Below are 144,179 nucleotides of genomic sequence, written 5' to 3' on the forward strand. Positions count from 1 at the left end.
TTCTGTTTAGCATCAGCCATATTAAGAATTACTGTGTAATTCTTTTTTCTTTTGGAAAAGTATCAACCCAAATATATTGTTGCAGTCCTGACAGAGCTATATCAAAACCACAACCTTTAAGAATATGTATGATCTTGAACAACAAAAAACACCAGTCTAGTCAGTAGAAATATTCCCCATAGACTTGTGTGAATGGATCTTTTATGATGCTGCTTTAAAAAAAAAAAAATTAAAAAATCCTACAAACTTACATCAATGGAATTTATATCATCCTTCTTTCACTATCAGGCAATGGAGCCCCTTGTCAGCTCATGTTGCTTAAGACTGATAATTGCAAGCTGTTGGCTTGTAATTCCCTATATTGTCCCAATAAAAATTTCAGTCTGAGAATGGGAATCCCAAAACAAACTCTCACTGGCATAAATATACTAATAACTACAAACACAAACAAAAGGTCCTCAATTCATGAGATACTGAACGTTTTTAAGTGTACTTTAAAAGAAGGCCAACAAATTATTGAAATGTTCTAAAAAATTATTTTCAGTCCATTACATGCTGTTGCTGCTGAGCTAAACATAAACATTTTGAAATCAAGTGATCTGGTAGGTTTAAAGATGACAAAATATTTCAGTCTTGAATTTGGCAGTCCAGATGGAGAAGTTCAGGGTATAATGAAAATATTTCTACTGAGACATGATTTATAAATAAGGTAGTAACAGTATAATCAGAATTTTATCTTCTTTTTAACAATAACAGTACTAACAATTGAGTTAGCGGGCCACATCAAGTAAGCAGGTGTATTTGCAAGAATAAAACAAAGTCTAAAGATTACAGATTAACATGAACCTTTCCAATTTAAACACTCCTAAAAGCATAAAACTATTTTATAGGGCTCCATTTTGTCCTACTGCTAAGCTTCCTTCATTATTTTTATCAAAGCACCATTTTGAGACTTACAACTAATATGTTAAAGCAAGCTGTTACAGTAACGAAGGACACTGAGTTCCAGTTTAAAAGTAGAAACATGCAGCCAAGTATTGAGTCAAAGAAAGGTAGTCTGCCTTCTTCCTGTAACAAGCCTGTGATCTTAAGAGTAATGAGAATAAAGTGCAGGTATTCATCTTTAAACTGGTTGCACCTGAATGACATTACGAATGGCCTTCTGAACAATTAAGAAGTCAACAGGCATTAGCTGTATAACATTTTTATTTTACTATATTGACATTTTATGCACAAATATTTTATCAGAGTAAAAATACAAAATAATTGTTTCATGTAAAATTACCAAAAAAATGCAGAACACAAAAGAAATACATATTAGCAGAGTATAAGTGTCTTTATTTAAAGAGTAAAAAGTATGCAAAAAACCTTCTGTTTTACAAAAAATTGGGAATATTCTTTCTATGCTTTCCTTCTGGCAGCAACAGAACAGCCTTTGACAATATATTCTACATCTTTTATTTTATTGAAGACATCAAGTTAGTCACAGATTTCCCCCTCAACTACAGAGAATGTGACAGTGCTTTTATACTGTTTGAAAGAATCCTTCTTTACTAATTAGAACACAGTGGAAAAGCAGATGATCCCACAACAAAGAACCCAAAAGACTATCATACCTACTGAAAAGCTGCAAAATAATAATCAGATGTATTTACAAAGAAAGTGTGATATCAGAAGTTTTCCCTAGAGGGCTTATCATGTAACAAGAACACTAAGGGGAATAAAGTATTGATACTACATTTCAATTTTGCTGTTAGTTTATCCTCCCACAGTCCAGTTTGATCTAGAAAGCTGGTATCTTAAGCTTCTCTTCTTTTTATACTGTGTTTTAACTAAAAAGGGCTCTCATGAACTCTGCTAAATAAAACTAGTGACTTGGGTTGGACTTCTGTTTAGTAATGGAGTGGTGTTATATACATAGTTGCGGCCACTGAACTATCAGCTTCATCTTATTCTTAGTAATCAAATCTGCATCTATTTGCATAAGTGACCTCAAACAACTGCCAATTGGTGGAATCAGACTACTGTAACAGTAATAAATGGACTGATGGTCGACCTCTCATGACAGGTGAATTTACATATTTTGCTCAGGGCTTAAGATTTTTTAAAAAACAAATAAAACCAGCATGCTCAGTAGATGGAGTGCTTTAAGAGCTCAAGAATGAAAACAATATTAAGAGTTACTGAAAGAATCTGGAAAAAAAAAATTATAATCATGGTGATGATGAAAAAAGTAGGCTAGAACTACATGCAAGATTTCTAGTTAAGCATAAACTATCTGCAGATGAACATCCACCTATAGACAAAAAGCTCTGTCCTCAATGCATCTTTAAAATGAACATGAGTCTTCTGTGTTCTTTGCCCTCTGCCTGCAAGTATGACTGTTCCTTTTTGGATCAAGAGCAACAGTCCAGTGCTCTCACTACTCAGTATAAACACATTTCATGTTTAGAACCCCACTGTACAAACACTTTTGATTTAAGGTTTATGAGTAGCTCAATCCCTCACAGAATTAAAATTTTTCCCTTATCCATTTGCATTTTAATTGTTAAGTGTTACCAGAGAGGGTTTCACTTACAAAAAGTTGGAAAATATGCATGGTGACATAATATACTGTTTAATAACACGAAGGGGCAAACACAAAACCAATATTGCATCATTTTCAGCCATCAAAAGAAATAGTCTAATAGGTATCATTACAGAAGCTCAAAAATAGCAGCCTACTTTTTACTGCATGTGTAAGTCTGCATGAAGTACTCTCCGTAGCTCAGAATTCAGAATGCATTCCAATTATTTCTATTCATTATCCATACTTCAAATTGCACCCAGCTCTGGAGCATGCATTTGGCTTATGAAGCTTCAAAAACATCACTTCACGTTCAGAAAGAAATTAATTTTAAATAAAAAATACATCTTTGTATTTTAATATATGTCAGACTGTACAATAATTTGGGAATCAAACTTCAGTTCTCTGTAAAACTATTTTCAACTTGCATTTTGTTTCTAAACAGGGACTACTGATTGTGATTAACTTAAGTCTTCAGTTACTAAGGTTGACTACCGTGCAGGTATAAGCACCTTGCAGATCAGAGCATTAACCCCCCCCCCCCCCCAAGACAACCTACTCTTTGGGTGAGGGCTATTTTTTCAAGTTTTCAAATCACCTGATGGGGGTGGTAGTGGAGGAAGAAGTTTATCTTCGCTTTTTGCTAAATGGCTACTGTTAACAATGTCTTTCAAAACAGGTAAGTACTTGCCCTCATATATGCATATTGTCTACATATTACAATGAAATACTCATAATTGGCTTTTCACCTAAGCCAGATCTAAACCTGGATCTCCTTCTTCAGCACTAATCTTCAGTTCAGTCTAGTCTTAGTTTCCTTTGCTTATAAACACAGAAGCTATTTTAAGAACCTGATGCTTTGTAACATTTAACGTGTCTTTCAGCTCTGCTTGATTAAATAAGAATAATGAAAATGTTTAACTTTGAAAGCATCAAATGCCATTTGGTAGTTCAGCAGAGAACAAAAGACTGGAAAGGACTGAGTTCAGACAACTGATCAGCCTGCTTGCTGTAGGTACTTAATTTTTGTTAAAAGCGCTGCAAAAATTACTTTGTACAGCTGTGGACACAGAGCGCTGACCAGTTCAACCTTTCTCACCCACTTCAGATTGCATACCATAGAGGCCCTGACTCAAAGCTGCAGAAGTTGTGATGATCCCTTAACTTATATTGAAATATATGCTGTTAAAAGATCCAAATTTATGCGAGTCCCAGTTCTTTATAGAAAATCATGCTCTATATTGTACTGTCAAGAAACAAAACAAGTTTCCATTTCTGATAAAGGTAAGAGCAGCAGCTGCTCTGGTTATATAGGAAAGGGCTCAGGCTCCTGCTTTCAGGTCCTAGTGCTTAATTATCTTTCTCTGTTTGCAGTGATGCTGTAGCTAGTGCCACTGCCGTAACTGGCTGTGCAATGCCATGGAGCTGCATCTTGGCTAGTTTCTTCTGCTCACATTCTGTGACCAACCGATTCAACTCTGCTGCGCTGTATCCAATCAGAGTTTTCAAGTCGCAGACAAATTTGTACACAAACCTCTTGCCTTGCACTTTGCAGATCATGTCTCCATCATAGTAATACCTGTAACAAAAAAAAAAAAAAAAAAATCAGTGTAAACTTTCAGCATCTGTAACTTCTATATGCATTGGTTATTTACTTAAGGTCACTCAGAGGCCAAAATATGAATCTTTTTCTCATCAAGATTCTCATATAATTTCACATACCAAGATACTGTTTAGGCATTTTCTTGTATGAGGAAAGGGAAGAGAGTTGAAAATTGTCCCTGCACCTTGATTCGTTAAGGAGAAACAAAACATATTAATTATTTTGTAGGCAGTCGGAAGCACCAGTTCAGAAATGGAGGTCTCAGAGGAGTTTAAAAACAGCTTGTGGGAATGAATAAATTTTATACAGTGCTCTGCCTTAATAAGAAAATTTCATTTCCCCACTCATTATTGTCCTTTCCCGTCTTTACTTGTCTCTGCTTTTCTGAAGAAAAAATTCATGTTGGACACAGTTTGAAAGTTAGCATTGTAGTTTCTATGATACTAAAGCAGCCGTTCTCTCCCTATTGTTTTCAAAGATGGAAGTAAAAACTATAAAAGCATTTTTGGCAGTATTTTTTATAGTTCATATGCTGGCAAAACCACATCCTTTGCCTTTACTTACAACTAGAAGTGGCTTCTCTAACTATGAATACTTTTTACACTGTGTCACAAAAGAATTATCAGACTGGGCAGAAAGGCAGTAAAGATAAAGTCTATATGACCCACTGTACTCCAGAGACATTATAAAACTTCAGGTGATACCGCTAAAACAGAAGTCAGAATTTCACAGTTTTGTTGCTATTCTTGTCTCACTGCAGGCACTAATAGAAAGCACGTCACATTTCTCATTACAAAAACCTAAGTGAGTGGGACATAACTTGGACTTGATGAGCTTAACAAGCTTGTGATAAATTTGGAAAAAATCAAAACCAACCAACAAAAAACCCCCACAAAACCCTACACAATTTAATTTCCTCAAAACCACCACCCAAATGTAGTACCAATGAGCCCAGATTTCTTGACTGTCTAAAACTCAGTCCTCTGAGTGACATGCTTGTAAAGCAAAGATGATTCTCATTCACTCACAAAATTAAGTCAATTAAAAGACTAACTTCTGTCTCCCAGCTCTAGTGGAAAAGAGGTAAGTTACTAAGAATCCAACCAAATTTCTTCAGACACCTCAAATTCTGGAAAAGAAAAAGCACCTTTTAATTTCTTACTTTTGAGGGTCACAATCTAAGCAACAGGACCAAAGGAAAGACAGGATGTGAGAGACTACATAGAAAAAATGATGGCAAGCCTGCCGGTTACTGATAAGATGCAAGAAGCCACAGAGGTCTGTTATGGAGTACAAGAACTGTCAAGTGCCACTAGCCAAAATTTTTTGTTAACTCTGTACAAGCATTTACATTTATTATACAATCCTGTACAATAATGCCTGTCTCAAAATAATGCTGTAGAAAAATGCTTTACAAAACTGAATAAATTTCTTTGAATTATTTAGTCTACATTACTGATACGATCAGAAAGGAAAAGGACCACAAGAAATTAGTCCGCATCTATGCAAAGGCCCAAAACCATGCAAGATTTCCACATCTCATGCTAGAAACACTCTAGAATTGAGGCAATGTGGTGAGAGGATTTTTTTCAATATTATGTCAAATGAATTTCTGATTACAGCATTTACTTATTCAAAAATATAGAAAGCTAAAAATAAATAAATACCCATGCAAGTTCACAAAGCCTTAGTTACTGGAATGTTCCGAGTCACATGAAAAGTTTTGTTTCAGAATAATACAGATGAATTATTTTTCTTCAAGTCTCACTTCCCTGCTGGATAATTAAACAGATGTTGATTTTAGAAAATTTACCAAGGTGTATGTAACAATGAAAGCTGCTCTTTTGTTTTTCACCTGGCCCTAGTTTCTATACTGCCTGGTTTTCCTACACCTGGGCAGAAGAGCTAGCACATTTCTCAATAATATCAACATAATTTTCTCTGTTAATCAACAATTGACACAGTAATTTCAGTACATTAGTAAGCAAAACATATTACTATTTAATAAAACTTTAGCTTGGCAACAGTGTTTATCATGGGAGTAGCAAGAGGCATTAAATATCCCTTCAGACACTCAAGTGTTAGAAAACATGTCAATATTGATGCAGCTGCCAAAATGGCAACATTTTGAGGCATGTGATTTCTGTAATTCTGTGACTAAGATATAAATGCAAAACTTCTCTAATAGTGATTTATGCAAATTACTGTGCAGACATCTGTTTAATATCTCAGTGATAAGAACATTATTCTAAAGTTCTTCAGCTGTCTTTGAGATGTTCTGTGGAGTTTGTTGACAAAACCCAAAAAACATTGGCATCATTTACATCATTTTTATGCTCCAGAAAGTTTTCACATATACCTTCAGTACACAAATGCATAGATTCACAAAACCAGGTTGGAAATATGGGAATGGTATTGCAACAACACAGGCTGGGGAACAGCTCTACTGGAACGGCCCTGCTTTATGCAGGAGGCTCTGGACCAGAGACCTCCTGAGGCCCTTCTCACCCAAGGGATTCTGTGATCCTACGAAAACAGTAACATTCCAATTTAGTATCTAAATAATGCAAGAACAGCCATACAAGACGAGACTAAGGATCTGTCTAGAACAGGATATAGACTCCAACAGACCAAAAGAGGAAGCCTAAGGAAAAGCATGAAACTAGACTAAGCATATATTGATGCTCTTCCTTGCTTTCAATGATCTGGGGCTCAGAAACTTCTAGAAGTCACATCTTTCCATACCTAATGTCCTTCAAAATATTTCTTTTTCATTAATTTGTCCACTTTCCTCTCAAACTCAAAATAATTCTGGCATCCATAATACTGTGCCTCAAGAAGTTACAAGACAAACTAAAGAGTATAGTTAAGCTGTGTATCTGGTGCCTGCCAGTTTCTTCTGATGCCTCCTGTTCATGTAAATGAGACACTGAGCAGTATTCTTTGCTGACTCTATGCCATTCATGGTCTTTTAGACTTCGATCTCCCCCAGTGAAAGTACTCATTCATCATTACGCATATTGATGTTACTTAAACTCTCCCTAAGAGACTAAAGAAAGCCAGAATATGGTAACTTTACCATCATTTCTCATGGAGGTATTATAAAATAGAAGCTGATTTATTTTTTTTTAAAAACAATGCTAGACGCATTTACTTCCTTTTAAAAAAAATAACGTAGCCAAAAGTGAAAATGCTGAAAAGTAAATCTTAGATCTCAGACTTCAACCAATATGCAACTTCACTTGTACAGAAAGAGCTCCTAAAACTGCTTAAATAATTTGCAGGATTAGGCAATAAATACCTTTCTTGAAAACTAATCAAGAGAAATAGATTTAACCATATCAGAGTAAGAAATTAGAAGTTCAATCTTAATGATTTCAGAGAAATTGGATGAATCTTCAAATTATTCCAGAGGCCAAAATAATCAGGGCAAAAAAGTCTACAATTCAGGTACTTGCATTCTTCCCCCTCCTGAAGCACATCACCCACAGTGATTCAGTAACACAAGTCTCTTTTACCATTGTCAAAATACAAAATCACGATGGAATGAAGACAGCCTGAAATGCTTCCATTTCTTCAGATTATAAAAGTTCTCCACATTGGAATCGGGTGAATTGAAACTTTCCTATCAACTGTATTTTTCAACTTAACATCCTTACCATAAGAACAATGGAATGGATGAATCAATATTTGAACTTAAACAAGTTTTGTTACATACAGAAAAAATTGTTACATACAGAAGACTACTAACAATTACGTAATTACAGGAAAGTATCTGCTTTATACCATAACAAGAGCAAGAGGAACATGAACAAGTAAACTGTAAAACATAAAAATAAGTCAATAATTCAGAGTATTTACATATTTCTGGATCTTTCACCAATAATCAATATTGTTTGGCACACTACTGAAAGCATAAATGCTGAAGATATATCAAAAAGAAATATTTTTCTGAAAGTGAGCTACCCAAATTAACTATCATGTCAGTTTCAATAATCTTGAAAAAAGAAAATATATTTTTAAGAAGTTACTGTACTAGCTTCTTAAAAAAAAACAAAAAGAAAAAAAAACAAAAAGAAAAAAACCAATAAATACCTTGCCCCTAAGATTACTATGATCTGATGGGAAGGAGTAGCTTCAGAGTATCTGTTTATCCCTTTACTAAAAAGTCGCAAGTCTTGCATTATGGTAGTTAAAAATAAAGTAGCCAATTGGAAGCAAATCACTTCATATCTGATCAGTACCTAAAGTTTCTTACCTCAAAGCCCGACTAAGCTTCTCATAGTTCATAGTGGGTTTGTTTTTGCGCTGTCCCCATTTTTGTGCAACCAGTTCAGGTTGATTCAGTTTAAACTCTCCTTCATCACCAACCCAAGAAATACAGTCCCGAGCATCTTTGTCAGTGAGAAGTTCTAATAAAAACTGCCACAACTGGATCTGGCCATTGTTTCCTGTCAAAATAGGAATAACAAGATCCATTTCAATAAGTCCTTTTTATGTCCCCCTCATAGCTAAAAATTTTCAACCAACATATTAAAGCAGACCAACATAGAGTATATAATGGAAGGAAAACTTGCACTTAATTAATTTCTTCCAATTATTCTTTTGTAAACATTTTCCTGCAAAGTCATCAGTATTAATCTATTAAAAAAGAAACTAATGGAATACAGGGGAAAAAAAATAAAAATCAAAATTTCAAATAAACCTGTCCCTAGAACTTAAGAAAAAAATTACATAACACTAAACAGTCACTTAGACACATATCTATCCCTAAAATAGAGGAGATTTAGCAAGAGCTGCTTATTCCTTTTCAGGTATACACAGACATACATATATGTAATAGAAGTTGTTTTTAAAAATTGTTTAGTCTCCAATTTTCAAGGTGAAATATTAGAAATACAAAAATAAAACCCCAACCCAAACTTCAGTTTATGTCAATATAACATCTTTGTATGTCCAATCATTAAGATTTCTTTTTAACTCAATTATCTGCAGTTAAATTCCTAAATTCTAAATGAGATACAGATAACAGATCTAAAGTCTAAAGGGAGAAACACAGAGTATTCTCCACTGATGTCAGCTGATAAAATCTTGGCCTAAGAATCCTGAATGACACTGTAATAGACTTTTATGGAGAGTTTAAAACAAATAAAAATTCAAGGGGAAGGAGAGAAAAGGATTTTACAGAAAAATTCAAAACAGTGGAGAGAACCAAAGCAAAAATGACAGCAAGAAAAAAATACGATAAGGAAATTAAGATGAGTTATTAATAATCAAAGAGTATGTACGAATAACAGTAATTCCAGAAATAAAATGCAGATTTAGTGTGCAGTTTTCCAGAAGGTGCATTCACTTAACAAAACAAGAAATCTGAAACTTGCTGAATTCTAAAGTCACCAAACTGGGGTGGGGGGGTGGGAGAGGAAGGAGGGGAACAAATAGAGCAAGTAGTAGCTAGGCTAGGATTCTATAACATACAGCTTATTTTCTCCCCTTTCTGCAAATGGAAAGTGGAAAGAAGTCAGGAGCTTGAATAAATGCCATGCAGTGGTTTGAGAGCGCAGACTGTTAAGTGATGGGAAGGGAAACAATTTTACGCATTTTATTTACTGCAGGACTCAAAAGCTGCAGCATCATGTTAACATAGTGCCTGTGTGAGGCGCAGCAAGGTAACCAACCTACCAGGTCTGCATATGCGTGTGATACATTTTGTAGCTACAGTCCCCTTCACACCACATGGACTTCTGCAAACCTCACATATAGAGTGACAAAGATGTGTTCTACAAAACTGTAATTCAAATTAATGAGTGTTTACTGCATTTGCATTTAAAAATAATGGAGACAATACCTGTTCTGTTCCCAGGGGAACTTCTATCTTCCCCAGAGATCCTTGGAGCTCTCTGTACTTTAGCTGCCTTTGCACTACTGTTTATTACTTTAATGGTAGTTGGGGTAGCAGGCTGTACAGATGCTGGAATAATCTGCACAGCTGTAAAGCAGAGAACATTGCAGAACATCAATTATAAATCACTGGCACAGAAACAGGCATGTATTATTTATTAACTGTATTATAACAACATCTACAAGCTAGTTTTTTCCTTTGGTAAGATGACACACTGTATAGTCCACAATGCTAAGAATAATTTAAAGACTTTTTACCTCTTACAGTGGAAATTGTGGTTTTAGACTCATAGTAGAGATGCCACGTTACAGATGAAACATCAGCTTTAGTTTACTATGATGTGTATTACATGTTTCCATAAAAAAAACCCTTATGCCTTTTTTTTCATCTTTATGCTGTTGCCATATGATCTACCCTAACGCACATTTCTCTAGTCACTGCACAACCCTCCATACCTGCCATTCAAACAGCAATTAAATACCCTTCTATCGCAATGGTGCAAGAGGATGCAAATGCCCCGCTCTAGGTGGCTTTAACTAGACAAACCCAGGATGTAATACACGGTCTATCTATTTAACATATAAGCTGCTTACAAGTCTTCTGAAAATTGATTCATTTTAATAATTGCTGACACTGCTTCAGCTGGAAGAACGAGTTTCAAATAACTGGAAAGTTTCTTTAATGCATTTTTTCTAGTATTGATTTCTAAGCAAGTCCTCTCTTCCACACTACCCTTCAATTTTTGGAAACACTTCCTTTTGAAACCGTAACATTTTAATATATCCATTCATTAATGCAATATATAATCTAAAAAACCAGAACAACTCAAGACCTCAAATATATATCCTAGACAGCTTATTTCAAGAGAGTGGGAAACGCACCATCCAAAATGAAAGTTAGAAACTTTCATAGTTCAGGTCTTACACTTCCTTTCAGCCAATAAGAAAGTATTGAGAAACTCAACATTTTGCTTTGAAGTTTCAAATATGCTCTCCTCCCCTCACCAAGGAAAACTACTCTCTAGTGATTTTCTAAATGTTATACTATTGTAGTGCTGAACCAAAGTACAGCACTAAGAGCTGCTGGCAAAAGTACTTACGCTGATCAATAGTAACAGTTGCTATTTCTCCAGAGTGTTCTTGGCTAGCCAACACATCTGCAAATTAGGAAAAAAACCAGTAAGCTTTTATTTAACCCACAAATTTCAAGTCACCTGAAGATCAAAAACTTTCATATTTCATAGAGGAAAAAAGTCAAATTTGGTATCAGTTTGCAAGAGACATTCATAGCTCATGGTCTTGTGAATAGAGACATTTAATGTCTGTCATTCAATTTTTAGAAATAAGGATGTAGTGTATATGGTGAATTTCAAGGTATCTTATGCATTCTCCATCCCCTAAAACCTTTAGCTATATCATGTAAATGAAGATGGAAATAGTTTTTAGTCTGCCAAGTTACATCCAAACATGGTAATCTGAAATGCCCATGTACATTATTGTATTATACACGTACAACACATCACTTATCAGTTGTGTTGTGTACAACGTAAGGATTTCGCTGCCTATGCTTAATAATCTTCACTTCTATATGACATAGAGATGTATACTAAATAACACACAATCAATATTTAATTACAAAACTGTCAAATTCACAAGATGCACAAACTAAAAATCTTTATTAAACCAAGGAGGAATCATCAGTCACTACTTCCTCCCTATTAGTTATGAAGTTTGATGAAAGATGGGCAAACAGTGTTTAGTATGCAGACACGTTTCCTAACAGCAGACATTCTCACTAATACCTCCTGTTATCTTGTATTGATGCCCTCATTTTTACTGCCAATATTAAACAGAGGAAAAACAACGGCTCACAATTGTTTTCATCTTTAAAGAAAGGGGAAAAAAAAAAAAAAAGAGAGAAGGGGGAAGGGGAATAAGTAAAGTCAGTTACAGAAAAATCTCCCATACACTTTCGAAGAAGCTCCAAATGGCTCCAGAGAATTTCTCCCCGTGGGACACGCTGGAAAAAGTCTTCCTGACTGAGGCTGCAGAGCTCCCGCCCAGGAATGCTGAGTGCATTGAGGTCAATGTCAGTCATGCTGAACTCCTTCATTACCCACACCACCCAGTGGAGCACCTGGTCTGTCGACCACTGCACTGGGTCTGGGAAAAGAGAGACAAAACTGCAAATCATCACATTATATACTGCAAGGTTCCTCCTCACTGAGGATACAGAGCTGGTCCTCACTCTAACTTACAACAAGAATGAAATACAAGTGGTTACTGATCCACAGCATTCAAACAACCGAAACCCAAAGTTCTCTCTTTTTTTGTATGACCTTTTCTGAAGGCCTTTTAAAAAACTTTATTTAGGGGGTTCTTGTTATCTATTTATTTATTTTTTAAAAAGGGCCTGCTTCTAGGGCAGTCAGTGCTGCTATTCAGTTAAAGTCCAATGACAGTATGTTTTCACTTATATAAAAACTTCCATAAAAGAAAATATATAATGTCAAGAAGTGTAGTTACCATGACCAAATCTGACTGGATGGAAAGTTGACTCCTCTTAAAATGCTGACAGAGTGGTGTTGCTTGGTGGGGAGATGGAAAGGGCAAAAAAGGTATTTTCTTTAGCAAAAGCTTTTACATCAGAACTATGCCCAACATTTCTCAAACACAGAAGGTATTTTTTTTTATTCTTTTTCCATAGGTCTTTAGTTTCAAAAAAGAGTAATGGCTTTCACACCAGGCTGCTCTTTCTCAAATATGTTGATCAGCATGCGTTTATGATGAAATATTACATTCTAAACTCATTCACGTTATCTCAGTTTCTAAACCATCTGAAATCACCATCGTACTGGGTTTGGCTGGGATGGAATTAATTTTCTTTATGGCAACCCATATGGTCCTGTGTTTCACACTGGTGACCAAAACAGTGTTGGTAACACACTGATGTTTCAGCTACTGCTGAGCAGTGCTTGCACAGAGTCAAGGTGTGACTGACTAAAGCCCAAGGGGTGGAATGTGACTCCCCTACAATGGACGAAGGCTCAGAGGAGATAGGCAAGGGTGAAGCGCCCATGCAGCCCGGAGAATAATGCAAAGAAGCTGACTTTATCTCAACAAAAAGGAGGTGGAGGGTGGCCTTTGTTTTAGATAAACAGCTATCAACAGCTGAGTGGATCAACTGGTGGTGTAAACTTCTCCCCGAGTTAGCCAGACCAGCATGTGGGGAGTGAATACATGGCTCAGCCCAACACAGAGTACACAAACTAGACAACTAGCAAAAGAATTTTGAAGAGAACAACAGGCTTGGGCTGGTTTCAACCCACGTCTTTCTTCCCAGCAACTGGGGACACCCAACATCGTGATGGTGAGCATATTATACAGAGACCAGTAATGGGAATCACATTGGTATTGTGATTGAACAGATTATTGCAATTGTTGTATTTTTCTGAGTGTAACTCACCTTTGTATTGTGTTTTTAGCATAATTTGCATCACTCTGCTAAATCAGAAATATGATGTAACATCAACCATCTTCAAGTAAATTTGATATTAAATGTTACACCCTCCACACATGGAATATCTAAAGGAACCTGGTCAGAGAGTATTGGAGTCCCGACACAAGGCCTTCTCTGTTTCTCACTCAGCCACCCTCACAAGTAGGCTGCGGGTGCACAAGAAACTGGGAAGGGACACAGCCAGGACAGCTTATTAAATGGTCTTTATCTTGGCCCATGATTTTTTTCTTTTAAACTCCCTTTGGTCCTTTTGATTCTTTCCCCCATGCCTCTGGAGGGGAAGTGACTGGGTGGAGGCTCACCCACCAAGCTGGGGTCAACCCACCACATGGGTGGGCTAATAGACATGCACTATATATAGATAGATAGATAAAAACATAGAACAGTAAGTGTAATACACCATATCTAGAAAGACTACATTAAATAAACCATTAAACCAAGATTTGATACAATAGGACCCAATGCATACGTATATTTGAATCAAACAAGCCACAGCATCAAGTTTTGGGATGCTTGTCTGACATTTCAACAGAACACAACAGCACATGGTTTAAATGCCACTGCCAAACACACAAAACTATAGACAACTCACAAACCAGAGGAACATATAGAAATGGTAATAAATAGTCAATTCCAGATATGTGCCATACATGATTCATTGACTGAACAAATTTTAACATTAAAAGTCTGTTGTTTCAAGCCGTATTAGTGTGAACAAGCTAGAAAGAGGATGGATAAATCTAAGCATCATCTTGAAAACTTTGTTAATGTTGTACGCAATATATTAAAACATGTCAACAAGTATGAACTGGAAATGGAAACTAAAGCAGGGATATTTACTTTTACCGTCTCCAGGGCAAAAAACAGGAGCAGAACAATTATGTATTTTTAAATTACAATATCCCAAACAGATGTCAGCTTGACAAGTCTTCATTTTAAGAATTGAAGGAAGCAAAGCTTTCTAAGTCTATAAACTATCTAGAAGCCACAAATTCCATTTTGCTTAATAAAGGACAGTAACATTGCATCATTTTTCACTGATGCTACCTAAACCATACAATGTAATCCTTTGGGAAAAGCCACACCAAAAGGGTTTTGGTCTTCAAAACGTTATCAGCAGTGAATTTTCATCAAAAAGCTGCTAATTTATTCTCATTGACAGAACATAATCTGCAGGGTAACATGAATCATTACTTTCTCTAACCAGTTCCATGGTTTCCAAACTTTCTGCTGCTCCCTTTCCTGGCTTTATTTCTCATACCAATTAATATTTTCCTTCTTCCTAAAGACCTTTACAATGGAACCAGATTTTTGGATTGTATTAGCAGAAATACCTTTAACAGCTAAGAACTAGCAATCTCCAGTAAACCCCACCGAAACATAACACAAAGGGAAAGCCACAACATTTTAAAGACCTGCTAAAAGCTAATTTTCCATTTGCACGAAACAGAGAAACCAGTAAGGATGAAGATACTGAACCACTAACTTCCTGGATGATCATTATTTACTGACTGGATTTGACTTTTAATATCAAGGTACCCTGTCTTTTGAAAAGATTCAAGGAATAATTCCAGAGAACTTCACAGAACCAAGCCTCACAACTCTTTGAAGGAAACTGGCCTGTTTTCTATTTTTTAAGATGTGTATTTATAAAAATGGCGGGGGGGGCTTTTTGGGGGGACTAAATAAGAAGTTTTAGAACATTCTTTATTCTCAGAAACTTCTGACTGTATCATAACATAGAACTTAGTGGTGCCTTGTTTCAACCCAAGTCCCTGCAACTTCAACTCGGATAACATTTAAAATGTTATTCTTTATAGGAAGGCAATTTAGGACATTTTTCTGATATCAAGAGAACACTATTATTCTTAATACAGAGATCTCTGCCATAATGAACTAGTATGATTTTCCTGGAAAATCTGCACTCCCATAATACAAAAGATATTAAACTTTTAAAGTCACAGTTGCAGGTTATAGGGTTTTCTTAAAGTAGCAACATTATTAAAGTTTATTAACAACATTATTTAACATAACAACAACATGGTTTTAAGTAATTTTCTTCTTATATGAATGGGAAAACATGCTGAAAAATCTCAGTCTGCTCCTGATAATGCCTCACTCCCCCCCCCCCCCCGCCCCCGAAACGTTCTGTGTCAAATCCTTAATTATCAACAGACATAGCATGATAAAAACTATTTTGGAAGTGCTTGCCAATGAGAACAACAAAAGGGCATGAAAAAGCCACTGCTTTAGTTATCAAAAATACATTCAAAATACTGGCAAGCTCTGTGTCCTTCAAAGACCTGTAGCATCACTGGAATTCTTAAACACTTCCAAATATCCCACTTGCCAAATATATTCCAGTTTTGCAGGTCTGCTTAGATACTACAGCTTCACGTGCTGAATACGCCTTGACAGTACATTTTTGCAAGTCACAACAAGCAACTCAGCTGGATAATCTCCTGAACGTGAGGTAGGTCTAAAACCCACAATTTCAGTTCAATCCTAAACAGGCATTCAGAGATGCTTTTTCTAAGCTAACCTTGAATTAGCAACCTGCTAAGTAACGACATTAATTCAAAAGAGATAATGATCTACCAGAATACTTAAATTCAGTTCTGAATCATCTTCTTCCAGTATGTTGAAGTCAAGTATGGTTTTCCATGCAAAATCAGATTTAACACCATACTCAGCATCCTACAACCTATGGACAAGTTGTTTCAGTATCTTTACAGGCAACCCCCACCAACTACTGAGTGTAGTTCAAATTCAGACACACACGAAAAAGAGCCTTATCACTAACATGCACATTTTTAAGGAGGGGAGGAAGAAGAAAACTGCTTTCTAAAAACTGCAATAACAAAGTTATGAGGCAAAAAAGCACTATTTTAATAAAACTATCACAAGTGCTGATTCTACTTCTCTTTAGCCTTCTCTTATGCAGGTATTTGCATTGTACTTACCCATACCATAAGAAGCTTTCTCTGAGGTACTGGAGCACTTTAATTATATAACCAAAACTAATTATCATTTATGAAAAAACATCAATTCCCCAAACAAACAAAAGAACCCAGCCCCTACCTGAACATACGCACACACACACAGACAGAGTCATGTATTATTACCATAGGGTATTCCAAGGCGCTCCTGCTCCTTTCGGTATCCTTCCAATGCTGCAGCCCATCGCGTCACTTGTTCGGAGGTTTCATCTGAAATTGTTGTAATATGTTTTGTTCCATCCAAGGTTATAACTTGAGCTTCCTCAACAAGGTGAGCTTCAGCCTCTGCATGATGAGCATCTGGATCAATCACTACCTCCACAGTCTCCACAGGCTTCACAATTTCAAGGATGTTTAACTTGGGCTCTATCCCTAGGTATAGAAAGAACAAACACAAAACTTAAAGATAGCAATGCAAATATGAAAAAAAAAAAAAAAAGGTTGTTTTAAAGCTTTCTGATAAATAGGTGTTAGCATACTAAAGAAAGAAGCATGACACAAACACATCATCAAATTTCTGCAAGTGTTCTAAATTAGAATGACATTCTAATATACAGTATATATTTTAGTAAGGTGAATACAAAGCTGTCCCTCTTTTCTCCCCCAGTATTACAGCTTCCTGTTCTATTTAGGTGATCCATTTCACATATCTTGAACAGAATGTTCATCATGTGGGCATAAAGAACACGTATTTTGGAAAGAAATACACCAAACCAAAGAAAATAAAAAGCAACACCACCCCACCCCCCCCCCCCAAAAAAAAAAACAGAACAAGCATCCACCTCTCTCCCCCAACAAAGAAGCATTTCTTTCAGCCTTTACAATATTTCCCTGATATCTCTGGGGTCTACATACAGGAGTTAGCATTTTCTTTCAGTACCCTGCAATAGGCAGTGTGTTCAACAGCAAGTTAAAAGAAAACTAGAAAATTGTTCATGTTTTAAGCTTCACCAGCTATTCATGATTTGGTTTTATGTCTGTTATTTAAGATATTAGTCCACGGATTTAGAAGATATGTCTGTATCTATTCTGCAGCAATAAAGAACACATTCACTAATGCTACTAACGCTTTGTATCACCACCTTCTCTGTTGTCTTCAGAGAAGCTATTTTGTCCAACTGGTGCATCACCAAATTTCTGACATTGTATAGAAGATTTTTTTTGTCATTATAATATGCTAAACAGAAGAAAATTCTTTCAATTTTTTGTGACATAATTTCCATTATAATAACAACTAGCAACCACACTTCTTTAAGAGATTTTTATCAAACATATTTGCACATTTAAAAAAAAAAAAATCTGTAAGATTCCATTTTATTATGACTTGGAAAACCTTGACTAGGGTTAGGCAGTTGAAAGTAGGATTCACAGAACATTACATGGCCTGAGTAACTTCAGTATCTTGTTCCGTAAGGTATTACTTTGGGTCCCTCCCGTCTAATCTATATTAAAGCTAAGTGTAAGATGATAGGTTCTGTAGGTGACGGTCTTAAAAGCTAAAACCACAATCCATTCACAGTTTATAAGGGAAAACAAATGGAGTACTTACCTGTAGTACAAGTAAGAACAAACCAAGTCTTTCAGACAAGTATTCCTCCAGACTTTAAAAGGAATTCAGCTTGAGAAAAATATTGGAAAGGGAACACTACAAAGACCATAAGTACAACATGCAGCAATACGAAATTAAGGAAGTGAAAACAGGTGTAGGCAACCAATAAGTGGCTGATCAGATGAAGAAGCAAATACAATGAAAAAGCAAACAAGTACCTTACTTAGGAGAGCGTTTTATATAGGCCGTCTAAGATTAACATGCACAGCACAGGCTTATTTTAAAGTCCAACAGGAATGGGTAAGGGAAAACACTAAGGGTTAAAATTCTCGTTTTCATCTTCAAGAAAGAAAGTAAAGAAAAAAAGCTTCTAGAGAGGAACAGTTCACTATTGCTCAACAAAATAATTCACTGTCTGTCAAATAACTACATGTCAACAGAAGCGTGAATCTACTGCTTTATCCATAATGCAAACATGGAGATCAAAGTGATGAGTCTCTGTAGAGGAATCAGCTTATAAGTAGAAATGTCGTGAACTAACAGTTGGCCACCTAACCTACTGCAACATTAGATCAACATTAATTCACTGCATTTGTTTGCATCTCTTCTCACATGTCTCCCTTTACCTAATGCATAACAAAACAGATGTCCAGTCTTCCTTGGACAGCACTTAAGTTGTGGAACACAATGTGACTACGTCACACACCCCAGAAGCATAAACTGGTACAAAAAGTACAAAAATTCAAGGACATTAGCTATCAAGAGATGTCCAGATGTTGCCAGTACAAGCCCTTTCACTGCTATTTGTCTGAAGCTAGAGAATACTAGGGTTCAGACTGACCTACAGGCAACCTGCTTTTTTTTTTTTTTTCCTTAAAATGTCTAGTATTAACTACAGACAGAGACAGGACATTACTCAAACTGCACCTTTAATCTAAATCAGTATGTTTCATTACACTTATGAATTGTTCCTTTACATATTGAAAATAATAAAAGCCTAGTTATTGCCAAAAAACAGTTTAGAAACCACAGTCAAATGAGGTGTTACACACTTAAAATGCTCGGACTTCAGCTACCTAAATCCAAAGAACGTTTTGCACTTCACCACCACCGAGTCCCAAAATCTGTGTAAGTATCTATAGTACAACTACATACACATGCACAGAAATTCTCAAAGCAGCTAGACACTAACCTCTTATGTCAGTCAAGCGTTTAAAAAGTAGGTGGAACAGCATCTGTTTGGGAAAATGTTAATTTTGCAGGTGCGCTTTGGGTGTGCGTAACAGACAGAACTGTGTTCAACAGAAACAGCAGCTACAGATGCTCATTCAAAACACACAAACTTAAACAAGTCAAGGCTGTATGTGGTACATGAACGACTTGGAGGGCAGGTTAACTAGACTACCTGTTCATATTCTTTGCAAACAACAAGAAATAGAAAGCAAAACTACATTGTCCACCTCCATAATACAGGTCTCTCTGCTCCTATTGCTCAAACCAATGACTGTGAGAGATCACTGCTCTCATTCTAGCCCTTTCAATTCAGTATGTCTGCCTCCCACAGTTCATCTGAAAAAAGCGTGGCCTGGTTTCTGCTGGGATAGAGTTAATTGTCTTCCTAGTAGCGGGTACGGTGCTATGTTTTGAGTTCAGTATGGAAGAATGTTGATAACACTGATGTTTTCAGTTGTTGCTAAGTAGTATTTAGACTAGTCAAGGATTTTTCAGCTTCTCATGCCCAGCCAGCGAGAAAGCTGGAGGGGCACAAGAAGTTGGCACAGGACACAGCCAGGGCAGCTGACCCGAAGTGGCCAATGGTGTATTCCATACCATGGGACGTCCCATCTAGTATAGGAACTGGGAAGTGGGGGCGGGGAATTGCTGCTCTCGGGGACTGGCTGGGTGTCGGTTGGCAGGTGGTGAGCAATTGCACTGCGCATCATTTGTACATTCCAATCCTTTTATTACTACTGTTGTCATTTTATTAGTGTTATCATTATCATTATTAGTTTCTTCTTTTCTGTTCTATTAAACCATTCTTATCTCAACCCACGGGTTTTACTTCTTTTCCCAATTTTCTCCCCCATCCCACTGGGTGGGGGGGGAGTGAGTGAGCGGCTGTGTGGTGCTTAGTTGCTGGCTGGGGTTAAACCACGACAACTTCCATTCAAGCTTGCCTCTACTCTGTTGATTAAGGAAGTAGATAAAGCAAGAAAAGATTCCTTCAGGTGACAGACTGCCAGCCAGATCTTCCACTTCTGAAGTTTTCCCAAGAAAGATTTCAACCTGAGCCATACACCCAGCACTGGAATTTACAACCTGAAAAATTTATCTTCCCTCCATTTCTTTTCTTTAAAAAAACCCCAAAAACCCCAAACAAAAAAAAAGTAAGCCACTAAAAATAGTGTCACAATCCACTTTACCATATCTCAAGAAAAAAAACACCTATCAACCTTGACAGCTTCAGGATGGCAAAGTGTTAATCTGATATTGTCTACAGTCAAACAGGCAGGAGAAAGCCTTGATCAGATAACTTGTGTCTGGACTGAAAAAAAAAAAAAAACCACACCAAAATATTTGCTATGGAGGTCTTCAAAATTAAAGCTTTTTTCAAATTCTTTGACATATGATGCAACACAGTTAGATCTCCACAGACTTGCAAGATGCTTATTTAAGAGCAGTACAGAACAGGGCTATACTCAAAATTGTTGTTCCCACAATGGCATTCTTCAAACCAAAAGAAAGGAGTTAAGGCAAGGTGGAGTGACAGAATGGTCTTTCTAGTAAAAAGAATAAACAGGACTGATATTTTATCTTCTGTAACTTATATTAAGATATCTTTTATGAAATGCTGTAAAAGAACTACAATAGACTATGTTTCAGCTGGTGTTTATTCCTTTGAATTTACAGATGGCTAATCAAAATTTGATAGAGCACTTGAACTGACACAACAGCTTTTCTCTTAAGAAATAAGAGAGTCCAATCCTTCACAACAATTAGCATCACTGATTACTGCTAGCTGAATTCTATATATTATACAAGTTGAAGGAAAATAAAAATTAGTAGATCAAGAATCTTTCAGTACCTCATCCATAGAAGAAAAATATGTGGATGGCACAAAAAGCTGTTTTTTCCCTCTGGCTCAAAGGGACACTGCAGTCAGAGAAAGTGCATTTCCCTGTTAGTGATCCAAATATCTTCCTTTTATTATTTATATCCATGCTGCTTGTTTTCTGATATTCTGTCCTGCCATACTTTACTTGCCTTCAACAGACAGATTTCTTATGAGTTGCTCAAGTGTCAAGTATTGTGGCATGAGAAACAACACTGAGGATTGTTCCAAAGTTAAACAAAAGTACTTAAAACTCAGGTGTTTCTTGGGGGAGGGGGGAAAAAGCGGAAAGGGGGAAAAAGCGGAAAGGGGGAAAAAGCAGCTCCTTGTGTCCTTGTGCTATATGGTCATGCACCTCAGTTTTACAATAAAGAAGAGAACAAAAAACACAGGAAGATAATAGTGAAGATATTTACCATATGCATCCTTTTGAAAATGGAAGTCTAAGCACTGCATACTGCAAGTTACTAGGCATGAAGTAAGAGCAGTTATTCCAGTTCCCTGAAGGACATTCCTACTCTATTTTTAAAAACAGAAAGGTAGTTCAATCCCCATTACATACAGGGAACTGAGGATTCAACCTAGCACTAGTCACCTGACACTCAGCATCAAATGCAAATCATCAGTCTTACTTAATACTGTTAATACAAACCAGAAAGGCTCTCTTCTGTCTAATCTACACTGAAGCCACAAGAAAACAAAACATGCTCCCCAAATTTTGCTAATCTGCTTGCTGACATAACTCAAAACAGGTACCAAAGATACCCTACTCCAGCAGGAACTTGTCACTGTTTGAAAATATGGCAACAAACATCTGTAGCTGTTCCCAGTGCCCAACATAAACGTTGTCTTCAGTGAGTGATGGCAGTCCTTCCAATCAAGACATATGGAGGGGGCAAAGGAGAAGAATAGGACAAAATGCTAAACAATGAAGCTACTAATTCCTGAGGATTCAACAAGGGGAAATCCTGTCATACCTGATAATACAAATAAAAACTATGCATGAGTAAATCCCTACCCACCTGGTTAATGCTCCTCTGTCACAATGGTTTACACTGAATTCTCATCCAAAGAAAACAGTAGATAGTGATCCCAGCCTTTCATACCAATTTTCAGTTAGCTACATATACTCTCATAATCAAACTGTTCATGAAGCACATAAGCTCACTCACCTCAAAGATGAAATTGTCACCTACCAAGACAAAAATCTTTCGCCTGCTTAGATACTTGGCCTGGTATGAGTAACTACTCACCCTTAATGAAAGCCTCATACTCTAACTGTCACTATTTGACCCAGGTCTGTTTGGATTTCATTTAGGGTTTTTTGGTTTGTTGGGGTTTTTTGTTGTTTTGGGTTTTTTTTTACTTAGACATTGATATGAAGTTACTATAAAAAACATTTCAAATAGCATCAGCCCATAACATTTATTTTAATTACTATTACTTACAACCACAGTACACAATGAAAGAGACATTCTGAAGCTACTTGACCATTCAGTGATTTTCTCAATTTTACATCTAGAAATAGTAGGGGATTGGGTTTGCTCACAAGCACACCTACAATATTAATTTGTCTGTACAACAGACAAATATAACTGCTTACCTTGCCTAGATATTACTTGCACACTGAGTTGCACTGTTCCATCTGTTTTTACTCCTTGATCAAAAAGGCTTCGATCTGGGTCCAGCTTGATAAAAGCAAAAAAAATTAAAAATATGTATTAGTCTCCCAGTTATAACAAACTTATTCTCCTTTAAACTTTAGAAACACTTAGTGTCTGCAGCAAATTTTCTGAAGAAGCGTGCAAATATTTTTAGTACTATGTAGACACGGTACATGACAGAAAGAATTCGATCAGAATTTGAAACTTGCCACTCTGTCTGCTTAAGGTAGTTTCACTTACAGGGACATTTTTTAACTTGAAAAAAGAAATGCAATACCTTCACTTTGTAAAAAGTATCTACAGTTCCTTTTCTTAGTTTTTAACACCTTCATAACAATTCTTGTCTTTAAAGCAGTATTCGCCCTGTTATTTCGGGAGCAGCCACAGATGTCTGATTATAACTACAAATAAAACATGCAGCTAAACACAACATGAAACAGTTATACTGTCTAACATGAACATGGTGATGCCTGTAAAAATAGTGTGTGTGTGGGGATTTCTTGAGTAATGTTTTGCTATCTATGTACCTGAATAATATAAAAACTTTCTCACTTTATTCAGATTCAAAACAAGATTAGACTCACAGAAGTTCAGGCAGCAACAAATTATGTGGGGTACCTCAAGAGAAGATAGTATTGTCATTGCTCTTGTTCTTCTTTCTCTTGCAAGGTGGTAATTTTTTCCTTTCTTACCCTCACTCCAGGAACCCCAAAAGTATTTTGATTTTATTCACACTGACTTAGTGTGTACTTATTAAATGGTCTGATGATAATAATGAACCTGACAAAAAATTAAACTCTTAATTGTAATGAATATATCAAATGAAGTGTGAATTCCACAAACAATGGAAGAAATGGACGAAGTATGTAAATGCTTCTCCATTAAGCGGTTATATCTCTCATAGCTTTTCAATTTACCTGGATATCTTGGAGACAAATTTCATGTGCATCCAAGGAACACTGCAGTCTGGGTTCCAGCAACTTCTTAAGATTTCCAATTGGTTCATTGATGTCAATAGCTTGACTCACAAATTCTGCTGTGGTGTAGGTTTGCTCAACGATGCTTAAATACCAAATTAATACAACAAATCATTACCTACATGTTAATACAGTTGGTATAGAAAAGCTTAAAAAAAGTTAGAAGTAAACTACATAAAAGGTAATACTGACTTTGAAATCTTAATACCATGCAGAAAAACTCTTAGCTTGAGTAGACAGTGAATTACTACATTCAGTCCCATTGATTTTACAGTTGTGTAACTCTTCTTTTACCCTGTTGCCGTTAAAAAGCTAGGTTAAATACCAAGATAATTTTTAGATCACCATTTTCAAGAGATAAGGTCATGATTAGTACATTATACATTATTAGCTTGCATGTAGAGTAAACTAATTCTATTTGCCTTGCCTGGACTATACTTAAAAGATATTCAAGTTAAAAACAAACACAGAAACTTAACAGATAGGGAAAAAAAGGAGAAAACGTCCACTCTCATACAGAGTAATTGTCCATGTCTTTTCACCAGTCAGCACAAGGATAAGCTTAATGCACACAAGAGAAAACTAGAAGGAACTACAGCAACATGGAGCCTTGAAGGAAACATAAGTCACATGTCATGGTTGTCCTGCACTAAAATGACAGTATTGGCGAAGGCATTCAGAAACATCAATGTCATGGGACTCGTATCTTAACAACCTCAGACAGTTGGTCTCTCTTCAATTACACAGAAGGAAAGCAGAAAATATACAGACATAGTCAGTTTGTAAGTAGTAAAAATATACAAGGAGCTTAGAGAAGAAACTAGTAAGTGGTTTTGAATCAGTTCTCCAACAGGCTCTTAAAGAGCAGGTCACCTACCAGCCTCAGCTATTTCTATCCAACACATTAACTGCCTCTCTGTGCTTTCAAAAAAAGTTGTAAAAATTAGGAGGGAAGCATTAGGAAGGAAAAAAAAACAGGTTGAGGTAATTAAATCAAAGGGTATCAGACTTCAGTATCTATGGTTTCAATGGCCCTAACAACAATATAGTCAGTAGATAAAGAACATAATTTCTGCTCTGTTAAAAAGCAAATGACCCTGTATAATAACAAAGCAACGGACTGGAGAAACTGAAAGGTTCCTCTCAATTACAGAAGGATACACTGAAGCTGAAAGGTTTGCAGCATGTACATGTAGACATATTCCTACAGACATGAAAGTAGGGGAAGGGAACTACTAAGAACTAGCAAGAGATAAACAAAATGGTTTGGGATTTCAGCAGTTAAGATTGAAGAACATGATAGCACTATACTGGTGTCCCGCAGTGGCTACAGTTCCACTTGAAGAAAAGGACCATTTAATTAAATAAGAAACAGAAAAACTGAAGAGAGCACAAGCAAAACTAACTTCATATCCAGCAAGAAATTTGAAAAATTGTGGAAACAATCAACAGCAGGATTATGGAGATCATACCAAGCCAGTTACTTCTGCCAGTTTAAACTTACTTCTTTTGCCTAGCTAGAAAACATTTGTACTTATGTCATAACCATGGCCATCTCTGAAGCATTATGCAATACCCAATAATAAATCTGAATAACCAAACTTAGTATGTGCAGCCACAAATCTGGAACCAATTAAAGAAAACAAATAGATAAATGAATAGCAGCCTAAGGACCACAAAAAGCAAAGACAGTACTTACCTTTCTTCAGTACATTCCTGTTTCTCAGTTCCATCAATTTCTATTTCTATCAGCTCCTCTGCCTCTCTCTTAGTCATGGCTAAAATGTCTTAAGAACAGAGCTATGAACAGAAAAAAATTTTTTTTGTAAGTCACAGACCAACAAAACTAGATGATGGGTTGTGTCCTATCAAACATTTTTTAAACCAAATACCAGGATAGCTTTTTAAAGACAAGAATTCACTCAAAAAATAAAGCCAAAAGCTAATAGAGATTTCACAAAATAGATGACAATTGCTGTTCCTCAAACAAACATTCTAGGGGCAAATCCAGGACTATAAATGGACAAAGCCTGACTTTCTTGGAGGCATCCAAATTTACTGAATGTTTTTGTTATGGGCCAGCTACAGCTTTTAGCAGCTGGTTGCAAAGAACTTCTGAAAATTCTTTGAAAGTTATGTGTATTTTGCCATCTGGATTCAGCTACATGCTACCTTTCTAACAAAGCTGAAAGATGCTGCTTATAAATTTAAGTAGCATTTTACACAAAATGCTGCAACAGGAAGCCAGACAGAAGATCCATGATTTCCTCATAGGCAAATAAACTCAACAATAAAGTGTTTATTGACTGTCCCCTATTTCCACCCATCCCTCTCATGGGCGATCACTTGATGATATGTGCATAATGAATGCATCTTGTGAAGTCCCAAACTAATGCAGTATGTTAGCAATTAAAAGGAAACCTATTCTGTGACGATATTCTCATTGACACTGCAAATTTTCATGCCCTGTACAATATTGGAGTCTGTTGGAACTTAAGGGGAAAACAAAAAATTACGGGATTTGGTCTGTAAAGACATAGTTTGTATAATATTGTTTCACTAACCATGCTATACATCGTAAGTATGAAATAAATGCAGTAAAGAACTGGGCCAAATTATATTAACAGTTTACAATAAACACCACCAACTCCTCATAGGAAAAGGAGTAGGCAGTAGGTGCACAGAGGAAAAAAAATCACAGTAGAAAAAGCGAAACATGCTACTATTTAAATATCCACAATAGAAGAGAGTAGCAAGGTTTCCATCCTGGAGTCATTGTTTCCCAGGGCCTACTCTATCCGAAACCCAACTGTTAGTAAGAGAATTTATTAGAGACAAGTTAATAAGGGAACTTATTAAACTTTAAAACTTCTCAAAAAGAATAGAAACCAACTAAGTTGTACAGTTCTTACAGAAAACGTTTAAAGAAATTCAAACTATTCACCTTATTATCTCCTTCAAAAGCTATTATGTAAAATTAGTTCTGAAGAAATCAAGCGCTGCATGTGATATCAGTCTCTATGAAGCTACCAGGGCTAGACAGAAGATAAACAGCACCTCATTAATATCTCACCACTAGAAGCAAAACCAGAATCTGTTCTACTCATAGATCTGGCTCCATGAAAATCCCCTAACAGCCAGGATAGGGTCCACAGAACAGAGTCCTGGGACTCCAATTTCCCTATCACTTAATCTTGTACATCATCTTCATGATAAAATGGGGAAGAATGAAACACCACTTCTGAAGAATGCAGACAAGCTTAATTAAATATCTGAAAGAACTGACACCTGCATGGTTACAGGTGATCTGGTTGACTGTTAAAAGATTTTTCTAAATTTAAGGCTTGACTCCCTTACTGAAAACTCCCAAAGAAGCTAACTGGTACCATAAAAAGGGGGGAAATTCTTCCTATATTAGCAATCAGATTAAAAACCCAAACCAACAAGAGTAAATTACCATTTCTCTTTGTGAGGAAGGGAGTTTACCAATAAGGTCACAAAAGGGGTTAGGCTAGGATTTCTTTCCCTTGACGTATTCCCAAGTTATTTATTGAGAAAACTGTGCACACCTGCAGAAAGAACTCACCATCTCAAATATTTCTGGCAGAAAATATTCAATATTTGCAAATGCTAACTGATGCACAGTGAGTAAATAGTATAACAGCACAGTAACTGTATAGAATTAGGTAAGACATTTTGAAGTCCTTATGGATTAGACTCCAAAACTGTTCACTAACTCTTCAAGGGCAGTTTGCAGTTGCATCTTGCAGGCTCTGCTACATTTCTGGTGACCCTGGGAAGGTAGGAGAGGGGAGCACAGGCACAGACAGCAGGTACAGAATGAGGAAGAAAGATGGTTCCACTAAGCATAGATGCAAGAAAGGGAGATGACAGGTGGAAAGAGGAAGAATAACATTATGAAAACATGTAAAGTCATTAACAGTTGAGAGAAACCTAATGGGGAAAATTATTCAGTCTTTCCTATGCTAGAATAGAGAGACTCCTGATGACACAAACATTTCACACGAAGTCTAGCAAAATTTGTTGCTACAGGATGATGCAGAGATTGAACGCGTACATAGGTTCAGATGGGACTAAGCTTCCTGAGCCTTCCCTGAAGGCTACAGAGAAACAAGAGAACTCAAACAGCCTGGCTTGCTAGGAGGGTCAATGTGGTAGCAATACTACAACGGCAGCATTTGTTTGGAGAAACATAAAACTGTGCTTGGTTCATGGAAGGTACTGCCTACTGATTTCTGTTTGTTTTTATTTTTCCTTCAGCCTAAAAAGCTGTTAAGACTTACCTGTTATCCAAGAAGGAATCTGACCATAATGCCCAACACAGACCTCTGCTACCATACGAGAAGGCACCTGTCAACAGAGACTTTTTCTCCCCTGCCATGACAGCCCAGTGCTACTCCAGTAAGTACAGTTTGGCTTTTGCAGTCAGGGGAGAAGTCCCATTGTTCTATTAAGATCTATCTTTTCTTTCCCCCAGAACATAAGTAACAGGCCCATCATGATATGGGCACAAATGCTACTAGTAGAATTAGCGTTTGTTATCCTGCCAGGTAACTGTAAAGCAGCAGTAACTCCTGGAGCCCGTACACATTACCAGCTGGTACTGAAGCCCAATCACTGGAACTACCTGTGCTCCCGAGAAGCTCCGGTGTTCGTGGAGCATTTGGTACTATCCACCCCTATTATTATTCAAATTGTAAATACTAACACAAACTAGGTAACGAAACAAACAACCTATCTTTTACAGATCAGCTTTTACAAGTCACCAGCCAGGTCGGATTTAAGACAAAGACAGGGGACCACTAAACAGGGTGGAGTCATGCCGGCTTTCAAGTGTTTCCCTTCCGTATCAACAGTCAGAAAATAAATCCGAACTGGGAGAAGTGGCTGTGCAGCACGCACCCGGCCGAACACCAGGAAGCAAACTACGCAAGATGCCAAGTAGCCTCCTACGTTTTCAGCCAAAGTAAGTTTTTACAGGCGGACGTAAGTTTTTACGCCCCGGAGAGGACTCGCGGACCTGGCTCCGGGCTGCCTGACTCGCCCCCCGCCGCGACCGCAGGACCCGCGGCGGAACGCCTTCGCCCCCCTCCCGCCCCAGCCGCGCCGGCCGAGGGGCCCTTCCTCGCGCCCCGCCGCGGCCGCGGGCTCCATTTCCCGCTCCCGGGGCGGCCGGCGGCCCGACCCGGAGACGCCGAGGCCCCTCAGCGCGGCGCGCCCCAGCCCGCTCCTCCGGCGGGGGCGGACCGCCGCCGCCGCCGCCGCCACGGGCCCTCCCGCGGGCGGCGCCGCAGCCAGGCCGGCGGCCGGCGCAGACCCACGGCCGGGCGAGGCCGCTCCTCCCCGCAGGCCCCGGTTCTCCCCCCGCCACCCCGCCCGCTTCCCCCCTCCTCCTCCCCGCGGCGCCTCGTCGTTGTTTGAACCCGAAACGGAAATGAGACTCGCGGCGCCGGGGAGAAACGGAAACAAAACAGGGGCCGGGCCGCGCCGCGCTCACCCGCCGCCGTCCAGCCGCGCCGGCCCCGAGCGGAGCGGCCGCACGACACCTCCCGCCGGCCGCGGCCCTCGCAGCTCCAGCCGGTGCGGGTCCGGGTCCGGGTCCCGCCGCCGCCGCCCTGCGGAGGCCGTCGCGCGCTCGGGATTGGGCAGCGCGGCCCAGCGCGGGCCCGGCGGGGAGGGCGCGCCGACACCGCCACCCCCCGCGCGGGTGCGAGAACTACAGCTCCCGGCGGGCCCCGCGCGCCGCCTGTCATGCCCGACCGTTCCCCCCACCCGGACGCGTATCGCCTACTTCCGGCGGTGACGGTTGGTGGCGGGCTTTTTCCGTGCTCCCTCTTTCTCCCCCCGCGCCTGGCAGCCGAGGGGGGGGGCCCCTGTGGGGCGCGCGGCGGGGCCGCCCCGGGGACCCCGTGTGCGCGGCCGCGGGGGTCGGCGCTGTGGCGGCACCGGGCCGCGCGGACGGGGCGGCTTCCCGGCGTGCATTGCGCGGGGGGGGAGGCGGGGCGGACCCGGGGCGGCGGCGGCGGCGGCTCTCCCGCAAGGTGACCGGAGCTGGGCCGGGGCGGTCCCGCGGCGCCCCCGTGCCCTTCCTCTCGCGGACTCGGGGGGTGGCGGCTCCTTCTCCCTCCGTTTGCGCTTGGGGCATCCGGACCCTGGGGCTACCGGCGGCTCCCGGCCCCGCTGCCTGCCAGGGCTCCCGGGGCGGGTGAGGTGGAGACAGAGAGCGGGGGAGCGGTGGGGCCGGCGGGGGAGCGGTGGGGCCGGCGGCCGATGCTGCCGCTGGCTTCGGCTGGGTTACAATTGTTACTTTTTCTTTAAACAAGACAAAACCCGAGGTGCCCTGTCCGTCCCGGTGGCGGTGGGAGCAAAGTCGGTCGCAGTGCGGAATTGAAGGGTAGCGGCGGACTCGGTGGTGCGGGGCTCTTCGGGTTCGGCGGCTGCTTGAGTTTCCATCCCGGATTGCATGCTCGTTTAAAGCTCATCTCCGAACTAAATCTTTTTGCTTCTTTACGCATTTACGTTGCGGAAAGATCTAACTAGTTCTGTGTTTCTGGTTTGGCTTTTTTTTTTTTTTTTTTTTTTTTTTAGCTAAAACATCAGTGTCACGATGATTCTGCATCAGATTCTGCAGCTTTCTTCCATTTTTCGCTCTGCTGTTTCCACTCACTTGCGCAGAAACATAGGGCTTTCTGCTGTTGTCTTTAATAAGACAAAAGAACTCGATCCAGTTCAGAAGCTCTTCTTGGACAAGATCAGAGAATACAACACAAAGAGCAAGTAAGTAAAATAAGGTATTTTAAGGCTGATGGCAAAAGGGGGAAAAAATGTTGACTTTGACCAATGCTAAAATATGCTAGCTCTGTGGGTTGGACTCTAAATACTTACGGTATACTTTCCTGCAACACTTATTGATAGTGTCACAAGTGAGAAGGCTTGTTCTTGCATACCTGACAGAAAATGTCCATTTTTCTCCCCCTTAAAAAAAAAAAAAAAGTAGTAAAGCTGATGTCATTCTTTTGGGATAGTTAAGGCACTCAATTAAGGTTTTTTGCACACTATGTGAACACACCAGTATGTTAATATTTATCCATCTTTGTGCTCTGTAAATAGACCAAAAAAAAAAAACCAAACCAACCTTTTTTTGTCTGGGGAAAATGGCTAGTCTTCAGTCTTGTTTCCAGAAGCTGAATGGAAATAGCCTCCAAAAGCAATTGAGAATTAATGGAACTGTGAGGCTGATTCATTAACATCTTAAGTTAACAAGCAATTCATTCAAATGTAATCTTGGATTCTTGTAAGGTTTGAATGAACTACTTAAGAGGAAACTAAGACTATCATAATTCTGTGTAATTTATTTTTGGGAATTATTCTTGGGAAGGAAATAAGCCACTTCATAGTTTTCCTGCAGGGACAGGTGTGTTTCCATACCTACAAATTAGCCTGTGTAGGGAGGCATATTTTTGGTGGCTTTACCAATCATAAGTGATGTCTGTGTTGGTACAACTAAGCATTGGTAATCTAAAGAGTTATTATTTTAATTATTTTATATTTGTATCCCAAGAAATTCCTGTCCGAATCTATATGAATGCAAGGTGCCCTGTCTCTTGAGGGTTTTTTTGCTTGTTTAGTATTCAAAACACGTTCTCTTTGCAAGAACAGTTAAGCTTTACTAACCAAGATCATGAATTCAGAAATAGCAGAGGTACAAATCGTATTTTGTTAGGAAATCACACCTGGAACAAGTGAAACTAAGAGCCCTGAAAGCCTGGATGCTTCAGTGTAGTTTTGTCTCAAAAGGCTACCTCTGTAGCTTGGATTTTCATCATTGGTAGTAGAAAGACCGTACTTTACCCTGAGAACTTCCTTTATGTGTAAGGTAAGTAGGCCCTAAGGTGTGTCATGTCTCAACTTTTAGAAATATTTTAAATGGTTTGATTTAGTTGATTGTCAGAGAGGTTTTTAATTCATAAATGGCCATGAAAATGTAGAACTTCCACATGAAATTTCAGAACTCAACTGTTAATCAGAACTTTTAATGTTTTTTAGGCAAGCTGGAGGGCCTGTTGATGTAGGCCCTGAATTTCAGAAAGACATGAATGAATCCCTTGCTAGACTTCAACGAGCTTATGGTGAGGGAGATCTAACCAAGTTTCCAGAATTTAAATTTGAGGGTGAGTTAACAATCTTACTGAATTCATAATTGCAAGTAAAGACATGTTCACTGACCAGTTTTCTTAATTCCCATTTAGTTTTTATTTGGGCCATTAATATCATGTAAGATGCCCTCAGTGAATCTCCCTTACTTTTGCACAGTTCACATCTGATTCTGTCTGACTTTTTTTTTTTTTTTTTGCATTACTATTTGCCTTTTCCAGAAGAGATGTGGACTCACTTACACTGACGCTTAAAAAAACCAGCAGTCAGATCAGGCTATCCTAATTACCCTTCACAGACCCTAAAGAAATAGCCCAGGCCCTATCGTTATACTTTTTTCTCATCCCCCCAAAGAGGTCAGCAGACTCTAATTTGAAAACCAGTTGTCTTATGTAATCCAAACTGCAATTTGTATATTTTTGTAAGCTCACCTGGAAAGCCAGTGATTTCAGAAAATGAACACAGAACTTAACTTCGTTACTGATGATTATTTCATGACTAAATTATATTAAACGTTTTTCTTCAGTTATTTGGATATGACTTGTTTGTGTTAGCATGTTTTCATATTACCCAGATTGATTATGACAAGAAGAATGCTTGTGACGAATGGTTTATCAAGAATGCAAAGAAACTGCACAGACTCTGTCTGCCTTAAGACATAAAGGCAACTTAATTTTTTTTACATACAGGCTCATTTTTATAGTTCTTTGTTTCTTTTGCTTACTTGTGTAAGTACAGCTCAGTCTTCATTGCTTACAAGCAGTTTTAGCTAAAGTCTGATTTGTGGAGGTCAGCAGCTGGTGTCTTTCTCCTATGCTGTAAGCAGCTGGTGGCTGGGATTCAGCAATCTTGCAACCGTGCCAGTGTATTTGGTTTACGTGGCAATGTTGGGGGGGGGGCTGCAGGAGTGGCATCTATCAGGAGAGGCCAGGGGCTGCCCACACATTGGACAGAACCAGTTCCATCTGGCTCCAAAGTGGACCCACTGCAGGACACAGCTGAGCCAGTCGGCAATGCTGGTGGTGCCTCTGTGACAACGTATTTTAAAAAGGGTGAAAAACACTGTGTCTATTCTCAACCCTCCTGTGGAGGGAGGAAGGGAAAGAGTGAAAGAGAGCATGAGGCTTGGTGTGCATCTGGCAGCCAGCTAAGGTCAAGCCACCCTAGTCAGTGACTTCTGATTCTGATCAGACTAACTGGAAGGTCTAATTTAGACTAGGAGCACACCTAAAAATGTTCTGGGTCTTGGTGGTATTTCGGTTGGATTAAGGAAGAATTTGGTATCAGATTGTTACTGCTGCAAATAAAACAGAGCATCTGTAAAGTAGCATCTGTGGTGGTTCCCCCCCCCCCCCCCAGTTTAGGGATGTGGTTTCTTCATATTCAGTTTTATTTCTGTGTAATATGTGAAACAATGCATGTTTAGGATTTTTTTTCATAATGAAACAAAATATGTGTGACCATAGGAACAGAACAAAGGTGGGGGGAGACCATGTTTTTTTACCACTGTTGCCTATCCTTAAATTAATTTCAACAGGTTTTCAAAACTAAGTGTCTAGATGGGTAGAAGCTTAAATTTTTGTCCTACTGAAGGTTACTATAAGCTGAACCTTAGCTCTCAGACTCTTTGTAGCAAGGAAAACAGGCGTTAACAGCCCACCTGTCAAAAGCCCTAACCCTTCTCAGTTTGTACCTTTGACATCTGGAACTCCTTCCTCAGTGTTTGTATGTGGAGAACATCTGTTAAGTGGAGTTGAAATTGTGCAGTCCATTCTGTTAATCAGCTATAAGACACTAATCAAGAGGAAAGAAGAGCTTGGTTACTTGTTCTTATACCAGAGCTCTGTTGGAAGTAGTGTTGTGTCCAGTAATGTTCTGCTTGACCTCTTCACTTTCTCTGCTGGCTTTTCCCTACCCCAGGTGTTGCTGAAAGCTGTTTTGGCAGACTGTTACTCTCTTAGAGATGTTATGCATAATGTTTAAGGTGGAAAAGACTTGTCTCCAGTGTAGTTTATTCTTTGGTGCTCCCCACATACAATCATACCCCAATACAAACAAAGTGGTGTAGACTGCAATGTACAAGAGCTTGCTTTAGCCTTCCAACTTAATGTTTAGTTTTCTTTGAATAACAGATGAATTGTGGTGTTCAAGGCTGGAATAAAAAGATACTAATATGACTTTTCTCTCTCTCCCCTTCCTCCTTTAGAGCCCAACTTTGAGGAGACTCCAAAGTGATCTCTGGAGGTTGTACACCAGACAGCAGTGTACATCAGTGGAGGTGCTGAACATGGCATCAGTTGTAACTTAATAAATGCAGTGTTTCAGTTTGATTTCAGAAGCATCAATAAGTTCTTAACTGTATGGTAAGCATAGTTAGCTATGATCGTCAACTCTTTAAGTGACTGAGGCATCTGAGTAGTGTTTCTCAATGTTAATTGCAAAACTCCTTTGCCAAGCTACATTTTAGTGCTGAGAAGTTGTAACACTGATAATGATACACCAAGAAGGAACTACTTGTTTTTCTGAGTTTGTCACATGCAAAAAGCTTCTGTAAGAAAGAGAAAAAAAAATAAACAAAAAACCCCAAAACAAAACCATGAACTCTCAATCTGTAGCAAAGCCCTATAGTAGTGCTGGACCTGCACAGCCAAAAGCATAGGCACAAATATACTAATTTCACACTGCATAAGTGAACACGCAAGTGATGAAGTGTTACTCTTACAGAAACAACTGAAACCTGTTAATGAGGTTGTGAGATTTAAATTTCAGTAACTGAACTACTGACACAAACACTTCAGGTTCTGAGGAACTATTTATTTGTGACACTTCAACAGTTAGGGTCCAAATACTACAGCTTGAGTTGTACTGGCATGATTTTTCTTCAGAATGAAATTACATAGGCAGTCTACAGAAAGTGAGAGGGAGAGACTTGTGGAAGAGAAGCTGTAGGCATTTTATATTAGACAATAAAACACTGCATGAGCCCCAGTTACAGGAAGCTTTACTCTGTCAGGATGGTGAGTTTAAGTCTGCATGACTACTTATGCACTTATAGATGGCTTTAGCAAATCTAATATAATGCCAAGGTACTAAGTCAGAATTGCAGGAGAGTTTGCGTCCTTGACAATGGTGGAGACACAAATAGTAGAAGTAGTGGTAGCAAGGTCATCTATGAAAGTTATTTGACTAGATTGTTCCAAGCTGCAAGAGTGAATCCTGTATTGCTGCATGTATGCATGAACAAAATGAGAAGTCTTCACACAAGTTGACTTGTATATTCAATTTAGTTCTACCTTTAAGTTAAATTTTTGGGGGTTTTGTTTTTTTAAAAAGCAATCAATCAATCACAGACAGTTAGGTTAACTAGATCTAAACATTCGCAGTTTCTGTTTTCAGCATGTAGTACATGGAAACAATATTTACAGAGCAGAGGTCAAAAGATCCCTTTGATACTTTTGTATAACAAGTAGTCATTTGATGTCCCTCACAGAGGCTGAAATCTTCTAAATAACAAAGGACTTGGTATGCTTGAAATCCTAAATGAAGCAAACAGGGTTATATAAGTAATGGTTCAAAGATTTTAACCAGATTAATAAGTAGTGTACATTTCAGAAGAAACTAAGGCATGGAGATTGAAAACAAGCATGCCTGAAGCACTGTTAATTAATGTTTACTCTTTTCTGGACAGGGAAGTCTGCAGAATACATGCTACCCAGAATAGGAGTAATAACATTAAAAAATAGTAGTATCAAACAGCTCTGTTGAGCATCTGATTCGTAAGTGCATTAATATCGACAAACAGATAACACAGTTTTTCAAAGTTTGTTCCTTCCCACTCAGAGCAACCAGGTAGTTGCCCTCAGTAAGTTTCTCACATACGTACAAGGTGAAGGAATAACCTTATGCTATTTAGTATGTTCTGTTTTGATTAAAGAAATGGGTGGCATTCAGTGAACTTTTAAGGTTACTAATGTAGCCTTAAACTGTAGATAGTGAAATTAAGTTGCTGCTAGTTGAAGCTTTAGTTGGAGCTCCTATCTGAAAAGCTGGAGCAGTGTATGTGCAGTTAAAGCCCTTGAGCCCTCTCACTGAGGACGGGAGGAAAGTACTAGTTTAGCTTCCATACTTAGTCAAGCCTTTTGACCCACATTAATCTCAGAGGAGTTAAGGCCCAATCTTTCTCTCACTGCTGCCTTGGACTGTGTCTGACTTTGTTTCCTTGTTTAACTGCTATGTACAAGCAAGGCAGAGTGGAAGTCTTTACAAGAAATGGCATCATTAAGTAGACAGTATAGAGATGATATTGCCAAATAGTGTAAGAGTGTTGCCTCTTTAGTTTATCTGATAAGAGGAAAAATAATCATGAAAATGGCAAAGAAAAAGAATGAAAGAAGCTAATACAACAGAGAAGTGTAGAAAGAACTAGGTTAAAGGCAACCAGGTAAAAATTTGGTTAGTGTGGTAAAGAAAATACAAAATACGGAGCAAGGTACTGTAGTTGCATGGCACTTGAGACTGAGTAATATGAAGCTATAAATGCAAACAGAGATAAGGTATCTCCAGGTTTTGGTGGCATGTACGGTTTGGCAGGTGTGGGGGCTTGTGTGTGTGCAAAAACATCACAGCTCTAAGGAATTTTGAAGTCATAAAACTTAAACACTGCCGAGTGCAAAATACTTGCCTTTTCACTTGTAGATCGATAGTTGGTCTTTCTGTTAACAGAACAGGAAAGCAACATAGGTTAAATAGTGACTTTTCTGGTGTTAGTTTTAACCCTTTGACAACCTTATTTATGAATGCATTTTCAAGATTTCAAGCAATCCTTAGGGGTTTTTTGCCTCTTAGAAAAAAGTTACAATAACAAATCCTTTGAATGCTTTTAGATAGCTGTCATTATCTCATGAACCACTGTCAGATTACCTTCCCTAGCTTGTCTTTTCATGTCTTCCAGTTATGCTTTTTGTCTAGTTCATGGCCAGTATAAATCACACAGTATTTCAAAGTAATATTTGTATTTCTCTTTAGGACATTACTCTCTTCTTTTTTACCTGCTATTACCTGTAAGTGGTAAGATAAACTTCCAAAAGAAAAAAAAAATTGGAGGCCAGCCTCCAATGAAGCATACAATTTTAGCCTTGGGGAGCACTAAATTAGCTTGAGGAATTCTGACTTGCTATTAAGAAATTTAAGTCCATGAAATAAATCCATATCAAAGGAGTAGACCAGACACCCTCAGAAAGTTTCCAGCAGTCATATTTTTATAAAACATTTTCTGAAATAATCTGTAGACATGGATATGAGGACAGGTCACTTGGGTTCTAATCATCTTTTGTCTAGTTTGAAGAGGAGACAAATGTATGTCTGTAGCTGAGTTAGGGGTGTAAACCATAACTATATAAAAAGATACATCTCTGCACATCTATCACAGTAATAACACCTAATTCATTTTCTGAACAGCATGATGGTTCTAATAAGGGAACCAGCTGGTGTGTAGGATCAGGTTTATTTCAGTGTTCAAAAAAGCCACTACAAGAATCGTGTGGGAAAGGCCTTAAACAATCATCACAGTTACTAAATCAGAATTGTAAATGAAGTTTGCAGTGGTTTGTGTACTACTTGCATCAAGATACTTACTGGGAAGAGCTTTGCTCTGAAAAAGGGAAAAAAAAAAAAGAATTAGCACAAGAACAGTTTCCTTAGCTGATTTAAAGTTCTTTGAAATAGTTATTCATAGCTTATTCAGCTCTTCAGTTTCTAGAAGGAGTTTCCGAACTAAATGTTTCTTGCTGGTGTAGTGAATTTAAACAGAAAAAAGATTAGGTTGTTTTCAAGGGTAAATGAACTTCCAAGTGAACACAAACTCTAACAGCAGCTCCGTTAGCCTGTTACTTTCAGGCAGCAGACCTTCTCAGACCCCGACAAGCAGACCTTCTTGCTGTGCTGAACTCTACAAGGCACTAATGTAATCGCTACGGATAGGATTGCTTGGTGTCGAGCTTTTTGCAGCAATCCTTAAAAGCAAACTTTCTCCACGTGCACTTTCGCCACGACCCAGAAGAGGGAGCCAGTTAATTTAGTTTCCCCTTCATCAGAACTCAACCGCGCAGACCTTTTAGACTACAAGTGAACTTGCACGGCTTGTTTTTATGTTGCCTTTCTTTGCCATTCGCTCTCAAAACGAGAGCAGAGAGGCTCCAGGAGCCAGGGTTCGGCTTGCTGCTTTCCCTAGACTGCTGTTTGGTAGCCTCATGCAACTGCACAAACATCTCCATGTCATTCTTGAACTATCTTTTGTAGTAGAAGTTGGCAGAATAAAAATGTCTGCACAAAAAAATTTCTGTTGTAATGCTCTTTAGCTTTAGTACCATGGAGTTACAGCCTTCATGAAAAGGAGAACGTTACAGTCAGCAGAAGTACAGACATTTTTTTGACACAAGGAAGGAGTAATGTTATTTTACTTACTTGTAAAGTAGCCCTTTTTGTGGGCATAAAATACTCCAAGGCCACACAATGCCATTACCAGAGCCACAAATACTACAGCAGCAATGATACCGCTTACATTAAGGTCATCTGTAATTACAAAACACAAGTCCAATGTTGTAAGTAGTAAAAAGTTCCGTTGGCTGGATTTTTTCCCTAATTACTACAGGCACCTTTTGTATCTATAGGGGGTCTTTGGCCCAAGCTGCATAAGTTAATTAGTAACACTTAGATGTACATAAGCAGTCCAAAACCACTACTGTATCACAACCACATTAACAGGAGTGCTCAACACACTTCAGCTGCTTAGTTTGGGTCAAAAGTAAGGAAAGAATAAGAGGGATCAAGGGATACATACTCATACCTATCCCCAATAAGTATTATTCAAGTCCTATGTCTCTAAGGGAAAATATCTTGAAATCTTTACAAGTCTTAAAACAAGTGTTTTAATGTAGTTACTTTGCCTAAAATAACTGAAAGGGCTGATGGCAATGTCAGGTCCCAGTCCTGAAGAACTCTTTAGGTGAGTTATTTAAAATTCAATGCTTTTTTATTTTTTAACAGCAAGGCTTTTAAAATTCAACACAATAAAGGCCAATAAATATTTTAGCCCAGATGTCTAAAGTTAAACTCTACACTGGGCTACCAAAACATCTAGCCATTTTTACTTTGAAGGTGATGACCCATGCCCATTTCCTGATACAATCACCAAGAGCTGCAGACAATCATCCATTTTAGGAAAAACAAAAACATCAACAAGTGGAAACATTTTCATAGGTTTTTGTTATATGTCCAATTACTTGTTTGGTTCCTGACTTTAAGCATACATTAATACACGGTTGGGAATTTTACCCCCAAACCTATCAGGTTTTGTGCATTTGTTGACAGCAGTTTAGGACTTTGGTGAGTATTTCCACAACAGAGGTATTCTGTCTTGGTAGCTTGTGGAACACTTGCTCATAATCAACCAGGAATGCATTAAAAGCCGTGATACAGTGATTTTCAGCTAAGTTCTAAGAAAGCACCAGACAATTACTTTATGGAATACTTGGATATAAACTTCTGTGCAGTATTTGTTAGGATTTGTTACCATCTGCTTTCCTATCACATCTGCCAGAGCTAATTTTGTATTTTGCAAACATTCATACATTTTGGGTTGTTATTACAGACTGCCCCTCCAGCCTTTGCTAAATTCTTTATTAGCTAACCAACGTTACACTTCACCTACGCTGTGCAAGTAGAAAAGAAAAAGGCAGCAGGATATTTTTTTTTTTTGTGAGAAACACTGACTTCTTCAGTGTTACTCTGGCAGGTATAAATGAGTCATTCAGTTAAATTTCTGATCCGTTACATTAAGATCTCACATGAATGCATCTCAAAAGGGAGGCTTTTCATAAAAAAAAATAACCCAGTGGATTGGCGCATTATCCTGTACACCTTCCATAAAAGCATTCTGAAATATTAAGGCTCTCATATGGATAATGCTGTTCTGTGAAGTTCAGTGTTTAGCAACCTAAAGGCTGGCTACTGCAATAATTTTAAAGTACTAAACTAGCTGCTTTTCTGTCAAATGCAGTGAGACATGTTTGACGTGTAAGAAAGGAATGCTTTAAGTAGCCACAGCAATTACATATAATGAACTCATTATTATTATTATTATTCCTCCCCCACAATGCCATAATCAAACAAAAAGATATAATTCAATCTGGTCTCAGCTTCTATTGCAAGACTGTTTTCCGCACCTATTTTCTTTGACACTTACCAACTTGCATTCGCTTCACTGAGCATTTCTGAGATAATCCAATCCCATTGGAGGCTTCACAGAAATACTCTCCAGTGTCATTCTTTGTAACTGTGTTAAACAGCTGTTAAGAAAGAGTCCAAAACCATTATCAGAATACAAAAAAAATCAGAATTTCCTGTACGATAAACATTTTGACATGTCAATAGGGTTTTTTTGGTTGGTTGGTTTTTTAAACAAAAAAAAAACCAAACCTGAAAGCAAGTTAGAAATTCTGGCCCAGTTGAACCTCATAATTCAGCTCCCTAGTCACATTCCCTGGTCCTTAACTCCAACTTCTGGTCTAAGAGGGTCTATTAGATGGACATTTTAAACTAGAAGTAGTGTATCTACAAGGAGATTCTTTTTCAGTGTATCAGTAATTTCCAATAAAATGCATTTTCTTAGACATGTTCTAATTTCAGAATCCCTGAAATCAGAACATTTTGTTCATTTTACCAAAAAATCAACAACAAAAACAATGAAAAACACCCCCATGTACTACTAAAAATATTTCCCACAGAAAGTTTGTGGGTTTCCCTCCCTGCACACAGAAATGGCACTTTCTCTCTTCTTCCAATGGAGAAATGCTAAACTGCACTATTTATCTAATGCTATTACTGTAAAAATTAAAATGAGGAAGCAAGAGATGGACAGAGACTGACCTCATGTCAATTTCAGTGTTTCTCTGTATTTTTATCATTAGACTTGTTAACTTTTTTCCCTTTAATATATCCCATACTTAAAGATTTTCAGAAGTGATTAGTAATTTTGAGTAGTCCACCTAATTTCCACAGTGCTGAAAGATCCACAGCACCTCTGAATGCTTAGTCACATTTCAGTTTTCACATTTGATCATGCACAAGAGTAGGGTGTTCCTATAACAACTCTTTACTTCTGAAATATCTCATTTGACAATGCATCGTAAGTAGTACGTATCAATTTTTTTAGAAGGATCAGCTAATGGGGGAGGGATGAGAAAGAGACAGCCACTTCTGAGGGAGAAAAAAGAGCCCACAAAACAAACTACAACTAAAACAAAAAAACAGTAAGCTTACTTACAGCCCCAACTCATTTCCACTAACTTCACAAGTACTGGACTGGAACTTGTAAATGCTACTGGATTGCACAGATTCTCAACTGCCCTTAGTGCTACACTCCCACTTAAGTGTGTGAAGTCACTATTTCAGATTTTAAGGCACTATCAAATATAACTCTGTTGATATACTGAGAGATCATTCTCACCTGGTACTAGTTAGCTAACTGACAAGGTGAAATTTGTCATGTATTTTCTAGATGCTGCTCACTTATCATTACTGCATCCTTGCAACTCACCCAATTTTTATCACTCAATGTCTATGGCTTGTCATCGGTCTCAGGCAGAAACCACCTTCTACGTTTAGCACATACTTCAGCATGACATTGATCTCCAACAAAGACCTTGTGCATTTCTGGATTAAGACCCCTGTGCATCATTGTACTAAACAGTAAATTTCATCTTCTTCATAGCTGGTTATGACAGAGTTGGTGATTACACTTACCAGAGTGCCAGACTTTTTATTCATGGTGTAAGTTATGTTTGCTGCTCTAGCACTGCCTGTTCCTGTCTTTTCCAGTAAGGCAACACCGTTCTTGTACCACTGGTACTCAGACGGAGGAGACCCCTCAGTCTCCTTACAGCTCAGTTCCACTACTGTTCCGGTCATTGCAGAGCTGGGTACCTCGCACACCGGCGTAGTTGGAGCAACTGGACAATGAAATTGCACTTGTTACATGGTCTTACCAGTATTGTCTATATGACAACAGTTTGACAGTCACTAGCGAGGAGGGGAGCACTTGTGTACATGCTTAGAAATTACCACGTTAATGAAATGAGGTGCTGGAGAAGAGGTTGAAGGCAGAGTCCTGCTACTGGAGAGCACAGTAAAATTTGTGAGTTGTTAAAAACGTAAGAGGCTTGCTCCCAGCCTCCCCCACCACATGCTGTCTCATCCTGTCTCCAGTCTATACAGTCTCATCCAACCTCAGAGTTTGTTTCACCTCATTTCTTGTATGGGGCCTTTTGTTCACAGACAGAGGAGTGGTAACTCAGGGAATCTGTAGTCCAGCAATTCCCCCCTTCCCTGTCCCAGTATTTAAAAACAGAAGTGAGGAAGAGGAAGAAGATTTTTTGGTATTAAAATAAGTCAACTGGTTTTTGAAAAATGATTGTCAGAAAGAGTTACTAAGACTGGCCACCACTGTGTAAATCCCAGGTTGAGGACTGTCCTGGGTTTGGCTGGGATAGAGTTAATTTTCACAAGAAGCTGGGAGGGGACACAACCAGGATAGCTGACCTGAATTAGCCAAGGTGATATTCGATACCATATGATGTCATGGTCAGTATATAACCTGGGGGGGTGGGTGAGGAGGACTGTCTCCGGAACAGGCTGGGCATCAGGTTCCAGGTGGTAAGCAATTGCACTGTGCATCACTCGCTTTGTATATTCTTTTATTAGTATTATTGTTATTATTATTTCTTCTCTCCTTGTGTTGTCCTATTAAACTGTCCTTATCTCAGCGCATGAGTTTTTTTACCTTTTTCTCCCGATTCTCCTCCCCATCCCACCAAGGTGGGGAGGAGAAATAAGTGAGTGGCTGCATGGTGCTTAGTTGCTGGCTGGGCCTAAACTAGACAGGACCAAAAACAATTGGCTACTTAATTTCAGTTTACATTAAAAACAAACATTCCCACACACAGATGCAGGTGACCTGATCATTCCTTCTGCCATGAAGATGAATGTCTCTTTTCTGATTTTTATTAATGTGAACAGAAAAGGAACTGATTTATTTTTTTTTTGGTACCTTGAAGCTATGTAGAAAAAAACTAAGGGTGAAGAGGCACGCATGGAACATTAAAAACACAACTGACACCCTAACAAATATTCATAGTTTTTTCTTGGCTGATTTTATAATAAAAAGCAAAAATAAAGAAAACCAAGTTAAATACTAATTAATTCACATTAACTTTCAAAAATATTTGTGAGCAACTGTCATGGTTTAACCCCAGCTGGCAGCTAAGCACCACACAGCTGCTCACTTGCTCCCCTGCAGCAGGATGGGGGAGAGAATCAGGAGGGTAAAAGCGAGAAAACTCGTGGGCTGAGATAAAGACAGTTCAACAGGTAAAGCAAAAGCCACGCACAGAAGCAAAGCAAAACAAGGAATTCATTCACCACTTCCCATCGGCAGGCAGGTGTTCAGCCATCTCCAGGAAAGCAGGGCTCCATCACGTGTAACAGTTACTTGGGAAGACAAAACACCATCACTCCGAATGTCCCCCCTTCCTTTTTCTTCCCCCAGCTTTATATGCTGAGCATGACACCGTATGGTATGGAATATCCCTGTCCCAGCTGTGTCCCCTCCCAACTCCTTGTGCAGCCCCAGCCTACTCACTGGTAGGGTGGGGTGAACAGCAGAAAAGGCCTTGACTGTGTAAGCACTGCTCAGCAATAATGAAAACATCCCTGTGTTATCAACACTGTTTTCAGCACAAATCCAGAACATAGCCCCATGCTAGCTACTATGAAGAAAAGTAACTATCCCAGCCAAAACCAGCACAGCAACACACACACACACATGCCTTCTCCTTTAGGCTCTAAGATTTCAACTTTAAATTCAGAAGCCACATTTCAAAGAGGAAAGCTGTTGAGAGAGTGGAAGAAAGAAAGAAAAAGTGGCATTACCTCATTGTTGGAGCTAATCAGAAGTTCATAAATTTATCATCCTTTATGAAGAACTTTGAGACTTTATTTATAATTTTAAAAGATCAATTATTTTTTTATAGAAAAAAACAATACAGAAACTAAAAAAAGAAAATATTTTCTTTTCTCCCTTTACGGAGAAAAGAAGAAAACTACCAACCTCTACCACTCATCCACTTGGAAAAACATGAGGAACAATGTAAGAAGAGTGTGCTCAGTATTCACTTTTCCCTACTTTCCCCAACTGGGAAAGAAACCACACAAAAAACCACAAAGAACAACCACCCCCGCAAGCCAACACTATCTCTCCTGTAAATGAAGTCCACAGATTGCTAGCTCACTGGCTGGCATTGCGCAGATACTGCAGCAGTTTCTCCTTCCAAAAACAGGAGGACACTGTAGCATACTGGAATGAACTGCTGCTTAGGAATATTTGATAAGTGTTGACAGATGCTGACTTTCCAGTGCCAAACACCATGATCAGCTTATGCAGACTCTCAGACACTGAGTGACTTCGGTTTTAGAAATGGAAATTTCACTATCACATAAATCAGCAATACTTGCTAAGTTTTGAGAACTGAAACCCACATTTATATCAACAAAACCCTAGTTATATTCCCTTCTAATGCAAGTGTGCATTTTGCAAAGCTCTTTTGTGAAGTATGTTGTAGAATGTGCATATGCGTGTTTATAAACCCAGCCCAAAGAAGACCTAAAACCCCAGCAATCACACACCATATGGACAGCCCTACCTTCAACATCCCTTGCCATCATTCAATTTCTTTACAGAAGCCCAAGTAATAAAGTTTGTACCCAATACAGTGAGAGTAATAGTAGCCTCTCCCAGGCGTTGCCCCTCTTCACTCTTTGCACTGATTTCACAGCGGTAGGTTCCAGAATCCTTTCTAGTCACATTTCTAATACGGATTCCTGTATTCAGCATCTCTGCTCGGCCTCGAAGATCACCTTTAAGGGGGAACAGACAGAGAGGTTTCTGCTCTTTGCTTAGAGCAAATGTCTACGTCTCATTGGCTTGTTCTGAAAGCACGTACAATTTATGAACTATTGCTCATTTGTTCAGCATTAGTTATATATCACCAAAGAGCAGTGTGTAAACCCCCTCCCAAGACAGTAAGAACCTTCCACAACTTGTCCATTTAGTCCAAAAAAAAAAAAAAAAAAATCAGTTCAAAAACCCTACATCTTTCATACATTTTCTAGTTGGAAGATGGAATGCTTTTTTTTCTGCAGATATTTCAAGAAAACATGTATAGCAGTAGTCAGGTGACAAAAAAGACATCATTTTCCACTAGAGGGATAGCAATCACTAACTTAATTACCTTGCAGAAAGAATTTTGAGTGAGACCACAGCAAAGTATTTGACATTTTAACTTGGCAAGAAATACTTGATGGATTTTGCAAAGATATGGCCATCAGGCTTCTTACAATCAGGGGTTTTTTCATTTTACAGCTTGTTATGAAATTAAAGTTACATGCACATGCAGAACCACAAGTTCCAGTGTTTCTCTAAATTAAACATATGCAGAAAAGCCCAAGGTCATGAACAAGACCAGCACATCTTGCAAGCGCTACAAACTAACAAAATCGCTGTGCTTTTATTTTATTTCTCAGCCTTCATTTATTGTGTACAAGGTACCAAAGACCCATATTTACTTCAACACATAAAGCTGAGGTAAGTCCTTTTCAGAACATATAAACAGAAATGCCACTTCTGAAAAGAATACAAATAATTTAAAATATACAGCTGCACTTATATTTTATGTATATAAAAATTGCTGCATTATTCATACCTCCAGGTCTACAGAAGGCTTCCGAAACATCTTTGTAGGATAGGAGTGCAGAGCTTAGAGTAGTTTGGGGAAAGTTATATTTGAATGTAATTTCATTTTTGAAAAACGTGAAGGAAAGTGCAGTGCCATTTTTCTTAGTCTTGAGTTTTATTATATTTAACTTCATTAAAAAGGTAACTAATCATTGACAATTTTATTAAGAAATGCTTTTTTGTCCCCTTGGGGAAGACTTCTTTTCCTCAAAAGGACAGCTGTTCAGTATGAATAGTCAACAGCATTCTCTTTCAGTCATTTTCCTAATGTTATTCCCCCCAAAAGAGTTGATATCTATGCTAGAGAGTGACATGTTAAACCATCAATCTAAGTTTGTAGTACTGTACCTGTAAATTCACCATTGTAGTACACAAATGAGACTCCTTGAGACTGGATTTTCTTCCATTCTATTCTTAAGCTCATCCCTTTTGAAAATTTGTGCTTGCAACTAAGAATAGCCTCTGGGGGGGGGAGAACAAGAAAGAGAAAATTAGAGACTTTAGCATTGTGTTTGGTACACATTCAGGCTCCATGAAATTAATATTCCCCCTTCATAAGAACTTGAGCAGTGAGCAAGGGCCAGATCTACTTCTCAAAGTGATGTCATCAGACCTTCTCCAGATTTACATAAATACAATGGGGAAACAGAAACTAGTAATTTTCCCATACTTCAGTGGCCTTTGGATCAAACTTCAGGTGTTGGGGACTAGATATTCCCATGTTGGATGGGCACAGATTCTGTATTACTACCCTCATTTTAGGTTTAAATATTCTCATCAGTGAGCAGACCACTATTAAAAAAGGACTCTGACCCTGTTCTCAACAATATTTTGTGAATTACCATTCTGAATTCAGTATCAGTAGTTTAACTGTTTAAATGTGTAACTTAATGCAGATGGAAAACATATCAGTAAGATGGTTAAATATTCTCCTACGTAACTTATGTATTTAGTTACAATTTCACATTAGTTATTGTTAGGGTATGTGGAAGGTGACAGTCTGCTTCATTAAGGTTTTCCAAGCAAGGACCTTTTCAATGCAAAAGTGGTAACAAGTAAAGGGTGCAGTAACAAACAAAAACACAGAGACATAAACATGACAGACAGGGACTAACAGAGACGATAACAAAGACCATCAGTCTCCAAACACACTAATCGGACTGTGGTGTGGGCAACTGGGGCGAGTGAGAGACTCTGCATCAGTAGCTGGAGGGGCCACAGATGTTGGGAGTGTGTGTTGGTGAGTCTCACAGCACGTATGCCTGGAGTGCTAGCTTGAGTAAACTTAGGGCCACCAACTGGGGGTGTAGGCACCCCTGGGCTTGTGGTGCTGGCTTCTGGAAGTGGGGGTGTGTGGTGTGTGTGCAGCATTTGTATCTTCCCTAAACCTGGTGTGCCTGGAGGTGTAATTCACTAGCAAACTTCAAGCTGGGTGAGCTGATGAGTAGGGCAGGGGTAGAAGATGGGGAAAGGGGTTGTTCTGGTACTCAGGGGATCCAAGAACACGTTTGTGAATCTATAGAGTGTTGTGTGAGGTCTTTCACCACTGAACTTCAATCTCCACCAGCCAGAGAAGAGGAAGGAAGCTCAGCTGTCTATACTTCATGCTTTATGTGAGCCTAGGCAGCATTATACGTGACTGCTGTTGAAGGCAGCACCTTGTCTGTGGCGGTCTGTGTAGCTGGCAGTGCCAGTGTCACGAGCGTGAGTATGTGTGGGTGTGCACACACACGCGTGCATCCCTGAGACACACATGCAGCCTTGCTACTGGTTGAACCTGCAAACGGGAAAGCAGCAGCTGTGTCCATCGGCCTGGGACAAAGACCCCCAGGTCTCCCGGCACATTGGGCTGGGCTCCAGTGGCCAGGAAGAAGGAACCCCCAGGCCTCTGGAGCTGCTGGCAGCAGAGGCTGCTCATAACATCCCTTGGCAGTTACCTCTTATTTCTCCTGAGTTCTTGAGAAAAGAAAGTTCATACAATTGTTCACCTTTCTGTTTGTCCACTCAAGTTTCCCTGACTTATGTATAGTGGGCTTCACCAACCAAATTTCACAGAGAGGCTGAGATTTCAAGTTACTGATTATTGCTAAAGTTGCCATAACTGGGTAGGAAACAAACCAAAATTAGTGCTCCTAATGAGGAACAGGTCATACTGGGAGCTCAACTGTTCTTTTTTCCTCCCTCACAGGAGGACATCAGCATACACCATCACTAATATGTAGCTTGAATCATAGTAATTGTGATCTGTGGTCAAGCTTATAGTTATTATGGGGGAACTAAAGAGGGAGAGAAGACATTACAAACTGTATAGGTGCATTATTGGGAAAAACTCAGTGTTTCAGTAGTTCCATTGTGCATGGAACAGCATGCTGAATTTTTTTTTTTATTTTTTATTTTTTTTTTTTTTTTTCCCCCAGTACATAACTCTTAAGTCAAGGTATTAATAAGAACTGTTGGGAGACAACATCAGAGGAAAGAATCCAACCACACATCTGACTGGCTCCAAATCTATTAATGAAATAAAATTCAGTATTTCCCAGAAATTTCTGTAAAAGAAACAAATACAATATTGGTCTTGCCACCTTTAGGCTGCTTATCTTCCAATATAGGCCAGAGTATTGAGGATCAAAAGCCTTTACAGTTTTGGCAATGCCTATCTAGCTTTCAGGAGACAAACATCCACCGCTAAACATACAGTCAATCTGCATTTACCAGCAGGCTTGCTTCCAGTCTCAGCAAACACAGCTGAAGGGCAATTAAGAGCTAATGACAAATCTACCCACTCACCCTTTAGAGTCTGATTTCCCAGGTCTGTTCTGCAGGGAAACAAAAAGCTTTCAAGGGGCCATACTGGTAGCCTTGGTGATCTCTCATAGGTGAAAAAATGTCCAGACTTGAAAGAAAAATTGAGGCAGGAGGGCACTCTTTGCCAGAAACATGTTACGTACACACTGGCCTCTTCGAAAAACATGCTGTGCCTTCAGGAAGCCCGAGGTTCCTGACTTCAGGTTGAGTGGATGGGTGGAGACTTCCTGAATCTTAAGATTTGCTAAAGTTTCCTTTCCATTTTGTTTTTGTATCTTTATAACAAAGAAAACCCATCATTCAAGCTCAACTTGCTTTTGCTACTGACCTTGTGACAGCTGGCTGGTCTCATGAGCTGGTCTATATTAGTTGACATAGAGACAGCTCAGCTGAAGTGTTCTCAGCTGAACAAGTTACCTCTGTCTTGAATGAGCTGCCCCTTTCTTGCATGCCACATTTTTTCATTTCAGAAAAAGCTAGCATCAATGCCCTCCCACTAATCTTATTTGGAAAAAGGGAACAGAATGGAAGAAAGCGAGTGCATGCAGATACACATAAAACCCTCCTTAGTTATAGTTCCCCTCTCCTGCTTTTTCCCATACTAATGGAGTCAGTGAGAGGTATTTTCCAGAACAGGTCTACTTGACTTGCATTAAAGTAGGCCCACAGGATGCTGTGCATCAGCACGGGCTCTGCGAGGCCTGGAAGAACCTTCTGGGATCTTGGAGAAGTCTGGGCAATGTTTAATTTGGATTTACATCTGGTCTGGAAGCTATCATTTGGTTATAGAATCATAGAATACCTCAAGTTGGAAGGGACCCATAAGGATCATCGAGTCTAACTCCCTGCTCCTCGCAGGACTACCTAAAACTAAACCATATGACTAAAAGCGTTGTCCAGATGCTCCTTGAACTCTGACAGGCTTGGTGCCATGACCACTTCCCTGGGGAGCCTGTTCCAGTGACTGACCACGCTTCTCTACAGTAACAGGAGTTGGAGGAGAAAAGAAAAATGCATTTCAGATCAGCTGCATTCAGCTGAAGAGCTACATCTATCAGCCCCTGCCATTTGTTTAGTGCTGCTACAAAAAAAGAACTCACCATGGTGTCTGAGCTATGTTAAACTGATCTCACTCTATCATAAACAGATAACAAAAAAACAAAAATGCAAGCCATATATCATATAACAAGACAGAACCTAATCAAGCTTTAATATGACCTGAAGAGCTTCCCTCTCCTCTTGCCTGTCCTGAGCTCTAAATGTATTAAGAGTTTCTTCCCCCAAAATTACAAGAATACTTGACAGGAGCCCAGCTAACAGCTTTAGAGACCTCCAAAATATTTTATTATTACCTCAAAACAGATGAATAAAACCTAAAGTTCAGCAAACAGTTCTTTCAGTTCCCAAATTCCCATCTCTCTCCATTCCAACCAAACGCAACAAACAAACAAAACCTGCCACGTATCTCATATACACACTACTAGGATCCCTTTCTCATCTACCCAGCAAACATCAGGTTTTTCTCCCTGCCTCCTTAACTTCTCTAGCAAATTATTGGAAGTCATTTGTCATTTTACATATGACATATACATATATAAACAGCCATTATCGTTACTGACAATTAAAAATAGCCATTAAATTATAGTTACTGACAACTAGCTGACTTACAGTTGTTCGCTCTCTAGTCCCTCACTTCTCTGTCTTGTAAGTTAATTAATGCTTCTCCTTTCTATCAGTTCCCATCATTTTGGGTCCAAGAAAACCAGGCAGAAATTACAGAGTGAGCTACCAGGACTGACAAAGAAGTCAGAGAATCACAGAATAGGTGAGGTTGAAGTGGACCTCTGGGGAGCATCTAGTCCAAGCCCACATCAACTAAGAGCAAATGGGGACAAGACCAAGATTACACAAAGACTCAATGGAGAGAGTAGAAGCAGGACCCTTCAGGAAAGAGGAGGACAATCTTAACAGCTGCACAGCTTCTGCATACATAGTTTGCATGTATTGTGTATATATTAAAAACAATCACAGCAATGCGCATACAGTACCCTTAAACTCCTCTGCTTTTACGTTTTTGTTATCCGTTTCAATGGAAATTCCAGACGCTCTACGATCTGCAAGGGGACAGAAAAAAAAAAGACAATTCAGCAATAAACACTTGTAATTCCATATGTGCTTCACAGCTACAAGCAACATTTTCAAGACCTCCTTACACTGGACAGATTAGATATTGTCTGCTAGACAGAGCACGCATGGTACTAATAGCTAGACCAGGGCTGGCCATGTAGGTGGCCTTGAACAATTCATCTTTTCCTCCCCATGCCCTGGCACCTGTAAAAAATAGTAATCTTTCTCTTTTACAATAGCATGATAATATTTACATGTGAGAAGTTCTATATAAACAGTAGGCGTTGTTTTACACTAGGGTAATGTCTCAGCCTGTTTCTAATTTGGGAGACTTGTATTAATCCCTAAGTGTATTTTCCATTGTATTCTTATTACAAGGCAGGCATGTTTACTGGAGAATACCATGTACAGCTTCTACAGGGTAAAAAAATGCGTGCAGTAATTGGCGGTTACCTCAAATTCTGGTTGAAACGAGAGGGAAAACATTAGTCAACATTTCTATAGTTTTGTATCAAAGAGAAAAAAACCCCATACATTCTTGGATATCTCTTGTATTGGGAATACTGAAATTCCAGAGAGAACAAGTGAAGTAACCACTAGCCCTGTATCAACCCCCACCCAGCTACCTCCTCCCTCATCGCACATCACTACACATCCTCTCTTAAGAGCTGCTCTACTCCCAGGAAAGGACTCCGCTGTGTCCCCTCATGATTCAAAAGCATTCCTCCAAGGCCCAAGAGTCGGTCACAGTTATTCCGATTACTTCATGGTGGGCTACAAGACTACCAAGTGCTTAAGAACAGCTAAATACTGTTGTTTACACTGGTTTGTTTACATTAACTTTTTTCCAAAAGCATCTCAAATTCCCTTTGGTTTAGGACCAGTTTTGAAGACAGCATGGACACTTCTAGTGCAGCCATTTCCTCCACCCGCAGCAGCCAACAGAACAATTGCTACAGAGGGCATGAACAAGAACTGAGCGCCTCTCCCTACCAACAATATTTAGAAACACGGCTTGTTCAAAAGCATAATGTTCTTCTGAATGATAGGAACTAGTCCTGCTTCACTCCTTTTAGTCTAATCCTGCTATTTACCTCTCTCACGTACACAGACCTCCTTTGTTCATCCCTAAAGAATTAATTTCCCTCTCCCCTGCCTAAAGGGGGAAGAGTTGCACACAGCCTAGCAGATGGATGTCCAGTCTTGATCTGAAGACATGAACAGATCAAGAATCTTTTGCTTCTTATTGTTTTCTTTTGACAGCTGATTACTTCTATTGAAGTGTGTGCCTCATTTCTTACTTGAGTGAGTCCATTCGGGCTTTCAGCTACGGGTTCTCACAGCTCTGAGTTAGCATGCTGTTTTCTTTGTATGAAGGTACCATCATAGAATGGTTTGGTTTGGAATGGACCTTTAAAGGTCATGTGGTTGAACTCCCCTGCAATGAGCAGGGTCATCTTCAACTAGATCAGGTTGTTCAAAGACCCATCCAACCTGACGTTGAATATTTCCAGGGATAGGGCATCTACAACCTCTCTGGGCAACCTGTTCCAGTGTTATGCCATCCTCATTGTAAAAAATTTCTTCCTTATATCTAGTCTAAATCTGGCCTCTTTTAGTTTAAAACCATTACCCCTTGTCCTATTGCAACAGGCCGTACTAAAATGTTTGTCCCCATCTTTCTTGTAAGCCCCCTTTAAGTACTAAAAGGTCACAATAAGGTCTCCCTGGAGCCTCCTCTTCTCCAGGCTGAACATCCCCAACTCTTTCAGTCTGTCTTCACAGGAGAAGTGCTCCAGCCCTCCGATCATTTTTGTGGCCCTCCTCTGGACCTGCTCCAACAGGTCCATGTCTTTCTTGTGCTGAGGACCCCAAAGCTGGATGCAGTACTCCAGGTGGGGTCTCACCAGAGCAGAGTAGAGGGACAGAATCACCTCCCTTGACCTGCTAGCCACTGTTCTTTAACTGTGGCCCATGATACGGTTGGCTTTCTGGGCTGCAAGCACACACTGTCTACTCATGTCCAGCTTTTCATCCAACAGTATCTCAAAGTCCTTCTCCTCAGGGCTGCTCTCAATCCCTTCATCAACCCTGTGTCAACTGCACCACTCAGCTTGGTGTCGTCTGCAAACTTGCTGAGGGTGCACTCAATCCCACTGTCTATATCATTGATGAAGATCTTAAACAGTACTCGTCCCATACACCATCATGGCTTTCTTCTCAATTAAAGATCATTCCTTATTGTTCAAGTCTGGCACTACAGAGGGAATTCTCCATCCAAACTGCTCCTACAACCCTTACCCTCCATAATTTTCTAGGTTTTTTCAGCATTCTTTAAAAATACAGATTGCAGTTCTATTGGTATCTGTAACCATTGCCTTGAGTCATGGAGCAACAGTCAGAATAGTTATTTGAGTCCCTGGCACTGTAGCAAAAGTTCAGTTACTCATTCACTGTATCCTGTTGTGATGGCTTGACCTTGGCCAACTGTCAGACACCCACCCAGCCACTCTCTCACTTCCCCTCCTCTAAAATGACAGGGAAGAAAATAAAATTTAAAAGCTCATGGGTCAAGAGAAAGACAGGGAGATCACTTAGTGATTACCACCCAGGCAAAACAGACTCAACTTCAGGAAAATTAATTAAATTTATTGCCAATTAAAAATATAGTAAGTGCAGCAGTTGTGAGGAATAAAGGTTGTGGTCAGTCCATAATAGCTCCCCTCTGCTGCTCCTTCCTCCGCACACTTTTCCCCTGCTCCAGTGTGGGCTCCTCTCCGTGGGCCACAATTACTGTCAGGACCCTGCTCCAACGTGGATCCTCCATGCACTTCACCTTCCTTCAAAGCATATTCACTTGCTCTGGTGTGGGATTCTCCACAGGCTGCAGCGTGGACATCTGCTCCAGCATGGCCCTTCATGCGCTGCAGGACAATACCTGCTCCACAGTGGTTTCTCCACAGGCTGCAGGGGATCCTCCCCTTCTCCCCTCGGTGCCCGCAGGGCTGTTTCTCACACTTTTCCCCTCACAGCCGGGCAGCGCTTTGCCCTTTCTTACACAGGCTTTTTGGAGGTTCCGCCGTGGTGGCTGCGGGGCTGAGCCGTGCCCTGCGGGGGGTCGGTCGGAGCCGGCTGGAACCGGCTGTGTCCGGCTCGGGGCAGCCCCGGCCTCTCCTCACAGAGGCCGCCCTGCAGCCCCCTGCCAGGGCCTGGGCACCTGCACCCCATACCCCTCTATTACTCTTCAGAGTTGCTGCTTTCTAGATGCCTCACCATCCCCTTGCCCGCTTCCAAATGTATGTCCAAATGTATTTCTTGTTTCTAAGAGCATACAGCCTCACACCTGGCAATGTAAAGTGAATTTTCATATATGCACATTACCAAATTTGTGTGCAATCATCCTGTCCTTCATATGTTTTATCATCACCTTTGTGTTACCCTAAAATAGAGCAGAAATTTATAATATGAAAATAAGTAACAAGTGAAGATGACAATTCCAGCAATGCCATTTATGTACCCTTAGAATACTGAAATAGCAAAAAATATTTGCATTACAAATAGTGCTTGGAAATTTTTTTCTACCCCATCAAGAAAGGAAACTTTCCTGCTGAACTTTTAAAAAAGAAATTAAAAAAAACCCAAATGACCCCCCTGCCACTGAAACCAGAGGAAGGAACCACTTCTCCAGAACCTTCCAAAGTAACCGTTACTCCTTGTGGTGGTGCATTCCCCCTCCTGGGCTGTTCTATGATCTCAGGAAATCCCATTAGGCCTTAGCATTTGTGTAATGAGTTGGGTGGTTAAGCATCCCTCGACTGTACCAGGAACTTTTGCATGGCTAAGGCGGGCAGCAGCACTGACCGTACCAAGGACCCCTGTTGCCTGGCGGAGGTGGGGATATGGGAGTAGGAATATTAGTCATCTCCTGACAGCCTTGGAGCATCCCTTATCTGGTTTTGGTTATTCCCTGACAGCCTTGGAGCCTTCCTTATCTGGATCACAGCTCATGTGAAAATGGTACCAGTGCAACTGGAATTCCAGTAATTTGCTGAAGACTAAAGCCAATCATCTCGTGAACCTGTAAACAGCTGTCCTAAGTGAGGCCCTTTGAGCTCTCCTGGACTGCAGCGGGCTGCAACCAGCATCTCTTGCTGGGGGGGACGCCTCTCAGAGCTTGCAAACTCAAGAGTTTGCGAAAATTGGACGACCATCACCAAAAGCTGATGATGGCACCTAGGCTGATATCCTTTGCTCCTTGAGGCTCAACCCTTTGCCCATTGAGAAAAATGCTGAGACAATTGATGTGAACGTGTTCACTGAACTCAAGGGGAACAGGTATACCTTTGCTTCATATATATATATATATATATATATATATATGTATATCTCCCTCTTAGTATCTGTGTGCATGCGTGTGTGAATTAACCCGGGTATCCTATAGCAAGTATAGTATAAATATTGCCTTTTCTAAATCCTATGATTCACCTCAAACTGTGAATGAACCTCAGACTACTCTTACACACATAATTCTTTTAGACGTAAACTGTTGACCAAGTCTGGGACTAGGAGTGGATCCAGGCACCCCTAAGCTCCATCAGGAGTTTAGAAAGCAAGGGGGTCTTCTCCGAACCTCATGACTCAACAGAAGGGTCTCCCCTATCCTTTCACATCCCCGATCTCTGCGCAAGTCATGAAAAATCAATTCTAACTTGATTTTTTCTGGTATGTTTCTGTCTTACCCTTTTGCATCTTCAGTCTCTGTATAAATAATTCTAGTTTTATTCTAACTTGATTTTGTTTCATCCGTGTATTAAGTAACAGAGTGAATCTTGCCATCAAACTCTGAAGTCGAGCTTTTATAAATTCCTATTAAATCATTTTTGTTAATACCCTTGACGGTGATTCTTTAAGCGGTTTAAACCACTCATTTTTGCAACACTCCTACGTATCCATACAGAGTCCATCTCCTTGTTTTTGTCCAAGCTTGGTCTAGAATAAAGCCTGAAGTCATTAAGTCATTTTCTTTTTAATGTATTAAGCCCTATTTAGATTTATGGAAAGAAAATTACCTTTTGACTTTTACCCAAACCACGTTGTTTCTAGAACCAGAAACCACCCCCATATCCTATATGCCAATAGGTAACAAATCATGTTTATCTACTGAAATAACATCTTCCTTCATATGTTCACGATGGGGAGGAACATTTTGTTCTGAGGCTCTGACAGCAGCTAACACTTGATAAGTAGGAAGCATTTCTAGGACTCCAGTGTATGGGTAAAGCAATTTATAAATTATTGGCACATCAACCTTCTCTGTCTGGACACAAAACACGTCAAATGCATGCAATTCACCACTGTATTACATTCATTCTTTCATGGACCTGGAAATTTCTCTCCTCTTTAATACAGTTGTCACGCAGCTCACTGTCATGGTCTAAGTATTCATAAGCTAGAAGCCACAATAAGTAAACATGCTTTATGACTTCCAGGGCAGGATCATGGTACTTACTTCTCACTATGGAAGTTATAACAAAATTACATTGCATACTTTGTATTGGGAGCTTGCAATTGCAGTTTCCATATTTCCCCTTGCATCAAGGGATTTACAGAATACACAAATATCCTGTTATGCAATAAGTACAAAATAAATCAGAAAAAAAGAAAGAAGTTCAACATACACACAGCCCTCCTCCTCACACACACAAAACACACACATAGATGACCCTCTTCAACAAGCAGTAGAGTCTGAACAGTAACTTAAGGTGGTGCAGAGATAGCTGACCAAATTAAAACCATTATATATTCCAATCAATCAGAAAGACAGAAGAGGTCTTTAAAGCCAGAGCATCTTTTCCTTAAAATGTCCTTTTAGAACTGCCTCTGCCAATTACTCAGAGTCCAAGATTTAAGCTTTGGATTTTAATTCACCATATAAAAAGCAATAGTGAAAAGATTACCTATTACTGTACTAGTAAACTTTCTGTTCATCAAATGCTTTTATACAGACTGAAAAAAACCCCTACTCTTACATGTCAGTAACTTCATTTGTTTAGAAGTAAACCCCCAAAATACACACTTTCCATTTGATAATCACTCACACAGCTGTAAACTGATACTACTAGCTGGAGGAATCATTAAGGAAAAGCGTATTAGTCAAACCAAATCAAAGGAAACAGTGTGCCTGGAGGAAATTACATGAGAACAGAATCAAAACAAAGTTATAAGTACAAGAGAAAAAGCAGTCTTGTGGTATGTGTTTTGCCAAGTTCTAAATAGCAGGTGGTCTAGAGCAAAGCCTAACAAAGGATTTCAGAGGATACTGTAAGTTTAGGAAGTTTGATGTCCCAAGAATAAAGCAATAATGAAGCCAGTTCTCTTACTGAAATCCTTGAAAGAGAATAGGAAACCAGACATCTGTTTGGCGTTAGCATCCTTCAAACATGTGACCACCTCAGGATAAATCATCAGCGACATGCTTAGATGATGATGCAGACTTCTCAGCTATGTAACTACCTACCATGAGGTACTTAAACGATACCTAAAGTTTTGCCACAGTCCCATCATCTAAACACTCATGTCTGTTTTGGCTCTCTTGTTGCCATATTTTTTCCTAAGAGAAGTACTCCATAGATTACATAGTCCATAAATGGGGAAGGAGGAGGAGAAGCTATCTACCTTTGGACAGAATTAGTTGTGAAACATCTTAAAAAAAAAAAAAACAACCAAACCACACATCACTAACTCCCATTCTTCTTAGTAGTCTTAAGATGTGGTTGCTAAAACCGAAAGGCTACCAGCGTTGGTCATGATGGAACTGGCATGCTAGACTACGTTAACTCCAACAGTTAACAACAGGCAGCCAGAGCTCAGACCCACCACTCTTCCCAGCCATGTTGCTGTCAGTGGTCAGTGTTTAAGCAGCCTTCATCTTCCATCAGTTCTGCTTGGTAAATGTTAACCTCCAGCAAACATGCTGGAGAGAGATTGGGAGTATTCACACCCTCTGCAGGAGTCTCCTGTGCTGGCCAGAGTCCTTAACCAATCTCCGAAACTGGTGATTTAAGCACCAAAACGTAGCCTGAAGTAACTGGAGTAAACCCAGCTACATTAAGGAAACTTTAACATAAACATGGCATTAAGACTTCAAATTTTGGACAAGGGCTAGAAGAAATTATCCCACATTGTGGGAAAAAAAAGGAAAAAAAAGTTCAACTTCAGTCTTTCAGTTATCTTGAGTTACAAAATTTCTTGAATCTTAAAGAATAATAATAGAACAGGATTTACTTTGGCTAGAGTTTATCCGATTCACAAAAAAAACAACCCTGCATATCTTCAGCCAAAGAAAACAAATAAGGGAGTAGTCTGAAGGGGGGGGGGGTGTCTGCAGGGTCAGAATAATAAACCCATCTAAGCCCAGATGTGGAGAGCAAGTTTGTATTTTAATAGGCATAGTCTGACTGCATAAAGGATGGTAACCTAAGAGAGAAGGCACATTTTCTGGCTGACCAGCTAAAGGGATCTAAAACACAAAAGGAACTTCTCAGCCACGCCCCTTTACTTATGTGGTAGCTGTCAGAAGCACTTCTGTTGTGTTTTTGGAAACTGCTAGACTTAAACACAGCAAGTTTTAGTGTTCAGACCCCGGAGCTGCTGCAGGTCTCTGAGACCTGGTGGTAACACATACAGCTCTTGAGAGTAGCTTAACATGCTGTGAAATATGTGGCAAGATTTTTAGCACTCTTACTGGCTAATTAGGACATAGACCTTGCAGATGTTTTTAATCAAGGAAGAAAACCTAGGGATCCTACACTATGTACGCATGTGCTACCCTACATCAGTGGCAAATGGGAAAAGCTTTTCCAGCAGCTTGAAGAAACTGCTTTTAACAAGGAAGTTAAGTTTTTAGTCCTTACAACTATAAGGAAAACTGTTCCTCAATATGAGCAGATGCACTGCTGGTTTCCCAGCACTACCAAGAAGTTGTTCTAGTGTATCTATACTGGTAGTGTTTTTCAAGCATCAGGAAAAAAACCATATGGCTAGTTATTTTCACTCCTTAGACAGTACTAGAAATGCCGTATCTTCGTCTTGACTCGAGAATGACAGAGATACAGCAGAAGAAGCAGGCTTTTAGATACTCAGAAGGTTTAAAGAATAGGGGGATGCACGGAATAAAAGCACACTGGCAGTGTAACACAGTTTAACTTCTATAGGCAGTGCCTCTTCCATAAGGAGATTTATTAATAATCTCATGAAAAGCCTTGTAATGAACCACAATTTGTGCGCATAGATACCTGCTACCTGTCCCTCCCCTCCTTTTATATAAGCCCTCTCTTAACTCCTGACAGATCTTTTATTCATGGAGAAATGGACTAGGTTTTTGGAGCAAAGGAAGAGCTGGGGTGGTGGGGGGAAGAAAACAGCTAAATCCCGTATTTGGTTTGGCTTCTCTTTTGGAAGAGCAGCTATTACAAAATTTAAATTCCATCTCTGCAGTTGAGTATCTGACGCACACAAAATTGACCTTCCCCCCACCCCCAGTGAAACCAAAATAACTTCCCCAAAACCCGAAGGCATTTTCACCCCTTCCAGCCCAGACTCAGAGCCATACACAATGGAGTCAGCTTCCACTGTGTTTGCTCTCCTGAGCGGAGCTATACATTTGAAGCTGATAACACAGCCAGCATCCAGATGGTAGATTGGTTAGATATATAACATACACATTAAGCATTTTGCTGGGAAGTCAGCAGATACTCTCTCCACCTTCTTTTATTAAAAGATCTCAAATTAAGAGCAAAAGCAGTTTAATAATAATAATAAAAAATCATCTACAGACACTCAAGTAAGACAAACCAGTTAAATTTTAAGGTATCCTGCCTACAGGACCTCTACTGCACCAAAGCAAGGTGTAACCTTAAAGTGTACTTTAGGGTGGTTCCTCCAAACAGAAAAACCTGACTAGCAGTAGGTTGATTCAGAAGAACAAACAAAAAAAAAACAAACCAAAACTTAGGCTAAAATGACAGAGTTTAAATGGCCAAGCTGCTCAAGTTCAATAGTTTTTCTTGGATTTACTACTTATTACATATCCAGAGGTCTAGAGCCTAATGCAAAAAACCGCTATTTTATTTAGATGTAGCATAAAAATAAAAACAATCCTTCACACTCATCTGTTGCTGAAAGTAGGTTTTCATCAGCTTCAGTAACTCTAACTTCATAATGGAAATCACATGAGAAACAGAATGCAGAACTGCATTTTCATCCAGCCAGGAGTTATTTAAACAGGGGAACAGAAGCTTTGCCAGAAAGTGACTTAAGAGCAGGATTTCTACCTGTATTAAAAGCTGGTATTGGATGATCGGAGGAGCTCTCAGTCTCACAGGGGAACGAAGTTCTTGGGTTAAATGCCTCAACTACAGAGCAGACTAGCAAAGACGTTTTCATTTATACTGCTAACCTAAGAATGAGTTAATTCTCAGCTTTGTGTATACTGTTTAGTGCAATCTGTAAGGCTAGCACACCAGCTGATGGTGCCTTTATTCTTAAATTTCAAATTAAGCAAAAAAAAAAAATTCTTGAAAGAAAAAGTAATGAGAGACTGAAGTTTTCAGAACCAATTATCTAAAGTTATCAGTAGTAGTCCTAAGAGTTTAAGATCATGTTAATGATTCCTTTCAGAGCAGAGCCCCAAGGACAGTTGGCCCTGGAAACACAAAACTGGAAGTGCTTGTAGAGGAGAAAGTAGGGAATAAAAATCAAGTGGCATGGGACAAGAAAGGAAGAGATTATTTAGGTCAGCCTTTCTGAAGAAACTGAACACCAAAACACAACTCCAGATAAATGGAACAGCCTCCCAAGTGCTTTCAGCAGTCCCAACAAAAGATTACTGCATGAGACGGTGTGGGAAATTCTGGGGAAAAATAAATTTATAATTTAATTTCTATATAATTAATAATCAAAATGTAAAATTCAATTCCCTTCAAAGTCTGGGGGGGGGGGGGTGCCTCCTCTTTTTCTACTCACACAGAAGAGAGGAACAGTTTCAATTCACAGCTTGCAAAGGTTCAGTGTAGCATAGAGTTCATTCCAACAGAGACAATCCAGAAAGCATATGCTATTAACCAAATAAATATTTATAGCTCACACTTTTACAAGACTCAAAACTCCGCTACTCTTCTTGTCTCCGTGGCAATTCAGAGGGAGCTCCTGAAAATGGGGGATGGGGTTTTAAACTAGTCAGGCTCTCACAAAAAAGTCTATTTTCCAGTCCTGCTCAACATTGGTTTCCACAGCAACTCAGCGGCGGCTCACAAACAGCTTGTAAATGCAGTGCAAGCCTATAGCTGCTTCAGCTGTTGCTTATTTTAAGATGCATCAGGATGCTGACAACTTGTGTCTAGTACCATCGTGTTTCAAAAGACCATGAGAATAGGCTATGGAAGTAGAAGCCCCTTGACACTGCTGTCCCACCCACCTCATATCACACACTACAGCAGTCATCTGAAGAAACATATTTGCAGTTGCATTACTGGGTGTAACAATTCAGCAAAACACTTGCCTGTGCAAATACCTAGAGAAATTGTCATAAAATGATTATTAAATTTACAACCCAAATCTAGGTACCCAGCGCAAACTGGCATGTTCCTCTGAAGTCCACAGTACTAGACTGATTCACATGAACCATAAAGTCAGCCCTGAAACACAAGCAAGTTCGGAAACAAGAAGAAACAAGCGTTCCCCCCACCCCCCCAAAGCCCCCCACAACCATTCTGGCCCACAATTCAAGATAAAGATCTCTGAAATCTCCTACAACGTTTACATGACTTTTGCTGGAATTGCCAAGCAATTTGAAAAGGATAAACACTTTCAAGAAGTCACATCATTTATATACCTACAAATACACATATGACTTAGCTAAAAAAGCCTGAAAACAAATTTAGTTTACTTTCCAACTGTGCCAACCAGCATTAGATACAATTCCAGTAAACACCATATGAAACTGGAGTCCCTGCTCATTCAGAACCAGTGAAGTCTTTCAAGCTCTCTCACTGTAGGATCATGTTTCCAGATGCTAGGAAGAACATCAAGATGCTCCAATTTTAGCATTTCTACAAAGTGCTTTCACTGCAGAGGATGAGTACATATGAGTATGTATTAAGTTCTGGCTTCTAAAGGTATAGGAGTACCTAACTAACCAGATTTGTGCATTGCAAACAGATCCTAAGTAGCAGGTGAGATAGCTAATTTGACCAACTATGCCCAACTGTCTCATTTTCAGCAAAGTGTAATGATCAAAGCCAAGTCAGCATTGTCATCTTATGTCCCCCACTGAAGCAGATGATAAATCTGAAATACATTAATTTAAAAAAAAAAAAAAAATTGTTCTCTCTGAAGCACACATTGACCTAGAATATACTTCTATACTAATATGCAGTGGATGTAAGAATAACTCCTCCTGGTGAGTTTTTAAAAAGGGCGTCACACAGGCTTTCTCCCATTCAATTTTTGCTGATTTTGGGACATACCGTGATGTCATTCTAGCTAGCATGTCCATTAAAAAAACAAAAGTCAGTCTTTCCAAAAACAGTAGGACGCTCTTTAAATACAAATACTCAGCAAGAGCCTTGTGCAATGCTTTGTGAATTTGGGATTTCTGAGATGTTTCCAATAACTGGGGGTGGTGGCAGTATTTTCACTTGAACTTAGCTTTTTAACTTTCTTCCTCCAGACTACAGACCAGATTCTTTGCCAATATGAGCTGGGAACATGATGACCACTTCTCTCCAGGCCAAAAGAATTTGGTGAACCCTTCCTAATAATCCAAATGCAATTGCCAAATTAGCTCATCCCATTTTCATTCACACATGATCTCTTGCACTGCCAAGTTTGCTCAATAGTCTCTTCCTGCCAGAAGTAGCTAACAGTCATGTTTGATGACTATTACTTTCAATCAACATCATAGTTTACAGTACAAATGCATATCTTTAGCCTTAATTCTACAGGCCTTTAATAGATAATTTAGTTCTTTAATACCAAATTTTATAGAAGCACCTTCTGGCACATTTGAACAAGACTGAAGCCACTCCCTCAACTCAATTAAGGCTGATACATATCAAGAGGAGCTAGAACAAAGAGATGTTTTGCAGGCTTAAAGGGGAAGGGGGATTAGAAGAAATCCTCCGGAAGGTAGAGCTAGAACAACAGGTCACAGTATAATAGGTGCCAAGTTTTCCTTAAAGGGGATGAAGAAGGTTTAAAAAAAAACAAAAACAAAAACCAAAACAACTGCACTACATTCTTCATCACATTAAAAGCTACACAAGCGAAACAACATATGGGTATTCAGATTAGAAAACATGAGAACAACAACACTGCAAAGTTACACAGGAAACAGGAATAAACATAATAGATGAACTCTGTGCTTTATTTTTAAATCAAGTGTAAATATTAACTTGGCGATCATCACAGCTTTTCAACAGAAGAGATGTGTTAGGAGCCACATCCTCGAGAATATTTGGGTAAGGATCACTAATGAAACACTCTGCTGCTCTGCATCAGAAGAAGGGAAAGCTCAGTATGTGAGCTAACATTCACAATTCACTGTTTTGCTGCTTCATGTTATAAGATTTGATGATCTTGTCTGCAGGTACTTGAACTAAGAAAGTATCAGCTGTTTCACTCTCACAAAAATGAAACAAAAAGAAAGTCAGCAATTTTGTAATGCTGTAAAACTACAACAAAAAAATAATCCAGGAGACAGAATGATTTGTATGGAAGACAAATAATCCGGTCAGAATTACATAGTCAATCTAGTCACAGTTCAGAGACAGAAATAGTACCAGGAACATGTAGAGCTGGGAATTCTTTAATTATTTTTTTTTTAAATCCATCAGTTGGTTTTTTGGGTGGTTTTTTTTGTTTGTTTTTTATGAACCATACCTGATTAAGGATTCAGCCCCCTGGGTCACTACCTTCCGAAGTGCAACTTCATGCTTAAAAGTCTGGTGGTTAAAATGGCTACATCTGGAACACTCTGCAGTGCAGATATGATATCATCCAAAACCACACATTACATTTCTAGAATCCTTGTTAGAGTCAATAGATCAACACATTTCATGAAACCATGACTCCCAGATAGGCATATATGCTGCTTTAAACTACTGTTTTGCCATCTGCTTTGCCTGCTTCTGCCCATATTCCTTTTATAACCAACTGCTCATGAGATACTGATGCTCTAGAAACTTGTGTGACACTTTTATTGCTTAAACTGAAGTTTCCTTTAGAAATAAGACTAAATAATATCACTTTGAAGGTGTTTGTGCTCCTTCAACTCAGGTCAACTAATTTCAGTTTAAGGATCTCTTTTTAAGAAAGATGACTGAAGAACAGGCTAAGGACTACGCTGGCAAACAGATTATACAGGCAGACGCACATCAGCCTAAGCACTGTGATCACATGGAACGCAAACACAAAATAAGGTCTTCAGAGTTCAGCTCTAAATTCACAGAACAATGTATTTTAGTAGTAAGAGGATCTTGGCACATTTATATATTTATTCGCGCTGTTGTTGCAAGGCTGAGCTTCTTGCAATGAGCCTGGATGGTACAGAGCTAGCATCAGCAGAGCTGAGTGGTCAAGAAATCAAGAAAGGGAACAAGATGGCTTGTTGAATAATAGACTGCTACCAGCATTTCTCTTCTAGAAGAGGAACTCGCCACCAACTAAGTAAAAGTTCAACAGTTCTGCTGAAAGTGCCTTTGTAAAATAAGCCCATAAGCTTTTATGGTTTATGTTTACAAGTGCCAGGTATTGGTTTAGGCCAGATAAGGAACAGGTTCCTTACAAGACAAAATTAATTACTCTTTTACAAGAAAGAGTATCCACTTCAGACCTTACAGATATGCAACTCTTCATAGCCAAGTCTACACATATCTTCTACTTAAATAGGCTGATTTCTTAACTAAGCTCCTTGCCACATTTAGCCATAGCAACTTCCTTGGATACAACCTGCCCACCCAGCACATGTTTCCCATCCCAAGGCAGAGGCAGCTAAAGAACATGGACTGTCTACCCTTCCGTCACCACAATTGACCATCTAAAATAATCAGATTTCATACCACATTTTTATGTGCAAGATTTCAGCAGGGCTCCATAAAGTTATAAGGGATTCAAATGCACCACAATGGTGCAGGATTGCAGCCTTAACAGCAACATGATGCAGTAGCTAATTTTTCTAGTTTTCAGATGATTAGTCCCACCCCAAACCTGAAGGTGTTTAAGCTACTAACATACCTATACTGGACATACTATTTTAAATAGTATGCCTGTAAACAGGGTTACTAGGACTCCAGTCAACTTCTTTATGTACATATTGGACACACAAGCTACACCGTTAGTTTGATTGATATTCTCTCTAGTTACAATTTGTCCCTCTCCTTCTCTTTGTATTCATGCAACGTGAGCTAATTCATCCTCAAAAAGAAAGGCAAATTCCTCCTTACCCCCTCCCAGTATTTCGTTAACTGCTTGCAACGTTTCATTTCTGCTGGAATCCATAGGTACAGCATCGATTCAGTAACGAACAGCAGCTCTGTTCCTTGCCCATCCTGTTCCACCTCCAAGCTCCTCTTTTGCTTTGGGGGTGGAGGGAACGTACAGTGATGTATAAAATCAATTGTTAAGACCCAATAAGATCCAAGTTCAACTTGCTCTCCCTCCCCCCCCAATTACATCAAGTTAAAACCAGTTATGTTCAGAGTTTATCACATGCTAGGCTGATCCTAAATACTGCCTTATTCCAGCTTTCCAAAGTGAAGTGTAAAGCAATCTTTTGGGTTTAGTAGATTGTGATATAGATATTCTGTTCTTTTCAGTTCTATTATTTTACTAGAAGACAAAGTATCTGTCAAAGTTTTACAACATTTTCATAAGGAAATATAAGTTTTCTATGACTTTTTTGTTGGACAGAAGACTAGCTCAAAAAGGTTAGAAAAAAAACTTCTGCACAGCTTTGATGTTCCTTAGAAGACATTAAGTTTGCTTTAACTCAAGAAAAATGTTCTGCACCTGAAAGTCTGTACATACAAGAACTGGCCATCGCCCTTCTCCTTCCCTGTTTACAGAGCTTTCAAAAGCTTTCAATAACCTTTAAATAAGTTTAAATGCTTATAAAGAGACATCACTTCATTCTTCTCTCACAAAAATAAGTGCATTCTCCCAACAGCTGTTTGTGTTAGAAAGCCACTGCACTCCTTGGCAACTGGGCAAAACCTTTGTAGCTCTGTTTTCCCACCCTTCTCCCCCCCTAAAAAAAGGGGGCTAAGAATTTGAATACAGCTGGAAAGCTAAGAGCATCTGTGTGTGGATTGCTACAGTCTTGAGGACTCAGCTAGAGATACAACTGGAACATGAATGAAATAAGAAATAAAGTATGCAGTGACAGGGGAAAAGTAGAGCTGAAAACAATATTTTAGTTAGTCTCTCTACATATGGTGCTGATTCCCTGTTGATAAACAGCTTTCCCAGATGACTTTTATCCCCTAGAACATTATTTATTGAAAGGCTCTGAAGACGAGCGCCAGAAATACGTTAACTTCTGGAAGTACCCCTGAGCCATCGTTTCAACAACACTTAAACTGAACACATAGAAAAACAAGAATCACTTTTACTTTTTATGCCTAATACATTTCAGAAGACTTCTGTATCACTTAATTCAAACAGCAGTAGTTGAGGTCCAGGATGTATGCCTTATTTAGAAAAGGGAAAAAGAAAAAAAAAAGCAATTGACTTACAAATGGAATTATGTAGACCTCTTAGACTGTATGGCAAGTAGCAAAACCATACACTAACAAAGCCCAAAGGGTTGATTCTTGATGTCTAAGCATACTTCCAGTATGGATGCATCTGGTGACTTCTCTCTACCTCCTCTCCCAGGGACCAACTTTGACGTTACCAGTGAATTTGGAGTGTCTGAATTTCTTTGCTTTACTAGTCACTCCAGTATTACAACAGCATCATAAAAATCTCATGAGCCGTTACTACCACCTGGCTGTCCCAACCCTCCCTCTTTTACATTTTCAGATGCTGTATTGCTCTATTTCAATATTGAAATATTGCTTTTCCTTTCAGGAGCCTCTCAAGTGATTATGACATCAGTGAATCACATTACACCAGGGAGGACTGTTATGTTGGTGAACAGAAGGCACCAGCTGCATTCATTGCAAGATACAAAGAATACTCAAATACTGGCTAAAAATAAAACATTTACCTTTTACATAAAAATATTTACTGACATTTAAATGGAAAGCTACTAAGTCTTCTCAGAGGATAAAGACCTTTTCCACACAAACTCTTCCAACATCTAAGCATTACTATTAATGATCTTTTTAATTGGACTTTATGTGGACATTAGAGGAGGGGAAAAAAAAAAAAAAAAAAAGACAGATCCCTTCCCCACCTTCCAAGGAAAACCTTGTGATACATGTTTGTTCTTTAAAGAAAAGCAGGGGGGATGAACAGAGACACAAAAAACCCCCACCCAACCAACAAACCAACAACACACAACAAAAGAGCTCAACCCAGCAACATTTAGCATGCATTTTTGTTTATGAACAGTGCTAAGCAGATACCAGTTATGTCTTCCTTTGATATTCTACTACTTCGGTTTTAGAGATAATCCTCCTTCATTTAATGACTCCTATAGTTAGGAGTTGCAAACATCCGAAACAAGCTGTAGTTGTTTATTTGCAGTGTAAGTCACTGATTAATTATAATCTCCTAAGTCTCAGGCAATGAAATATATGCATTTATCTGTTAGAAGTTACTGAAATTTATACCCTTTTCCAGATCTTGACATATAACCTCTTAATTGGCAAGACATCTTGTTAAAATTTGTTCAATTGAGCAGCAGCATTTAAAGAGTCTTCAGTCATGTCACATTTGTTACAGAAAGCATATATTCTGTTTAGAATTAACTTGCACAACTTGAGTTAACTTAATTAACGCACATACCTTTCACATAGCATGGGTCAGCTAAGTGCTTTATTCTCAGCAGGGCCTGACTTTCCCCCAATCTACATTTTTAAAATGTTCGGGCTCTCAAGCAAGCTTAACACCTTAATTAACACCAGTCAATTAGACCCAGCAAAGCTCTGCAGCGTGAAAACAGCGGCTCGGAACGCCGCAGCCCGACACCACCAAGCGAGCGACACCTCAAGCCAGACCTGCAGGGGCTCCCAGCCAGCAGCCCCCTTCCACAGGTCTTGGCACACCAAAGCCACTGTGCCCTCTCTGGGTTTTCTGTCTTTAGGCAGGGAAGCAGCCTCCCCAAACACAGAAGTACAGCAATTCGTTATTAAATACATGGGACAGCTTGCTTGAAACCCAGTTTCAGAAGTGCTCACCACCACCAGTTTGAACGGTGTCAAAGCTGCAACAAAGCCCTGTCACACTCCCCGAAATCCCAGTCAATATGGCACAAGGGTACAAAGAACAAAAGCCACAAGCAACAAGCCAGATGTTTGAGAGAGAATTTCTCACCTTTGTGGTTGACTAGCTTATAGACTGGAGGAGGGGTAAAAAAATCAGTTTAGGTGGCCCAACAGTCTACAGGTAAAGAACCAATATTTACTTTTTAAGACCATTTTATAGAAACAGAAATGGTACTGGAGCACAAAAGCTAGCCATAACATGCACCTAAACACACACACATTCTACAGATATTTTTACTCATTTTTGACAGTATAGCTACTAGAAGGCTTCAGTTATGAACCAGGGCCTCCAGGGATAGGTACTGTCTATATATTCAAGTGGTAAACTGCTGTCTAACTCACATAATATGTATTCAAACTCTGGTTTTCTGCATATTGTGTCCTCGTATGTTTACAAGTATGCTAAGCACAAACAATTCTCCAACTCTAACCCAGCTCTAGCCAATACACACAAGTCCTTAGCATACCACCCCCAAGAATTTCTCTCAATTCATACTGGGCACTTGCTGCAGGTTGAGATATAATACATAATCATTTTGGTTTCTTTATTATATGAATTTGAGCAAAAGTCACTTCTCAAGAATGCATGTTCCATCATCACCTCCAAGTACTATGCTAGCAGTTTGTGAACAGCAAATAAAGCCCCTATTGTCAACATTATCTGGTACCAAAACAACCCTATAAATACATCGCTTTCCATCCAGATGATAATATGTTTTGTTTCCTTTTGAGTCTGATCCAGTGGTTTGGACAGGCTTGAGAGCATGTTCAACCCTTAAGAAGTTAATCCAAACAAAAGTTATGTAAATATATCTATTGAAACTTCATACCCATAGGGTCTGTCCTTTCCAGCTCAAGTCTGACCATGTCTTACTTTTTTAAACAGCCAGGATCAAGTTGTAGCTATTTCAATGCAAGTTTGATCTTCCCATCTCTTACTGAAAACTCCTAAGTTTTGAACTTGTAAAAAGCAAGCATTCAAAAAGGCTTATTACCAGATTTTTCTATCATGTCTTCCCCGGCAAATAATCTTTGAGAGAAACTGGATGCCTGCTTTAATTCCTATTAACCAGGAGGGGTTTCAGACTTACTGGTGGTTCAACAACTACCGCTGTTCTATTACTTGCTGTTGTTCAGAAATGGCTATTTTCCCCTTCTTCCTTCTCCAAAAGCTCCTTCACCTCCCAGCATGTGTTAGGAACCGACAAGTGAACAGGACCAGATGTTCAGCTGTCAAGCTCACCTTCTGCCTGGTTTAAGGAATTTTATATAAGCATTTGAGTGCTCAACGATACACTGTGAGCATAGAGGTGACATAACTCATTGGAGCCCTCCAGATAAAACGCAGCTTTGGAAATACAGGTGAGTGCAAGCCCTGGCAATTATCCAAATGCTCCTCCACCTTCATTTGCTGTCTCATTCTTTGAAATACATATTCATTTCCCTAAAAAACCCCACAGTATTTAGATGAAGGAAACAAATCATTTGTCTTGATTACAAGACACCATAATATTTGCTTTAAGCTTCCTGTGGTGGAACTACAGCACAATCATGCACACCACTTTCAGGAAGATGACAGGCTTTTCCGCACAAATGTTTTGTTAAAACTGTTAGTTCTTTGTAAAGTACTTGGAATTGGAAAAGACATGCCAGAAAGTAAAACTGTAACAAAGCTAGCTTTACAAAACTGGGGGTGGGGGGGAGTGTAGGAGGAGGAAGGTGAGCTAACAGGAATAGAATTAATTACTGGTAAATTAATTGCTTTCAGCTTCCACATAACATTTCCCTCAGTTTCCATGAAAGTGCTTGCAAACCATATGTTTTCCCACATACATGCAATAGTGCCACAAAGTTATGGTGGAGAAAAAAAACCCAACCAGCCAAACGAGAAAAAACAGCAATAAGATGTACAAAAATGTTGTATACATCCACAGGGACACTACAGTAAGCAATTTTTTTTGTTTGACATCATTGTATAACTTCAAGGGAACCTTAATTTAGCCATTCCATATGGCCCTGGCAAATATGACAAATACAAATGTCCACCTTGTGCTTCAATTGTTTTGATATACAAGATATTTATATTGCAATGTGGACATTTCTGGCTGTGTAACATTTCTTAGTAATCTTCCTTTATGTAAGCATTTACACTGGAGTCACCTCTAGCATTGCTGACAGAAAGTAGGACAGTAAGACTTACTTTGAGAAAAGTATTCCTAAAAGGGATTGCCAACTGAAGGGAACCGATGATAAACAGACTGTCTTCAGAAGTGCTCCAACAGAAAGATGACATTTTGAGTGTTCAAGGACTCTTAGTAGATCAGATCATACATAAACTTTTAAATCCCAATTTCAGAACTAAATTACTAGTTGTTCTACCCCTCCAAAAGCACTGACAACCCAAACCTACACCCCCCACAACAAGGGAAGCTTGCTTACTGCTACTGCAGAAGATTCACATGCATGTCACTGTCCACCTTTAGTGAAGAAATATCACTATTATTTTACTCATGTGAAATTATGAGAAAACTGGAATTTTTTAACATCAGTTGTACAAGAAGATTCTCCCATACTTAAGAAGAGGACTTCAAGTGCTGGTGGTCACGAGACAGAAGCTGAAGGACTTGGGGCACCCTTTGAGGAAGGCTAAAAGCCTTCTCTACCATTTTTAGCTCACTTCTTTAAAAATAGGTCTGCACACACTCCCAATAACATTGGGGTTAGTCAGTGGAGGCAGACAAGTTTGGTAGCTCTAGGTCACAAAAGATGATCCCACATGTTTTCTTAAGTCAGTCAGCTAAAGAGAAGAGATGAAATCAAAGTTCAACTACTTGCGAGTTCTTACCTAATCATGTAATGTCATCAGTCAGTTTCTGCAGCAGAACCTGGCAGCTACCATGTTGCGGCCAAAACAGACTGCAGTAGGAAATACAGGTATAATACAGGAAACAATCACAAAAATATCTTTGTGTAATTCAGTTAAATAGCCAATGAGAAGACCTCATCCAGGCTCAATTAGATCTGCTAATCACAGTGGTAGTTTTAACTCCATTATTAATGCCAGATGCCCTATGGTATTCACAATTACCAGAAATACATGTCCAATGACATGAACAAAGAATTGTTGCAACATTAAAGCTGAGAAAACAGGACCTCAGAGGCCAAGCGACAGCAAAAGCAAGTCCTCCACTTGCATACATCCACCTTAAACAGAAGAAAACAAGAGGAATTGTGATTGTCTTGTGACATTTCCAGCTACACTTCCTGCCTCCTGTATGCAGTCAGGGAAGACAGCCACCCTCATTTTTAGTTTTGCACATCCAATAGCAGACTGTGGGGCCAGTAACCTGAACTAAGGATACCGCAGGGCCAGCAAAGGACCAGTTCTCTCTTCCTCCTCTCTGCTGGAGAGAGAAAGAAGAGAGACAAAGCCCTTAGCACAGAAGAGCATTGCTTCTGGCTAAGACCTCTCAGAGAGATGCTTCCAAGTAGCACACCTAGCTTTAAGGGCAATAGTGCGACTTGCTCAAATGCAGCAAAGGCCGTGATTTCTGAGAGACGTGCCAATAACTCACAGCCAAAGTTTCTTGTGAGCCCTGAGGATCTAACCAAGAGGGTGAAACTGTGAAGGTTATAACATAAGCTAGAGAGAGGAGCATGTCTCCCTTTTAAAGACAGGAAGGTCTTCCAACCAACTCCTCAATTTTTATCTGTTTTAGAAGTATTTGGATATCTTGTGCAGTATCACCACAGTCATAAACAAAAAAGTTAGGCCAAATGCTAGAAATAAGCATTGCTTTTCTGCAGTTAATTTTCATTTGTTTGTTTATATTTAAGAAGCTTACTCTCATCTCACAGCCTATGTTATGGTGTCTTAAGAGTCTGTGCAGCTTTATAGACCACTAGCAGCCTACAGCAAAGAAAGACTACTTCTCAACTAAAACAGCAAGAGAAGGAACCTTCCTTTGATGTCTCTTCCCCCACTTCCTCTTCAAAGAATAAGTATTTTGGTTTATAGTATTATGTTGTACAGATATTACCAGAGAAGTATGCAGTCTTACAGATTTAAGAAATCCCATCTCACCTGAATATGGACTCTGATTTAGAAATCAGAGTAAGTCCCTACCAAGTTAATCCAGCAAAGAGGGTTCAACAGAAGACTGGGGGTTGACAATATTTTCAATTTTGAGTACATCAGTTGTACATCACATATAATCAGGAAAGCATCGTTTAAAGACTTCCACTGTCAATTCCTATAGCCAATGCAGTCATGCTTTATGATTTCTTGTTGGGGGTGAAGGGGAAGGCACAAAATGCTTTTTTGGTCCAGAACCTCTGTATCTGGTTGAAAGATTCCTGAGCACTAAGGAGTGTTTATTTTAAAGCCAAAAAAAAACAAACAAACAAAGCCTCACCTTATTTATTGCTCAAACTACCCCAGTGAGCTCTATCAAATGTTTCTGTAAGACTACTATTTATTGCCTCTGCATTGTCCTCACACAGATAGATTGTACTGGATTTGCTTCAGGCATCACCAGCTCAAGTTTAATTTCTAATGTACACTAATGCAAGAAAAATCACACCTAGAAGCTTCACAAAAAGGCCAGTTCATCAGTACGTACTATCTCATCCAGAGTAGCCATGACGATTAATAACAATTGTTTCTGTACATTTTCTGTCTTGCCAACAGAGCTCACAAGTCTTACTCCATGGTACTTTTTAAAACTTTCCAGATAACCTCAGTTTCAGGAGCTCATGCTGATGGAGAATATGATTGAAGACCTCCAACTCCCTTACTTTCCCCTAAATTAAAGGTGAAAGAAAAGCTTTAACTCAGATAAACCACCATTTCTGTGGGTCGTTAGTATTTCTTAGTAGGTTCTCGCTAAAAAGCAATCTCAGCACTGTTCTTGGCTATGCTGACATCCTGTGACCAACTTATACAGCTCTTAATTTCTGCAGCTGAACTACCAAACAAGTTCTCTGCACCTGCTCCACAATATAATGCTCACACACTTCAGGTATTAACCGCTGCTTTCTTTTCCTCATTAGTTTCTGCCCATTCCCCACTATCTCCAAAGCATGAGGGTCCCATATAAGAGACCACCTAGCCCATATGTCTGACTTGGGCACCAGTATTACTCAGTCTTATTGTTCATGTGAACATACTCCAGCCACAGGAGCAGCAGCAGGCTCCCGACTGCCTGGATTTCTGCCTGGATTTCCTCTGGCTCACACAAACAATCAGCATTTGCACACCCATCTACAGTCACTTTCTTCATTCAGGGACTTCTTATCAGCACCTTGCTGGTAAACTTTCCCCCCCACCTGGTGTTTCTTGGGAATTGGGACAGGAAGAGGAAAAAAAAAATGCAAGTCTGACAACAATATAGGCACCAGACTTTGATCTACTGCACTGCTTCCAAACCACCCTCTATCATTTCCTCACTGGTCAAAGCCAGCATTGCCAACAGACACAACTAACCAGAAAGCTGAGCAGCCTCAACACACTGAAACCTGCCACCAAAAAAACCTCAGCAGCCTTATCTGCTCAGATATACCCATGCAATTAACAAAAATAAAGGAGAAAAGATCAAAGAAAATAATTTTTATTACTATTTCCCATATGAAAGTCTGTGCTAGCTGCTCATCTGATAGCCCCCAATTTCCATAAGGTCTCGTAGAAGCAAAGAGAGGAAAAGAAAAAGTGCCAGCAAACCAAAGACTGAATAAACATGCATCACTTCAAGTCTCTCCTTGGCAGGACTCATCCCTCCTCTGCAAAAAAGTAGTTTCCACACACACAAGTTTCTGCTAGGTGAGGAGGAATGACAGGCTGAGAATCTGTCCCAGGTTGGTCCCAGGTGGTCACCCCGTTGCAAGACTGTGCCACATAATTCTTTTCAAAACATTATTTCCACGTACAGCCTCTTTCCCTAAAATACCAGCAAGACACAAAAAGCATAAAACAGGAGCACAGTAAGATGTGATCTGAAAGTGACAGCCTTATCACACAACTGGCACTGTTAACACTGTATATTAATTCGCTGCTGCTTTGCAGGTACACGGCCCCATGATCTGGTTTGGGATTTTTTTACTCATTTCCATGTGCTTTCTGGGTGGGGCTGCTTTTACCAACTTATTTTAACACCCCCCATTTTGTTTCTAACAAGTTAGACAATAGGACCATAAAAACATTGGAAACATAAGTCTGTTCTGGAGCTGCAGCATCCAGTGCTGGCAAAAGAAAAAATGATGTTCCCATCACTCGCTCATTCATCTTGTAAAGGCCATCATAAAAGCACACTACGCAGCCCGCATCTCAAAGTTTGTGCCACTGCAGAAAGCCACTGGCTTGCGCTGAAACAGGCCCGGCTTAAACAGGTTACATCTGTGTAAAAACAAGAGACACATGGAAATAATCAGCGCGCACTCCCCCCGTCCGCTTTTATTTCGCTGTTGGAGACGCGACTTGGCTCCTCTCGCTGCGGGGGCGAGGGAGGGGAAGCGACATCCCGCCGCCGCTCCCCTCGCCCTGCCCGGAGGCTCCCCGGGCCGGGCAGCACCGCCGCGGGGGCGGGCGCGGCTCTCGGCGGGGCGCGGCCGGGCCCGGGCGGCGGCCGGGACAGGGGCCGGTCGAGCCGGGCGCCCCCGTGCCGAGCCCTCCCCCCTCAACACACACACACACACACGCACGCACGCTTCGGCGGGACCGTGCCCCCGGCGGCCGGGGCGCTCCCCGAGGGAGCGGTACGCGATAGCCCGCACGCCCGCTCCGCGGGGATGGGACGCGGCCACTTACAGCTCAGGACCCCCAAGTAACCGAAGAGCAGCAGGCGGAGGCTGCGGCTCGCCATCTTCCCGGCAACGGCCGCTCCCCACCGGCGGCAGCGGCTAATAACCGCCGGGCGACGCCGGCGGCGGGACGTAAGGCGCGGCCGGGGGGGCGGCCCGGCCCGGTCCGGCCTCGCCTCGCCTCGGCCGGGGGAGCGGGGCGGCGCCGCGCCTGGTGGGCCGGGGGCGCCCGCAGAGGCGGCCGCGAAGCAGGTGCAGCAGCTCGGGCGGGGGCAGCGGCAGCGCCCGCTGGGCTCGGCTCTGCCTCCCCGCCAGCCCTCCGCCGCCCCGAAACTTTTAACGTGTCCGAGGAGACGCCTCCCCGCCCCGCGCTGGCTCCGAGCGCAGGGAACGGCGGCGGGGCTGCGCCCGGCCTGCCGCCCGCCCTTCACCGGGCACCCGCGGCGGGCAGCAGCTCCGCGCCCGCTCCGGGCGCACGGCTCTCCCCCTGCTGCTCCTCCGCCAGCGCCATGCCCCGCGCATCCCCGAGCTGTATTGCGTCGCGTTCTAGGTTGTGTTCAGCAGCTCTTCCCTCCGACTTATTTATTTATTTTTAAACTCAAGGACATTTGTTGCAGCAGAATAAACTTTTCATTACGAAAAGCTTAAACTTCCCAAAGGCGACCGTAGTCCCTGTTGGTGCATTTCTCGAAGCCACACCCACCTGGGGTGGAAGTAGGAATAACCCGGTGAAATCACGAAACAAAAATCTAGGTGTTCCGGATGAAAAGAGCAACGCGACGATGAGGCGCTGTTTTAAGTTGCGGACTTTGAACAAAGTCACAGTGACTCCTTGTGCCTGTGCGGCCGGAGTGGACAAAATCCCACCGACCGCAGGGCACGTCCGCTAACCAGCAGAAAGAAGACGGACGACACGGTGACTTCCAAAGCCTCTTTTATTATTACTTTATACCAGTCTGGGAGATTCTTGATTTAATGTACGGGAGGTGTAATGGCCCTTTAATTTAGGAATCAAGGAAAATTACTCATCGTGACAGATAGTAGTGCATCCGAATAGTGTCTAACGACATCCTAAAAATACATTACCACTGATGTAATATGGTTCTATAACAAGAAGAGTATCACAAGTATTTCTTTGATAATCAGAACAGCAACGTTGGCTATATTTTGTTAGACTGTAGCAAAATGAGGAAAGATTATTTATAAATAAAATCTCTAACAGCTGTTTTAATGGAGACCAAAGAAGTAGGATGCCATGATGCTCTTTATGTCAAAATCTTCTTAGCTTATTTTTCACATGCAAAAATGTATACAGAATACAAGTAATATTTCTGCAAAAAATATACATACATATACAGGTCCAGTTTATATTACCAGTATAATGATGACATGCATTTAATAAAATCAAAACTATTCCATAGGCAACAGAAAAGTTCTTTATTTTGTGTGGCCCAGCACATCATAACTTTAAGCATATACAAAGTTTCATTGATTTCAGTAGGACTGCTTTACTGTTTAAAGCCACATGGTGATAGAAACACTGTGTTGACATAAAATTTAAATATACGGGAGGAGCCTGGTGGAAAAAGTATAGAGATGGGGAATGTTAAGAAATGGCAGTATGGAATTAAATTAAGGGATAGCTCATAGGATGACTACTAAAGCTGAGGTAATGACAATTAATTGATGAGGGGAATGAAGAGATTAATCGTGAGGAGAAGGTATCCCATTAGACGGTGGGATGACGTTTGGATTAGTACAGTGGCTTTTCCACCACAGTAAGCATTCGTTTCTAATTGCCCAAATACATAGACTCACATACAGGGTTTAATTTGGATTTCATTAACATGTTACACCACAGTAAACCCTCTTAAATGTGTAGGGTTTCTATAAGCATGAGGTCATAGCAAAGTTCCTTTTTTTTTCTGCTCACTGTTCTGTTTCTCTTGCAGGTATACAGGGTTGTCTCCCCCCACATTTCTCTGACTTTTCTAGGACGGTATCACAGTACTTTCACCATTTCTTTACATTCCCCTCTTTTATTTCAGCAACGACGAGACCACGGTTTCTCTGGTTGCTTTATACAACTGCAGGAAACACCAGCAATTAGACGTAAGTATTCTGAATGCATTTACAGAATTATTGGAAAAGTAGTTGTAATGCATATAGTTCATTTAATATATATACTTCTTCTGTATGTACTTTGTCGAACAATGGTATTCTTGAAAGTACTGTTAAGTACTTTGTTAGAAGAGCACAAGGCTGCTATACATATTTTTAATCTTTTTAAGTCAAACATAGTAAAAATATTTTCATTAAATGGCACACAGAGCGCACATGGAAGAATTTGTTCGAGGTGCTCAGTTTAACAGTTATTCTTGGAGAGCTTTCCATAGAGACTCCTATTTAGAATAATAAAAATAGTCTATAATTAACATCTGCACAAAGAATGCTGGTCAAGAATACCTATCTTATTTTGTAATAGCTATTCTAGTCAAGTTCTTTGTATAGAAAAGCCTTTAAGAATTGTGCGGAAGTACAACATTATTTCAAGACTTGGATGCTTCTTAATGGTCTCAGTAATTCATAAACCAAAAGATTACCCTCATTTCTTTAGGTGATATTTTAGATAAATCTACATTCTTACATTGCAATGGAATTCTTCCTGCTTTTAATTAAACTTGCTATTGCAAATGTGGAGTACTGATAATAATGTGTTCTAACAATACAAGTTTACTTCTCTTATTATGGTACCATCACTCTTTTAAAGAGTTCTGTGAAAAAACAGTTTTGAAAAATAATTTGCAAAAATTTTGTGAAACACTGTAAGCTGAAACTCTGACTCTTCACTTTGGGAACATTTCATTTTTTTAGCTATAGGTTGATAAAAAAGAATACAGAGAAGTTAACCTATATTAAGAAAATATTCCTTTTGGTGATTTCTCCACTCAAAATAGGGTTTTTTTTGCAGGAGGAACAAAACCAAATAGCCCTAGATTTATTTTTCTGTACCTTGCATGCTGCTTTCTAGAATAACTTTGAGTATAATAATAAAAAATCAGTACAACAAATTAGAACTGCTAAATTTTGTTACAAAGGTGTTGCAATGTAAATACTCGAATACATTACAGCTAGGTAAGAGAGGAAGATGATTAGGATTCCTCTTCTCAAACACATGCATAGGATAGGGGGAAAAGTACTGTGCTATGAGAAGAGAACTGTTTAATTAATACTTAGAAGAGCAAGACATTAATTCCTATGTAATCACTCATCTGTCATGGCTTACACATACCAAACTAGAAGACAGTCATGGGAGAGCTAATGAATGTTCATCCTTGCAGCGCCATGGAAAAAAGAAAAAGTATAAACCTGACATATCCCAAGTTTACTTGTTGAATTTAAGTAGATCAAGTAGCGTAACCCTAATTTCATGTAAGCAAGTATATATTTTTTGTTCTGTTGATAAGCAGGTAGTATGGATGTGTGACAATCTGTGAGCAGCTCATATCTTGTTTGCAGAGTCAAACATTAGTGAAAGCATCGAAGATAACAGTTCTGCACTACTTTTCCCTTTTCATCCTGTGCTTTCCTAAGTTAATTGTTCTTTAATCTTTTTAGTGTGTCTTAGCTGATCTATAATAGCATGTAGCCCAGCAAGGTTGCTGATAACTGTGCCTGGTTATGATGAGAGGAGCTAGGGGGAAAGATTTAGAACCTGGAGCCACTGAGGGAGAAAGTAAAAGACATATGAAAAAAGCACTCCTGTGCATAAGTATATTGTATCTTTATTTATATGGAGACTTGGAGGGCTGATTCTTATTGGAATTTATATTGTTTAGGTTTTGATCAAGAAGACTTCTTTGAATATTTTTCCATATTTAAAGAAGAAGAAACAGATTTTTTCATTTTTCTAAAAAGAGAAATGTTATGTTTGAGGTTGTCAGAGATGCCATTTGAGACTCAGTGCCATAGCCTGTGGGTTAAATCTCTGTACACATCTTTTTTCCAGGCACACTAAATTGCTGTCACATATGTTTGTTCTAGTAAGTGCTGAAGACGGGAGCACACAGCTGTAGAGTGACTGTTCTGGTGTGATTCTGGGCACGGCAATGGGACAAGCTGATGGGAATCTATTTTGTAAAACTGCTAAAACAGGCTCCATTTAATTAACTAGTTTAATCACCAAAATACATATTTCATGCTCCATGTCACAAATCTTTTTCTGAAACTCATTGATCGATGTGCTATGTATTTTTCGTTATGCCCATACCAATAGCCTGCAGTACATTGAATCTATCAGCTTGAAAGTCTTGCTCTTTATTGTGAAGAATTATCAGCAGCCATGTGTAAGTGTGTGGAGAGGCCGATATCTACAATTTAAGGGATAATTTTTTTCTTTTGCAATTTTAACTATCACCACACCTAGGTTTTTACAATGTTCTGGCTTATTGCTTTCACAGCTATCCACTCCCCTAGTTAGAGTAGGCCTTGTCTCCTTTCTACTTCTGTGGCATCTTGTTATTTTGTTTCACTGCTTCATGTTAATTGCTTTAACTGCCACCTGGGAAAAAAATCTGATTTAGCTAGCAGATTATCTGCTTGGTTTGTACTTTGAAATGGAAATCTGTGAGCGAGTATAGTTTTGAGAAAAGAAGCAAAAAAAATTTCAGATATTCTTTTTTTCCACCAAGCTGTTGTTGATGGCTGTTTAAAGACAAAGTATGCCATAGAATAGTTGCCTTGCTATAATGAAATGGACTAGAGCGTTGTGATAGAACACTGTATCTCTATTAGACTGTTAAAATATTTCATATCTAATGTGTCGGCCAAACTTGAACCAGGAAAGCCACAAAATATGAGGGTAGAACAATATAATAGTAATACAGATTACTTGTTCTCAGCAGCTTTTTTCTGTGAATCCCCCCCTCCATTTTCTGGAATGTCTTGTATAATTTTATCATTGACTTGCAAAGTACAATATTAATGCCATTTTTTTTTCAACTGAATTCGCAAGATTACTGCCACTGAGTAGACAGCTCAGTAGCAATCAAAGCTACATTTCTAAAAAAGATCCACCAAATTGGATGGCATTGTAGGACACTTCCCAATTCAACCTAAGCAACAGTGGACAATGTGTTAGCCACGATGCTGCTGGTGGTAGATTCAGAATTATTTTGCCACAGTGTTTAAAATGCTTTGCTGCTCCATGGTGGCATGAAGAGTACAGCTCTTAGGACGCAGTTACACACCATCTTGTCTTCTAAGGCAATTGCTGCCTCTGGCCATGGATTACTGCTACCACTTCACTTGTGCACAGAAACGAGTATACAAAGCTGTACTTTAAGCCAGGTCACTGAAATAATGTGAATAAAACATAATTCTTCAGCAATACTGATCCTGCAATTCGTATCACTTCAGTGATCTAGTGTTCAGCGCTTTGTACAGTGCTGCTACAGTTGCCTACCTAGAGGGTAAGCAGTGAGAAACAGCCAAGAATGACAAAGGGAGGGGCAGGAATTTTTAAGCTGGTTTTGCTTTTGAAGCAATCTGTAAATGAGCTCAGAGCTGGCTTTGGGGCTTATGAGGGCAATAAACCGTCATGGTTTGTCACTTACGCATTACTGTTGGGTCACATACTATGGCATAAGAGGAATTACGGGGTTCCCGTTGCCTCATAGAGCAACCTCTCATTTTCTGCCCATTACAAAATAACATCCACGTTTTTCCTGAAAGTCAGAGGGCTTTATGAAGACTGATACCTTGTGATTATTCTTGGACAGTTTTGTTAATCATCTCTTCTCCATACCACAAACGTGCTCAGTGTTGTGACACGCTAAAAGCCGCTGGATTTCAGCCAAACCCTTCCCAGAGTACTTCTCAGTTGGAAGGCTCTTGTCTTTTGACGTTGAGGGATCACTCGCTGGGGGGTTGCAGCAGGCCTGTACGTCCCCCGAGGCTGCTGACAGGGCCACGTTTGGCAGCTGAGAGTAACCCCCAGCTGGCCCTCTGCTCAGTCCATGGGGTTCGAGTGGACCTGGGGTTTTTACCCTCTCACAGAAGCCTCAAGTAAATATACTGTAGTAAACAGAGAAATGATATTACAGATGTGAGCCAGCTGTACCAGCATGAATCAAAAATAAGCTTGAAGGCTGAACTTTTTAATTAAACCCAAATCTATGCTAATGTTGTTTCTCTTTTTTGCTTTTGTCCAGGGCCTGTAGAGATGCCAGCTGAACCCTGGGTGAAATTTCCAGCAGCTTTGGATATCTTTCGATTTCCACTGGGGGGGTAAAGCTTTGCACTGTCACTCTGTTGGCCGAGGATTACCAAAAAGCAGAGGGCTATGACCATGCTCCTCCTGCAGTCTTCAGCGTTACAAGTCCCAGATGGCTTTTTGTCTGCCTTGTGCTTCCAGAGCAACAGCAAACAAGTGGAAGAAGGGACCAGATATTCTACCACCATTTTTCTGAAGATTAAGCTGAATAAAAAGTTGCAAATACTTGTACAAAAGAAGACTTAGAGATTAGGAAGTGGCAATTTAAAACAGAGACATATAATGAAGTGTGCAGTATCAAATAGGATTTTACTCCTGTCATTCAAGACTTCCTCAGAGTGACAAAATAGAGTTTGTTTCTGTCTTTCATTCTCCAAACATTTTGAATTTATCTCCTCATAGAGTAAAAATGTTCTTTTTATGCCCTACATTATGAACTTTATGGTGTTTGGGGTTTTTTTACTATTTAAACCAAAACAATTATGTGATGTGATCATTGACCACATATGATTCCTCAAGCCATAAAAAGTTAATAGAAGAAATGGTGTAGCTGAGCTATAATGACATGAATAATAATAACATCTTTGTGTTTTCTCAGGAGCTTTCACCTCAAGGCTATAAACTCTTTTACATACGCAAGTATGTAGGCTACAGTAAGCCTGGCTGTCGTGGTTTAACCCCAGCTGGCAACTCAGCACCACACAGCCGCTCGCTCACTCCTCCCCCCACCAGTGGGATGGTGGAGAAAATCGAGAAAAAAAAATTGAAACTCGTGGGTTGAGATAAAGACAGTTTAATAGAACAGAAAAAGAAGGGAAAATAACAACAACAACAACAATAATAAATGGAATATACAAAACAAGTGATGCACAATACAATTGCTCACCACCCACTGACCGATGCCCAGCCAATCCCCAAGCCATAGTGTCCCCTGGCCAGCTCCCCCCAGTTTATATACTGGGCGTGACATCATACAGTATGGAATACCCCTTTGGCTCATTTAGGTCAGCTGTCCTTGCTGTGTCCCCTCCCAGCTTCTTGTGCACTCCCAACCTCTGCTGGCAGAGCAGTATGAAAAGCTGAAAAGTCCTTGACTTAGTATAAATACTTAGCAACAACTAAAGCATCAGTGTGTTATCAACATTATTCTCATACTAAATTCAAAACACAGCTTTATACCAGCTACTAGGAAGAAAATTAACTTTATTCCAGCTAAAACCAGGACACTGGTGCGCTAAAAAATAACTTGGATTTAATTTGTTTTAAAAAATGAGAAAGCAGGATGATTTGCTGAAATTCTTAATCCAGAAAATAATGTAATGAAGAGCATGAATAGCTACTATACTTGCATACCTGGTTTTCTGGATGAGAGCCCAGGTGAGCAGGGAAGCCAGTGCCAGGTACCTAGTCAAGAGGAGCCAGCTGTCCTGCTGCTCCGCAGATGTGTTTCCACAGTGGAAAATTCTCTGTCTGTTAACAGCCCTTGCCAGTATTAACACATTTATTTTTTTGATGCTGAGTTTAGTTACATCCTTTAGCTCTTAATGGCACTAACTCAGTGTAACTGTTTGACAATGGCATTCTTGCTGGCTGTTGTTATATCTTTGACAACTGGGGATTGGGATGAAGACCACAACCAGCTAAACTGTAAAGCATTGAAACAAAGTCTTGAGTTATTTCACAAATTTTAATAAATTTTAATGCAAGCCATGGTTTTCCTACATGGGCAGTAGCTAGTTTCTGCTTGGCTTCAGTCTTTTGGGGAAGAAGGACTGGATGCCAGGCCACCAAAGCCGGTCTATCACTCCTGTCCTCAGTTGAACAGAGGGAGAAAAATATGACAAAAGGCTCATGGATTGAGATAAGGACAGGGACATCACTCGGCAATTACCATCATAGACAAAACAGACTCAGCTTGGGGAAATTAGTTTAATTTATTACCAATCAAATCAGAATAAGAAAAATAAGAAATAAAACCAAATCTTAAAACACCTTCCCTCCACCCCTCCCTTCTTCCCAGGCACAACTTCACTCCTGAGTTTCTCTAGCTCCTCCCCACCAGCAGCCCAGGGGGACGGGCAATGGGGGTTGTGGTCAGTTCATCACCAGGGAAACTCTTCCCCTGCTCCAGCATGGGGTGCCTCCCACAGGAGACAGTGCTCCATGAACTTCTCCAACATGGGTCCTTCCCACAGGCTGCAGTCCTTCATTAACTGCTCCAGCATGGGTCCCTTCCACGGGCTGCAGTCCTTCAGGCACAGGCTGCTCCAGTGTGGGTCCCCTGCGGGGTCACAAGTCCTGCCAGAAAACCTGCTCCAGCGTGGGATCCTCTCTCCACAGATCCGCAGGTCCTGCCAGGAGCCTGCTCCAGCGCGGGGTTCCCACGGGGTCACAGCCTCCTTCGGGAACCCACCTGCTCCGGCGTGGGGTCCTCCACAGGCTGCAGGTGGAGATCTGCTCCACCGTGGACCTCCCTGGGCTGCAGGGGGACAGCCTGCCTCACCAGGGTCTTCACCACGGGCTGCAGAGGAATCTCTGCTCCGGCGCCTGGAGCATCTCCTCCCCCTCCTTCCTCACTGACCTGGGGGTCTGCAGGGTTGTTTCCCTCACATGTTCTCACTCCTCTCTCTGGCTGCAATTGTGCAGTTTCTGCCGCCTCCCCCCCTAATCCCCTGCCCTTAAATCTGTTCTCCCAGAGGCACTACCACCGTCACTGATGGGCTCGGCCTTGGCCACTCGTGGGTCCATCTTGGAGCTGGCTGGCATTAGCTCTGTCAGACATAGGGGAAGCTTCTGGCAGCTTCTCACAGAAGCCACCCTGCTACCAAAACCTTGCCACACAAACCCAATACAGGAGGTCAGTGATGGTGAAGGGGAGCTGGCAGTGAGGAGCTGGAGTTACACAGAAACTTGGTGGCTTGTACACGGTGTGCGCCGGCCTGCGGCTCTGCCACAGCAGGGAGCCTGGCAGCAAAGACCATTTCCACCAGGCTGTTAATGTTAGTTCTGTAACCCCAGTACTACGTATTTGTGTACCAGTCGGCTGAACGCACGCCTTAAGGCCATCCAGAAGATGCCGGCTTTGGGTATGACGTTACTGCCCGGGGTAACGAGGCCTGTTGAGGCAAAGGGAGGGCAGGGGGTAACGCGTTACGCCCACAGCCTAGCAGAACTCATAGGTACGTAACGGGGCCTCCGAGGAGAGCTAAAGGCTGAGGGCGAGGAGGGGCAGCTCCCCGCCGGGCCGCTGCCCGCCGTTCCCGCCGACCTGCCCCGAGCCACCACCCCTCCAGCCCCGGCCCCAACCCCCGGCGCCGGCGGCGGCGGGCGGACCGGCGGGCGGAACCGCGCTGCCGGCGGAACCGCGCTGCCGCCGCCGTTTCCGGCCGAGCCGGGGGAGGAGGCACCGGGGCCGTCGGACTCGGCCGGAACATGGCGGCGCGCTGGGCCGTCCGCTGCCTGCGGGGCGGGCGGGAGGGCCGCCGTGAGTGGCGGCGGGCCAGGCGCGGGCGCAGCGGGACGCCGGGGGTGCGTGGGGCCGGGCCGGGCCGAGCCGGCTTCGGGCTCGTCCCGCGCCGGCGCTTTGAGGGGCCCGGCCTGGCCGTGCGGGGCGGCTCGGGTGCCCGGCCCGCCCGGGGCGGAGGCGACGGCTGTGGGTGCGGGCCGGGGCGCGGTGACAGCGGCGCGGAGCGGGCGCGGTCCGCGGGGGCAGTTGGCCGGTCTGAGGGAAGGGCCGCTGCAGCCGGAGAACGTCATTAAGCACTCGTTGCTTCAGCGCTTCGTGCTGTGACTTCATGCTGGCTTTGCAGGGACCGAGGATGAATGGGCGGGCAATAAGAGCTGGAGTGCTCGCCTTAGGCATATTGAGACAGACACATGGATCAGCAGTGCAGTGGCATGTCTTCCTTTCTTTAGAAACCAACATCTTATAAAGAGGCTTTGAAAACTCCTTATTGCTTATTTTAGATCATTCCTTTTACCAGGGTTCATCTCCACACCAACTGTTTCTCGACTGACATCAGATGAAGTGATTCAGATGCGTAATGAGCTCTTCACCAAAGAGAGAGAGAGACAGTTGTCTCTTCATCCACGAATTGAGAAAATCGAAGTAAAATACACCGGGAAATCGCACCCTGGCAGTGTGTTTGTAATGAACAAAGCTTTGTCTACTCCATACAATTGTGCCATGCGTAAGTGAATGGACTCTTAAACTAACATTGTGCCACTGATGGTGAAAATTGTGCTGCCAATTGAAGTACTTGTCATCACAATTTGAGGTGTTAATACTATTGACATTTTAATGACCAAGTTAACAGTCATGCATTCAGAATACTTGTGTTTGATAAGTTTAAAATACATTTGTACTAAAACACATCAGTAGAAACTGAGCTAATTTTTGGAGACTGTTAACAGCTCATCCTTCCAAGGGATTTATGAAAGTGAAATTTGCAGTTTGTTGTTATAAATGCAGGAGTCTAAACTGCTGACTGAGGAATACGGTTAATAACTGTATAATACTTTCTTTACTCTCTTCAGACTTAAGTGAGTGGCATTGCAAGAAATCCGTTCTAGCTCTTGTGGATGGTCAAGTCTGGGATATGTACAGACCCTTGACCAAATCATGTGAAATTCAGTTCCTTACTTTCAAAGATGACGATCCAGAGGAAGTAAACAAGGTAAGTCTGCATCTTATCCCATTGTAGGTGACCCTGATTATGACCACTTGATTCTGTATGCCCCTTTCAGTTCCATGTCCATCTGCTCTCTTGAACTTTGTTTTTGTGAAAGTTCAGATATTTTTAATAGTTGGTTGGCACATCATGGTTATCATTAGTTGGACCAGGGTGTGGGCTAAGTGATGTGCAGGCATCCCTTTCAACCTATATTCTTGTATTCTATGATTTCAGATTTAAATATCTCCAGGGAGACATCTGGCTTGCATTTTAAGTGCAGTTTTGACCTTTTTGATTGATTCTATATGGAGAATCATCTCCAAATAGAAGTTTAAATATTAAAGAAAGTAATGCTTGGGTTAACAGCTAGGTTTGTGTGTCATTCAGTTAAATGTTGGTATTCTTTTGGAATAAGTAGCTGATGTTCATCTGGTGTGGGTTGTTAGCTTCTAGATAATAAATCTGTGTTTTAAAATTTTCTTTATAGGCCTATTGGCGTTCCTGTGCCATGATCATGGCATGTGTATTAAAGCGGGCATTCAAAGATGAGTACTCAGTCAATCTGATTAAAGCTCCAGAAGTGCCAGGTGATAGAATTGTTTTATGTTAATTGTCTTGTCTTTTGCTGCTTCTTAAGTGAGTGTCTAATGGTGTAACCAAAAAACCAGAGGCTTCTTTTCCAATGATTGAAGGTACTTAGTATTGATACGTGTATTACATGCTGTTGTTGTAGCCTTTAATTTATAGTAATCATGCTGAAAACAATTTTGTTATCTAAGTACAGAAAATTGGTCTGTGTGGCAACTGGGTTTCAGGCCACTTAGGATTTCATAGGTTAAGTTAGTAACTTAAGTACATAACCTTTTCATTGTGAAGTTACATGAGTAAGATGTTTAGAAGATGTGATGTGTTTCTTTGAAATTTGCTCTAATAACTACATAACCTTGTGAGCAGTTGAGTTACTAAAAATTACGATGTGTACATCAAGTTGGAAGATTACTGAAGTACAAACAGGCTTAGTAACAACTTCTGCTCATCTGTGACCTGATTTAAGATTTACAAAAGTGAGAAAATGCACAAGAGAGGAGGTTATTTAGATAACAAAGCCTGTGTGATTATGCATTTGATGTATAAGAAGGTTGGTTGCTGGTCATGTGGAGTCCTCCTACAATTGATTCGCTTTTTAGCAATTTCAGCATTTGTCTTGACTGGTAAGAGTAGAGTGGGTATTTCAGTTCTACTGGGATTTGCAATAATCTTGCATACACTAAGCTATGTCATTATACTGTATGTATAGAAATAGCATGCACTTACTGGGGTCATAAGCTTGATTTCTAAGATGGTAATAACTGAATAAATATACACAAAGAGTGTTCTAATGATTATCACAGAAATTTGTGTTACCTTTATCAGAAATTTGTGCCATGCTTGTGCATGGATAAACATTTTACTTCAGCTTTAATATTGTCAGATTTCTCTGTGCAGTAAATTCCTGTTTACAAGTTAATAGTGCAGATTTACTTCTAGTGTATGACGCATACAAAGGAAAAAATGTGAAATGTTTTCAAAGTGTGTTTTGGTTTTTTTTTTTTTTCCCCTTTCAAAGTTAGATGCAGTTTTGGGAAGCAGTATTTTTTTTTCTCTCTAATGGGGTTGTATTATACTGACATTGCATTAAAACTCATTTCAAATTACTTTCTCATTCAGTGAAATGAAATGAAAATGATAGAGGTTTTATCTGCCACTTGACTGTATAATCGCAGCTGAAAATTTATATTTTATGATGGATTTCTTGAGATCATTCTGTTTTTCCTCTCATTTTGATATAAGAATGTTTTTTGACAATTAAATACATACTTTGTTACAAACATCAGTATTTTTCTATTGGAATTGCAGTGATCTCTGGAGCTTTCTGTTATGATGTAATTTTGGACGATAAGCTGAATGACTGGAAACCGACAAACGTAAGCACAATAACTTCTTGCCCGAAAAGCTATATAGCTTGCATCCTTGCCCAATGGTTCTTTTTTTTTAATGGGGGAGAGGAGGCAGTGAGGTTTTTTTTTTTCTTTTTGTTGGGTATATCTACACTAGTATTTTTTTTTTTAGGTCAGGATTACTCTTTGGAAACTAATCTCCACATCTACCACATATTGGCTCTCATTGCAGAGTGCTCTCAGAGCACACAGACTGGGTTCATTTCAGATGAAATTAAACCTTGACCTGTCCTCCAGATGCTTACAGGTTTTAGGTCTGTGGGACTAGAGTAAGTTCTAGTCTGAACTACAATTCCAAAAATAGTTGATGTGGCTGTTGGGACCTCAGTGCCATCTTTATTACCATGCAGATCTGCTCCTACTCAGCCAATCTTGCCTAGTAATGTAGATGCAACCATAGTTTTTGTGTGAGTAGAGCCCTCTGAAAATAAAAGTGTGTGCAATATTTATATTTTCATCTAGTGGTTTACAGCATAATCAGTTTATTGTTGTAAAAGAACTGTGAGCAAACTCAGCTGAAGCTCTCCTTAATAGCTTGCTTATATTTTATGCTCTTCAGTAAATCTAGTAATCTAAAACCTCAAAGTCTCATAACCATTTGGTTGCTGGTGTGAACAGGAATGTTTTACTCATCTGGTGCCTATTCTTGTTCTCATGCCTAAATATCAGCAGAGGCATGTATAGCTAACAAAGCAATATTGGTACAATGCAGAATTTCTCTTCAATATGATGTTGTAGTTGAAGTAACTTAGTCTGAAATATTTTCTACATGACATTTTAAGTGTAATTTCTCCTAATAACAATTTCTTATTTATCAATAAATTTGAGTATGCAGAGCTTTGGATTCTGGACCAAGGTGATGAATTTCTATTTATTAATTATTCAGTACCTTTTTTTCCTTTGTTTCCATCACAATAGAGGTCATTTATAAGTGGAATCACAACTTTGGGAAACAAGATATAGACTGTATGTGTATATATCATGTTGGGAAAACCTGAGAAGTTTAACTCCAATTAATATATGTTGTTTCTGATGGAAAAATGCCTATTGATTTGACTGGGCACTGAATCAGTCTATTTAAACATTGATGATCTGTAGCAATCTGTTGCTGATCAATAGAGTTACAGTCCTACAGGAATATTCTTATATTTAGGTTTTCTAGTAGATGAACCTTCTTGTTTTGACTAATATGTAGTGTTTCCTATGCTTTGTCTATTCACTACAGCTGTGAAACAGTGGTGACAGTTTTATATGTATGAACTGTTTTCTAGGACAACTTCCGTTCTCTTACAAGGGATGCCAGAAAGCTAATTGATAAAGACCTGCCATTTGAAACACTGCATGTTGAAGTAAAAGTAGCACGTGAAATGTTTCAGCATAACAGGTAAGTGTCTGAATTTGCCTTTCTTTTAGAAAGGCAATTAGAAGTTCATTTAAATCTCTGCTTGGTTTTGTAAATCTAAAATAAGACATAACAGATGAAGTAAGAAGGTACTTCTCCCACTACTCTGAATGAACATGCCTCCATTCTATTTGTCAGCCTACCTTATTCCATTTTTAATGTTCTCTTCAGGGGCCAACACCACGCACCTTTACGGGATGTAGTTTTGTGACAAATGGAAAGACTGTAGACTACTTAGTTTAATAGTGAGCTTCAGGATTTCACTACTTTTAAATTGAAGCTCTGGTGGTTAGACTTGGCATGCTAGTTACTCTCAGCTTTTGCTGAAAGGCTTTCATATTCAGAGAAATGTAGGTTTTTCATATCTTGGTATGTTCAAATGAAGATCTGATGAAATGCTGTTTTTGAGCTCTGCAGGGGGAAAATGAATAAAATACTCTGGCCTGTGCTATAAAAGAAGGCTTGTTCAAAACACTTCAGTCTTCTTTGCTGAAAAAACACTTAAGCAATGTTTTGGGAAAAAAATTCTCTGGTCCACAGCTTTTTGGTGGTTGGAGAGAGATGGGGGGGAAATGTTAAATAATTTATCATTTTGTGAACCAAAATAAAATTATGATAAAGCTAAAGCTGCAAAAATAACTAGTTTTTTAGCTTAATAATGAAGATGATAGTAATGTGAGATAGGGACTAGCATCTCTTCGCCATGTTGGCTGGCAAATATTGACAGCAGGTGGGAGCTGACTTGGTAATAGCTTTAGACATTGTATGTGTATTTGTATGTGTGTAGAAAGAGCAGAGAAAACTTTGCTGTCTTGCAGATGACCAGCTGTTGAGGACCACACATTGCATAAAATCAGTTTAGGTGATCTAATAGTGTCTTCTAGTCTTACATGTGACTTGAAAAACTCTGATTTTTATTTGAAGTAGTAGGTTCATTTTATCTGTCTGAATAAAACTCCGCTGAGAGAGTGTAGCCCTCCTATAACATACACGTAGAATAGAATATACTAGAATAGACTATTTCAGTAGAAAGGGACCTGCAACAATCATCCAGTCCAGCTGCCTGACTGACCAATTCAGGACTGACCAAGTTAAAGCATGTTATTAAGGGTATTGTCCAAATGCCATTTAAACACTGATAGGCTTGGGGCATTGACCACCTCTCTAGGAAGCCTGTTCCAGTGTTTGACACCCTCTCAGTAAAGAAGTGCTGCCTAATGTCCAGTCTAAACCTCCTCTGGTACAGCTTTGAACCATTCCCAGGCATCCTATCACTGGATACCAGGGAGAAGGGGTCAGCACCTCCCTCTCCACTTTCCCTCCTCAGGAAGCTGTAGAGAGCAATGAGGTTGCCCCTCAGCCTCCTTGTCTCCAAACTAGACAAGCCCAAAGTCCTTAGCTGCTCCTCATAGGACATGCCTTTCAGCTCTTTCACCAGCTTTTCTGCCCTCCTCCAGACACATTCAAGGACCTTCACATCCTTCTTAAATTGTGGGGCTCAGAACTGCACACAGTACTCAAGGTGAGGCAGCACCAATGCTGAATACAGCAGGAAAACCACCTCATTTTCCCGGCTGATTATACTGGGTTTGATGCACCCCAGGATACAGTTTTCCCTCTTTGCTGTCAGGGCACTCTGCTGACTCCTGTTAAGCCTGCTGTCGACCAGCACCCCAGATCCCTTTCTGCAGGGCTGCTCTCAGCCACTCCTCTCCCAATTTGTACTTGTGCCCAGCATTACTCTGTGCTAGGTGCAGAATCTGGCATTTGGACTTGTTAAATTTCATCCAGTTGATGATTGCCCAATGCTCCAATCTATCTAGATACCTCTGCAAGGCCCCTTGTCCCTCAAGAGAGACAACAGCACCTCCCAGTTTGGTATCATCAGCAAACTTGCTAATGGTGCATTCAACTCCTGCATCCAGATTGTTGATAAATATATTGAACAGAACTGGCCTTAGAATTGAGCCCTGAGGAACACTGCTGGTGACCAGTCACCAGCCAGATGTAGCCCCATTCACTACAACCCTTCGAGCTCTGCCCTTCCATCAGTTCTTCACCCAGTGCACCCTGAACTTGCTCATCTCACAGTTGGACAATGTGTCCAGAAGGATGCTGTGAGGGACAGTATCAAAAGCCTTACTGAAATCCAGAAAAACTATATCCACCGCCTTACCTTCATCCACTAGGTGGGTGACCTTATCATAGAAGGATATCAAATTAGTTAAACAGGACTTTGCCTTTGTGAATTCGTGTTAACTGTGCCTGATGATTGTATTATTCTTTAAATACCTTTCAGCAGTCCTCAGTATAATCTTCTCCATAATTTTTCCAGGAACTGAGGTTAGACTAACAGGTCTGTATGACATGCTTTATGAAACATGTCAATACGTGTTGTCATATAAAATTAAGAATTTAAAACCTGTTTCAAAGCTCACATAAATATGAACATAATTTTTAAGCATGATCCTTAAATTGATCTCTTATGTATTCTTACAAGAACTAGGTGTTAAAGGTGAGAATTTTTTTAATCTTTTTTTTTTGTCGTGTTCAGATACAAAATGGAGATGATAGAACAAAAAGCATCTCAGAATATGGAAGGAATTGTAACGTTACATAGGTGAGCAAAACTGAACTCATTCTGTAATGATTCACTGAAAGATTTGATTGTATTGCAAGTACTCTCTGCGAGTGAGAAGAGTAAGTTACTTGTGATGGTTTTCAATATAGAAATCACTTGTATTCATTGCTGTCTGTGTCTTAAGTTATTTGGGTGAGTGGGTTTTTTTTTATACAACCACTGTTTTGTGGTACTTAGCGCTTGGTGGATCTTGCTACATTTGTATTTCTTGTTATGTTAAAAGGGGTAAGTGCCAGAGAAGTCTTACTGCTTTAAATACTTTTAAATAAAATCTAAATAAATCTCTGGAGCTTGACAGGTTAAATAAAATACAAACCAAATACTTGTTTGAAAACAAGAGTTAGCATTTTCTAGTGGATTTTTCTTCCGAAGTTTTCAAGATCTTCTTAACTGGCACGCTACTGCCCTGTAGTGGTGGAGGTGAGAATGGAGCTGGCTCCTGGGATACAGTGTAAGATACAAAGTTCTTAGGCTGAAGGCAGGAAGCTTGTATTGTATCTCAGGCATATAAAATAATTTGTGACTAGCTTAGGCTAGTGTAGGATATTCAGTTTTCTAGACATCTAAACCGTTCTGTATTTGATTTTGGAGTCCATGTCTCTCTAAAGGAACAGATGTCTTTGCAGTGATGGTTCTTGAAATTTTAATACGATGTTTGTCTGTTCTCTCCTTCCTCCAACTGTATAGTTTGCTCAATAAGAGGGAAAATGGGCTTACCTTTTGATTACTGGGAGAGGTTTGTTCTGAGTATTCTTTTGCTGTACATCTTTTTGTCTCTCATTTTTCTTAATTGATTTGCAGTTTTCCAAGACCTGAAAGGGAAATGCCTGTGCAGGTTGCAAACACTGTACTGTGGAAAGTATGTGATCTTGGAGACAAATCTTTTTCTGGTGAATGACAGTTACTCACTTCTAAAGCCAACATGGCTTCAAAGATTTGTTAAACCTAGGATTCTCTTTCTAGACTTGAGCTTTAAATTTCATAAGTTCATTTTAGGAAATTGTGTGACCTGTACTTTTACTTCAGGAAACACAATTGCTGAACTGTGGATTTTTTTAGATTTGGTTTGGGATTTTTGTGGATTTTCTTTCATCTGTTTGGTAGATAGGAATTTGCTAATCAAAAATAAAAACAAATAGGCTTGTATTTCTCCCTGAATATATTTGACATCGAGTTGTTTTGTTGGGTTTTTTTCCCCCATCAGGTTTGGTGACTTTGTAGATGTTAGTGAAGGCCCTCATATTCCAAGGACAAGTTTCTGTTTTCAGTATGAGATAACGGCAGCCAATAATCTTCAGACTAACCAATCTGAATTGATAAGGCGGTTCCAGGGTGTGTCCCTACCAATCCATTTGAAGGTAACATGCATTTTTGTACAGGTTTATCCTTCTTTGAGTTAGGGTGCTTGGCTTACACTCTGATGTTTATTATATGCTGTGCTGTTAGCTGAATGTAATTCAGAGGTGAGAACAGTAGCAGGAAGGGAAAGCCCATGATAATGACTATGCTAGATATTTGGGATTCCTTTTCCTGGAACTATTGTGGATGTGAAATCAGAAACTGAAAGTGTTGTTTTGGTTGTGCAATTTCTGCATGGATATTTCATTCACCTTGCCTTAGTTGTGTTTGCTGATCTTCTGAAATTGAGGCTGCTGACAGTGTTTATTCAGATTCAGGAAAGAGCAGAAGTTTGAATTTATACTCGTGATAAAGGATACCATTTCAAAGTCTTTCATGACACCAGAGTAAAACGTAACAACAATAACAAAAAAAGTCCTAGCACTAATCAGTCTTAAACAAAGGCTTTGCAGAACTATAGGTGGAGGCAGGAGTCTTTCTTCCCATTCCTGTTGACTTTCATGTTTTTGACCTGTGGTCTAGCACATATGCTGTTGTCTCAGTTGCGGAAGTTTTCAAGGGACAAGTGGGCACTGGTTTCCTTACCTCATCTCTGTGTTCCCTTCCTCATCATAAGACTTTAATTCCCATTTTTGGCCATTACCCACTTAATGATTCCATGATGAATGTGATCAGCAGACATTTATTCAAGTCCCTCAAAGGGATACGGGCAAATGGGACACTGAAATCATAAGCTGTAACATCTGAATTAGGGATTGTTATGGTTTTGTGCCAGCATTTCTGTACACTTGTCAGAATCTATTCTATGATAAGATTTTTTTACCTCCACTAACATCATTTAATGACATTTAATACAGGCTCACCACACTGTGTGGCACAAACTGCTGGAAAGATCGAAGAGGCTGGTAAGTCTCATTAGTGGTGAAGTACAGCTTACCACATATCAAGATATGTTGTGACAGAGTAGAATTTCAATGATTAGAGATGTGTAATATATTCAAGAACATAGCTTTAAGAGTGGAAATGTTCACAGGTGAAGAAAAACTGGATGCATAGGAAATCTAACTGTTGTGTAGTAGAGGATGTGCTAGTACTGTTTCTGAAGCCTGGTTATTAAAATGCATTATACTGTTTAAAAAACCATATACTTTTCAATTGATATAATTTGTACTATTAACAAAAACTGGAGCAAATTATATCAGACTGTCCACGTATGGCTTTGAAGCTGTCTGCTTCTGAGAATCCCCCATGCTTTTTATAATATCTCTAAGCTGTTGTTAATTATCACTTTAATCTATATTAGTATTTTTCAAATTCGTTTCTAGAATTAATATTGGTATCATGTGTGTAAAATTTAAATATTTTTTCATTTTTTAATTGTGAAGAAGAAATACAAAACCTAAAAATTGGAACAATGTCTTTACACTTAACCTAGATTTTAGGTAATAACAAGTTTTCTACCACAGGTTTGAGACAACACATGCGAACATGTTTCTTATAAGTAAATGCAGGGATAAAATGTAATACCACTGAGTGAACCTAGGTGGAATTTAGTGGAGTTAAAAGGGAATGCTATTTCAGTAAACTGCATAAATGCACTAGTTTGAGTATTTTTTGCCTGTTTAAAACCTATGTGGAAAATAACAGCTTCTTGCAAACTTTCTTCTGTTAAACAACCAGTTTTTTAAAGTTGAAGTATACTTATCCAAGAGAAGCTTTACAATGACTGAGTAAATGCAAAAGGCAAGTTTTTAAGATAAATGGAACTATAAAATATCATAAGCCACATATAATGAGAGACTCACTATCAAGGCATGCTTAAACATAGGAAATCTTCATAAGAATTAAACAGCAGATATTCTGGAGCCTTCAGATCAAGTATTTTACTTATTTGTGTGGCAAGAGAAAGAAAAAAAGTGCTGTATGTCTACTGCAACTTGTTAGCCACGGATGTGTTCAGAGCCTAGCCCATGCTATTTTTCTATGAAATTAGTTTGAAGATGCTTGTCGTTCAGGTCGTTTAATTTTGGCGACAATAATTGCCTTTGTAGGTTGTCCTTTCTTGTTACAGTGACAGGATGAGGGAGGATTTCCAGGATCAAGGAGAATTAAATAATTTAAAAAAATATAACAAAATTGATGTGTTTTAGCAGGTCACTGAAGAAAAATATTTGGAAGCAGCAGCAGAATGTCATGAGCCAAAAGATAGAACTGAAGAAGGAAAAACTGTATCAATTTAAATTAACTGTAACCTCTAAATGTACATAATAAAATGTTTTTTACATTTGTGCTGCATATAAAAAATGTCTTTGGTAATTAATCTGAATTCTCTGGACCTAAATCAAGATAGATATAAAGGCATTATCAGATGTTTCAGTCCACTCTAAAGATTTCACTTAAAAAAAAAGCGGGGGGGAAGGTAATGTTTTATTTGTGATAACTCATCTTGTAAGTTACCCTTTTCCTTATCTCAACAACAATTGTATGTGTCCATATGTTGTCCTCTGTTGTCATGGTTTAACCCCAGCCAGCAACTGAGCACCATGCAGCGGCTCACTCGCTCCCCCCCACCCAGTGGGATGGGGGAGAAAATCAGGAAAAGTAGTAAAACTTGTGGGTTGAGATAAGAACGGTTTAATAGAACAGAAAAGAAGAAACTAATAATGATAACACTAATAAAATGACAACAGCAATAATAAAAGGATTGGAATGTACAAATGATGCGCAGTGCAATTGCTCACCACCCACCAATCTACACCCAGCCAGTCCCCCAGCGGCGATTCCCCGCCCCCGCTCCCCCCAGTCCCTATACTAGATGTGATGTCCCATGGTATAGAATACACCGTTGGCCAGTTTGGGTCAGGTGTATCCTGTGCCAACTTCTTGTGCCCCTCCAGCTTTCTCGCTTGCTGGGCATGAAAAGCTGAAAAATCCTTGACTTTAGTCTAAACACTACTGAGCAACAACTGAAAACATCAGTGTGTTATCAACATTTTTCGCATACCGAACTCAAAACATAGCACCGTACCAGCTACTAGGAAGACAGGTAACTCTATCCCAGCTAAACCCAGGACATCTGTGATTCGTGCAGTTTGGCCTACAGACTGTAGTTGAACTGGCAGCTGGAAAGGCCATCCACTTTATCTTGATATAATTTCAAGACCCCTTGTTTGCTCTTCCATGAAGAAAGTATTTCTTTCTAATTTCTGACCTGATGTGTCTGTTTCTTGCTGAAACTTGCTGATGAAATTTCACCGAGTTCTTTGCCTACTGCAATAGAAAGTTAAGACAAATAGTTTCTTTAAAAAGAAAAAAAGGAGAAAAAAAAAGCACCCTTTCAGAAGCCCTTAAAGGGTTACAAGATATTATTTTACTAATTTTGATTTCCTGTCAGAATTGAAATTAGATATTCTGCTATGTGCCTGGTTCAAAAGACTGCATTCAGTATACCACTGTGTAATTGCCATTGCTTTACTAATACAAAAGTAGCAGAATGTAAAAGCTGAAAAGTTCTTTAATAATTTTCTGCTGTACAAGTGCAGTTAAAGATAATTTTCCAGCAATAGTACCAGGAATGTAGTCTGTCACTTGGATCCGCAGTATAGTAAGATTTATTATGCATTTTCGTTCTTTGATATTTAAATATGGTGACTTCAATTAAATTTCACAAGGGGTTTTTGTTAGATGATGTTTTCTGACATTTTGTGGTTTTATCCCTAGCTCATTAGAGCTGTTCTCATTATACCAGAAGAGATTTTTAGTACTTTTTGAAGTGCAAATATTTTCTCTGAATTTTATCCCAATAACTAGTTTTACCATTAGCTGCATCAATTGCTTTCTAATCAATTGATGCTATAGTTCTGTAAGAGCAAGGTACTACTTCAGTAAAATACATTTAGCTAAGGAAATCTTACCCAGCTTAATCAGACTAAATAATAAGTGAGTAAATGCTGAATGTGTCAGAGCACAGAAGAAGAAATGCAAATGGTTAAAGTAGCTTTTGGTGAAATGGCAGAAATCTGCTTAAGGTATTGTTTCTGTGCGTAGTGCAATCTTTAGCTATTCAGATTTACTGGCATTGAGTGAAGTTTGAAGTCCACCAATATGCTAACAGCCTATGACCTCTGGTTTAGCTTCCTGTTAAATACAACACGTCTTTAAAGTATAGCCCATGCCTTCTCAGAGTACTTGAAAAACTGATTTTTTTTTCTCTTGATTAATGTTGCAGAGGAATTCTAATAACGGTATCAGAAGCTTATTTTTTTAATTAAGATGCTTGATTCAAGGTTTACCTTAAGAGTACACACACACATTCTGTATATTTTCTTAAGACTTTAAATGATCCTTGCACTGAACTTCAAATATTTGTTTTTCTTTTAAACCTAACCTTTGGGAGTGTACTTTGGCTTTGAACCCGTTGCTCTGGTGCTACCGAAAAAGCAGGCATTGGTTCCTGTCTTGAGGAACACAAAATTTGCTGGTTTTTTTGTTTGGTGTTTTTTTTTTTTTTTTTCTTTTGGGTTGTTTTCTGAGGTACCGGCCGTCTCTGATTAACCCAAGACCACAGTGCAGTTATGGCGGTGGGATCTGGTCTGGTCGGTCTGTTTTGACTCCGAAGCCAGTTCTATCACCAGCCCACAAGAGTCTCCTGATGTCTGCTCTGTGTTTTGGGAATCCAGCTTAGAATTCTCCTGGATTCCAGCCCCTGCAGAGGAAGGCAAGACTGCTGCTTCCCTTGAGGAAATTTTTTGACCTTATCTGGATTTTCGGAGCTCCTCTGTTTTTGGTTTTTTTTTTTTTTTTTTGGGTGTGCGCTTGCTTTTGTGGAGGGAGAGGGAGCCGCCTTTTACAGCGTGCCGTGTAAGAAACGGTTTGGAAGGCGGAGAGCTGGGCTGAAGTCTGGAGAGGGACTTTCCCGGCCTCTCCCGGGCCTACGACAAGCGGCTGCGGGACGGGCAGAGCCCGGACCGGGGGGCGCCGGCCGCGAGGCGGGAGCAGCGGCTCGGGGAGGCGGGAGGGGGGACGGGGGGGGCGGTGCGGCCCCGCCGGAGGCGGCGGGCAGGGAGCCGCTCGCGGGCGCGAGGGGTCCCCACGGCGGGGAGCTCTGCCGGCGCGGAACTGCCTCACCGAGAGCGCTGCCGAGGGCCGGCACCTGAGGCGGCCGCGAGATTAACCGCCGTCCCCGCCGGCCTGTGGGGAGAAGGGCGGGCGCTCCGCCTGCTGCTGGAGGTGGTGCTCGTTCCAGGGGCAGGTCTGTCCCTGCGGAAGGCGGAGCCGAAGGGCGTCTCCGAAGAGCGCCGGGATTCTCACGGAGGGCGGTAGCGGTTAAGAGGACCGGGTGACAGAAGGTAGCGCCCGCTCCTTTCTGCTGCCAATATGGTGGTGACAGCGCTTTTCCAAGTAGGAGGTGGAGATTCAATTCCCTATGCTGGCAGAGAGGGATCCAGAGCCACACCTGCAGGGGAAACATCTGTTGTTGTTTTTTTTTTTGGGGGGGGGGGGTTCATAGTGTGCCTTACTCACTACCCGATCTGTATGAAGTGATGCCACTACTAGAAAAAAGTCCTGAGCATCTCTTGGACCACAAATGGAGACAGTGCTCAGTGCTCATGGCAGCCACGGGGCAACAGGGAGATCTGGTCCCCCAGCTCAGGGCCATTTCTGTATTTTACCATTAATTGTTGGCATATAAAATGCTGAAGTTGTCTACCAAGAGGAATGTTACAGCAGCTAGGCTAGAGTAATGCTTCCTTTCTCTTTTTGGCTTAAGTATTTCAGAGCTTTAGCTGAACTGCAGGGTGGTACCAGCCTGGCTGGCTGTTTGGGGCTGTGCCCTGACATACAGCTGGAACTATAGCTATGTACCAAACTTAAAGCTACGGGGTAATACAAAATACCAAAATGAGCTTGGGTATGGCAAAGCTCTGGCTGGGTTTGGATTCTACATGTTTGTGCACTGTTCTGCCTACCATGGGGCCTGGCCCAATCTCCATTGTAAGTAGCAAAAAGGGACCACGGTAGGTCAGTTCAAAAAGTGACAACAAAATAGATACTGTTATTTCTCTGTACTGAAGGCTATAGATCCCAGAAACTACAGGGATTAGGGGATGGTAGATGGACGAAAGAGACTGCAGAATTAAGCTGAGTCCCCTCCTTGGCCATTTCTCCTCTTTATTAAATTGCTTCTCAGGTGTAAAGAGGCAGTTTTGACTGCATCCATTCAGTAAAAGAAATGCAGATCCAGTAAAGGTAAGGAAGAATCTAGGAAGACACTATACTGCAAAATACAGATGGTGGAGAAAGGGGAGGGTGGGGTGATTTAGGCCAGCATACATGAGCAGAAGACTACACTGGCCAGATTCTGCTAAGGAATAAATAAGGAAGAAGATTTTTTTTGATGAAGGTGGTGAAACACTGGAACAGGTTGCCCAGAGAAGTTGTGGATGCCCCATCCCTGGAAACATTCAAGGCCAGGTTGGATGGGGCTTTGAGCAACCTGGTCTAGTGGAAGGTGTCCCTGCCCATGGCAGGGGGTTGGAACTAGATGGTCTTTAAAGGTCCCTTCCAACCCAAACCATTCTATGAATCTATGATGACAGCGGAAAAGGGAGGAAATGAAGCCTTCTTTCTTGTTGCATGTCTCAGTAGTAGCTCCATGGCTTCTCATGTTCAAGTTCTTCCTCCCTTCTACCTCTTGTTTGAAAGAGAGTTGAAACTTTTCCAAATTGCAGAATTTTTGCTCTGAGCTTAGGACTCTTGAGCCTTTCCTTTTATTTATTGGTTTTATCCAAAAAGGAAACTTCGTACCAAGGTTAAAGCTACATGGTGTCTTGATCCTTAGAGGTGGCAATAGGAAGGTTGAGCTGAGTCAGTTCCATCTTTATATACACATTATCTGACCCACTGAGATATTTTTTTCCAAAGTAATATTCTGTAATTCATGTTATCATGGGTTTTGGAGATAGAAAAGGCAATTGTGATGTAGTCTGACTTCCTTCATAACAGAAGGAATTAAATGTCAAGAGAGAGTTATTTTTTTCTTACCAAGGAAGTGAAACTCTTCCCTGGGAAATTGAACACATGTGAGTGATGAAAATGCTAAATCATCAGTAGACATCGAGTCCTTTTATGACAGCAGCCAGAAGGAGCTTCCCTTTCTATTTTAACCTCTGGCAAGAAGGAATCTTTTCCTGCTGTTTGGTAAGTTATCTAATGCTATACCACTCAGCTTATCGCAATACTTTGTTATATTTGAAGCCAGTGAAATTGCTAGTGCAGCTACATTTTTTTATTAGTTTTTAAGGAATCCAGCCACAGAAACTCAATATCTTGGAGGCGTTCGATGGGAAGAGTTGGCAGTGGATATTTCTTGAAGAACACCAACCATCTGAAAATGGTAATGCTATCATGCTGTGGTCTTTCACAAGTTTTAACCCCAGTCATGGACAGCATTAACATTTTTTCAGAGTAAAAAGAAAACCTGTGTTTTTTAATATCTGCTAATATAATATCTACAACTTAATATGCCTGCTTTTCTGGGGAATCAGCTATGCAGAAAAAATACATATAAATGGTCTAATGACCATATTTATATTTGCTATCTATTTCTTAATTTGCAGGATACTCAACTTACATTTTTAAGAGAGAAAATGTAAGGGAACATACATTTGATTTTTATAGCATGCCTATGAATCAGAATGGTGAGTGGCAAGACCAGTTTTCTTCCTTAATATACCTTCTATTGGCATGTGTCTAAATAGAAGAGAAATGGGAAGTCCAGGTGGGGGGGTGGAAAGGTAGGGTGAAGTAAGGAAGTCACAGCTGGTCATTGTTTCAGTACTGTGTCATTCACAAGCACTGAGGATGCTAACGTACTCCAGGTACACTGCTCTGATGTTAGTTAAAGCCTTTGAAGGAGAGAAAAAATCTCTTACTGGTTGCAGGTTTGGGGTGCTGTGCAGTGAATGGGACTTCTGTGAATGCAATGAGAAACCAAGGAAAATACCATGTAACATCTTCCTTTTGTGAGCACAATTGACATAATAAATGTAATCACTTAATTAATACTTCACTTTAATCTATACATCCCATGGGGGAATTTAAGTTATGGAGACAAGCTCAACAGCGTCTCCAGATTTCTGTGTTTCACAGAAATCTTGGCTTTAAAATTGTCTTTCTATGTCAGTCATGCAGCTAGGTGTTCTGTAAGTACTGCAGCCACTTCAGGGCAGCGCTGGGCTTGCTGCCAGTTTGCTGGTAACTGCACCATGGAGAAGACAAGCAGCAGTAACCTGCGAGCCTGGGACTCCCCTGCTCCTAGGGACTCGGGGACCACCTTGGCTTCAGTAAGAGAACTGATACCGCCAAACCTTGCCTTAAATAGAGAGGGAGATCAAACTGCTCTTCACTGTTTCACCCTAGTCCCAAGAAATGAGAATTCCTATCAACTCTCCTCTCTTTTGCCACAGTTTCCTCCCCACTTTCAAGGCTTTTTTTCCTGCAAAGTGAATAAGAATATGCTTTTATTTAACAAAATGTGCTTCACCACATTGAGAATCCCCTCTCAGAGCTATGGCTCTGACTTTGGAAGGGATGAAGCTGGCTTTTGTTTTTTGGTGGTCGTGGCCCGTGGCTGTATGCATCCCCAGGGGAGCCACTGAACTTAGAGCCTGATTTAGAAAATATTTACACCCTGCAGCAGTTCTGTCTGAGTGGAAAAATCACATTCAGTGAGACTGTTCATATGTGAGACTGTTTTATATGTGAGACCATTGATTCATAAGTGTCTGTGGTCTTGAGGTGCTCTGTAATCATACCTCATCCTGGGGGTTCGCAGTCAAAACACTGCAGACAGAAAAGGTTATACGTACTTATACAGCACAAACATTAACCTTCTTTCTTAATGGTGAGTACTCTGAGGTTTTTTGTTTCCCCTTCTGCTCCCCTGTCAAATTAATGTTTCATAACTAAACTATTCATTAAGGAGATTTAGTTAGAGCATAAGAGATAGAGTTTTAAAGACTGGCTCTTTCACTCAGTTTTTGTGACTGTGAGTATTCAGAATCTATTTTGACCTTCCACAAAATAAATATAACAACACTTTCCTATTTCTCTGGAATTTTTTAAGACTTCTTCTAAAAGTTTGGAATGCACTGGTAATTCTAAAGTAAAATAAGTATATTTTCATTTTCTCCCCTTGACCCATTTCTTCTAATGAACTGACAATAAAATCTCAGAGAAACATTTTCTGTCAGTTTTTCTCTTGCATGTAATAAAATTCTATAGAAATGAATAGAATGCACAGTTATACATGCCAGAAGTTTAATTCATCATTTTTCTTTCCTAAATAAAATGAAGAAATGAAATATTTGTGTGGGAAGTAAAGCCAGAAGAGCTGAAAAGCAATAAACCAAAATAAAAACCAGGTTGTTGCACTCAAAATGTTACACGTCCGAAATCTAGTAAGGACTTACTGATACAGAAAGCTGCTTTTTTCCCTGCTTTTTCCAGTGACTCTAAACCTAGCAAACATTCTAGCAAGCATGCCTGTATGCAGAACAACTCGTCTTTTTACACGTAGAACAGAGGTTTTCCCAGCATAGCACTGACTGATTCACGATTTCTGTTCTCCTCCCACAGCAGCAGTTTGTTCCATGTGAATTCTGGTAAGAGGCATGATACAGTGTTAATGCTAATATGTAGGAGTCAGTCAGAGGTAAAAACCCCTATCACGATTAGCATTAACAACATACAGCCTACAGAAGAACTCCAGAGACTGGAGTCTGAGACATAAAGAACTGAAACCACTGGTTTTTCCCCTTGATATACCTAAAAAAAAAAAAAAAAAAAAAAAAAAAAAAAGAAGAAAAAAAGACAAAAAAAGACAGAAATACATGTAAAAACATTATGTCAGAGAAAGGACATACATCAGAGGAAAAAGGATTGTAGTTAGTTAAATACACAGAAACCATCTGCTGTACATTTAAAAACAGTCAAAGCTGCACTTGTTTTAGTTACTTTTATAAGAGAACTAGAGTACGTTCACTATTCTTCTTCTCTGAAGGACTTCCATCTTTCTGCTTATTGCATTTTTTTGTGCTGCTTTACTTGCATTGAGCAGAAGGAATACAGATTGTAGCATAGTCTTGCCTAATTTTGTATGCCTTTAGATATCAGTTAATGAAGACTTCTAATATCAGCCAAGTTCCTCAAAATGTTAAGAACCCAAGATAAACAAAAATTTATTTTTACTTAAGACAAAATGCCTATCAGGAGATCTGACTGTTTAACAGGATGTGAGAAACAGAGCTAAGAAATAATCATAGTTTCATCAGTGTGCAGTGTTTGTGATTAAGCAACAAATATTCCTTTGGATTCTGGAATAAATGACCACAGAGCAGAGAGAAAACCTGTTGGACAGATTTAGTTGCTGGTCTAGGATCCATATACAGGGCTCCTACACCCTTGTTCCAGCAGGCTAGAATGAGATTTATGATTATAATTGTCTGTGTTGAACAGTACATTGTTTGCTAATTGCTTCTTAATATTAACCAGTCACTGATGCTTTGACCATAAAAATAATGTGCTGAATTTTTTGGAACAAATTTAAACATTTCTTTTTTTACTTCTTTCAGCCTATTATGAGCTCTCTCCTGAAAACTAACAAAGAAAACATAGTTTTAGAAATCAGTAATTCTATAAAACATTTCAAAAATCTGCAAAGAAATAGCATAATGAAGTAGAAATGCATTCAGTAAAAGAAAGGTTAGAGAATCCTCATTATATATCCAATTATCTGAAATTTTTTTACAATTTTCAGTTACTTACATTGGTAATAAGGATGGAATAGTTGAGACAGTCATTCCAAGCAGGTTTAAAAAGGCCTAAATAATGCCCAGTTAGTTCTCAGCTAAGTATGTCTTGATTGAAATATATTTTTCTTTCTCCATCCTTCTAACATAAAATATCAGCTCCTGGGCAGAGTTCAGAAATGGTTCAATCTTGTTTGCTTTCTGTTTGGTCTCCCAGTAACCACTTTAAAAAAAAATATTTACTGTTGTTTAAGAAAAAAGTAGCAAGAAAAATAGTATGGGGAACGAGACATTATATATAAGACACAATTCTGGAGATCATTTTTGTATGTAAATTTAAAGAAACTTATGTACTTTTATAACTTCCCTAGTCTTACTAACACATGTTTTAAGAGGAAGTTAAAATGTCATAGTAAGACTGTGATCTAATTTAGAGATTTTAGGGAAATTACCTTTCACTTTGTGCCACTCTAAATGAAACCAGCCAAGTACACGGTTGTGATAAGTAAGTGGCAAACAAAAATTCCAAGATGAATATAAAATTTTAGTAGGCAGAAAAAAGTGGTTTAGAAATTTCCAAACCTCAAATTTAAAATGATGATTCAGAGCTCTGTTGAGTGTTCAGGCTAAACTCCTACTGAAGTCAGGCATTGAGACCTGTGGTGTAACATTTGCATTTGTGGGCAATGAAGTGAACAGTTTCTAAACCTATACATCAATACTCCTAAATGTTGTGTGTGCATATGTGGTATGTGTGTGGAAGGTGAGGGGTGCAGGTCAGGGAGGAGGATGAGAGATGCAAGTTAAGGTATTAATTTTCTTTTTTATAGGAAGAAAGCAAACAATTCTGTCAATAAAAGGCATTGTCTTATCTGATTTTTTTGTGGATTGAACCTGCTTTGAGCAGGGATTTGGATCTGACGACCTTCAGAGATCCCTCCCAACCTAAATTATTCTCTGATTCAATTATTGTGCTTTCATTGTCTCTAAGTCCTTGACTCCTTATTCACTTGCTGTCACCCAGTGGGCATACATATTTATGAAAGGCTTGATGCAAAGTGTCTGTTCCTCTTGTGGGAACAGTAGATTTGGCTTCATTAAGCTTTGGATAAGGATCACCCTTGGCAGTAGGACAAGAGCTTTGCTACAAGAAGCTTCTGTCACCTCTGAGTCTGTTGCCCCAAGAATATTTGTAGAACATCTTAGTAAATTTGCACTCTCTTAAAGGTATTCCAGGTTGCTATTCTTTACACTATGCTTCCCAAACCCTAATTCTTTCATATCTTTTTAGGGTTTGTCAGAGACTCCTATGAGTTTTGCTAAAAAAGAGAATATTTTTATCTGTGGTTTGCAGCAGCCATTTGTGGTTGACGACACTTTCCTCTTCAGTCTGCCTTCTCCTGCATTCAGTCTTGGAGAAGGGATGTTTTTGAAATCAATCACTTAAATAGAGCTAGTAATTGTTTCTCTAAAGAAACTGAATGAGTGCTGTACTTGCACATGCCTACTTCCAACATTACTGCTGAGCAGGGAGGGAAGCGAGAGACCTCAGGCAGCATTTGGTGTCTGCAGCTTTACTCCAGAGCCAGCCCTTCTAGGCAAAAGCGGTTAAGCGGGTAGCCATAACCACAGACAAGCCTTTGTCTTTGGTGCTTTTCTACTCCCATGGCCTCGGATTTATGTAATGGCATAGTTTTGCCTAGCATGGCACCCTAGCATTTTAATTTTGGGTTTAAAACCTGCATAGCATCTCCAATACTGCAAACTGTTTTGCTTCTGTGTGCTAAAGGCAAAAAAAAGAATCATGCTTTATCAGGAAGTGGTGAGAAATGACACGTGTTTCCTCTTGCTGAACCTTTGTAACAGCCTTTTGTACAGCTGTCAGATTTCCATTACATGAACAAATACATATACTGCTGTCTGTCTTCTCACATAGCTCTAAAAATGGGACCTTGCCTTCAGTGGAAATGATGACCATCTACTCATGCTTGAATATAATAAAATAAAATCCCCTATTATTTCCCTTGCAACATTAAAAAAGAGAAAGCTCATAAGACCTTCCCTGTTCCTCTTTCCAGCACTTTCTTCATTCAGTCACTAACATCAGAATAACACATTTATTCTTTCTATCTTATCTACTGATCTCTGGTCATCAGGTCCCACCCACTCATCTGCTTTTCTCTTCCTTCATCTGTTGTAGTGACCTCAGATAGGTGTGTGTTTTAATTTCATTTTCAAACTTCATATCTGCTTTCATTGTTGTTGCCTCCACAGAAGCTGCCCATATCAGATTTGGTCTTTTAGGCTAGATGTTCTACCCTTTGATTATTTTATCCCTGTTTGACAGTCAGACATAAATGAAAATGTTGTCCCACCTTGCCTTTTTGTGACTCTTTATTTCTTGGTTCTCCTCCCGCCTCTGCGGCCACAGACCTCTCTCTGTATTTTTAACCTTCATTTAATCATTGACTTTGCCTGTTCTTTCTAGATGTCCCTCTGGATTTCTTAGTAGCAACATTTGACTTAAGACACATAAACTGCAACATGCAGTTTTCCCTCCAGTGTCATCTCTGCTTCAGTTATTTTCCATTCACATTCAATTCTTACCACAGTGTTTTCTGTGAGTACTACACAGAAGTGATCTATTCCACCAGCCATGTTCCTTACTGTACTTCATCTACTTGGAAGAAGCTTCCTAAAGAGGTGGTTGATGCCCCATTACTGTCAGTGTTTAAGAGGCATTTGGGCAATGCCCTTCATTACATGCTTTAACTTTTGGTCAGCCCTGAAGTGGTCAGGCAGTTGGACTAGATGATCATTGTAGGTCCTTTCCAACTGAAATATCCTATTCTATTCTACTCGTCCTTTTTACAGATCACTCTCCTTCAGACAAACACTTTTTCTCCACAGCTCCTTTCTCCTATTTCAAATACCTCCTAAAGGTCAACTTCTGCTATGACAGCTTCAAGAAATCTGCTAGTGCTTTCCGAAGAGCCTGGGAGGCAGTTGGGATAATCTGAGAGGCTGGATGACTTAGTTTGAACTATAAGCAATAAACCCCAAAGTAAAATTAGTAAACATTGACAAGATTTTTCTGCTCTTTTATACACATATGCACATATATTTAATTTCTTCTCTTTGTAATTTCCTCAGTATGTGACGTTTATCTTAATTTCTGTTGCAATATTAATGCAACTGATCGAGACCTTACTGAGACATATGGCATTACTGAAAAATAAATGTTGATGAGTAATTTTACAGACTACAGTAATTTTACTTTGCAATCTGTCTTCCAGAATGTGTGAGAATGGACATCATATTCATAGCTATTTCTGTATTTCATATATTAAAAAAAATATCTATAAGTTATTGAGGCACTTAAGTCCGCTCAAGTGTAGGTAGCTCATTGTTCTGTAACCTAGGATTTTCTTTGGTCAGTGAAATATCAGTGGTTAATCAGTTCATTCATACATAGTCTATATTTAGATTGCCTTCAGGAAGAGTACCACAAGTACAGTTCAAACTACTTAGTTTAAATGCGACAAGTGCTCATTTCCCCACCTGTACATTTGTACATCATTGTACAGTACCTCAAGGGTTTGAGTGGACTTACGCTGGTCCACTGATGGACTAGAAGCATCCAGCTTGTTAGTCTAGTTATGTGATTATTAGCCAGTTTTGCCTCTCCAGTCCAAACGACCATATTCTTATTAACCTATTGGTCAACTAGAGGGGATCCTTTGTCATGAATCTGGAGTAAAACTCAGCCTTTTGTCTTTGGATTGCTAGCAAGAGGACATGCCAACTTTGATAGTACTTCCCAATATAAATTTTTTATGAAAACCACATTCAGGATAGTAAAGTAACTCCAACTCTGCAAAATTTGGTAGCCAATTTAGAAAAGATAAAAGGTGTTCTCCAAACAGCAAAAAAACCTTAGAACCTGCCTTTTGGGGAGCCTCATCTGAAGGTACTTAGGGTTGTGCAATCACCTCTGTTACAAAGGCCCTTTTCAGTGGGAGGGTGCGTGGGAGAAAAGGCAATTCACCAAGGCCAGAAATCTGCAGCGCTCATGCACGTGAGAATGTACACTCACAGTCATGTTGGAGGAATCAGACTGTGATAGACCCCAAGCCTGATGCTTTCAAGTTAAAGAATAGAGACCCACACTGACCACAACAGGCTTTGAAACAGACCTAGTAAGCCCCAGTCTTTTATTTCCATTTACCTGCATATAAACAAGAGATAGCTTACAAGCACAATGTCAGATTACCTGCTGAAAATAACTAAAGGCCTGATTCTGGGAGAAAATACTTGAAAGAGCTTCAGGATTTTGAAAAAGATGTGCCAGCAAGCAGATTGTATGAATAGCTTTGTAGGGAACGTGAGGTGGGACTCACATCACCCAACTGCAGCTATAGAAGAATTAAGTCTTCAGTCTATGCTGTCTATCCACGTATCCTCCCTTAACATTCACCAGAGAGAGAGAGAAGTGGGCACTGGCCAAAGGGTAGCATGCTTCACCTATTTTATATCTTTCTTACAATGTTGCAGATTGTGCCCTGGAGATGCCTATTCCCTTTTATTTGTCAAAACTAAAATTTGGTATAGTATAGAAGAGTGGCTTTTGAATCTGTTTTCCTCTGCAGTCATGAAAAAATCCTTTTTGTAAAAAATAAGACCAAAATGAAATGTACTAGTTTCAGAGATGTTTTTACCCTTGGATAGCAGAAATCTAATTTTGACTGAAAAAAAATTTAGGGTTAATATAATTAGTACTTTCTATAATTCTTTTAATCACCTACAAAAGGCCATTACACATAAACAGTACACCAGACATCCATTTTCAGGTACCTTATTTAGATTTTCAGGAGGATTTTAAGTCCTCTGTTCTCTAATTTCTCAGAAAGTAAAGCTATTATTTTTAAAACACTTACTTAGAAAAATATTGAATTCAAGTCTCTTACTTAAGATACTGGAAGGGTTCCAAAAATGTGTATGTGGATAGAAGAGGCTTTTCTCTGCTGAAAACTTCCCTCTAAAATAAAATGTACCTCTATTTCACTTTGTGGCTCAAGTAGCTGGATTTTATTTTTTTAATACTATTTTCAGCTATTTTACTTGTTCCTTTGTAAATTAAAAACCACCATATTAAAAAGCTAAAAAAATAAATTATTAATCTTAGATATTGGCTGCCAAATTTGAGTTCAGAACAAATTTTTATGACTAAATTAAACCTTAAGAGTTTTCACCAGACTGGTATTAATGCAGAGCATGGAGCTCCTGTTTTGTCTGTATGGATATGCATTTCAAGAAAGTTATATAAAGTTCTTATATGGGCATTTTAAACATCTTCATTTTAAAAAGAATTAAACCAAACCATAACTAAATGATGCAAGTCTAATGGGTATACTTAAAAGAAGGCATTTCTCTGTTGCTTATTTATGAAATGAGGACCAGAACTTGTCCCATGTCCAAAACTACTTGTATGGCCAAACTTAAATAAGTCAAACTAGTCTGTACAGTTACTTTTCCCCACCTCAAAATGTATCTGGCAAGCTGTAGGCAAGAGAATGAGTGCAAGTAAGTCATAAACCTCTTCCAAATAGATAACTGAAATTATAGTCCATATTGCATGGTCTTCTAAACCATGCATCTCAAAACAAAAAAAAAGGGGTGCAGGAGTTAACAAGCAGCATGCACCCCCCATGTCCTCTTAGCTCTCTGCAGACACCTTTCTCGTGTGTGCTGTCCCATCAGTTATGTGAAGTCACCTACAAAGGTGAATGCAAAGACAGCAAGGGGATTGGGTTTGTATTCACTCGAGACTGGTCGTCTGTGTGTGATTCTGGATGGCTGAAGGCATATTTCCATAAGGAAATTTCTGCATGTGTGCAAATGTCTGAAGTTTAGCCTCTCTGACTCTTGGGCTTCTAAACCCTGCCCTAGGGCCCCTTCCCTTGGCCTGCTCCCATCTCCTGTAACATACGAGCTTCTCACTTAAAAAAAAAGAGCACACACAAAAATAAACAAAAAAAACCAAAGAACCAAAAACCTACCTGCTATGAGGCAGTTTCTTTACACAGAGATGCAAGCAAAACCAATGCAGCAAGAAGGCCACAGACTTCCTTTGTTCCATCTCACAGGTTAACCGTGATCACTGAGCTTAGGTTGTGGTTTTTTTTCTTCTAAAGAGAGAGAGGGAGAGACGGAGAGAGAAATAAGGCAAATGAAAAATGAAAAAAAGCAACTGAGGCAGGAGCAGTTGCCACAGAGGTCTATTGGTCTGGCTGGTTGCCTGATAACCCTGCAGCACAAGTTAGGTGAAGAAAGCCTGCTCCAAACAACTTGCGACCCTTTATAAGTCATGAAGGTGACTCATAACTAACCGACTTGCCTTGCTTTTAGTAAATCCCCTGCTTTCCTTTTCTAAGAACAGAGCTTAAAAAAAAAAAGAAAAAAGAAAAAAGAGAAAACCCAAGGAAAAGAGAAAACTCCAATTAAACTGAGGATTTTTTAAAAATACACCATGTACTTTCCTTCCCTCAGACAGCTTGGCATCAGCCTTTGAATTAAGTAATAATAAAAAATGCAAATGATTGTTTGGTAGTGACGGTACACTTAAACCAGTTAGGGGTATGTCGTGTGAGAGAGTTCATGCCAGTATCTTTAGAGATCTAACTGGAGAGGGAGTTCTCTATGGTGAGGTGTTTCTTACTTTTCTCTGTATTACTTTTACATCCAGAGCTGTCCTGCACGGACTTTTCTTATTACCATTAACCCTGGCAGATCCAGGCAGAAAGAAATAAAATAATCAGAGATGGATAAAATTCTCCCTCTCCTTAAGAAATGTGCGGAGACACCTGACAGCTGTAGCTGGAACAGTTGCAGACCACTAAAACCAGGGACAAGTTCTAGCCAAATAAGGGTGTACATGGAAGACTGTAAAACAGTGGATTGTGGACGTCTGTTATTAAAATTATATGGCATTTTTAACATTCTTGAAAGACCACTGCAGGTGACTGGAAAGATGGGTTGGTCTAAATGTACAGGAGATATAAATTTATACAGTTCTTAGGTTCTGAACATATTCCCAGAAAAATCCAGTTTATGTGAATTTCCAGCAAGGAAAGTTGTGGCTGCTACCCTCTGATTTTCATCGGACACTGAGGGTTGTATGCTCTCAAAATACTACATTTTCACTATGAATAACAGAATTTCTTTCGCCTCACACTTTGGAAGTTCAGTGGTGTTTTAAAAAAAATATTTTCATTTCAGAACTCATTAAGATGGCTGAAAGACAATAGTTCTGTGCGCCAGCCATCAAAATACAAGGAAATAAAAAAATTCTGTCAAATTCCATCTTACACACTGTTCTTCTCTTTGTTTTAGGTGTGTAATTAGAAATGTCTTCATTGGCATTGAGCCAATATGAGTTTTGGGTGCTTGTCCACAGATCTGCACTTACATGATTACATCAGACCCTCGCACCTCATTAACAATATAATGGATTTTGGCTCCCATGGTTATAGAGAAAAGTTTGAAGCTGTGGCTGGAGCAGTGATGTTTCTTTGACACATCCCAGGCGAAGCAGCTCTGAGAAACACAAACAATTAATTTTATCTCCAAGGTTCCCCACCCTGGGGACATTGCCACCACCCACGTTGCTGGAGGAGAAGAGGGCAATAAGCCTGGCTGTGCTCTTAATGCTCATGCATCTGGATGGGTGGGGAGGTTATGGCAGTCACCTTTCTGTTTTCTTCCTATGCCTGTGGGTGGGAAGGAGACTGGATTTCTCTTGGACCCTTACCCAGGAAAAAGAAAAAACCACTGAGGTACTTGGTCCTCTCCCCCAAATGTCTTACTTGGTACTTGATGTGGGGCCAAAACTTGGGGCCCACTTTTATGGGGAAGAAGAAGGAAGCTCCATTTCAGTGACATTAGACCCTGGCACTGTCTCCAGCTTGATTATACTACAACCCAAAAATCTTAATTTTTACCTCAAATTCTTTTTTTAAGTTGCATTTTTACTTTATTTCAGTATAAGTTGGAAACCTATATTGCTAGGGAGATAAGACTACGGAATCACACTTGGCATGTGTATGTCTGCGTATCTGTTGCTCTCCTCTCTAATGACTTGAAATCATGGGTTAATCTGAACCCACAGTGACAGAGGGTTATCTTGAGGATATGAAGCTCCTATGATTTTTGTGAAAACAAGTGAGCATTAGGAAAGACCTTATTAAAACTCCCACTTGTGGAAAGGACGGTAATTGGAGTTCAACTCATTAAATACTACAGAGTCCACATGGGAACTCAATTACAAATCCATAGGCAACCAAATTTTGTTCATTTTGCCACTCACAAAATGACCTGGTTTGTAAGGGATTATGTTAAATGCATGAAAACACCAGTTAATGTATCAATCAATAGATGATTTTGGGTTAAAAATCAAATAAAATCCTAATGTTGCTAAGAACAATATACATGGGCAATTTAGCAGGAAAGCTGTCAGTTAGGCGTTGATGCCTAATTAGGGGTAGCCTGATTAGGGTTATGTGTGTGCATTTGTGATTGAAGGCAGGCAGTCAATCAACTTCAACGCCCAGACCGATGGGTGCTGTGAGGTGGTCTGGCAGCATTGCCATGGTTCAGGGCACTGCTGAGACTGTTCCATGCTCCCTTCCTGCCCCTTTGAGTTTCACTCCCTATAGTCTTTTTTGCACCTTACACTGATTATCACTGTGGTTCTGCACTCAAGTACGGCACAGAACCATAGCATAATTTCCTGGAAGAAGTGTAAACTCCCTTTACATTTTCAAGTCTGTAAATATGATTTCAGTGGCTACACCAAGAGATGCAAAGCAATAATGCCTTGCAAGAATGTAAAAAAGGAATTTAGGGTTATTTAAAAAAAAAATCAGTCTTTAAAAGTATGCCATATATTTTTAAATTCCTGGAGCCTTTCTAGTTGTCCAGCATACACAGAAACATAAATTTCCTAACTAACTGACGTGGTAAAGATGGTTAGGTTTCCTGTCTTCTGTGATGCTCTCTGAGATATACCTGACCAACAGAGGGCAATACATTCATACAAGCAATAGACTCCAGTCCAAAACTTAGGGAAATCAAGGAGAGCTTAAGCTTAGTATGACACTGGTCAGACCCATAATACTCAATACTAGTTTCACTTGAGATAGTGGTTTAGACTTCTAATGACATCTATCAGAGACAGAAGCAGATCACAACTTGAGCTCTAGTAGAAAATAAACAATGAAAAAGGTGGAAACGTCAGATTTAATTAAAACTGTTTAATGACAGACGTACCATCTTCAGATAGAGCTTGTTGATGAATAACTGCAAGGATTTAAAATATGGGTCACTGGAAAAGGTAATAAGAATCTAGAGGCAGCAAACTTCTCTTTTAATTAACTGCAATTTTCTTCAGCCTTTCCAAACTCGTCTTCTCCTTTTTGAAATAAATTGTTTTATTATTCTAATGAATTTTTTGACTTGAAAATTCCAAAATTGCTAAAATTAGGCTTTGCAATAAAAGCTGACTGTAAATTTTTATTTTGAGTACACTTTTAATACTTCTATGGAAATTGTGACATTGATTAGACAACATATTTTTGAACAAAAGTTCTTTAAAAGATAACATTTCAATTAGGCAAAAACTATTCTATATGGTTTATCAGTTCTTGTCACACTGCCTAGTACAGTGTCTAAAACATAGTTTGAGATGGACATTTGAAGCCGAAACCAGGACACCATATCTTCCTGTTCTCCTCTATCCCTTTGCAACAGCCTCTGGCACTTCAAATTGTGCAGTCCTGGGTGTTAACGACAACTGAGCTGCTTTTACAGGAAAACAGTTTTTTTCTGGTGGGCACCAAAATTCTGCCCACGTTACTCTTTAAGTGCCTGTCACTTCTTCTGTGATACTGAAATCCTACTGGCAAGCCACAGAGGAGCCAGAATGCGATTGCTCAGATCTATCTTCCTTTTCTGATTCAAAGGTCGTAAGTCCTAGGTGCAGCTTTAAACACTGATGAAGAGTGCCTTCCCTTTCTTTACAGTCTCTCTTGTCCATGCAATGGAGATGTTGCTTTCTAAAGCTGCCACGCAAGCAAGATGTTCTGGGGGACCTATGTTCCAGTGGAACTCGTGGCCTTACCTGAGGAACCAGGGCTAAATCCAGTACCCCAGGAAGTGGGGAGGCTCAGGAAAAGCACATAAGCTGCTTGTGGTTCTCCTCTGCTCGTGTCAAAACTGAAAGTGAGAAATCCAGGACAACATGAGAGTGCAATAGGCTGCACAGACGTTTGAGTGCAGCTTGGAGGCCATTCCAGCGAAAAAGTTGGAGATCAGGCTTTGAACATGAACTCCAGAGCCCCCATGCTCAAGGTCCTGGAATAAGGCAGCACTGATGGAGAAAGGTGCTTTAAAAGCTACATCCTAGGGAAACCAAGTTCCTTCTACTTCTTTAAGGAAAGGAAAAGACGAGGTCCTGGAAAGCAATGAAAACTGGAACTAGTAAGGAGGACTTGTATACAGAAAGGGAATAGATGTTACTGTGAACTGCCTTTGAGATTATCTTTACATGGCAGAATGGGCTATGTTTATATAATATACATTTTAATGCATCCTGGATAAGTCTAAGTGTGACTGAATAGAACTCAGGTATAATTAAAAGTATGTGTAATAATGCCAAAATACTGTGTGTAATTTCGAAGTGCTTTGAGTTGTATCCAGACATTAAAGAGTAACATTTGGATTTGTATCCTAATGGCATTTCTTCTAAGAGTGTTCTCAACTTACAGTTGCAGCTCTCATAGTTTCTGGGTATTTTCTTTATTATAGCCTTTTATTCTTGGGGGAAAACTGATACCTTTTATTCCCAGACTTTCAGTAATTTTAATTTCTAGTAGTCTGTGAGATAGTCCTTTATTTTTTATTATGTTTAGCAACCATGCTTTGTCCACTTTCATTCCAGGAAGGCAGGCAATAAAACATGAATTTCAAATAATTTTTACATACTGGAAGTCCCTTCCCATTACTTTGTTGGTGGTAAAAACTGCCGTCATGCTTTCAAATATGGAAAACCAGAGAGAATATGAATATTGCTGCAAACCACAGGGCCAGAAGACAAGCTAGTCTCACGCCCATGTTCTTCCATCCAGTGCGCTTCTGTAATTCTCAAATCTCACTAACATTGTGGGGGAACGCAACATTTTTTGCTGATTACTTTTATATGTGATTTCTGTGCATGAACAGCAGCTGGTTGGATTTCTGCTAGCCTTTTGCTTAATTGGGTTCTGTCCACTGTTCTGCTTTGTGGAAATCTCCTGTAGGAATATTCTGTTTCTTCAGGCAGACTAGTTCCTCACACCACAGGTGGTGCCAGGCAGCACGCCTGGTGCTCAGAGCCACTACTTGTTGGAGAGCAGCCCTGGACATGCATAGGTGCTTTATAGCGCAGCCCCTGTGGTCCCCGCAGGGCCTTACCATGTCCAGGGGCCAAGGGCAGCCTCCCCGGGTCTCTGCGCTGGGGGGGGAGCTGGTAAGGAGAGCAGGGGCATGGCCTGGTCGCTGGCAATGGTCCCTGCCAGCGCGGCATCCATGAACCTCTTCACCCTCTCTTTCTTAGGAGGTACCAGTTAAGGGACAGTATGTGACAGGTAGAAGAGAAATCTCTGCTGGGTTTGGGAGGAGGAAAAGGGAATGGGGGGAGGGGAGCATTCACTAAATAATAAAATAATAAAAGATGCTTTTGTAGCAGAGTTCAGAAAAATTGAACTCACATGTATCTCCTCATGGCTTCTTAAGAACTTCTTGGAGCTTACCTGTTTGGCTATGTAATAGAGTCCGCAATTACATTAGCAACAGGTAGCCATTGAAAATATGTCTGAGGATGTTAATCACCACAGAAGTGTGTTTAGTCTATGTTTAAGCTGGGTCTACAGAAAGACTTATGTAACCTTATGTAGGAAAGTTTTATGTTTCTACTTTTTTTCCCCTCAGTCTTGGTAGGCATGGGCTGAAGGGACTAACATGACTCCTGCTTGGAGAAATGTTATTCACAAATTACTTAGGCCCCTCAATAAGCTAAAGCATCCCATAGGTGTCTTAGTTGAGAGCCAGAGATAAGTTTAGACCTAAAACTAAAGGAGATAATTTTCTCCCATCCTAACCCAACTGTTGCACTTACACTTTCACAGAGAAGGGGAGAAGAAATCAGAGCCATGCAGAAAACTCTTGACTGCCTTCAGTGTTGTGGAACGTTCTTCCACCTGCAGGTTATATGCTATATGCCTTCCTTACATGACATTTGAGAACTACTGTATTCCTTATTATAAGTATCCTGAATAGTCAGGGCAATATTTGCATGATTTTTATATAAGCTACACAGAAAAATCTGTAGATCATACATAAGTGCCCCCAAGCACAGATGAGATATCAAATACTTCAGTTCTTATTTCCTCCTGAAAAATCAGAATTACATTTTTGGGAATCAGAAGAACATTTTTATAGATTATTGATCACTTAGGCTGAAGCAAACTGCCAGTCTGTGGAATTTATTATTTCAGAAGTTTTGTTGTATTTCTAAGGGTGGTAAACATTTTTTTTTCAGCATAAGCCAGGTTGGTGCTGTGAAAGAAATTGTGTATTCTCTTATTCCTGCTTTTCCCAAGATTAATAGTTTTAGATGTGAAATTGGACTAAGGGACAGCTGACTTCGACAATAACCATTATTATAAGTTTGAACTTACTGAAAAATTACGATATACCAAAAGTACATGGGGACATATCCTCAGCAAGAGAGTAGAACATCAAGAAGTTGCAGTTCAGAATTTATGAGAATATAAGACTGAGTACAAAGCAAAAGAAAGGCTAGGTGAGCCTCACATTTCCTCACAAGAGAAGATTTGGCAATATTCTATCTGAATTAGGGGCTCTCTGCAGCTATTTGTGAGTGCCACTTGAAGGTCAAAAATCCTTTCCCTGAAATATGACCTATTTTGCTTTTGAAGATGGTTCTCATGCTGTTCCTTTCTGAGCTGTGTCTGTGTACCTGTTCAATGATTTTGTTTAGTCGCTTTGCAGTATAGTCAGATGCAGTGAGATAAGGTGGTCTTGTAGCATGAAGTTCCTTCCAACCTGATATTATTCAGTGGTTCTGACAGGAGAGTTCACCTTACTGTAGAATATAGCACAGATAAAGGATTTCTTGGAGAAGAATGCAAAATTCATAGATAGTAGACAAAAAATTCTGATAGATGGTGTTAATGGTATACATTTTGGGTTTTGGATCTTGAGTTTAAGATCCCTTCTCACCTCTCATTATGGTTTAAGCTGAGGGCCTCTGTGCTCTCTTCTCCAGTTTGGACTGCAAAGTAAATTTTATTCATGTAAAATATTAGGATACTTTGAAGTGAGTGTGTGTTTTGATAAACCATCCTCTGCAGGACATTAAAAATTACTAAGAATTCCACGGTGAAAGATATCCTTATTACAGTTCCAGAATTTGTTTGGATGTCTAGAGAAATTTAGATAAGGATTATGAATTTGTATAGCCTTATTCAAAGCTCCTAATCTCTTGCAGTCTGCACATTTCTAACAATCCAGCAAGAGGTTTCAGCAAGAACTAAATCAGAAATATCTACCACAAATTGAAAATTTAGAGCTGGATCTGAGCTCATGGCACAAGTCTGTTTCAGCAGCTTACTGGGCTGTCAAATCAGATGTTTATTATCTAGGCTGAAAGAACATGCTAATGTTTAGTATGAAAAAAATATTTTGCAGCTGTTAGAAACAGCAATGTTGTAAAGAAGGATCACTCATGAAAACACCCACAAATACCTTTTGTGGATATATATTAAAAAAATTACCCAATGAGTAGAAAAAATGTTCTTAAAGAAAAAAACCCTCCCCATAACCATTGCTGTTTCCCATTGAGACTGTTTTTCTTCGTTCTAAGACCCACAAGTTTACAAGTGTGTAAATATACCATGTATTGAAAGGGTTAATGGATTTTATCTGCTTCTTTTATACTCACAGGAAAACTACTTAAGTCGATTTCCTGTAACATAGAGAGCTGTATCACAATATGAAACACTCAGCTGACAGTTTTATGGCAAGAAATGGAAGGAGCAGGTCTGTGAGAGTGTGCTTCAAAGAGAATAATGTGGGTGGGGAATTTTTACAAGCTACGCACAAGTTCAGAAATTTCTGAAGAAGTCAGTCTTCAATCAATGATCTTTCTTTCTGTAAAGTACGTGGGATTTTGTGCTTTTTTCAGTGATGAACATTTCCTCCCTAGAATCCCCTTAATGACAACACTGGTTGTTAGTACAGAGACATGGGATTAAAAAAAGGAAAAAAAGATTCCCTGGTAATATGGTAATAAATATCTTTATGTCACAGAAAGAGAGATGTTGACTGAAAAATTACATGTTTGGATGTCTTCTATGCTCTTGTATGTTCCTAGGAAAACTGAATAACTTTATACATATAAATCTGTTAAACTTCTTGTAAGCATGGCTACACAATTGCATTTTCTCTTTAAATGTCAGTAAGGGTTATTAATAAATGTCAATAAGGTTTATTAATAACAGCAGCAACGGTAACAATAGTAGCAAAAATTAATAATTTAATGCATAACTCATTTACTGAATAACAATAATTAAAAATTCTCATTAATTATAAGCACTGTCCATTCAAGAAATGTATGAATAGGTAAGTAAAACAAAAGCAACACATAAATAAAACAAGTGGAGAGGGCTGGTTTCAGTGAGGTAACACAACTCTGGGAAAGGACTTTAGGTGGGACAGTGTCACACTTAAAACTAAGTTGTAGCTGGGAGCAGAAACTCATTGGCTAGGGAAGATCTCACTATAACCAATGTCACTATAACTATACTTCTATCTAGCTTTTTAGAAAAAAGAAAAAATGGAGTCTACAGTTTTTCAGGTTGACACCCTGAAAGCTAGCGGCTGCAGAGAAGGCTATATATGATGGTGTTTCAGTGCAACTTAGGATCCCTAGGGCTCCTACTCACAACTTTCTGTAAGTGGCAATGGGACAATTAGAATAATCAAGCCTCGAGGGTCTGACAGCATGTGTTACCAGCATCAGGTCGTCTTGAGAAACCAACTAGTAGTTATATGCTAAAAATCATGTTATTAAGTCACATCTAACACAGCTTTCAACGGAGAGGCCGTGGTCTTCAATGGGGCCAACAGTTTTACTTTGAGTCACAGCCTCAACTGATTTTTTTCTCAGTTAAAGGGAGGCATGAAGGAATATCTCTGTCTTGGTTGAAAGAGAGAAACACAATCCTGCACCGAGAAAAAGTTACAGCTGCATTTGTAACAGCATGTTCTGTTTTTAAAGGACAAGGTAGTACCGAGGACTGGATAACCTGTGGTTTTTCTCAGGTGAGGAGCACTTCCTCACATGGCCAGTCCTGTTGTTGGGTTAAATAAGATGACACTTGTGTCTGTTAACTGTTGGATCTGGACCATCTCTTCCTCCTCCTCCATTTCTGGAACTGGAGATAGACAAAGAAAAATACCTCAGACCAGAGCCTGACTTAACAGCACACACATGAACAGGGAAGTAGCATTATATTTAACAAATGGGCTAACAGTGAGACAATGCAGCAGAGTATATCTGTATCCATGCAGGTCTTGGTTCTGTGAATGATCTGTTATACTTTCAAGCTAACTCATCAGCCTGAGCGTGGCTAATGCAGGCACACACAATTGCCCCCCCGCAAAGTGAAGCTGGAGTTGAGATTTGGCAAGTGCAATGCAGTTGGAGGTCTGGGTTAATCAGGGGCTGCTCCCAGCAGCTGACAGACTGCGGGTGGGTATTTGTACTCCCAGGGAGTCTCTGACATGCAGGGATGGTTGGAAAGCCCCTCAGGGCACAGTCCTGCTATGAAGTGCAAAGCCCAGGAGCCAGAGAAAGTCCAGCTTCAGCAAAAACTTCATACATCTCTGCATAGTGGGGAATGTGAAAACCCTTTGCGATGAAGGTTCTGCTGCCCTCCAGAGCTGCTGGAGCTTTTGCTAAGGCATTGTAAAAGTCCTACTTTAATTTGGGGCAGATTGGTTCTGAGGCAGTCCTAGTGGGAAGGAAGGGGTACTCTGGGGCCACAAGCCTCGGTGATCAGAGCTCACAGCGGAGACATGAGCTGGCAGGAAACCAGGGGCGATGCTGCTCGCTGTTTAGTGAAAGTCTTCCAAAACTGAAGTGTTTCCACTAGGCTTATGGTCATCATAAAATTGCACTATGTTGTAGAATTGTTTACCAACTCTATGTGATGTGTCCAAGTGCAAAGACCTGAAGTCAGAAGCAAAATATCAGTACATTGATTTAGAAGTGTTAAAACAGGTTTTCTTTTTCCTTCATGCATTCTGCATTTTAGGATCATGTTTTCAGTGTGTTTGTGTGTAACTGTGAGGGCTTGCAAGCTTCCCTGAGTGAAAACTGGAAGTAGGATGTTACTGCAGAATTCTTGAGTCTGAGTTTGCTAAGAAAAACACCTAATATCCCAACACTTCTGTGCTGCGCTCTGCCCAGCAAAACATAGCCACTTGCACAACTTCATTCTTTCAGCTTGTCCTCCCTTTCCCTGCATTCTCCTATCCTGCAGGAAGAACAGGTGGCGGAGTAGAGCAAGAAAGATTTGGTATCAGCCCAAACATTTCCCTCTGTCACTGCAGCTCCATGCAGTAGGTGACAACCGAGCACAAACTGAAACTTAGGAGGGAAATACTCCCTTCTAATCATTTAAAAAATCAAACAACGATGTTGCTGTGTATTGATGCTCACAAAGAGATAAATTGCTATGAATGATCAGTCATGTTTCCAATGTTCCAAAAATGAAAAAAAAAATTTCAAAAATGTTTCTCAGTGAAAGAAACCATTTTGGAATAACACTTTCATGCCTTTGGGGATCTCAAAGTAGCATATTTATCTGAGATGTTGAAAGACCAGTTCATATTTTTCCAGTTCTTTTCAGTGTGCACAACAGCACTCATCTGGCTAGAGAGTTTGCTGCCAAAGCAGTGCTGATGAGATGAAAAGGGATGATCTAGTTAGAGGAGATGAGACAGACCAGTACCTGTAAAACCCCTCAACCTGAGGGAGGTTATTTTGGGATGAGGAAGCTGGTTTGAAAATAACAGTCCATTTCTTCTAGGACTTTCACTATAAAGATGTAGCTTAGTCTGCCACTGGAGGTTTGAATTAGGTCATTATAAGTGTGTACATGCATATGGATATATGCCTCCCCTCTCCACCCCAGCCCATGGCAGTGTTTGCAGTAGGCTATCAGATGACTGTGTGCCATATGGGCACTTCTCAGTATACTAAACATACCTATGAATAACATCAGCTGGAGGATCAGTAGATTTGTACATTAATTTATGATCCAAGAAGACATACATGATTACAACACACACACACAGACACACTCACTCACACTTTTATTTCCTGAGTCCCTAAAACTCCAATGACAACTTCCTTTCTATAGGATGTATCTACACTCTATCATAAAATGAAAACTTTAAGGTATCAAATGTTACCTGTTTCTCTGAAATTTCATCCTTTGAAAGATGAGCATTTATAAAGTAGAGGCCACAACTAACAAGAAATGTATCTAGTGTTTTATGCCCACCACATACATGTCATATCCTCTTTTCCAAGTGACATAGCTTCATAGGCAAAACATTTAATTTCTGAAGTGACTCATGAAATGCATGCAGGCTCTGTTTATGCTTTCTTCACCTTCTTAACAAAGAATGCCAAACCACTGAATGTTAGGAAGCATTCCTACTTCATTTCTTAGAAGTTTTTGCTGTTCCCCTTTCTAATGAAGGCTGCCGTTATAGTCGCATGTCAAGAATGATTCATATAACACAAGATAAGTTTACATATGCCTTACTTTGTGTACTTTCACTTATTCATAAATTTACACACTCATTCTTGTTTTAGATTTTATTTAATTCCTGTATAAGGATATATGTTCATTTACTCACAGAAACACCATTTATCATATTGCATAGAATTTGTGCATAACATTTGTTGCCTGGGCACTTGGATGCTTTACCTTAGAAAAAATCAGACATTCAAAAAAGAATTCTAAAAATCAGCTTGTCAAGATACATGTGTTTTTATCTCCTGCATGTCATACTAGAGGTGGATGGCTTTATCTTATATTTACTGCTGATCTAATTTTACTGATTTGGGTGACTGATAGTAATTTTTAGAGTAATTAATTTGCCCTGCTGCTGCAGGTGGTGATCTACCAGATTTCCAGATGTTTGCTAGCACAGGCTGCTGGATATCTGAAAATCCTGATAAGAGATGCCAGGTATAGGGCAGGGTATAACTATTTCATATGAAAACTAGACCTGAGGAGGTTTCGATGCATGAGAAAGGTCAGTTCTTGTTCAAGACTTGCTGCATGTGCAGGTGCACAAGTCTGTTAGTGGAATCCTTTGTTGCCAGGCTCGTTCCAGGGACAATCATTTTAATGGACTTGGGTCTTTCTGCAGGAGGAGGACAATTCTGAAGTCCCTTTGGGCTTGAATGCAAGCAGGTTTAGACCTTTGACAGGGGATTCACCACATGTAATATGGACTTTCATGGTATTGACATTTGTGTCTCTGTTAGTTACCCTGGACTCTCTGTAAGGTCTGTACGTGGGAAGAAACAGACTTTTTTGGACACAGTTCATCTGGCCTGTTTTAGATTTCTACTTTAGATGGAGATGATTTGTACCCTAGAAGACCTATTTAACTCCATGACTGTACAGAAAATCTATGCTTTTATCTCAGATGATGAGGTCTACTTATGCTAGATACTACATTTTTTCAGGTGAATCCTATTCACAGGGCCCAGGCAGAGTCAAAGGTTAACCAGAAAAGCACAATAAAGTGCACTAACCTCAGCATCCTCCTCAAGCAGGGCATGATATAGCTATAGTGATCAAAATCCAGTACTGATTTTGTGGAGTTATTCTACAAGATTTAGGGTGTCTATTTATTTTACGAAATTGTCGTTTCAATTTTCATTTGGCTTTATTTTTAACATATGATGTTACAGATGAATACTTGAATTTACTGTGACATGACCTGAACACGGCTATAAGATTCCATGAATAAAAAATAAAAATCTCAGGAGAAAATGTCTGAAATCCATTCATCAAAGCTACTAAATGGAATTTATCAATTTGCAGTTTTATTTACAACTTGTCCAAATACATCATCTGACTAAATGTACCTGTAATGATCTCTATTTGCCAAAGACTGTAAATAAGAAGAGAGGCTTGACACCTTCTAGCACTGTGAGGGCATTCTTGGCAGGCAGTGATTATAGCTGATGAGTTTCTTATTTATGGAGTGCAATGTACAAAAATTTATCTTGATCTAAACATCAAAGCTTTCTGTGGATATTTATATGCAGAAGTCCAAATTTTGGTAACCATATTTGAGTTCTTAAAGGCTTGTCATGTTCAGATGATCAGTTCTGTTTAAAGTTAGTAGACTGGATTTACTGCCTACATGTCTGCTCCCCTGATCTAGCAAAGCCACGGAGTAAAAAGGGCTGACAGGGAAGGAGTCTAGTCACAGCTTTGCAGAAATACACTTTATACCTTTATTTAGATGTGCTTCTAAGGACCTACTCTCATGTTGCATTCCTACCTCCTGGTAAATAGGTAAGGCAAAAGTTTTCAATTTAGGATTCAGCCAAAGGAGGGTGTCACCTGAACAGCGCTCCATAGACATCATCTTCAGCAACACTGCAAGTTGCTTGACCACACAAGATTTTTGGCTGCCTGGATGTTTCTGTTATGGCAGCAGAGGAGGTTCTTGCAGGAGAACTGAATTCATTCGTGAGCCCGCTGATATTTGATTTGAATGTCTGCGTGAACACATTTGTATTATTTTGAGTGCAGGGAATACTTTTTCTTACATTCTTACAGGCTAGAGTCACCCCCTACGCTAGGCTTAGAGCGCCGTGCCATGAAAGCAGTTGCCTCACTCGAATGTCAGCAGTATTACATGCTCCTGAAAAATTCTGTTGCTCCCCTCTTTCAGACAGGAAATGCCACTTAATTTGTCAGATTTTTGAAAACAGGACTGTGTTTTAACCACAACATTTGCAATGTGAAACAAGATTACTATATTCTGACTGACTTCTGACACATGCACAGGGAAATAAAGAGTAATTACTTTTAAAAAAAAGGTCTTACTTGGATTTCAGCAAAACTTGGGAAGTGAGGTGACATATAAGGACTTGGTGCAGTGAGAAGATTTTGTATTTGAGCTCAATGAAAATAAAAGATGTTTCATTCCAGTCAATTATATCATGGCTTTACTGGAAATCTGGGATGTTCAGTTCCTCCTGGGGGGCAGGGTACTAGTTAAGTTAATTTGTCAATTAAATACCAAGCACAGGTCTAACATTTAATTTAAAAACACAACAATAGAACTGTCTGGATGGTGGTCATGCTCTCACTGATTTTTTAAAAGCAGCACGAGTGTTCCAGAGTTTTCATTTGGAGCAGATTTGCTTAGAAAATATATAAAATAAAGTTAAATAGAAGAAAATTCTATAATATCATCTGGAATATATAATTAGATGGAACACTGATGGAGTAGGAAGCCAATAGGGCATGTACCATAGAAATAGCAAGTATTTATTTTGTTTGAATATTATGTAAAATTAATAAAGATTCACTGGAGAGAATTAATGAATTTATTCATGCTGGTCCCACATATATATCCTAATGTTGTATCTGTGGAAGACTCCCACTTGCTTCAGTGTGAATTTACTTCAGTGAAAGCTGGATCCAGTGTTTGAAGACAGAAAATCCCAACTACTTCTCAGATAAAGAAATATATATCATATACATACCTTTGTAATATATATGGACTTACTCAGAGCCATTGTGAAAACTTACTGTTAAATTCAATAGAAAGTCTTGTGTAACCTTATTTTTTCTTGCATACAACTATTACTTATTTTTGATGAGCCGGTGACTCAACAGCTAGATAAATGATTTGGAAACGGATTTCTCTATTTGAAGTAGAAAATCTCTTTTTTTTTTTTTTTTTTTAATTAAACTTGACACTTAGGTAATATCTTATATTCAAAATTGAAAATCAGGTACCAGAATGACAAACTATTTTGAGTTGCAAGGATATGGAGTCTTACACAAATGTCCATTCTCCATGTTTCTGTTCAAGAAATGAATCTGATTTTTGCAGTGGCCTGCAGTCATTTTGCTGAAAATCTCATTAAACAAATTGGTGTGGGATTTGTTTGATATATCTCTCGGGAACGTTACAAGGGAAATCTAAAACTCCTCTCACTTTTACACCTTCATCCTGAAACTTCATGTACTCACATGAAATTACTCAGGGTTCTTACCAACTACAGGGGAGCAGTGAGCTCCCAAACTTGTCTTCTGCTCTCACAGAGGACAAAGTGATGCCCTCCCTTCATTTTTGCTGTGGCTATAGGCCCATGATATTTCACCGTGTTGACTTAGGGCCTTCAAAACAATACTGATCTAAATACATACTGTGGAGTTGTGGGATGACCAATGTGTAATTTAAGAAACTGTCTTTTGGATAATGTAATAGTTATACTCATATTTTATTTAAAGCAGGCTTTATGTTTCTAGCATAAGAAACCCAGCTGGGTTCCCATGAGTGTTCACAGTGGTTTAACCAAAGCAATTTTTAAAGCATACCTCTTAACTACTCACTGGGCAGTTTTGTATGCAGGCAAATTGTAAGGCATGACCAGAGACCTAAACCTTCAGTATTACCTGGCAGAACAGAAGTGTGAATGGTTGTGTACACAGAAGTGGGAACTGATCTGTTTAATAGGTCAGAGAAGAGTGCATCTATTCTCTGTTTGTGAAGCACTAAGCATAGTGAAAGTAATCATACTTGCTTGTCTGTGTTCTCACGACTTTTTTTATTAGTTCATTTTTAATTCCTCAAATACACTTCAAATTATCTTATTCCAGGAGCATGTCCAGATAAAATATGAGGTATTTCAGCAACATTCAGTGTTTGTGGAGTACTCCTCAACAGGACATTAAGTTGTTTGTGGCCTACATTTCACTTTTATTCCTAGTACCCTGGCAGAATCCTACTCAGTGACCTGCTGCTTTGACAAATACTTTAATGAGCTTTGGAAACTTTTCTCTAATGATAGAAATGCTGATAACACTGCTTGACTTCATATGAAAGAGTAACTCCAGCAAAGCTAACAAGACCACTCAGAAGTTTAAAGTGGAGTATATCTGTTTGCAGGATCAGAGCCTGAATTTCTGCAGGATTCATGGAGATCACTGTGGTGCACAGAAGACAGTGAAATAATTTTTTAGATCCTTTGTAACACACACTTGAGAAATGCCATTACCTAAAGAACATTTGCATCTCATTTTTGGTTTAATAATCTGTTTCTTTCTTGAGACCTACACTTGTAATGAGTCATTTTTTTGTATTTTAAGGCCACTAAATCACAGGCAGAGAGAGAAGGTGGTGGCCATAAGAGAACCATTATTTTCTCTGGATGCCTACATGCCATTAAGTTTCCTGATAATTCCAGCTGTTTCTTGTGTCCTAGGGTGGAGATGTTTTACTGTTTGATGCATGTGAGCACAGTTCAGTGGTCATACTGATTCATCGTACTTTTTCGCTCTTTCATCTCTTGACATTTGCTATGTTAATTTTTGTGAACTTTTGTGCTTTTCCCACAAAGAGGAAAAAAAACCCCAAAATCAAGTTTGCCACCAGACTACAGGCAACAATTTAAAAATAATTATTAATTTGGTATATATTTATAAATAAATGTATTCCTTTGCTTTTACTGCAAACTTAGAGTTATGATGAAGTAACATGGCTTACTCAGAGAGTACTTTTAATTAAAATACATATAGAAATAACTGAAAATGAAGGCTGTGACTTAAAGAGCAATGTATTTTTTAGTGATCTTACACCCAAGATGTCTGGAACCTACCATCTCTGGTATTGGCTAGGGCATGTTGGACCACTGCTGTGATTCATCCTGGCAATTCTCAGTTGATTTTGTACATTGAATGGGGATTCCCACTGAACAAGGGTAATTCTAAAAGAGTGCTTGCAAGTGAATTTCTGCATCTCAGCGTATTTCTGATCTCAGCCCACTTGTGAAGATCAGGATTTTACCATCCTAAATGTGTGTCTGCTGATGTGTTCACTCTGCTCCTCATTCATGTTCCCTCTGCCCAAATCTGTGGGGGTACTGCACTGCACAATGTGTGGGAATGATGTCTTCATACAGATGAAAAACAAAGACTGCACTACAAGCAATCCCTCTGACTTCCCTTCTCATTACAGTAACCTGTGCTGATTTCCCAGCTTCCTCTTCTCCTAACATAATTTTTTTTTTCTTCTGAGCTTCCTTCTCTCCCTTACTTTTCTCCAGTTCTTTCGTATTATGCTGTCACACCTCATGGATTGAATTATATCACTCTCAGCTCATACTCCCTTTTTGTTATCTTCATCACCACCATTCACTTTCCTAGCCATTCATCCAGCTCTGCAGGTTCTACATATTCCTCCAACCTTTGTTGTAATCATTGCTTTGCCTCTGTTTATAACTTGTTTCCTTCTCTTCCTTGAATGACAATACTCATCTTCTGTGGCATTCACCTCTAAACTGTCACACACAAGAAAAGGAAAAAGTTTCCACTTCAGCTGTTATTTCTGCAGTTCTCTTAATATGGACTCCTATTTCACAGACCATGCCTTATTTTTGGTTATGGGGGGAGTCCATCTTGCTGTGTCACTGAGACACTTGTTTCAAAATATATAGGTTTTATTTAATGGTGAGAAACATTTTGAAAACTTTCACTTCTTCTCCAGCTTTTACTCTTATTCTGGATAATACCAATGTCTGCATATCTGTCCAAATGCCAAAGCTGCATGTTTGTTCATCTTGTATCATATATATTTTTCTCTCAATTTTTCCAAAATCTCCAGCAAGGGACGTGGAGGACTTTTCTGTCATCCTTAGTTTCCCCATGCTAGCTCTTACATCCTTTCAGTAGAAGAAATGTTCATTCCTTTCACCTTTTCCTTTTCCCTTTCTCTCTTATTTCCATGCCTTCCTCTCAGTGTAAGATACTATCCCATTAATCCTGAGCCTTGACTGAGTCCTTAGTGCTCAGTTCCTCCACACTTCTTCTTTTGCTGCTGAGCATTTTTGAAGGAAATCCAGCACTTCCTTCTGTACAGCATGTTCCCTCTTCCATCAGCTTTTTCATCTTCCAGGACAAAGAATAACAGTCCTCTACTGGATTTAATGGCCAGAGATACCACTTGCATGTAATCCTTGACTTCTTACTTTAACACTGCTTTCCTCATTGCCCCGACCCACCTTTTTTCCTTCTATTTCAAACCTATCTCTCTTCATCAGAAACCAAATAGATTAAATCCTTTATGATCTCACCTCTCTTGGCTCCTTGACTTATTTATCCAAGTCACTTTCAATCATTTATCAGCAGTCCTGGCTAAGTGGGGAGGTCCCAGTTGACTGGAGGTTAGCAAATGTGATGCCCATCTACAAGAAGGGCCAAAAGGAGGATCTGGGAAGCTACAGACCTGTCAGTCTGATGTCGGTGCCGGGGAAGGTTATGGAGAAGGTCATCTTGAGTGCCATCACATGGCATGTACAGGACAACCAGGCGATCAGGCCCAGTCAGCATGGGTTTATGAAAAGCAGGTCATTCTTGACTAACCTGATCTCCTTCTATGACAAGGTGACTCACTTAGTGGATGAGGGAAAGGCTGTGGATGTGGTTTACCTGGACTTTAGTAAAGACTTTGGCACCATTTCCCACAGCATTCTCCTGGAGAAACTGCTGCTCATGGCTTGGATGGGTGTATTTTCACTGGGTAAAAAACTGGCTGGATGGCCAGGCCCAAAGGGTGGTGGTGAATGGACTTAAATCCAGTTGGTGGCCAGTCACAAGTGGTATTCCCCAGGGCTCAGTATTGGGGCCAGTTCTGTTTAATATCTTTATCAATGGTCTGGATGAGGGCATTGAGTGCACCCTCAGTAAGTTTGCAGATGACACCAAGTTGAGCGGGACGGTTGATCTGCTTGAGGGTAGGAAGGCTCTACAGAGAGATCTGGACAGGCTGGATTGATGGGCCAAGGCCAGTTGTATGAGATTCAACAAGGCCAAGTGCCAGGTCCTGCACTTGGGTCACAACAACCCCATGCAACGCTACAGGCTTGGGGAAGAGTGGTTGGAAAGCTGCCCAGCAGAAAAGGACCTGGGGGTGTTGGTCAATAGCCAGCTGAATATGAGCTGGCAGTGTGCCCAGGTGTCCAAGAAGGCCAACAGCATCCTGGCCCGTATCAGAAATAGTGTGGCCAGCAGGAGCAGGGAAGTGATTTTCCCCCTGTACTTGGCACTGGTGAGGCCGCACCTTGAGTACTGTGTTCAGTTTTGCTCCCTCGCTACAAGAAAGACATTGAGGTGCTGGAGCATGTCCAAAGAAGGGCAACAAAGCTGGTGAAGGGTCTAGAGCACAAGACTTATGAGGAGCAGCTGAGGGAACTGGGATTGTTTAGCCTGGAGAAGAGGAGGCTGAGGGGAGACCTTATTGCTCTGAACAACTACCTGAAAGGAGGTTGTAGTGAGGTGGGTGTTGGTATCTTTTCCCAAGCAACAAGTGATAGGACGAGAGGAAATGGCCTCAAGTCGCACCAGGGGAGGTTTAGATTGGATATTAGGAAAAATTTCGTCACTGAAAGGGTTGTCAAGCATTGGAACAGGCTGCCCAGGGAAGTGGTTGAGTCATCATCCCTGGAGGTATTTGAAATGTGTAGATGTGGCGCTTAGGAACATTGTTTAGTGGTGGATTTGGCAGTGTTAGGTTAACAGTTGGACTCAATGATCTTAAAGATCTTTTCCAATCTAAATGATTCTATGATTCTGTTTAGTCCCCTCTCCTATCAACATTTCATTGACTATGAAGACTGTCGAAACTGTCTCTGGAGATGTGGCTTCTGAAGAATTTTCAGAATCCAACAATCAGGTGTGAATGCTGCAGAGGACACGTGGAGGAGAGAATTAGAAAGAGGAATCAAAATAGTGCTGTTTAAAGCAGTCTTTGTGCCATTCTGGCACTTCTAAGAAGATGGAGCTGTCTTTTGGTTCCAAGAAGTGCTGTAGGACTTTAGCTCTAAAAGCTAAAAGTAGATGAAGAAAATGTGTCTCTTAAAAGCAGACCAGATCAAATTGCATTGAAAGGCTGAATCTGAGCAGAGGAACTCCAAGTCATGTGCTGCAGTCTTAGTGTATTGATAAACCAGACTGAAGATCTGGATCATCAGGAGTGAACCGAAGCATGCTAGAGCACATTTGTTTCCTGACTTTTCTATGTATCTACTTTTCCTCCAAAAAACCCCTGGGTCTCATCCTGAAGTGCAGCTGAAACACCTCTAGAGTGACTCTTTGTATGTGGAAGCTCTTACGGTAGACATAGCTAATAAACTGGTGAAGAGGATGTTTGTCCTGGGAAAGTATTCCAGGCACTCATTTCAATGCAGCCTTTGCTTCAGGGTGACTATTCAGACCTGGAGATGGAAATTTGTTAATGATGTTTCAGTTTACAGCAGAAAGAAAAGCATCAGGTTTCTCAGTTTGTCTTGAGAAGTTTTTAACTTTCTTTCCTCTAGAGCATGGGCAGGCATGTTAGCCTCTCTGCTGGGAATGGAAAAACAATGAAATTTATTGTGTGTCCTTGGCTTTCAAATGACTTTTATACAGGATATAAAACTTGGTTTTAGGTTATTGATGTTAAAGGTGTATTTGCTTTATTTTGCTCCCCCAAAACAAATCCTTGCCTAGACAACGGATATCTAAAAGCATGGCAGATGTGTTTAACCTATTTAAATAACAGAAGGAGATGTTGGGTTATGGGACCAAGTTTATGCTACCTCATGGCAGGCTGTTGTCATTCCCTGCAGGGAATGCATTTCATTCAAGAAGGAAAGCATTTCAATGAATTTGATGAATACAATAGGGAAGATGACTGACTTCCTTTAACTTGAAGTCTTGAAGTGGGCCTGAAGACAGTGGATGAGATGCTTCTGACAGCAGCTGCTAGATCTGCCACACCCAACTGTGTTGGGGAAGAGTCAAACAGGAATGAGGTAATAACACAAAAATGGCTTGGTATATAGCTTCTGTGGGAACAAGCATAACTCCATAGTATTGTTTTAAGGGCACTGTTCTTTATGAACTGTTGCCTTTGTCTTCAGTCAAGTATCCATGGACATTAATGTCTGGGGAAGTGTCACTGTGTGGTCTACAGCACTAACCATGCTGGGGTCACCTCTCACTCTGCTCCTCTGAAAGTGCAGCTGATGGCAGAGAAGAGCGATGAGGACTATAGGTAGGCTTTGTAGCCATGCAGGAGGCTGGTTTGGGCCTGTGGCAGCCATCCCTCATAGGGAAGAAGACCCTCCCTAGAAACAGTCTTGTTCCCCATGAACCAGTGTGAGGGATGGGAGGGCCAAATCCATCAGTTGCCACTGCCCTGGATTTGATCTGTGTGAGTGAGGAGGATCACACAGGAGGGCTGAATCACTGCTTGCCTACAGGAGGAGAAACACTATGGTGAAGCATGATAATGGGGGACAGCTCTCCTTCTTCCCTCCACAGCCAGTGGCTGCAGGGGTTGTGCCTTAGCCTGGGCCAGTGGTAGTGTGGTTTGGTGGGAGCCATGGTCAGGGAGTTTCAGATATAGAATTAAATTGTCCTTTGAGGTTGGTGGGGATGAGACTGAGGACTTTTGTGGCGGAGGGTGACCTTAGTGACTGATGAGGGACATCTTACAGAAGGCCAACAGAATTAATACCAGCATCAAATAGGTTACCTCTGAGGGAATGTGGGGTTGAGGGCTACTAAAACACGTTTTTTTCAGATCATCTTGGCTCAGTGGAATTCCTCACTAAACACTTAGAGAACAAGCTTGATATGGCCTTAAAGTCATTCGCAGTTATCTTTGTAAACTTTTAGAAAACAGGTGATACCAAAAAAGTCTGCAGGAGGGTGAGCACATCACAAACGGAATCTAGGGAGTTATAGACTCTTATATTTTATTACAAAAAATACTGAAACAAATAATGAAACAATTTTTAAACACCTAGATGTATAGATTCATTAAGAACAAATTGTGTCAAGTAGTTTCATTTATGAAGGGAACATGGCTTTGTGCTAGGAAAGATGCTTGATTTTACCTCTTTTGACACTTTCTCACATGACATTGTCATAAAAAAACTGTAGAAAAATGGTCTAGATGAAACTGCTATAGAGTGCAAAGCTGGCTGGAAAACTGTTCTTACAGAGTATTAATTAGTGATTCAGCATTAGAAGAGGAGAGTATATCAAGTGGGGTTTTAGTAGGCTACTATTCACTGTTTTCATTAGTGTCCATGATGAAGGAATAGGGAGTATGACACTTAGATTTGCAGGTGACACCAACTACACTAGAAGATAGCATTACAATTCAAAGGGCTCCTGGTAAACTTGAGAAAAAATCTGGAAAAAATCTTTCAAAGTTGTGCCTTGAAAATCAACTTATTTTAGCAAGCAAACTATTTCAGTCTTCATGCTTCATGAACAATACAGAACAATTGAAGAAAACTCAGAACTGAACAGCAAGAGCAGTCCACCTCTTAAAACATGTGATTTATGAGCAAAGCTTGAAAGATCTGGAGTTATTTAGTCAACAAAGGAAAAGACAGAGGTAGCAGTTGGTCAGTCTTAAAAACCAGAAAAAACTAACAGAAAGAGGAAAGAAATGATCTGTTTTTTGTGTTCTTGACAGACAGGACAAGAAATAATAGACTTTGAAGTCAAAAAGTTTGAGGTAAACTATTAGAATTACCCTCCCCCCCCCAAACTCCAAGTATTTTCCAGCAGGGCATGTACCTTAGGCATATGCCTTATATAAAGCCATTACTGGAGATTTTTAAGAACAGCTGTTAGCAATGATATAGCTGCAATTCTACAGCCTTTCAGGCAGGTGAATGGACTAGATGGTGTCTTTAAGTCCATTCCCCTCCTGGTTTCTCTGGTTCTGTGACACAGCTTTTGATAGAGAAATCAGACATTGCTACCTATAGAAGTATTAGCCTTGAATTCAAGAGCTGTCTTTCATGCTTGCTGTGAGTGCCTCTTCAGTTAGGAATGACTGTGTTTCTGTCTTGCTCTAGTTAGGGACAGTCACGCCAATATTTAGTTTGTACATATGCACCTGTAAAACCAAGAACCTGTAGCCTAGCGCAGCTGTATTCATTCTGACTCACCATTCCCATTATCAGGGCACTGAGTGCACTAATAAGCCATAAAGACTCTGACCAGCCTCACCTGGGGCCTCCACCCACACCTGTGGCTCCAGGAGCTCTATATAAGCTCAGCCCCAGGCCTTCATATCCTGTCTGAGCTGTGGTGGTGGTGTTGATCCTTGGCTCAGCCTTGCCTCTGCCTCTCTACAGAGCCCTTTGGGTCAGGCTTCAATCTCTGGGCTGGCTCCCTGGCCTAGCTCAGGCTTGTCCAGCGATTGCAGGACCTGATCCTGGCCGTGACCTGTGGGCTGACTTCCCAGCTTGATTCCAGACCTGCCTCATCGCCATCATGTTACCTTATGGTCTGGCTTCTTGGGTGGACCTGGCTGCCACCTCTGTCTGTGTCCTGCTTGGGTACAGGCAGGCTGGCCTGTGTCTGACCCCAAACCTCTGCAAGCTGTGAGGGCAGACCTTGCTGGTAGGAGAGGCCTCTGTCTGGGCCCCAAGGGTGCTTATGGGTCCAACTGTCCCTGCCCAGGACCCCATGTGAGCCACCTGGGGCTGTCGGGCCCCGTCTCAGCAATGTTGCAGCAAGGCCAGTCTCCAGCTCCCGGCAGCCCTGCCCAGCTGTAGGCCCCACTGAGCTGGGCCCACCTGCAGGCTCCTGTCCCATTCTGAGGGAGGTGCCTGGGGTTGGCGCTGTCCTGGTGCCTCCTGGCTGCCCTGCTCCTGGCTGGCGTGGTGGGACGGGCCCTGCCAGCCCCTGGTGCACCCCTGGCCCAGGCTGTGCGTCACCATGCCGGCTCCCTGACACCCATCCAGAAACTTGAAGGATGGAAAGGATGTCCCGGGGCCCACCACATGCTGTGAAAGGTAATTTTTTCATAGCACAAATAAGTATTGTGGATGACTGTCAGGACAGCGGTAATTTCTGTTTAGATAGGCAATGCACATGAATAATTTTGATTTATGTCTTCTAAGTACACATGTCTTAAGTACTATTTTTGTATGTCTCATTTTGATAATACAATTTTGACCCTTCATTTATGCCATGCCTATCATGAGGGTCCTGAAGTATTTCACAGAATGAAAGGGGCAAAAAGGGCCAGATAGAATAATCTGTGTAAAAAAACATTAACAGGGAGGATGTATTTTAAATTATAAATTTCCCAATCATGTCAGGCATTTAAAAAATACTTTTTTTCTACAAATGACATCAGCTTGGAAATAACCTACAACTTTTCTGGATATAAGAGATTAGCACACACTCCTGATAGTAGTATTAATCAGAATTTTCACTTCTGTTATGCATACCCTTAGTAGTACAGACAAAGTGAAAAACTTTGAACTACACGATGAAATAACAGGTTACATATATAAGGAAGAGACTTACATTCTAATTTAAAATAATCTCCATTAAATTCCTGAGGGAAAATAGAAAAACTGCAGATCACAAATTCAGCAACATAGTTATATTGTGAATTTTAGTGTAGTCACTTCCAAGGTCCTTTAACTTGGAAGTATATGCTTAGTATTTTTTACTCTTTAAGTCTTGTTTGTGCTGAAAGTAAAATAATGAATGCTGACATGTAGTAAACATATAATGTATATACATTATTTTTTTTTTTTTAAAAGCCTTGGAGAAAGTGAGAAGAGAAATTCTAAAAAAAACCCCCTATCTATACCCAAATGTTCCCTTCCCCTGTCAGTCTTGGAAAATATTACTTGAGTTGTTTTCCTCCTCTCTATAATTTTTTGTTTTGCACTTTCAACCTCCTGACTGGAAGAGAAACTGAATACTCACATGAATTGAAGAAAAAATATTGGAGCTTTACTAGCTCTACTTCAAAGAATGAGGAAACAATGGAGAATCTAGTGAAAAATTATGTCTTTAAGGTATTTCCAAACAAAGTTATATCAATCTTTATCAAGAAAGAAACTGGGAATATTTGCATTTTTAGGTACATTTTAGTGGCAAACTACTTATTAGAGTTTGTTGAATTTTTGATTGTCCTGAAATAACTAAAAGTGGAGAATTAAAAAGCATCTGGCACTTGCCAGACCCATGCCTCCAGAGAAATCTGGCACCTTGTATCAAACTGTTCATTTACAATCCATTTATAGTAATAGGTTGCAGACACTTTTTTTGATATTGCAGAAGGAATAAAATGTCTTATAACTATGCAATACAGCAGTAGAAGTGATGTTCAAGGAGATCACACTGATGACTGAGAAGCAGCAACAGACAAATGGAAAAGTTCTGCTCAGTGAGGAAATATGTTAGTTTTTACCAAGTGTGGCTGCCTAACAGAGATAGCTGGTTGCTCTGAGTAAGACTTATTTTATCTAATTTGTTAATGTGGAGTTTTTCTGTAAATAATAGACAAAGATAGGTCCTATCAGTTCTCGATTCAACCTTACTTTCTTACTGACTTTTTTTAGGATGGAATTAATTACCTTCTGGGTGTGGCTGTCTCCATTGGCTGTAGAAGTCTAGATGGCTGGTTTAGTCTAGGAATATAGGCTTTCTTGGCTGTAGACTTTCTTGATAGGGCTAATAGACATGTTCTGAATTCCTTTCTGCAGGAGACGAATTTAAGTTTCTGGTCTGAATTGTTCTGCAACTATTGCAGATTTGCTATCTACAAATACTCAGTGGGGTTTTGGACAACTATCACTGAAAAATTTTTCATCTGCATTGCTTTCCTCCTCTTTTAAGGCAATAAAAAAGAAACTTGGTCCTACTGGTGATTTCTATTTGGCAGCTTGAATAAGATGGCAGGCCATGCTGAGTACCCAGTCTTGTAACAGTGGACAGCGATACCACACAAATGATAACCATGCTTCTTCAATAACAGTTTGTTGAAGGAAGTACAGTAAAGTCTCTTGCATTTGCAAAATGAACTCTCAATGCTTCCACTGGGGATTTCCAAATACCTTGGATCTCATGACCTGGTGTGAGCAATAGCATCCATATCTAGTAGCCGCACGTTCAACTAGTTGTTAGTTTTGGGCTAAAATAGAAGGCTGTTGCTATTGGATGCTGTGGTGATGTTGGTGAAGCAGGCAGCTGAAAGTAGTCTCCTTTCCACACTTCTTGGACGTCAAAAAAGTTCCTATTTGACAGTGAAAGATTTGAGGTTCTACCACCCCTTTTTATACCTATCTCACCAAGTTAAAAGGTCTTATAGCAATCTCTGCAAAATTTATACTAAGTTACCCCTTTCACTCAGTGAAGTCCATCTTCAATGCCTTCCTTTGGTGTTCTGTGAAGCTCAGCAGCCTTTGTTGGACCTGCACCCCAGCTACACAGTATTCCAAATATTTCCTCCCTCTTTCCCTGGTATTCTACAAACTACAAGTAGCTGCTCCATTTCTCCCTATCCATTCCCAGGTACGACTATCTCCTGCCCAGTTAAATCTGTGATTCTATGAATTCCGTGGCCTGCATCCCTAATATTCAGTATTCTGATATTCTCTAAAACCCAGGGATTTGTTTTTCTCTCTGTCCTGAAACCACCAGTGCTTTTCACCTATATACATTACTGATGATTGTGCAAATGCAATTAGCTAAATTGCTTTAAAAACTTTTTGAGCATAAAAAGCTCCTTCTTGCCTGTGAAGGATTACTTTCCAATCCCTCTTAGGATGCTCCTTTCCACATATTGTGATTTATCTTCTTCATCCTCCCCTTTGAGACTTCAGCAGCACCTTTTCTTCCCAAGCTTAGCCTTCCTCTTTACCATCTAGCTGTTAAAATAGAATTCCCTTGCTTAGGTGATTCTCTCTTGAAAGTCAATGGTTTATCCTTTCCTCAGAAAATTTGAATAGATTCAATTTTGATGAGTTTTCTCACTAAGAAATCCTTCAAGTAGAAAAATACTGCTTTTTCATAATTTAAAAATGGACCACCCTTTTAGCAAAAATACCTTCCATGTTGACAGTTTTGTTCAATATATTAAGTCATCACCTATTATCAGAAAAGCCTCACAATTTTAATCATAAAACTTTGGTTTATTTTCTTATAATTTTGCCAGTCCACAATCAGTAGAACCAAAACTTTGCAAGTCAGCCATCTTCCATCCAAAAGTTTTGTTTTAATTATTTCTGGTAATAAGTGGCCGTGAAGATGCATCAGTTGTATTCAGGCACAAGATTTAGCAGCGTAACCTGTGACAGCTAGGTCTGAAAGTTTACATTTGAATTACAGGGCTAGATTAACTTTGGAATAAGATGAATCTTTCTGGTTAGTCTTCAACTGTTCTCTTTTACATTCAGTTATCAGTGTAGGAAGGATTTCCCCTATAGTAATTAGTAATTTGAAAAAAGAAAAAGATATCTGAACCACAGAAGCAACCTTTTCAATCAAATTTCATTTTAAATGTTAAACAGTTTGCACAACAAGTGGGTAAAGGCTTAATCATAAGTAGAGTATCACTGAAAGGCAGCATGGTGAGCTGGATTGAAGCCAATCTACCATAGACAAGCACACCACAAATAGTTTTGGTATGTGAAAGACTATTTTTGAACTTGACAGTCTTTTGCATTTTTCATAAGTTGATGGAAATTCAGTCTCTAAAAAATCAACTTCTAATGTTATTAATGCACAAAACTTCCCTTTACCACAAAGCTACAGGCTTTCTTGTTACTCAGTGTAGGCACAGACATGTAAATACAAATTCGTACTTTTGGTTTACCTAGTGCAATCATCTTTGGATCTCATAGTGATTATTTTTGTCTGCTTAAATAGACATTAATAACAGCTAAGTTTTCTATGAAAATAAAATGATATGCTTTGTTTATTCGCTGATTGATATCTGCAGTCTAACCCAGTGATAAGAGCTTTGAAAAGTAATAATCTTGTGAGACAAAAATACTGATGAATCAAATGAAGTGATTTATTTGCAACTCTTATGGGTACCAGGTGTTACTGATAAGCTGCAATTATGAGTTTGTCCCATTCTAGAGAGAAGGAAAAAACCAGATTCGAATCTGATGGCGATGTAACAGTATAAATAAGTTGATTATTGCAGAGCTGTAGAAATTATTCTGTATTTGTGATTCACTCAGTGACTAGATTGAATGGGATCACCTGAAATTTAAATACTAAAAATTTAATCTGTCTTGTGTGAAAAGGAACATACCTGCTGCAAGATCAAGTACTTCAAGTGTAAAAAATGCCAAAATTAAGGTTTTCTGTGCATGTGCAACCTTATTGCTGAGCAAAGCCCTTATGCATACATTCTTTGAGGTATTTTTATTGTTCCCAATTTATGTTTACTCAGTGAGAAGCTATTTAATATATTTTATTAATATCATGGTGTGATTCAATACAATATTTACTCTAATTGGCCTTCCTTGAAGACAGAATACTAACTCACATGATCTTGATTATTCAACTCTAGAGAAATATTGACTTGTTTTTACGGAGGGGAAACTACTTCAGTGTGTCTGGAGCTTGATTTTTTTTTTTTTTATCAGAATGCTTACTATTAGCAATTTTCAGGTTGAAGGCATAACTTTTGCTGACTTTAGTTTCCCCTGTGAATAATCAGCTTTGACCCCAGAGCAGAGTTGCAAGTCAAGCATTTAATGAGAAACTCATAATTAGTAGACACCTGAGGAAATAATTTAAAAGCTTTTCTGCTTTGTTGATGAGAGTCTCTGTGACAGAGGCAGGGATAAAATGTAATTTAGTGGGACAGATTTCACCTGTCTTACTCAAAAGGCCATCTTGTTTCCTATTTCAGTCTACATCTCCCAGTGTCAATGACAAATGAAACCAAGGTGTTATGGACAACTGCTTCTTTTGCTGTGAATCAGTGACTTGTTCCCAGAGGCAATTCATACTATATACTGAAAGAGGTAGAAATCTGTACAACATGTGGTGATACACTTAATACTATTACAATGCATTCAAGCATGGGTGCAAAATTAAGGTGACGGATACCACTTTAATCCTCACACTTCTTAATTTTAGCGTGATTAATTTTACAGCAGTCACTTTAAAAATATCCGGTTATGCATAATTTTCAAGGTCTTAAAACACAGGGCAAGGAGCTAAGAAAAGGAAATTAGACCCTATAGCAACACATAATTGTTGGCAGGGTTGCTATTCTTAAATCAGTAACGCATACTTCTGGCATTTAAGCTAAAAGGAACTGATAAGACTGACAGTCATTCTCTGTGTGGACTGGCACTACAGCGGTGTTAAAACTTTTATTTGGCTAGTGGATTTCAAGCTTATTATCTAGTATCAAAAAAACTTGACCTTGGAAATTTGATTCTCTGATAGGGAACCTAGTCTGTTTTAATATATGTTATTAATTTTGGTTTTTTTTTCAGCTTAGAGGTCTTAAAAATTGTTTAATTCTTGTCTCTGTTTTCTTTTGTCTTGCTCCTAAGTGCTAGTTATTTGAGGCAGAGAAGATCTTTGTCTTGTGTATATGGTACTAATGCAATGGGATTCTGGTGATGGTGCATCCTGGTGCATGGTTGCAATTGTGGTACATGCTATTGCAATACAGATAAACACATATATCCACCTTTCATTCTGAAAATTAGGCCTGGTCATCTACCAGTGAAGTGTGTTGGAGCCTGAGATCTAGCACTGTGTAATGTATTATACATTCAGTTTTCAATGATCATAGTTCATCCAATTCCAGCTCATCCACAGGATGTATTTACTCATAGTTAAAGCTTTTTTTCTCCAGCATATCTTATTCAAATAAAGGTAAAAAGTAGTTATTTTGTTATAACCAAGGAAGTTAGTTTATATTTACCAACCTCTCACTTGAAATTGTTCAGACTTTCTGCAATAATTTATGAACAAACAGGACAAGAGGAGACAGAAGTTGTCAGTTAGAAAAAAATTCTCCAGAAAAATAAAAGTGACTGGAAATATAACTCTACAGTGGGGAAATCATTATCAGTCTGTTTCTCAGAGTACCTGAAAACTCTCATCTTCAGTTGACCTTGTTGTTACTTATCAAATATTTTAGGTGAGTTATTCTTTAGATACCTGAAGATGTCTGATACTAACCATCTAAATATTTTTGAGCAATAACTAACTTTAAAACTGCACCCTTCTGAAAATCATGTTATTTTTCCTTCAGCATATGCAAAGAATAGTTTATAGTATCAATATCAAGTTTCAAGATATAATTCCTATCTGAACTAATATTCCAGAGATAGAAAGGCTGCACAAAAATTGTTTACACTCTGCTCAACTTCAGGATCATTAGACACCAAATTATATGTGCTGTATACCCATGGTATCCTTGTAGCCAAACTAGTGAAGTATGGATTGGATAGGTAGACTATAGGGTAGGTGGAACCAGAGTGAGCCTTGTCAGGCTGGGGAAATGGACTGACAGGGGCACCATGAAGTTCAACAAAGGTGAGTACAGAAACCTGGATCTGAGGCTGGGTCCTGACTGGTAAGAAAGGAGTCCAGGTGAACACAAGTTGAACATGAGTGAGCAGAGTGCAATCAAGAAAATGGCCAACCATATCCCAGGCTGTATTAGCAAAAGTGTAATCAGCAGGTTGAGGGAAATAATTATGATTATTCCCCTGTGTTCAGCATTTGTGCTGGACTACTGTGTCTAGTTTGGGGCTTCTGCAGTACAAGAAAGATGCGTGCATACTGGAGAAAACTCACTGGAGGGCAATTGAAATGATGAGTGGGCTGGAGCATGTAGTGTATGAGCTGAAGCTGAGAGCTGGATTGTTTTGTGTTGAGATAAGAAGGCTGGGGAGATGGGGGGATTTTCATTGCTGCCTTCAGCTGCTTCATGAGGAGGATGGGCCCAGACTCTTCTTGCAGTTGAAAGTGAAGGTATGAGAGATAAAGGGCACAAGCAGCAATACAGGAAATTCCAATTAGATATTAGTTTTTTTTTTTTTCCTGCAATAAGGATATTCAAATACTGGAGCAGGTGGCCTAAAGAGGCTGTGAAATCTTCATCCTTGCAGGTGTTCATAATTCAGCTAAACAACCTGCTCTGAGTTCACCCTGCTTGAGCAGGGTGTTGGACAGATGGCCTCCAGAGGTCTTTTACAAGATATATAAAACTATAATTCTGAAAAAAACCTGTTTTCCTGGGAAAGACAAACTTTCAAATTAAAACTCGTCAATATTTTTTTTACTTACATCCAGTGATGACCATCTGTGGGTAGTGAGGTTTACAATATTGTGAACATGGTTGTCTGTCTACGATAAAGCTTTCAGTGACCAAACTGAGAAGCATTCATACACTGAACACTTCCTAGTGCAAAGCACTGCTGATACCATGTGTCACAGTCACTTTTTTTCCTGGGGTAGCACACCTTTGAGTCACAGTTACAGTGCTTTTTAAAAAGTGAGTAAAGTCTTCCAGTCCCAGGCAGCTGCTTTGTTACACTGATGGTGGAATGAGATTCTTTAATCCATATTTTCAAATCATTTAAGTGCTGAGACTGCTTCGACTGATGGTAAAGCACTCCTGTGCAGAGTCAAGGAGTTAAATGGGTTACTCAATTTCCATCTTAACCATTCATCCCAGCTGTGTATGACAAATTACTACAATTGCTAACTATTTGTGCCACTTGGCATCCAACAATTTTCTGTGAATCAGCAGCTACTTTCCCTCAGTGAACAGCTGAGATTTCTTCAGCATGGTAAAAATTCTTGGATGGTATTAACAGTTATACTTTCCTGAAGATGCCAATTCAATCTCTTCTCTCCAAATATAGTTTGCAATGTCTAGTTTTCCTCATGCATCAGAAAGAGGGCTACTGGTGAGTGGTCTTGATAGTACTCTTATGTGTTAGTCCTTCCACATAAAAATTAAGCATATTTAATATATTGTCATAGTATATGGCCAGAATGGAATGGTAAACACTTTACTCCTCCTCTGCAGTAGGAATTGCATGTGCCTTCTTTGCAGGATACAATCTGTTAAAATCCCATATCATAGCCTCTTTTCAAGAAGTCATCTTGGGGCCCCAAGAACCTGACCACCCATTGCTCACACTCTAATTTCTTTGTTTTGGAGAGGGTGTGCTAGCACTATGGAACTGGTGGCAGATGAACTCTGAAAGCCTTAATCATATATGGTCAGGTTTGAAGTTCTCAGGACAGAGAAACAGTGCCAGTTTCTGTGTTTGGGCTCCAAAGGTGAAATGAAGAAAGCCAGCAGTTTCTGTTCATACTGATGGATCGGCTAGTGGATTTTGATTAGATCTGATTAAGGCTTTCTAATGCAAATCATATTTGGCCATGATGAACGGAACAAAACAGAGTCTGCAGAATTGAAATTTTTAGTGCTTAACTTTCAATTCTGCTGCAATGTTTTGCTTTCCAATTGGGAAAACAACCTCAATATTTCATTTCAGACTGAATCTATCTGAACGGAAACATGACGGTTTGTTGAATTGAGTTGAATGGTTTAAATTCAGGTCAGATTGTCTGAGTTGATGTGGTAGCTCCTGGAAGCTGCAGTTGTGGGGGAAGTAATCATATGTCTTGATTCTCTTAGGAAGAAGTGAAACTGAAATACGTAAGGCTGATCGTGTACTTTATCTACTGATGTCTTCAGACCCAATTTAAAATCACAGATATTTAAATGCATACATTTTGAATGGTGTCTGTGTTTGTGTGCATGTAGGTATATTTATAAATGTATGCATTTCCAGGCGAAAAATCCATTAAAATACTTTTATATATAGATATGTGTATATATTTATTATACTTGTATTTATATATATGTAATAAAATGCATTTTTCTTTCCTCTGGGAAAACATGAGTGGAGCCCAGAGGGGAATAAAAGGTGTCTACAAAGTAAAAATATCTTTCTCTTTCCAGATATTTTTCCTGGTACATAGTGTTTTTATTTCAACATATGGCTATGCCTTATCTGAACAGTATTATTGGCAGATCTGTGCCACAGGTAGGCACTAGGAGAATTAGTACTGAAACTTAGTTTAAGTATATAAATGAATGTGTTAATGTTCATATGACTTTGTGCAGAAGAGCCACAAGATGGCAGGAGTACCACATGTCAGTTTCTTTTCACAGTCTTTCCATTGTATTTTTCCTACTTTTCTTTTATTGCATTGCAATTTACATAGTTTTGATGGTTTTAAAAGCCAGCTCAGTTCAACAGCAAGTAACTTACTCTGGATTTTGGCATACATAATAAATGCAATAGCAACATTAAATGCTAAAGTGTTGTACTAGTGGAAGAATGAGCCACTTGTAACATCCAATTCCATAATAATTTCCTTATTTAGAAAATAAATTGTATCTCCATCATATTTTCAACTTTTTAGGAAATTATTTTTTTTCCTTGATCATATTCATGATGTTAAAAAGTACTAATGGACTGGCAAACCTCTCCCAATCTATTCTTCACATTAGAACTCTGAAAAAACTAAAAATGCAACCAGCTCCTTAACTGAGTTAAAGAGAGAGTACTGTAATTTTTGTGCTACTGAAGGACTGTATGCCAGGTGCAGTGCTATC

At 39.8% G+C, this 144,179-nt stretch overlaps 4 protein-coding genes and 1 long non-coding RNA gene across 20 annotated transcripts; 3 read left to right on the forward strand and 2 right to left on the reverse strand.

Moving 5' to 3' along the window:
- Positions 1-1,188: 1,188 nt before the first annotated feature.
- GABPA (GA binding protein transcription factor subunit alpha) lies at positions 1,189-29,548 on the reverse strand. Of its 7 annotated transcripts, none has more exons than XM_075033888.1 (11): positions 28,196-28,885; positions 26,836-26,926; positions 25,591-25,691; positions 23,832-23,976; positions 22,854-22,938; positions 16,716-16,961; positions 12,039-12,233; positions 11,171-11,227; positions 10,018-10,158; positions 8,428-8,620; positions 1,189-4,145 (listed from the first exon to the last, which is right to left on the reverse strand). In XM_075033888.1, exons 3-11 carry the CDS (start codon positions 25,665-25,667, stop codon positions 3,917-3,919), a joined length of 1,368 nt encoding a protein of 455 aa, XP_074889989.1. In that variant the 5' UTR covers positions 25,668-25,691; positions 26,836-26,926; positions 28,196-28,885; the 3' UTR covers positions 1,189-3,916. The 7 variants fall into 7 exon arrangements, with proteins under 7 accessions (XP_074889989.1, XP_074889988.1, XP_074889987.1 ...); XM_075033887.1 differs by having other exon boundaries at positions 27,629-28,885; XM_075033886.1 differs by having other exon boundaries at positions 27,478-28,885.
- On the forward strand, positions 28,701-34,396 carry ATP5PF (ATP synthase peripheral stalk subunit F6). Of its 5 annotated transcripts, none has more exons than XM_075033898.1 (4): positions 28,701-28,878; positions 30,501-30,689; positions 31,959-32,083; positions 34,273-34,396. In XM_075033898.1, the coding sequence occupies exons 2-4, from the start codon at positions 30,520-30,522 to the stop codon at positions 34,299-34,301; spliced, it is 324 nt and encodes a 107-aa protein (XP_074889999.1). In that variant the 5' UTR covers positions 28,701-28,878; positions 30,501-30,519; the 3' UTR covers positions 34,302-34,396. The 5 variants fall into 5 exon arrangements, with proteins under 5 accessions (XP_074889999.1, XP_074890002.1, XP_074889997.1 ...); XM_075033901.1 differs by lacking the exon at positions 28,701-28,878 and adding an exon at positions 29,696-29,717; XM_075033896.1 differs by lacking the exon at positions 28,701-28,878 and adding an exon at positions 29,796-29,953.
- A 463-nt stretch (positions 34,397-34,859) lies between these two features.
- On the reverse strand, positions 34,860-75,331 carry JAM2 (junctional adhesion molecule 2). Of its 3 annotated transcripts, XM_075033895.1 has the most exons (10): positions 75,136-75,331; positions 50,766-50,831; positions 46,261-46,374; positions 44,883-45,035; positions 41,868-42,073; positions 40,309-40,411; positions 38,529-38,636; positions 37,701-37,716; positions 36,748-36,778; positions 34,860-35,602 (listed from the first exon to the last, which is right to left on the reverse strand). In XM_075033895.1, exons 1-10 carry the CDS (start codon positions 75,188-75,190, stop codon positions 35,570-35,572), a joined length of 885 nt encoding a protein of 294 aa, XP_074889996.1. In that variant the 5' UTR covers positions 75,191-75,331; the 3' UTR covers positions 34,860-35,569. The 3 variants fall into 3 exon arrangements, with proteins under 3 accessions (XP_074889996.1, XP_074889995.1, XP_074889994.1); XM_075033894.1 differs by lacking the exon at positions 37,701-37,716; XM_075033893.1 differs by lacking the exons at positions 34,860-35,602; positions 37,701-37,716 and having other exon boundaries at positions 36,270-36,778.
- Positions 75,332-75,505: 174 nt separating this feature from the next.
- LOC142033689 (uncharacterized) lies at positions 75,506-82,195 on the forward strand. Its single transcript, XR_012651291.1, has 3 exons — positions 75,506-76,044; positions 77,177-77,240; positions 81,341-82,195. It is a non-coding gene; the product is annotated as an uncharacterized LOC142033689 (long non-coding RNA).
- A 2,483-nt stretch (positions 82,196-84,678) lies between these two features.
- On the forward strand, positions 84,679-96,183 carry MRPL39 (mitochondrial ribosomal protein L39). 4 transcript variants are annotated; one of them, XM_075033902.1, is made up of 10 exons: positions 84,702-84,886; positions 85,386-85,592; positions 85,939-86,078; positions 86,563-86,662; positions 87,972-88,039; positions 89,344-89,456; positions 92,029-92,094; positions 93,320-93,473; positions 94,332-94,379; positions 95,625-96,183. In XM_075033902.1, exons 1-10 carry the CDS (start codon positions 84,835-84,837, stop codon positions 95,712-95,714), a joined length of 1,038 nt encoding a protein of 345 aa, XP_074890003.1. In that variant the 5' UTR covers positions 84,702-84,834; the 3' UTR covers positions 95,715-96,183. The 4 variants fall into 4 exon arrangements, with proteins under 4 accessions (XP_074890006.1, XP_074890003.1, XP_074890004.1 ...); XM_075033903.1 differs by having other exon boundaries at positions 84,704-84,886; positions 95,628-96,183; XM_075033904.1 differs by lacking the exon at positions 84,702-84,886 and adding an exon at positions 84,959-85,297.
- Positions 96,184-144,179: the final 47,996 nt, after the last annotated feature.

This window comes from Buteo buteo, chromosome 8 (genome assembly GCF_964188355.1).
Source record: "Buteo buteo chromosome 8, bButBut1.hap1.1, whole genome shotgun sequence".
In the NCBI taxonomy this organism is placed as follows: domain Eukaryota; kingdom Metazoa; phylum Chordata; class Aves; order Accipitriformes; family Accipitridae; genus Buteo; species Buteo buteo.

Bases quoted from the DNA above. Each gene is read 5' to 3' on its own strand.
- JAM2 (XM_075033893.1), bottom strand. From the start codon at position 75,190: ATGGCGAGCCGCAGCCTCCGCCTGCTGCTCTTCGGTTACTTGGGGGTC. The intron at 45,036-46,260 runs GTACAGTACTAC...TCCCCCTTAAAG, and splicing joins CTACAATGGTGAATTTACAG to GTGATCTTCGAGGCCGAGCA. The intron at 36,779-38,528 runs GTAAGTAAAATA...TTCTGTTAACAG, and splicing joins CAAAAAGGGCTACTTTACAA to AAAGACCAACTATCGATCTA.
- MRPL39 (XM_075033902.1), top strand. From the start codon at position 84,835: ATGGCGGCGCGCTGGGCCGTCCGCTGCCTGCGGGGCGGGCGGGAGGGC. The intron at 85,593-85,938 runs GTAAGTGAATGG...TACTCTCTTCAG, and splicing joins TCCATACAATTGTGCCATGC to ACTTAAGTGAGTGGCATTGC. The intron at 86,079-86,562 runs GTAAGTCTGCAT...TTTTCTTTATAG, and splicing joins ATCCAGAGGAAGTAAACAAG to GCCTATTGGCGTTCCTGTGC.
- ATP5PF (XM_075033898.1), top strand. From the start codon at position 30,520: ATGATTCTGCATCAGATTCTGCAGCTTTCTTCCATTTTTCGCTCTGCT. The intron at 30,690-31,958 runs GTAAGTAAAATA...AATGTTTTTTAG, and splicing joins GAATACAACACAAAGAGCAA to GCAAGCTGGAGGGCCTGTTG. The intron at 32,084-34,272 runs GTGAGTTAACAA...TTCCTCCTTTAG, and splicing joins TCCAGAATTTAAATTTGAGG to AGCCCAACTTTGAGGAGACT.
- GABPA (XM_075033889.1), bottom strand. From the start codon at position 25,667: ATGACTAAGAGAGAGGCAGAGGAGCTGATAGAAATAGAAATTGATGGA. The intron at 16,962-22,853 runs GTAAGCAGTTAT...TTCTATACCTAG, and splicing joins GCAAGTAATATCTAGGCAAG to GGATAGAGCCCAAGTTAAAC. The intron at 11,228-12,038 runs GTATGGGAGATT...CCTAATTTGCAG, and splicing joins TTTGGAGCTTCTTCGAAAGT to ATGTGTTGGCTAGCCAAGAA.